Raw genomic sequence first — 144,179 nt, forward strand, 5'->3', positions numbered from 1 at the left:
CGAGGAAGAGAGAGTCCCTGCTTGTCGCTAGTGTTGCACTGCGCCAACTAGAGACTCCCCCTTCCTACATTGGTGGCAGCGGTGGGATTTCGAATTTACATTTGCAGTGTTGTACCTTAGCTACTGACCATTGCATAAGTGATTACGGTCCAGTTACTTGGCCACAGGCTTTGTTTTTAATTTTGCCAAGAGAAGATCCCTAGTGCAGAAACCATGCCGGGCACAAAGAGCCTGGATGGAGCGGAATCCACGACCTCTGAGATGTTGGAGGTGGAATGGGATGCAGCAAAACTGGATAATTACACAAGAAATGAACTGAAGTTTTTTTGCAAAAAGCTCAAGGTTCCACACGCAGGGTGTAGAAACAAACCAGAACTCTACAAAGCCCTGAAAGCCTGGATAGAGTCCAGAAAAGCCCCTGAGGATCAGAATGCACCTGAGGATCAGAATGTACCTGAGGATCAGAATGCACCTGTGGATCTGGTGGATCTCGAAAAACCAGACAGCGTGCACAGCTTTGGTAGAGGCATGTCGCCAGAGGAGCTGGCAGACAGGAAGGAAACCAGGGATCATGAAAGGAAGCTGGCAGAATTAAAAATCCAACTGGAACTTGAGACCAAAAGAATGGCTCTGGAAGAGCGAAAGCACCAAATGGATTATGAATTGAAAATGAGGGAGATGAATCTAAAAGAGAGAAGCTTGGATAATCCTCCCTCTGGTGGCAGCACAACGCCGGTGCAGGTAGAGTCAAGAGTGCACATCCCCAAAGATGTAGTAAAAGAGTTCTTTAAGGGGGATGACATAGGACAGTGGTTTAGGGCATATGAGGTAGCCATGTCCTCCCACCGGGTCCCTGACAAGGATTGGGGAGCGGGGTTGTGGGGAAGGTTCCTTAGCGAAGGGCGGGACACCCTGCTAGATTTGCCCATTGAAAACCAGAGATCCTATTCCCACATGAAAGAAGCTTTAATGAACAGGTATGGGCTTACCCCTGAAATGTATAGACAGAAGTTTAGGGGGTGTACTAAGCGGCCTGGGAATACGTATGTGGAGTATGTGACTTTTTTTTGCAGAGCACTGGATGGTTGGGTGAAGGGTAGCAAAGTGAATAATTTTCAAGGTCTCTTTGATTTAATTGCATGGGAGCACTTGTCTGATCATTGTTTTCCTGAGTTACGCCAACACCTGATAGATAGCAAGCTGTCCAACCCAAGGAAGCTTGCTGAGGAGGCGGACCGCTGGCTCCGCACCAGGGTCCACAAGGGTCCAGTGGGAGACTCCGCCAAGGGTGGGCAGGGTCCCCAGCAGAAGAGTGGGGTGGACAAGGGAAAACAGAAAGGGTTCCAAAAAGGCCCCCAAAGTAATCCCCAAGGGGACCAGCAGAAAGGTTCTCAGCCTCCCCCACCCCCCAATCAGAATGGGGCCCCGACAGGTAGACCTGTTCCGAAGGGGCCCTTCAATTGCTTCAAATGTGGTGACCCCAAGTGTCGCCTGTTTGGAAAACCCGCACCCACTGGTGCTCCGCCCCGTCAAGTGACTAGTGTTCACTTAGGAGAAGAAGTGATGGTCCCGGGGGGTGGAGATCCCGTTCAGATGACCTAGTCTCACTAGGAGACAGTGAGATGGTCCCTACAAACTACCTGCCCTCTAACACTAAGAAATATGGGCAGGTGGTGATCATCAATGGTAGGGAAGCTGAGGCTCTTAGAGACACAGGAGCCAGTGTGACTGCAGTGAGGCAGCACCTGGTGTCTCAAGAGCAGGTTGTACCCCATGCCTACTGTAGGGTTATCAATGCTGATAATTCAGAGAGTCAGTGTCCGATGGCTCAAGTTCCCTTCGAGTGGGGGGGGGTCTCTGGTACTCTGCAGGTCTGTGTGAGGAAAACCATGCCTTTTGACTGTTTGCTAGGGAATGACTTGGAGCACTCCCCTTGGGAAAAGGTGGAGAAGACGACTCACCTGAAGATGGTGGGTCTACCTGACTGGGCGTGCGTGACCACCCGGTCGATGGCAGCCAGTAGGGGTGATCAAGAGGTCCTGGGGCCTAAAGGAGAGGCCCAGGAACCGGCCTTAGGGAGAAGGCGCAGGGGGCGCCGGAAACCGGCCCCTGAAGTTCCCACGGTCCAGGAGGAAGCAGACCTTGAGGGGGATGCCCTGGAGCCTACAGGGGAACAGATTGCCGAGCTGGGGGACCTGCCTGAGCTGACCCATTGGCAGCAAGAAGGAGGACCCTCCAGGGAGGAATTCTGCAGGGCGCAGAAAGAATGCCCTTCTCTCGTGGGTATGCGGCAGCAGGCTGCAGACCAGGCGAATGGTGTTCAGGCCAAAACACATTATGTGTACTGGGAGAACGACCTCCTGTATTCAGAGCCTAAGGCTGCTGAACCTGGGTCAGCCCGTGTGCTGGTGGTACCCCAGAAGTTCAGAGCCTTCCTACTGGGGCTGGCTCACGATGTGCCTTTAGCAGGACATTTGGGGATGGACAAGACCTATGACAGGCTTGTCACCCACTTTTACTGGCCCCAAATGCACAAGAGCTCAGATGCTCATTGTAGAACCTGTCCGACTTGCCAGGCAAGTGGGAAGAGCGGAGGGAAGAACAAGGCTCCCCTCCAACCCTTCCCTGTGGTCGGTACGCCATTCCAGCGAGTGGGTATTGACATTGTTGGGCCTCTGGACCCCAAGACAGCCATGGGCAACAGGTTCATCCTGGTCTTGGTGGATCATGCCACCCGGAACCCTGAAGCCATCCCTCTGAGGACAGTGACGGCCCCCGTGGTGGGACGTGCACTGATGGGAATTTTCTCACGAGTAGGATTCCCTCTAGAGGTGGTGAGCGACAGGGGGACCAACTTCAAATCCAAGTATATGAAATCCCTTTGGCAAGAGTGTGGTGTAACCTACAAGTTCACCACGCCTTACCATCCCCTAGGAAACGGGTTGGTTGAGAGGTTCAACCGAACCCTGAAAGGCATGATCATGGGTCTGGAAGGTCCAATGAGGCGTAAGTGGGACGTCCTCTTACCATGCCTGCTCTTTGCATATCGCGAGGTACCACAGAAGTCCCTAGGGTTCAGCCCCTTTGAACTACTGTACGGTCACCCCGTGAGAGGACCACTGAGTTTGGTAAAGGAAGGCTGGGAGCAATCTCCCAGGAAACCTCCCCAGAATGTATATAGCTACATGCTGTTGACAGAAAACAAGGACCCCCTGTTTTGGATAAATATCCTTTCAAAAAACGGAAGCGTAGAAGGGTGTTTGAAGATACGTCGCGCTGCTGTTTCTCCTTCGACGTACCGTATGTACGAGCTGAGAAACGGAAGCGCTTGAGAGTGTTTGAATAAACATCGCATCGTTGTCCTTTTACCGATGTACCGCATTTGTGTGGCTGAAATCCGTGCAATAAGAAATACTAAACAACAGCACTTTGCTACGGTACATTACTGAACACACGCTGTGCAGCTATCGAGATACTATACACAAGTCAATTAACAATGGCGAAATAATTACAGCCCTACGCTATCTACCTGAAATATTAAGACATACAAAATAGTCTGGAAGCGGACTATTATTTTAGAATACTATTCCATCAATAAAAGATTTTAACTCTGAAGATATTCTTGCTTTGTTTGAGATCAGAATTATGTTAAATAACGATTTCCTACAAGCTATCTTTGGGAGCCTGAAACTTGAATGTTGAATTTTTTACACCAGTCCTAAACTACCCTACAGCTTTATTCAAAATAAAGAAGTATGATGGTAAAAGTCCTGATGAAGACATAGTGTATGTCGAAACGCGTCGGCAGGAAACCATCTGTTATTCTTATCATAAAGCTTTTTATTGTGACAACATATGTATTAGTACAATGTTATTTTATCAATTGGCATCAATTTATTGATTTTTTACTATATGTGTTTATCATATTAAAAATTGTATTTTTTCATATTGAATTAGTTGTGTGTTTGCCTTAATCCATTTTTGCCTCTTTCCTTAATTGTATGCCTGGGATTGTTATCTCACATATATAGCTACATGCTGGCCTTCAGAAACCAAACCAGGCGCTTCAGACAACTTGCCGAGGCAAATCTGGAAGCCAGCCAGGAGGAGATGAAGTGGTGGTACGACCAGAATGCCACTCTGGTCGAGCTTCAGCCTGGACAAGAGGTGTATGTCCTGGCCCCAGTGGAACCCTGTGCCCTTCAGGATAAGTGGACAGGTCCATTTGAGGTTGTGGAGCGCAAGAGCCCAGTCACATACTTGGTGGACATGAAGACGCCCAGGAACCCTTTGAGGGTCCTACATGTCAACCGCCTCAAGCCCCACTTAAGAAGGTCCGAAGTGGGCATGTTGTTGGCAACTGATGATGGAATGGAGGAGGAGTCGGAGCCTCTTCCTGACCTCTTAGTGGCCTGTGAGAAAGACGGGTCAGTGGATGGAGTTAACCTCTCACCCACCCTGACCCCTGAACAACAAGAAGACTGCCGCCAGTTGCTGGGGCAGTTTCCAGATCTGTTCTCCCTGGTTCCTAGTGTCACAGATTGGTGCGTCCATGATGTGGACACAGGAGACAGCTTACCTGTGAAGCATAAGGCTTACAGAGTGACTGACAGGGTCAGGGCCTGCATCAAGGAGGAGGTCTCCAAGATGCTTGCCCTTGGGGTGGTTGAGTCTTCCAGCAGTCCTTGGTCCAGCCCCGTGGTCTTGGTCCCAAAGGCTGCTGCGCCGGGAGCCACACTTGAACTCCGGTTCTGTGTGGACTACAGAGGACTCAATTCAGTCACCAAGACTGACGCGCACCCCATCCCCAGAGCTGATGAGCTCATTGATCGGCTAGGGGCTGCCCGGTTCCTCAGCACGTTTGATTTAACCTCTGGGTACTGGCAGATCGTCTTGACCGATGGGGCAAAGGAGAGGTCAGCATTCTCTACACCAGATGGGCATTTCCAGTTCCGGGTTATGCCATTTGGGATGAAGAATGCCCCTGCCACCTTTCAGAGATTGGTCAACCAGGTGTTGGCTGGGCTGGATGAGTTCAGTGCCGCCTACCTGGATGACATCGCGGTGTTCAGTGGCACCTGGCCAGAACACCTGCGACACCTCTGGGAAGTGTTGATGGCCCTGCGCAGAGCAGGCCTCACAATCAAGGCAAGCAAGTGCCAGATTGGGCAGGGTTCAGTGGTGTACTTGGGACACCAAGTGGGGAGTGGCAAGGTGGCACCCTTGCAACCCAAAATTGAGACCATCCTGGCTTGGGAACCCCCCAAGACCCAGACTGCAGTGAGAGCCTTCCTGGGGCTCACTGGGTATTACAGGAGGTATGTCAAGGGCTAAGGCACGATTGTGACCCCCTTGACAGAGCTGACTTCGAAGAAGCAGCCCAGGAATGTGATTTGGACTGACACCTGTCAGAAGGCTTTTGACACCCTGAAGACTGCCATGTGCACGGCGCCCGTGCTCCTGGCTCCTGATTTCTCCAAGGAATTCATAGTGCAAACAGACGCTTCAGAGCATGGTGTAGGGGCTGTTCTTTCACAGATGACTGAGGAGGGCTTTGACCAACCCGTAGCCTTCATCAGTAGGAGGTTACTTCCACGGGAAAGTAGGTGGAGTGCAATAGAGCGAGAAGCATTTGCTGTGGTCTGGGCGCTGAAGAAGCTAAGACCCTACTTGTTTAGGTCTCACTTCCGAGTTCAGACGGACCACAGGCCCCTCAGATGGTTGATGCAGATGAGGGGTGAGAACCCGAAACTGTTGAGGTGGTCCATTTCTCTACAGAGTATGGACTTTACGGTGGAACACCGCCCTGGCACAGATCACGCCAACGCTGATGGTCTGTCCAGATTTTTCCGCCTTAGTGATGTGGAACTCCCTGGGGAAGGGTAGTTCCCCCAACATTTCAGCTGGAGGGGACACGTGTTAGACCTGGCACCTTGGCGTGAGTTTCCCTTCCACTTTTTGCTGGTGTGCCTCCGATGTTTTGCTGGTTTTCCGCTACTCAGGGCACTGCGCCACGGCCAACCCGTGCCGCAGTGCAAGTGCTCCCTACTGTAAATTGTACATGTGATTGATGTCCATGATTGGTTCATTGGATTTACTGTTAGTCCCTAGTAAAGTGCACCAGGAGTGCCAGGGCTTGTGAATGCCAATACTGCTAGTGGGCCTGCAGCGCTGGTTGCGCCACCCACAGAAGCAGCCTTAAGATGTGTCTAGGGTCTGCCATTGCGGAACCCGCGTGCAGTCTCGTACTGTCATGCTGGCTGGGCAAGTGCACCTACTTGCCAGCCTCTAACCCTTCCCTTAACTTCATATCAGTCACCCCTATGGTAGGCCTGAGGGCAGGGTGCATTGTAAGTGTAAGGTAGGACGAGCCCTGATGTGTGTGGCATGTCCTACAAGTGAATTACAACTAAATTCGTATTTCACTATTATAAGGCTACCTGCTTCCTTTAGGCCAGAATGGCTGCTGGAATTATTACACTCTATAATCCCAGCAGGCTCAGGGAGCATGGTAGAGAGTCATGTTTAGTATGCCTGAACTCAGAATAATAAAATATTTATTTTAGTAAAGTTTATTTTAATATCCTGGGTTTGCAAATGTTACTTTTAGAAAGTCAGCATTTGCTTGCCTAACCATTTCAGCCCGCCTCTGCTGGTATGTGTATCTGACTGTCTGGGATGTGTGAGTGACAGGGCTGGGGGATGACAGGTGGTGAATGCAAAGATTACGCCTTAGTGGGAGGTAGGAGTGGCTCTTGACTCTGAATCTAGCTGTGCTCTGCCACCACAATGCTGGCTCCACCCTCCTGGGGAGCGACTGATGACTCAGCCGGCACCTGGCCCAGGAAGGGCGAAGCCCCATCAACAAGGTACTTCTGGCTGCCCCTATCCACACAATGCTGGCTCCACCTCCTGTGGAGCGTCTGATGTGCCTGCCCCTCACACTGAAAGCAGAAGCCGGATTGCACCCAACAAAGTACTCAGAGACTGAAAGTGGCTATGCAAAGGCCCCCCTGGCCTGTAAGAACAAAAGAAACTGGGTATAAAAGTAGGAGCCCTGCTCCTTGTAAATTAGATCCTGTTTGTGCTACAGAAGAAACTCTGCCCGAAGAGAAGGACCTGGAAGGACAAGGAGGAGTGCTGTCTCTGGCCTGTGTCTGGTGCCTTGCTGCAGAAGGAGAGGGAAAGAAAAGACTACAAGAAGACTTTTGCTTTGTAAAACTTTGTGCCAAACTTTGCTGAGAGATCTCCAAGGGCTTGCCTGTGAACTTGCCCCCTGACCAGCGCCCCAGGAACAGTGGGCGCTACCCCCTGACAGAGGAACCACTGCGAGACGCTGTCTCCCCTCTGCAAGCCTCTCCAGGAAAAGCACAGTGCGCTGTGACCATCGCGATCTTCAGCAACGCTCTGGGAGCTGCCCTCCCTCTAAACAAAGTGACTGCCGCCTGCCTGGCCCAGAAGCATCGTGAAGATCAGCCCAGCTGATCCGAGCACAGTGACTGACCCCGAGCTGCAGCTCGCAACGTGAAGAGAAGGGGCGCCCGGTGCCTGCTTGCCCCCTTCGTGTCTTGTGCCCCTGAACGCGCCGCCGCTGTCCGAGAAACAGCTGTTGCATGGGGTGCTTGAACGTCGCCTGGAGTAATAGAGGCCTGCGCCGAGGAGCGCTGTCCCCTAAGTGTGCCCTCCTGATCAGGAAACCCCGAGGCGCTGGCCCCGTGCAACCCGGCCCTCACAGAAACGTCGACCCACGAGCCAGAGCCGAGCCGCCGCTCGCTCCAAGCACCGGACGGAAGACAACGCGACGCAGACTGCCGCATTGACCTGCGCCCCACCAACTCTCCCGCAAGGTCCTGTTTCCTTCCCGCTGCCTCGCCCAGCCCTCAGAGCTGCGTGCGGAGCGCTCCCCGGGCCCCCGCTCTATCTCCCCCCGTCAGCCGGGCACAGCCGCGCAGAGAGACCAGCGGACCGCTGGGGGAATCCTGGTTGTTCATCAGGACAGAGAAAAGTACCGTGAGAAGCCCGAGATCCCCGTCTTTGGGGAAACAAGCTGAATAAGAACTGTTGGCGAAACGCTAACACAGAAGATCACGTATTGCTAAAACTAGAACTGTGGCAACCTAATTGAAAGTATACTGGAACCGTTTTGCATTGAACCAAGACTGTATTTACAAGCCTGCTTGAAATTTATATAAAGAATATATATTTTTACGAATACAGTTTGGTGTCATTGTGTGGTGGGTTGGTTGTGATGGTGTAATATTGCAAATGTTTAACCCTATGTGCCCCAGAGATTAGCCTAAGACTGCTTAAGCCACACTACCTAGAGGGTAAGCAGAGGTTGTCTTGAAGGTAACCCTCAGCCCTGACGAGGAAGAGAGAGTCCCTGCTTGTCGCTAGTGTTGCACTGCGCCAACTAGAGACTCCCCCTTCCTACAGAGATTATTCTTCTGATGCGGTGCAGTGCGACAACCACATCGGGGACGCCCTCCTTCTTCGGAGTTGCAACGGTAGCAGCAGCGATGGTGACACGCTTCCTCTTCGTTGCGGCACGCTTTTCTCCGATACGGTGCAGTGCGACAGTTCCAGCGGCGACACCCTCCTTTCTCTGGAGTTGCGACAGCAAGCACAGCGACCGCAGGCATAGCGACGGCGACATGCTTCTTCTCGTTGAGTTGCGCTTCCAGCTCCTTGCGACAAGCACTTCCTCAGAAGGCCAAAAACAGCAGGCACGACGACAATAATTCTGGGGAGCTGGGGGGTGAAGTCTGTTGTCCCTGAGACTTCAGCAGGAGGCAAGCTCTTTTCCAAGCCCTTCGAGATCCTGCACAAGTTGATAGCAAAGTTACTCAAAAGTTCCTTTCCCCTTCCTTTGGTAGTAAGGCAACCACTGCAGGCCAATCCCCCAAGCAGCACTGCAGCTTGGGAATAGTCTCTCCTCACTTTCTTCAGGTTCCTCTCCACAGTCAAGGTTTCTTCTTGTAGTTCAGAGTGATCTAATTTCATGGGAGCAGGGTCCCAATATTTATACCCAGAAATCCTTTGTTCTTGGAGGGGAGAGAGGTCTTTGCCTAGTCCAAACCAGTTCCTGAGCACTTTGTTTTCCAGACTTCTCCTCTCCTTTCACAGTGCAAGGCAGAAACATCAGACGCCTCACAGGAGGGTGGAGCCTGCATTGTGGAAGGCAAGTACAGTCCTGGAGTACTCTGTTGACAGTCTTCCTTCTCTTCTTTCAGTGTGCTGGGCAGAGACATCAGCCACTCCCCAGGAGGTGGACCCAGCATTGTGGAAGGCAGGCATAGCCCTATTCAGAGTTCAGGTGCACTCCTCCCTCCCATCAAGATGCAGATCTCTCTATTCACCACTGGGTGACTCAGCCTGTCTCCTGGAATTCTCCAGCCCTGTCACTCACAGAAACCAGACATAGGAATACACAACCTAACAGAGGCAGGTTTGAATGGTTAGACAAGCAAATATCTACTTTCTAAAAGTGGTATTTGCAAACACAGAATATTAAAATAAACTTTACTAAAAGATGTATTTTATTATTCTGAGTTCAGGCATACTAAACTCGAATTTCTACCATGTTCTCTGAGCCTGTTAGCGTTATAAAATGTAACAATTCTAACAGCCTATTCGGGCCTATGGAGAACAGGTAGCCTTGCAATAGTGAAATAACGAAAATGGCTGTAATTCACTATTAGGACATGCCACACAAACTAGGGCTTGTCCTACATTATACTTACAATTCACCCTGCCCTTGGGCCTACCATAGGGGTGACTAATATGAAGAAAAGGGAAGGTTTAGGGACTGGCAAGTGGGTGCACTTGCCCAGTCAGCATGACAGTACTAGACTGCACGCAGGCTCTGCAATGGCAGACCTTAGACACACTTTACAAGGCTGCTTCTGTGGGTGGCACAACCAGTGCTGCAGGCCCACCAGCAGCATTTGGATTTACATGCCCTGGCACACTCAGTGCACTAGACTAGGGTCTGACAAGTAGACCAAATAGCCAAACATGGAATCACCAATCAACAGATTCATTTACATTAGGGAGCACTTGTACTGTGGCACTGGATAGCAGTGGCACCATGCCCAAAGAATCTAACACCAGCAAAAATACATGAGGCAACAGCAAAAATGGAAGGGAGACCCACGCCAACGGTGCCAGGTCTAACAGTTTAAAAGACATTTTTTGGTTCCACCTTGGACTTACATCTGGTTGGTTCTCATCTCCATTTTTTTGTTCATGTCGATTGGATTTATGATTTTATTTTTTCATCTAGTAAATGGACACTATATAACTGAATGATCAAAAATCAGTTTAATTGATGGGACTTTGGCCCCACACTCCTCATCACACATTATGAAAAGAGATCAGACTTTTGTAAACATCACAGCCTAGCCCGTGCTAGATGGGATTGTATGGGATGCTGTAAAATGTCAAATTCATGAACCCACGGAGGTGTTTATTGTTCCAAATGTACATCGTGTTTCAATGGGGGATGTTGTGAAACAAAATATACGTTCTGATGATTGGGATGTGCAAGCCATTAAAGCTCTCTTTTCTGATTTAAAATATTATGCTTCAAATTCTAAAGTGAGACTTACTCACACAAAATTGTTGTATTCAAAATCCTTTATGGATCAGTTGGCAATAGGTGGCTATGAGCTATGGAAAGATGCCATAGATCTTAAATCTGTTTGGGGTTCTAGACCTTGGCAGGTGACGGGCACTGAAGCTTTACAACGAGCATAACTTATTCCAGGCTAGCAGTTCCAGATGATTGATATGGAACACTTTTTGTTGAATGGTCCATTTCCCTTGAGTTGTGCGATTGAGGAGATGTGCTCCCCATCCTGTGAGTGATGCGTCTGTTGTTAGTACTATCTGTGGAACAGGCTAGAGGAACGGCCGCCCTTTCGATAAGTTTTTTGTGTTCCACCACTACAGAGAGCGATGTGTGCGGCTGTCTACCAACACCAGACCTGAAAGTGGTCTTTGAGCTTGGCTCCACTGATGTGCCAGGCATTCCTCTATGGGACGCATCTGAAGTCTTGCATAAGGTACAATGAATAAGCAAGATGCCATCATGCCTATGAGCTTTTTATAATACAAGGGGGACCCAACAGATAGCTAAGTACCTATGAGCTGCATGAACACTCTGGCTGTAAGAGAGTGTTGTATTTAAAATTTGCTGATGAGAGCTTGTATACTGGCTATCCCTGCTGGACTGGGATATGCTAGAGCTGTGGAAGTATTTATTGTGGCTCCTAGGTATTGATGTACATGAGAGGGTTGGAGGTGCGACTTGGTATAGTTGATTGTGAACCCCAGGTTATGCAGTGTTTGGATGGTTTGTTGAGTGTGTTGAACACACTGGTTCATTGACTTGGCTTTTATCAGCCAGTCGTCCAGATATGGGAAGACATGCATTGTTGTCTCCTCAAGTGTGTTGCTACCACTGCTAGGCATTTGGTAAATACTCTGGGAGCGGTGGAGACTCCGAATGGAAGGACTTTGAACTGATATTGCTGTCTGTTCACTATGAACCTTAGATACTTCCTGTGAGCAGGATGTATGGGAATGTGGAAGTAGGTATCCTTGAGATCTACTGTGGCAAGGAAGTCCCCTTGTTGGAGCAGAGGAAGCAGTTGTTGGAGGGTGATCATGTGAAGATGATCTGAATGTATATACAGATTGAGGGGTCTGAGGTCCAGTAATGGCCTTAGGGATCCGTCCTTTTTGGGGATTACGAAATACAGGGTGTAAACCCCTGTTCCCTGATGTAGTAAAGGGACTGGCTCTATGGCATGCTTTTGAAGTAGTGAAAGAACTTCTTGTTTTAAAAGGGCAAGATGTTCTGTGGACATTGCACGCAGCTTGGGTGGTATGTTTGGGGGGGTAGCTGTAAGTTCTAGGCAGTAACCATATTGGATAATTTGTCTTACCCACTTGTCTGTTGGGATGGATTCCCAGACAGGTAGGAACTGTGATAATCTTCCCCTGACCGGAGTGGAATGGTCTGGGGGGACTGGAGGGAATCAATCGATCAATCAGAGTACTTGTAAAGCGTGCTACTTACCCGTGAGGGTCTCAAGGCACTGAAGGGAGGTGGGGTGCTGCTACAGTCGAAGAGCCAGGTCTTGAGGAGTCTTCTGAAGGCAAGTAGGACTTGGGTCTGCCGTATGTGGGTAGGGAGGGTGTTCCAGGTCTTGGCGGCCAGGTAGGAGAAGGATCTGCTGCTGTAGGTCATACCGTGGATGCGGGGGACAGCGGCGAGAGCAAGGCTGGCGGGTGGGGGTGTGGAAGCTGAGTCTGCTGCTCAAGTAGGCTGGTCCGGCAATGTGGAGTGCTTTGTGTGCGTGGGTGAGGAGCTTGAAGGTGATCCTCTTGTCGACGGGGAGCCAGTGTAGGTCTCTCAGGTGGGAGATGATGTGGCTGCTGCGGGGGACGTTGACGATCAGTCGGGCGGAGGCGTTCTGGATGCGTTGTAGTCGTCGTAGGTGTTTGGCTGGGATTCCTGCATAGAGTGCGTTGCCGTAGTCCAGTCTGCTTCTGACGAGGGCCTGTGTCACCGTTCTTCTTGTTTCGGTCGGAATCCACTTGTAGATCCTGCGAAGCATGCAGAGGGTGTTGTAGCAGAAGGAGGAGACGGCGTTGACCTGCTTGGACAAGTCGAGGGAGGAGTTGAGGGCGAATCCTAGGTGGCGTGCATGGTCGGTGGGTGTTGGTGCTGTTCCCAGTGTGGTTGGCCACCAGGAGTCGTCCCAAGTTGAGGGCGTGGGTCCGAGGATGAGGACCTCCGTCTTGTCAAGAGTTCAGCTTCAGACGGCTGCTCCTCATCCAGTCACCAACGGCCTTCATTCCCTCGTGGAGGTTGGTTTTGGCGGTGTGTGGGTCCTTGGTGAGGGGGAGGATGAGCTGGGTGTCGTCGGCGTAGGAGATGATGTTGAGGTTGTGGTGGCGGGCCACTTGTGCGAGGGGGCCATGTAGGGAAGTCACTGTTTAGCAGCAGTGGAGGTGCGAGGGTTGTTGTTACCTCGGCCTCTCCCTCTGTTATTATTTGCTCTATATCCTCCTCTAAAATATCCTTTATTGGGGGATGTTTGGGTCGTGATTTTAAAGAAAGATGAGGTATCTGTGCTGATGTTTTTGGAGGCTCCTCTGTAAAAGGAGCAAGGAAAGGAGCCACATGTTTGTGGAGACTGTAAAGCCCGCTTGGACTTAGCAGTGAGAAAACTATTTTCTCATGCTTGTCCAATAGAGGTTTGGAAGGTGCTCCAGAAGCTAAACTGTGAGCATATTTTCTGTAAATTCACATTATCTTTCATAGTCATGTGAGAATGAAGTCTGACATTCTCAATACAACATGTACATCCAACAAGGGCAGAGACTGTCAGCTGATTCCTTAGTGTTCTACTGCAGCTTTCCAGAGTGTTCTAAAGAACAAGTAGAGCGCTAACAGTCCTACTTATGACAACCGCATAGCACACCTGAAGCCATCTAGATTGGAATATACTGGTAACACTTAAATCACTTTATTTAAAAAGAAATAAAATTAGGGTGTTTATTTTGTCATAGAAATTATGGTTAGTGCTGTAGAAAGAAAAATTAAGGCATGTTTTAAGAAAGATCTCAAATCCTCTATTTCATTAGAAAATGATGACATGCAGACTGAATAATCACTTTCAATACCAGCAGTAGACATCCAGTTAACTCTCTGGTGAGCACTACCCCCTACACTACTCAAACACCACTGCACTACCCTAAAACACTACCCCTAGCATGACCCCCTACACTACACAAACACTACTGCACTACCCTAAACCCTAAAACACTACCCCCTACAGTACCCAAACACCACTGCGCTTCCCTTAACCTTAAAACACTACCCCCAGCATGACTCCCTATACTACCCAAACACCACTGCACTACCCTAAACACTAAAACACTACCCCAGCACGACCCCCAACACCATCCAAACATCTCTGCACTACCCTAAACCACAAAACACTACCCCCTACACTACCTAAATGCAACCGTGCTACACTAAACCCTAAATCACTACCCCCTACACTACACAAACACCACTGCACCACCCTGAACCCTAATACACTATCCCCAGCATGACCCCCTACACTACACAAATACCACTGTTCTACCCTAAACCCTAAAACACTACCCTCAGCACAAACCCACAAACAGTACACAAACGCCACTGCACTACGCTAAACCCGAAATCTATCCCAGTACGACCTCTTACACTACCCAAACACCACTGCACTAACCTAAACGCTAAATCTTCCCCCAGCATGACCCCCTACACTACTCAAACACCACTGCACTACCCTAAACCCTAAAACACTAACCCAGCATGACCCCTACACTACAAAAACACCACTGCTCTACCCTAAACTCTAAATCTATCCCCAGCACGACCCCCTACACTACCCAAACACCACTGCACTACCCTAAACCCTAAAACACTAACCCAGCCCGACCCCTATACTACATAAACACCACTGCACTACCCTTAACCATGAAACACTACCCCCTACAGTACACAAACACCACTGCACTTCCCTAAACCCTAAAACACTACCCCCAGCATGACCCCCTACACTACCCAAACACCACTGCGCTACCATAAACATTAAACCACGACCCCCTACACTAACCAAAAACCTCTGCACTATCCTAAGCCATAAAACACTATCCCTGCACGACCACGTACACTACCCAAACACCACTGCACTACCCTAAAACCTAAATCTACTCCCAGCATGACCCCCTACACTACCCAAACCCAACTGCACTACCCTAAACCCTAAAACACTACCCCCTACACTACACAAACACCACTGCACTACCCTTAACCCTAAAACACTACTCCAGGACGACCCTCTACACTACACAAACCCCACAGCACTACCCTAAACCTTAAGACACTACCCCTTACACTACACACACCAATGCACTAGCCTAAACCCTAATCACTATCCCCAGCATAAACACCTATACTACACAATCATACCTTTCTACACCCTTTGCCTGCTGAACTGTACCTGAGCCAAGCGCTGGAGGACTGACATACAGCGCCCTGTGTTTGTGCCGAAGCGCATTTGAAAGCGCTACTTTTCGCCGGACCCGCTCCGCGGGTCCCGCTTCACCGGAACAGCTCCTTGCTGCAATTGACATCTCGAGAATAAGGGCTTGAGGCACTCAGGGCTGCGAGCAAGCAGACTGCTGGACTCCAACTCCCAAGAGTCCCAGCAGCTGCCTCACCGATCCCACCTGGTGACGCTCTCCCTCAAGGCCACGCCCCCTTCTCTCCTGCAAAAGGCGCCGGATTCCAAGCAGCAGCGGATACCTTTCTACACCCTTTGCCTGCTGAACTGTACCTGAGCCAAGCGCTGGAGGACTGACATACAGCGCCCTGTGTTTGTGCCGAAGCGCATTTGAAAGCGCTACTTTTCGCCGGACCCGCTCCGCGGGTCCCGCTTCACCGGAACAGCTCCTTGCTGCAACTGACATCTCGAGAATAAGGGCTTGAGGCACTCAGGGCTGCGAGCAAGCAGACTGCTGGACTCCAACTCCCAAGAGTCCCAGCAGCTGCCTCACCGATCCCACCTGGTGACGCTCTCCCTCAAGGCCACGCCCCCTTCTCTCCTGCAAAAGGCGCCGGATTCCAAGCAGCAGCGGATACCTTTCTACACCCTTTGCCTGCTGAACTGTACCTGAGCCAAGCGCTGGAGGACTGACATACAGCGCCCTGTGTTTGTGCCGAAGCGCATTTGAAAGCGCTACTTTTCGCCGGACCCGCTCCGCGGGTCCCGCTTCACCGGAACAGCTCCTTGCTGCAACTGACATCTCGAGAATAAGGGCTTGAGGCACTCAGGGCTGCGAGCAAGCAGACTGCTGGACTCCAACTCCCAAGAGTCCCAGCAGCTGCCTCACCGATCCCACCTGGTGACGCTCTCCCTCAAGGCCACGCCCCCTTCTCTCCTGCAAAAGGCGCCGGATTCCAAGCAGCAGCGGATACCTTTCTACACCCTTTGCCTGCTGAACTGTACCTGAGCCAAGCGCTGGAGGACTGACATACAGTGCCCTGTGTTTGTGCCGAAGCGCATTTGAAAGCGCTACTTTTCGCCGGACCCGCTCCGCGGGTCCCGCTTCACCGGAACAGCTCCTTGCTGCAATTGACATCTCGAGAATAAGGGCTTGAGGCACTCAGGGCTGCAAGCAAGCAGACTGCTGGACTCCAACTCCCAAGAGTCCCAGCAGCTGCCTCACCGATCCCACCTGGTGACGCTCTCCCTCAAGGCCACGCCCCCTCCTAAGGTCAGTCAATAAAAAGAATCCTTGTACACCGCTGCGCGGGAGCGCGCGGGTAGCGCCCGGGAGAAGCCCGGGACAAGGGCGGGCCCTCTGAGGCCCTCAGAGGCACGAGAAGGCTAGGCTAGGCCCTCCCTCTTAGGCCCGGTAAACTATACCGTACCTTAAACTACCTGTGAGACTGTACCTAAGTTAGCTAGCAGCCGGGTAGGCATTTATGCTCCCTTCCCTGGAAACTCTTTCTTGCAGAGTAATCTCAGAGTCCCCTATTGTCTTATTTCACGTCCCTTTACAGCGCTCCCACGATAGTGTCCCCCAGTCACGATGACAAAGAAACTAAGATCTGGTAAAATAATAGTAGGAAGATCCAGCACCAAAACAAAATCAAATCCCCTTCGAAATAAACGTAGCCAATCTACCAACATGAAAAGCACGTGTCAGCTGTTCAACTTCTGGGAAAAGGGTAAAAACAAAGCCTCAGGGGTGGTTAATAAAGCAACGGACCCAAAAGACCCCGGAGTTCTTCACTTAGATTCTGCCCCAAATGACGTTCAGGAGAGCCCTGAAATTAATAAAGTAATGGCAGACTCAAGTCCAGTTAGGATGCTTCTATCCCCCCCTAAGAGTGATTTTTCACCCCCCCTGTTTTCTACTTTGAAAAATATTATTGACCTAGTACCAGAGGTAATCATAAAAACAAAAAAAGTCACAGAGCAAGAAAATTTAACCATTATGGCAATTCCCTCTGATGAAGCTACTCAGCCAGCAAACAGTTCACTAATCAAAACGTCATTTCACAATGGTTTATCCCCAATGATTCTAGATGAAGTCCTATGTCAACGGTATTTAGAATCTGATCCCACAAAAGTTGAGTTACCTCTGAATACCCCGCTAATGTCAAACCATGCTGGCCTTCAACTCTACAGCAGTACCCCTTCCAAAACCTCACACTCTCACTTTTCCTCTAGCCCCAATTTAAATTTGACTGGAATACATTCCTTTCAATGTAAGGGGCCCGAGAAACCACTTTCTGACTCCCTCCACATTTTAGAACATTTATTGGCTTCTATCTTACAATTATTGGAAAAATTCGTGGGGGGATCTGATTGTGTGCTTGATACTGTGACCCACATTCTAAAAGTCCTGTTGAGGTCCCAAAAAGAGAAGGAAGTGGACGGGAAGGGGTCCTCCCCCCCTCCCACGGCCTCAGATCAGATAGGTATAAATGGTCATCCCCCAGTAGCTACAATTTCTTCAAAAACAGCACAAGAGAAAACAGGTGCGCCTCAGCCATTATTCAATCTAAATGGCTCAGTAAATCATGATTTTGTAATAAAACCTCATGGGGAAACCCAGCTAAAAACTGGAAATGATTTATTCCCAATTTTTAAGAAACAGAAGGGGGACGGGGATACAGAGGAGGAAGCTATTCAGGGGGAAACTGATAATATAAGGAAAATTGTGTCAATAAAAAAGAACGGAAAGCACAAGAGGAAACTGTTAAGACGAATAGACAAAAATAGGCGGAGAAATTTTTTATTTAAGAAACACTTAAACTCTCCCCCACTGGAAGCGACACCCCAAGTACAGATGGCAGTGGGAAATAATATAAACTCTGTTAATATGTCAGCTAAAGAAAACATTCCCTTAACTTCCAAGGCAATATCTCCCTTTCTTCCTACCCAAACATCCCCCTTGTCAGCAATTACTAATATATTCACCTTTGGCCAACAAAGCAATAATACTAGGGATAAAATAATGGCACATAAATCGACCCCCCCAGGTCAGGTTCAAAAGCCTCTTACCCAAGTAACAACGGCACTTAATCCCTTCGCATCTGTCTTCCAGGGAGTAACAGTTCAGGGTGCTCCCCCTCAAGGTTCCATGAACCAAGAAGCAGATAAACCAACCCCTTTAGGGCAAGAGCTCAATCACCCCGTCCAAAAAATTTCTTCATTCAATCCTTTTGTAATTGCATCCACGAAAGCTCCTGCAAAGGTAGCCACGGGTAAAGAATGCATGGAAAATAATATAGACACTGCATGGGTAGATTTCTTTCCCCTTTTTGAAGCTGACTGCATTCTAAACCGATCCCTTCTGTTGAAATACTTTCAAGAATCTGCCAATCTGAAACTTATCCAATCAGCCGACCTAGATATAGTTCTGCAACAAAAGTCTGAAGTGGGGACGGTTACGAGGGTGAAGTTTCACTCTAAACTAGTAGCTAACCTTATCCTACAACGGGCTGAAGACCTTCAGAGTAGGGGAATAGATGTAATTCCTGTACTAATGCCCTCCAGTCGGAATAATGCTGTTAAAAAGTTAAACCAACAGAATCCACCCTTCTCCCTGCTGCTAGCTGCAACAGGCAATATAAACAACTTGGGTGAAATCAAAGAATTAAAAATAAGCAAGTTTAATGATTCTCGAGTGGTATCCTATGCTCAATCCTCTTTTTTAACTTATCAAACTACCCCCAGAGAGGAAAAGGATCCTTGGAATTGGCTTCCTAAAGTATTAGCCGACAAATCCTCGGGAAAAGCGTTATCCAATCAGTTCCTTTAGCACCGATCTATCTATAATATCGTGGAATTCAGCAGGCCTAAAAAATAATACGGAGAAAATACAATTTCTCTTGTCCCTAGAGGCAAATATTATATGCCTCCAGGAGACTTGGTGTAATGGAAATATCCAAATAGGGAAGGACTATATCGTACTAGAAGGCAGCGCTACTGCGAACAACAAAGGCCATGCTAGTGGGGGTATAGCCTGCCTACTATCCAACCGTATAAACTGGGACTTCGACCACTTCCTGGATCCGAGTAAACTTTTCCAGGTCGTAACCTTGTTTGGGTCAGGCAACCAATTAGCTGGAATTCGCCTGGCCTTGATAAATGCTTACATTCCTCCTGAATCGGGTTTTAATACAATTTTAAATAAAATCTTCCTCCATATACAGAGCATTAAGGAGAAAGATCCCGGAACGGTTATCATCCTAACCGGGGACTTGAATTGCAAAATTTCCAACTTTAGCTTAAATCTATTCTCTGACAAAATAAGAGAAGAAACACTCCATATTCCTCGGGCAACGTTCCCGGATAATATACTAACAAATAAACGGGGTAAACTCTTATTAAACGAGTTGGCAGAAATCGACGGGATAATCGCAAACGGGCGTCTCCCCTCGGACTCCCCAGCAAACTTTACCCACAGATCGTATCAAGGGGAATCGATTCTCGATTATGTCATAATAGGGGTACATTCATTTGAGTTACTAAAGGATATCGCAGTAATCGATACCATATTCAGCGATCATAAAATTATCTCTATCTCAATGAACGTACATCCCCCTAAATGTGACCAATGGTCCTTGAATAGTAACCAAATAAATTTTGGTAACAGTTCTGGAAGATGTTACTGGAATGCAAGGGCCCACCGTTACTTGGAGGATATGCTAGATATAGCAATCTCTGAGCTCCCCTCTTGGTACGGCCGCGAAAGCGAGCTCTTTTCCCTATTTTTGAAATCGATAATAACAGGGGCCCAAAAACAGAATAAGAAAAAATCCACCAAAACAATCTACTGCCCCCTGAAATCACTTAATGTAGACTTGAATAAACTTATAAGGGCCCAATATCTAAATAGAACTGAGGATAAATCCCGACAAATAACAACATTAAAAAGGAGAAGGAGGCGACTCTTATATGCTCTTCGAAAAGAAAAAGAGGATACCATCTGGGTAAAAATAAGGGAAGCAGCAACCAATGGAGAATTGAGGCAATTTTGGTCCCTTATAGGTGAAGGGTGCGGAACGAGAACCAGTCCGCTCCCCATCCCTATCGAGGAACATATATGGAGGGATTTTGTCTCAAATCTCTATGCCAGTAATTACTCAGTTTCACCCCAGGTATGGTTTATAGACACAAGCCCGCCGATAGAGTCTCTTTCAGAAAAAGACATAGAACTCGCCATTGGGGAAATGAGACGTTCAGGGGCCATGGGCCCCGATGAAGTCCCAATTAATGTGTTAAAGCAGAACAGGGCCAAATGGAGCAAACTCTTATGCCCTATCTTTAATTCCTGCATATTAAGCGGAAAGGTTTTACCTTCCTGGAAGGGAAGTATCCTGGTCCCATTGTACAAAAAGGGTGATCGTCTCCTCCCCCAGAACTATCGCCAGATTGCATTGTTGGATGCAATCGGCAAAGTTTTTACTAGATGCCTACTCAAACGGATAAATGCATGGGTTGAATCTGCAAATATCCTTCCACTTGAACAGACAGGCTTTAGAAAAAATCATGGGACCATGGATAATCTAACCGCCCTCCAGGTAATAGTTGATAAGTACATAAGAGCAAGGAAGGGGAGAGTCTATGTGGCCTTCATAGATTTCTCCACGGCATTTGATAAGGTTGACCGTCAGGTATTGTGGAGAAAGTTACACATCTTAGGAATGCCTCATAGCCTCTTACGCTTGGTCCAGGATCTGCACGATGATACTTGGTGTAAGGTTTTGTTGGGAGGAGAAAGAGGTCTCTCCCGGCTCATTCCATCTGCAAATGGCCTCAAACAGGGCTGTCTACTAGCTCCCCTCCTTTTTTCCCTCTATGTTAGTGATCTTCCCCTCACTTTATCAACATGTGTAGGAATTGCCCCTCGCTTAGGCGAAAGATACATCTCCTGCCTAATGTATGCGGACGACATTTTAATATTAGACCTCTCCCCTAAGGGTCTTAAAAACCGTCTACATGCATTACACACCTTCTCTGAAGAGCACTTTTTGAAAATAAACATTTCTAAAAGTAAGATAATGTGCTTGGAGGGACGAAACAAATTAAAACTAGATCACATTAGTTGGGAATTGGGAGGTCAGAAATTAGAAAGAGTAAAATCGTATGTCTTTCTAGGTATGGTTGTTACTAGTAATTTGGGTAATAAATTACACATTGAAACCAGTTACCGAAAAGCAAAGTCACAGGGTAAAGGCCTAAGAACACTGTATAAATCAACAGGCCAGAGACACTTTGTTCATCTGTTGGAGGCCTTTCGGGCAAAAGTCCCCCCGACTCTGCTCTATGGGGTAGAATTAATTGACCTAGCGGAATGGGGTTTTTTAGACTCAGTGGAGGGATCCCTACTGAGAAATTTAACCTCGGTTAACAATAGTTATAGTGCTGCAACCCTACGTCTAGAACTCGGCCTTAGGAGTAGCTGGGCTCAGGGACTTGCAGGAGTGATTCGCTGGGTCATTAGTCTGATTAAAGGAAAGCCTTCTACTCTCAGATCCCTTATTATAAAAGAGTTGATGGGCCCCCTAAATGTATACTCGATCCTAATAAAGAATTATAGAAGAGCTATCACTCTCTTGGAGTTGGAGGAAGCATCCATCTTAGAGCTTTCCATGAATCAATTGAAATTACAACTAAAACAAGCCACATGGAAGCTAAGTTATGAGAGGGATCGGAATTTAATAATACAGAAAAAGGGGGACATACAAATTGTCGACTCCTACTCAATCAGACAAATACAACCCTACCTGTCTTGGAACATCCCGCACGGCTTACGCCGCTTTTGGCTACTTCTCAGACAGGACTTGCTCCCCCTGAACAAATTGTTGGCCAAATGGTACGGAATATCCAATGTATGCAATTTCTGTAACCTTGCAATTCAAGACTCCAAACATGCCTTGCTAGTTTGTCCTGCATTATTGTCTTACCGGCGCCTCTGGATAAAACCGGCTTGTATTCAGTTTGGTATTTCTTCTGCAACAGCTTTGTTGGATGCGATTCTGAGTCCCCCAAATGGAATTTTTTGCAACAAAATCTTCACTTTTTTTTAATGTTTTTTAGAACTTTATTAGTAGGATGGTAAATTGCTTTTGTATAATCACTGTCTGTATGAGTTATGTTTATACGGTCAAAATTTTACACTGTGTTTTTGTAATTGTATAATATGTGGATCTCCACGGAGTTCCAAAACATATTTAATAAAATTGAATTGAATACTACACAATCACCAGTGTACTACCCTAAACCCTAAAACACTACCCCCAGCACGAACCCCCAACCACTACACAAACACCACTGCACAACCTTAAACCCTAAATCTACCCCTAGCACAACCCCTACACTACCCAAACACCACTGCACTAACTTAAACCCTAAATCTACCCCCAGCACAAACCCCTACATTACCCAAACACCACTGCACTACCATAAACCCTAAAACACTACCCCCTACACTACACTAACACTGCACTACCCTAAACCCTAAATCTACCCCCAGTACGACCCCCTACACTACCCAACCACTGCACTACCCTAAAACACTACGCCAGCACGACCCCCTACACTACCCAAACACCATTGCGCTTCCCTAAACCTTAAATCTACCCCAGCACGACCCATTACACTACCCAAACACCACTGCACTACCCCTAAACCCTAAACCACTACCCCAGCACGACCCCCTACACTACTGAAACACCACTGCACTACCCTAAACTCTAAATATACCACCTGCACAACCCCCTACACCACACAAACACCACTGCACTACCCTAAACCCTAAATCTACCCCCAGTACGACCCCCTACACTACCCAACCACTGCACTACCCTAAAACACTACGCCAGCACGACCCCCTACACTACCCAAACACCATTGCACTTCCCTAAACCTTAAATCTACCCCAGCACGACCCATTACACTACCCAAACACCACTGCACTACCCCTAAACCCTAAACCACTACCCCAGCACGACCCCCTACACTACTGAAACACCACTGCACTACCCTAAACTCTAAATATAACACCTGCACAACCCCCTACACCACACAAACACCACTGCACTACCCTAAACCCTAAATCTACCCCCAGTACGAAACCCTACACTACCCAACCACTGCACTACCCTAAAACACTACGCCAGCATGACCCCCTACACTACCCAAACACCATTGCACTTCCCTAAACCTTAAATCTACCCCAGCACGACCCATTACACTACCCAAACACCACTGCACTATCCCTAATCCCTAAACCACTACCCCAGCACGACCCCCTACACTACTGAAACACCACTGCACTACCCTAAACTCTAAATATACCACCTGCACAACCCCCTACACCACACAAACACCACTGCACTACCCTAAAACCTAAATCTACACCCAGCACAGACCCTTACACTACACAAACACCACTGTACTACCCTAAACCATAAAACACTAGCCCCAACATTACCCGCTACGCTACCCAAACACCACTGCGCTACCATAAACACAAAAACACGACCCCAGCACAACCCCCTACACTACCCAAATACCTCTGCACCACCCTAAGCCCTAAAACACTACCCCTGCGCGACCAGGTACACTATCCAAACACCACTGCACTGCCCTAAAATCTAAATCTACCCCCTGCATGACCCCCTACACTACCCAAACACCACTGCACTACCCTAAACCCTAAAACACTACCCCTACACTACACAAACACCACTGCACTACCCTTAACCATAAAACACTACCCCAGCACAACCCCCTACACTACACCAACACCAAAGCACTACCTTAAACCCTAAAACACTACCCCATACACTACACAAACACCAATGCACTACCCTAAACCCTAAAACACTACCCCCAGCATAAACACCTATACTACACAAACACCACTGTACTACACTAAACCCTAAAACACTACCCCCAGCACGAACCCGCAACCACTATCCAAACACCACTGTACTAACTTAAACCCTAAATCTACCCCCAGCACAAACCCCTACGCTACCCAAACACCACTGCACTACCATAAACCCTAAAACACTACCCCTACACTACACTAACACCACTGCACTACCCTTAACACTAAATCTACCGCCAGTACGTGCCCCTACGCTACCCAACCACCACTGCATTACCATTAACCCTAAAACACTACCCCCAGCATAAACACCTATACTACACAAACACCACTGTACTACACTAAACCCTAAAACACTACCCCAGCACTAACCCGCAACCACTACCCAAACACCACTGCACTAACTTAAACCCTAAATCTACCCTAGCACAAACCCCTACACTACTCACACACCACTGCACTACCATAAACCCTAAAAAATGACCCCTACACTACACTAACACCACTGCAGTACCCTAAACCCCTAAATCTACCCCCAGTACGACCCCCTACACTACCCAAACACCACTGCACTACCCTAAACCCTTCTAAACACTAGGGCATTCAACAAACTTCATTTGGTTTTATAGAAGAAATAAACCATAAAAGTCATACAAAGGATGCCCAGTCGGCAATTTTTTAGTCAGCCCCTGACATGACCCCTGGCAATGGGTTGGGCACAGGAGGCACTAAGAGGAAGCGCCCCTCAGTTGGGGGCCCTTGTAAACGCAGAAAGAACATTGGATCACAGTCATCTTTAGCAGTCCACCCAGTAGCTGCCTTGCTGTCAGCACTTAGAACTAAAATGGAACCCATCCTACTCCGACTTTCTGCACTGGAAAGCAACCTGTCTGCACTGATAGCTGCTTGCAAAGGGATCGTGCCCTTCTATCCACAAGTATCCCCCCTACAAGGCCTACGATCTCGACCACCATTTTCAGTCCCAGTGGTAATGGCACTGGGGCAGGGGACAGAGCAGTGTCTATCACGAAGCAGCTTAGTCACATCGTAGGAGATACAACGCCACCTATTATGCCCAGGACTGACCCTCAGTACCGTCCAGTCAAACGGAGGGGGGCGGTGGGGCACCCTGAACCCAGTTTCTCCTCAGTCTCGGCAATCGCAGGGTTTCAAAGTGGGCGGATTGTACAGTTCCGATGATAGGTGGGAAGGGGTGGAAGCCATGCCCCCAGGGACTAGAATAACTATTCTCCTAGTTTGGGCTCTGTTTATCTCCTACCTGAGTCCACTCCGCTTGTTATGGTGTTAACTAGAGTACCATGCCTCAACCCCACGACCAACAAAGACTTTTACCAGCTGAACAATAAGGTGGTGCACTGGCTCAATTCCAACATTGCCCCTGGGCTTAGGGTGGAAAACCAAACTCTCATGGTGCACCGGACACAGTGGGTTGGTAGCGCCAAGAAATCCTGGCTAGGGGACTGCCTTATCATCAATTTTAACAATCCCGTCATGGTAAACCGAATCTTAACCACGGTTGCCCAGTCTAACTACAAGTGCTGGAACTCAGCAATCTTGACACGCTTGCTGAGATACTTCTACAGACTCAATTATTACCAACTTAGGTCCCAGCACGAGCGGCTCCAAGAGGTGAGTCACAGGGGTCGTGCAGAGAGGATTATAGTGGTAAGCACAGCAAATAGGTTTACTCCTCTGAGCTCATTGGAAGATTGCGATTGACTATGTGTGGGTCCCTCAGACCCTGTGGCACCCGCATCCCAGGGAAATGTATCGCCCCCAGAGCAGGTATTGAGTGTGAATGGAGGGTGTAATGCCCACGCTGTCAGCAGCCCGATGTGGATCTGCTCCATATGCTTTTGTCTTGCACCTCCCTTCAAGGCTTCTTGAGAGAGGTCGCTGCAACTCTGGCGCAGTGTAGCGACACCTCCTTCAGAGACCTAGGTTTAATAACTGCCAAGCACTTAATTACAAAACGGTGGAAGCAGGCAGATCCCCCAGAAATGAACAGCTGGATAAGCTCACTTAAAATATGGGCACAGGTAGAGAGTACAGCGCTACACAGGGACAAAACGGCAGGGCTCCGCAAGTGCCCCATAGCGCAACAATGGGACACCATACTTACGGCCTTCAGAAATGGAGTAAACGAGGAGGGCAATGACACTGAGCCAGCGACCCCATGATATACTAATTGAAGTTTCCGGGCGGCGGGGCTAGAGATAGCGGTGGATGCCTATCGCTTTGCACTAGATGATACCCCGTGGGGGACGTCTGATGTACTGGGGGCCCTGTTCTTTCCTGCCCCGACGCCTAGTGCTCTGACATTAGTCCCCTACACATACATGAGTCCGAGTTGAGTCCCAATGAGTCTCCAAGTAGTTATTCGTGCAATAACCGGTCCCACACTCAGTAAGGCAATGGTTAACATACTTTTTCCAGATAGAAGCCCTTTAGTTTTGTTGCACAATATTTTTCATTTAGATAAAATATGCATTATAGATGTGTCTGTTGTTATAATCATGCACCATCCCTATTCTTCTTTGGCAAAACCCGCTTCATTGTAATATCGAACAGGTCACATGTATAGGTCTCCAGCGCTTGATAACGCTGTGTCCATTTGACACAAAGGACTTAAATATTGTGGGAAATATTAGCATGTGACGTTAGAAACATGTCCCTTTGTTCTCTTTATATTTTTATTCTAGCATAGGCACTTGAAAGCTGCAGAGATATGTGGTGGGCTGGCAATCGCAACAATGTATGTCAAACTGTCTATTAGCAATAAGCTGATGTGAGACTATACATGTGAAATCGTGTTGCTGAAATAGGAACAGTTATTCTATTATAATGTTATTAAGACGACGTTACATATATACACTGTATTCTCCACATTTTTGCTTTGCCACCATAGCACCGCACCTCCGAGACGTCATCAACTGCTCCTTCAAATCCGCCACCTTCCCGGAAAGCTGGAAACACGCAGAACTTAGCGCCCTTCTGAAAAAACCCACAGCGGACCCCACCGAACTCAAAAACTACCGCCCCATCTCGCTCCTTCCATTCCCGGCCAAAGTCATCGAGAAAGCAGTCAACAACCAGCTCGCCGCCTTCCTCGAAGCCAACAAATCCCTCGACTCCTCACAGTCCGGCTTCCGAGCAAAACACAGCACTGAAACCGCCCTCATCGCAGCAACAGACGACATTCGAACTCTACTGGACAATGGAGACACAGTCGCCCTCATCCTCCTCGACCTCTCCGCAGCCTTCGACACAGTCTGCCATAGCACCCTTCTACAACGCCTCAGAAACATCGGAATCCAAGGAAAAGCACTGGAATGGATCACCTCGTTCCTCACCGGAAGAACTCAGAGAGTCCGCCTCCCACCATTCAAGTCAGAGGCCACTGAAGTCATCTGCGGCGTACCACAAGGATCCTCACTCAGCCCTACCCTCTTCAACGTATACATGAGCCCCCTCGCGACCATCGCACGCCAACTCAACCTCAACATCATCTCCTACGCTGATGACACTCAACTGATCCTCTCACTCACCAAAGACCCGAACACCGCCAAAACCAACCTGCATGAAGGAATGAAAGAAGTAGCCGAATGGATGAAACACAGCCGTCTAAAACTGAACTCAGATAAAACAGAAGTCCTTATCTTAGGTACCTCCCCCTCCGCATGGGACGACTCTTGGTGGCCACAAGCCCTTGGAAAAGCACCCATCCCGACAGACCACGCACGTAACCTGGGCGTCATCCTGGATTCCTCACTTTCGATGAACAGACAAGTCAACGCCGTCTCTTCATCTTGCTTCAACATTCTTCGCATGCTCAAAAAAACATTTCGTTGGATCCCCACCGAAACTAGGAAAACGGTCACCCACGCTCTGGTCACGAGCCGACTGGACTATGGAAACACCCTCTACGCCGGTACTACAGCTAAACTCCAGAAAAAACTCCAACGAATCCAAAACGCCTCAGCCAGGCTCATATTAGACATCCCGCGTAAAGAACATATCTCTGATCACCTGAAAAACCTCCACTTGCTTCCCGTCAATAAGAGGATCACTTTCCGGCTCCTAACCCACGCACACAAAGCACTCTACGAAATCGGACCAGAATGCCTCAACACACGACTGTCCTTCTTCACCCCCTCCCGCCAGCTACGATCAGCCAACCAGGCCCTTGCCACTGTACCCCGCATCAACAAAACCACCATGGGAGGTAGATCCTTCTCCTACCTGGCAGCTAAAACCTGGAATTCACTTCCCACTTACCTTCGCCTTACCCAGAACCACCTAGCATTCAGAAAGCAACTTAAAACGTGGATATTTGACAAGTAATTCCCCTCCCCTCCTCAAGCGCCTTGAGACCCTCTGGGTATGTAGCGCGCTATATAAATTCTTTGACTTGACTTGACTTGACTAAGAAAACGGAATATTATGAAAAAGACCAATAAAGATATTTAAAAAAAGAAAAGAGTGAATGGAGGGTGTAAATTTCTTTCTTGGAATATAGCGGGGCAGGAGAGCAAGATCAAGAACACCGTTGGCCCATGTTAAGAGTTTTGATGTGATATGCCGCCAGGAAATATGGGCTGTAGACAATAATTATCACCCGGAGGGCTATAAAACCCTCTTCAGTCCAGCTACCCCGTCCAGGTCAAGGAGAGCCAAGGGGGGGGCTTATCACCTTTGTTTATCTAGCTGTCCTTGGCATCTCCGCTACCTCACTATACGTCTCTCCCAATGTACATGTGATGTTGTTGTCCAGTGGAAAGAGCAAGCTACTTCTGGTAAACTTTTACAACGCAGGAGTTACACATGCGGATGAGGGTAATATAACTCTGCTGGGGTCTGTACTTCAGCATAGCATCTTGAAAAGTCAGAGTTATCACTACATTTTTTTAACGGGATTTTAACACTCGTGTGGGGACATCAGGAAAGGAGGAGTGGAAGCTATGGGTTGTGCATGACAAGCAGGCTTACACAGGGAACATACTACCCAGGTTATTGAGCTTAATTCCATTTTGCTTAAATTTGATCTAACATCTGTAATGAATACGCTGCCTTCAGTGAAAAAAGACATTACTCCCACCTTTTTGGGAGAGGGTGTGAGACCTTTATTGATTTCACCTTTGTATCAACCCCCTTTTATTTTCTGGTTACCAATTTTTCTGTGCAGGCGAGTGAATGTAGTGACCACAACCCCATTTGTGTCTTAACAGGCTGGACCCGAACACTCGGACACACCAAGGTGGGCTGGGGAGCTGGTGTCCCCCTTAAAGCGGTGGAAGCGTGAAGGAGCGTAAAGTGTATTGTCCCAGAGCTACTCCACGAGTCCCTTTTATCTCAGTGTCGGAGCGAGTTTGCCACTTGTTTCGATGATGAGGCAAGTGCTCCGGACATCATGGGTGCATTTGGATCCATGTCTACTGTCAGAAGTAAGTTACTACGGGACCCGGGTGGGGGCTGTAAGCAACCATGTCCAAGATGGTTTGATTCGGCATGCTCCCAGGCTTCCAGGAACCTGAGACAGGCCTTGGGTGTTAAAGCCCAGAGACCGGTTGGAGGTCAAAAGCCTACGAAGAGCATATAAGGCTACTCAAGCAAATCGCAAGTCTGCCCAGAAGGAGGAGGCCTGGATCGATGTAGTGAAGGCTAGTACTCTGTGTAATAGCTCAAAGTTCTGGGGCATTATTAACAGCCCATTTTTATCTGCAAGTAATGCTAATTTACTGGATGCCCAAATCACAGAGGATGATTGGATACATTATTTTGAGGGTATACCCCGCCAACTGAGGGGCAGGAAAGGGTGGAAAGCAAGTTGCAACTTATTTTTACCACGCAAGAGGTGAGAGGCGGTATTCTGGGTCTCTCTAAAAACAAGGCCCCCGCGCCAGATAGAATCCTGCCAGATCTCCACACCGCCCACGTAGAAACCTAGGGAGTCTGTCCTCACAGCTGTCATCTATGCTGCAGTCCAGATTGGACGCCCAGATTCTTGGGCTTTATCGATTATAGTGCTGGTATTTGAAAAGGGATAACGGGACAGTACCTATTGTTATAGGCTCATTTCTCTGCTGGACTCTGTGGTGGAGGTGGTGGGCCGCATGGTACTTGACACACTTGTATCTTGGGTTGATGAAAACAACTTTTTATCCGATATCCAAAACAGCTTTCGACCAGGTCGTTCCACTGTGAAACAGTGTTTAAACCTGTACATGGTCCTGAACAAATATACTGTGGCTCGTTCCAGCCCCATATACCTAGCCTTCATGGACCTGTCCCCAGCATTCAACTGTGTCAATAGGTCCAAGCTGTGGCAGTTGATGTCCTCCATTGGCATTGACAATAACATCATTATATTTCTGAGGGATCTTCACTGTGATTCAACTGCGGTTGTCCGCTATTCAAAGGATCTGAAAGTGTCCCGTTAGCTTGACTTTAAGTGAGGAGTGTGTCAGGGGTGCATTTTAGTATCCTTTCTTTTTAACCTATATATTAATTCCTTAGAGAAGGCCCTCTCGGCCACAAATGCGGATTGTCCCCAGGTAGGCAAGAGTAGCCTGCCAGTCCTCCGATACGTGGATGACGCAGTCCTCTTGGCGAGGACAATTAGGGGCTTACAACTTCTTCTGAATTCTTTTTCCCTTTTTATGGAGGACTTGGACCTTTCATTTAATCATGCCAAGTCGTGCATTATGCAGGTGGGACATCGTAAAGCTAAGCAGTTCACTTTTAAACTCGGACTTTCGTCAATGCCAAAGACCAATGTTTTCTCCTATTTGGGAGTTGTGTTTGACGATTCCTTGAGTTGGTGCCCTTTGCTTACTTGGAAGAAAGGGGACCTAGGGAAAACTTATGCAGCTGTTTTTAACTTTGTCAACAGAGTGGGAGGGAAGCAAATATAGGATCTTTTGAAGATATATGAAGCCAAATATATCTCAAAGGTTAGTTATGGGCGTGAGATATTGGGCCACAGTGGGGTAGGGGCAGTGTAAAGTGCTGAAAATTCTTTCCTGTGATGGGCCTTTCAGTCCCACAAAGCACCCCGTTTTATGTTGTGCACGAAGAATTGGGGATGCCTTTCCTCTCAGATGTACTGGCATTCCGTCCCCTGGTTTTGTGGCTTAATATTTGGGCTAAGCAAGAAAATACACTCAGCAAAGACATCTTACAGGAATGCCTTTCACTTGACCGTGTCTCACGCATCCGTTGGTTCCAGTATATAAGAGTTGGCCTCTCCAGGGTAGGTAGGAACTATTCGCTAACCCTGAGCGCAGATGTAAGAGGGACCTTTCTCTGGTCAAAGAGTGTTTGTTAAGAATGAGCCACTGTGATAGAGAGGGAAATAAGATGTATAACCTTAGTGTGCGTAAGTACATTGTGCTAAAAACTTTACCAACCACGAACCTTATCTTCTAGGGCTTAAAAGCATCCATGATCGTTTTCTATTGACCCGGTTTTGGCTCAACCTCTTCCATTACCTAATGGCACACTCCTGCGGCTTCCACAGAGGCCTGTGCCTCATGCCCTGTGGCTGCAACAGTGAGTCTCCTCAGGACATGATGCAATTTATAATGTTTTGTAATTTTTATGCTGTCACTAGAAAGTTTCATTATTCCCATTCTCAAAAAAGCGGGTTTTAGGAGGGTGAGACCAGCTTTTATCTTTTTACCACTCCTCTCTAATGACACTGTTTTGCATACGCTTTACTTTTTACGGTTCGCTGTTAGATTCAGGTCAAGCTGCGATTAACTTCTGTACTGTAATTCGTGAATTTTTACCTTGTGTTCTGATTAACTTGTACATATTATATTTGTCAATCTGTAACTTGGAAGATGTTTTATCATTTTATGTATGACTTTTGTGGTTTTCTTTTATAAAACTGAATAAAGTTTGTTGATAATAATCATAATCACTAGGGGATTCATTTTCAGGGTAGCATGGTATCCCTCACAATAACTCCAGGAGTCACAGTCCACACAATGTACATGCGTTGTTCCCCCTACTTCCAACTTTACATATACCCCCAATCACCTGTTCAAACCTCTCCCTGCTGATGCCAATGTGGTCCTCCGTCAACCCACAGACCATATTTTTGGCCCCTTTAAAACTGCCTATACAATAAAAATGCTGCAGTTGTAAATACATATCAACTACCATTTGTTGTGTTTGAAACATTTTATTGAATAATAAAACCTAATAAACATAAGCTGATTATTAAAGCAAAACAAAACATCAGTTGTCATACACATAAGAGACAAAAGTAGTACATAAAAATCAACATACTGTAACACAGCAAAGTTATGTAGAGCACAATTCTTAATTTCGGGCAGTCTTTAAAGTTCAACAATAGAAACGTTCATAAAGAACAGGAAAGGAAACAAAGAAGGTGGGATACAGTGATCTCATTAATGTAATGCTTTCTACATATAGAAAAACAAATACTAATTATTTTCCTTAAACAATAAAGTCCTCACATTAAAATACTAAGAGAAATATATTGAACATTGAACATTTCATATGTAATTAGAATTCAATTTGAATATTTTAACCTCCTCAGCAATATTTGACTCATGATTACAACCTGAATGCTTTCTGGAAAGTAACCGCCTCATGGGGTTCAAAATCACATCTTTTCCAACAATAAGATTCAAATGATAAACTTGAATTTCAATTCAATTTATTGATTTAGGCCATTTTGGAGATCAACAATTTGAAATATATACAAAATCCATACACTTTTGTAAAATTGTCTCCTAAACTTGAATTCCATCCACTTTTTGAATAAACACTTTCCATTCAAGCAAGCATCACAAGACCACTTGTTGTTATCTTCCCAATTAGTGATAATGTTTCGGCTGGCAACAACAATAAATATGTTTATAATTTTACTTCCGAAAACAAAAACATGGCATTTCTGAATCATGGTACACAATCAAATGTAGGAACAGAAGGGCATCTTTTGGTGTAGCATTCATTAAGGTTTGACCAGGCTTGAAACTAGAATTCCTGATTTTTGGGACATTTAAATGTCATATTTTTGAAAAAGTTCTAACAGACCCAGCATGAGCTCCGAGAAAAATAGAAGATGACTGAATTGTACGTAGAGAAAATGTGCTGATAAGTAATCTATTGATGTAAAATACAGTAGTCAGGCAATGTTTATGGATCTAATCTATTCAGATTTTAACTCCATAGTTTGTTCAATAAATTGACTGAGCATAATACTTGAAGGTCCATCTCTCAGATCAGTTCTATTACAGTTTTAGTTGCGATAACACTAATACAGATCATTGATAAATAGATTTTAAAAGCCATAGGTGGAATTGATCCTTGGTCTAAATCTAGATTAAAGTCTGCAATGGAAACCAGTACAAACAGATCAAATCTAAATGCATTGAATATGTTTATTATAGTGGTTTAGAGTAAACCCAGAAGACACACATTGTTCCTGAAACTCAGAAAATGTATCTAAAGATTATGATTACATCCTATTTTATGTCCAGAGACTGCTTTAGCTGCTTTCCTGTTTAAGTGACAAAAGTTCTGCCGCTCAATGTACGCAATCAATAACAAGCATTGTCATAGCCAATAGGTCTCGCCTTTGGGACCTTATAAGTGTTTAGCCATACAGGTCCAGTAACAATGTAAAATAATTTCTCTTAAAAAAGAAGACTATAAACTAACTAAGCTAGACGTGACATTATTACTGGTTAATCAAATGTTTCTGGAGGTTTAGTATATATAAACAACTCCTTTTTTCTATGGTGTGTCATATAAAGTTGATGCTTTAAATTTTGGTAAGAGTACACAACGTCAAATAATTCAATACTGCTTTTATATTAATATACCTTTGAAAGCTTGAAGTGAAAGACAATTCTAAGTGGCATTTGGTTATGAGTAGGCGCTAATGACTATTTCCGGATGACAATGTAATTAGCATTTTTTGTATAAGATGTGTTAAAAGTATGGGTAGGGAAATGGCTATTTTGGCCAAAGGCTCTCCTTTCTATATGCATGCTAGTTTTATTTGTAAACAGAATCACAATTTGTTATGTGGTACACAGTAATGTTAGATGAATCTGTTTTACCCCTCTGATAAGCAAGGGATGGCGATGAACCGTTTTTTCGTCCCTGGTTTTAAATGGATTCAGGTTGGAACAGAAGAGGTGTTGGTTGACGTTACCTCAGAAAATGGTTGTTTCCTGCATGCTGCTTTCATGCGACTTAAATCCCTTCAGAGGAAGAGGCGGCTGCATGCCTGCATAAATGGCCATATCAGTACTTGGCTGTTTCGGTTCTCCAGTTGGCTAGAATTAAAGCTGTTAAGGGCAGGGGCTCAGCTTCCCATTGGTGCAGCGGGTGCAGTGGCACCAGGTCCCAGAAGCCTTAAAGGCCCACTGAAGCCTGATAACTGCTGTTTGTCACAGTTCAAACAGAGGCCTGAGGGGGCCACAGAACAATGATTATTGCTGTTTTCCACAGTCCAAATAAACGGCAGAGGTCACATTTCCTTTCTTGCCTTGGGGCCCAAGGCACACTGGCTAGGCCACTGGTTAAGGATGCAGTGGGGAAGAAGTGGCGAGACAGGTGGATTATCTAAACAGCTCGACGATGACTTCATGCCTGGGTATTAAAGTATTCATTGCAATTAAAGACTTAAGCAGGAATAGATCTCATAATATAGGAAGGCCTATGTACAAATGCAGCTCGATTAGCGGCTGCCTTTTAATTTCTCACTTATCACTTCTCCTAATTTACAGTTTTATATTAGATGCAGACATAAATCGTGACCTATGAATATGTTTATCTATCTTTAGGTTCAAATGACCCATCTTTTCCATATGCAAGTATCAGACAGGTCGGGAACGCCTAATGGCTTTGAACTTGATAAAGCCACATTAATCACTGGTCTTGAAGTACAAATGGCAGCATTAGGCACGCAGAGGTGTAATCTACATAATCTCATTATGTTCAGGGTACGGGGGAGTATTTAGGACATAAAGCACTTTGACAAAAACATTTCTGCCACCACAGAAATTCAAACTTCCTTGTCCTACCTTAGTATACAAGTAGTACCACATTCTTTGTATACCTGAATTAAATAGGCACACAAAATAGTACCGTATTTAAAGGCCCAGTTCAGAATTACATGGAAGGTGCACTGTCCCAGACAACACAACGGTGCAGTTTTCAGTGGGTGCTATCATCCCACACAGGGGGGAGCACACCAGATTATGCTGGAAAAAACATGTGATGCCCCTACAAAATGTTAATCTTTCACCTCTCCGAGACTTCAAAAGGACATATGAGTGAACATAGAGTCTATAACCCACACCACCATCAAGTGCCATCGCAATAGTGAAAATGCAAGCAAGAAGAAGAAGAATCAAACATAAAAGACATGTAACACATACCCAAACCCCCAATCCTCTCAACCCTCCACCCTCCCCACCCCACCTGTATTCAGTAGGCATGGCGATTGGAGAGAGAGTACGGTGCAGCCTCCCCGTGCCAAAACATATCCATATTAATTTTAATTTTAATCTGGAGCATACAAGACTATTAACATTTACTGCAAACTCGTGAGTCGTTGTTAACTGTCACAGCTATAATAAGCCATGTATCTAGTAACCTTGCATGTATTAAAGAATTCAAAAAACTGCAGTTTTAAAAGACAAGCAAAACAAGGTATTACCTTCGTCGAATGAGTAACAGAACCCCCAGCATTACCAGCTGATAAAGGTATAAAGTCATGTATTGAGGCATGCGAAAAACACATTAAACGTATTAAACAGCTCAAGGTAGAAGAATGTCAATGTGCAGACATGAATACCATAGTTAAAGCTTTAAACCTGTGCCTTAACCTGGGCCCTCAAAGTATACTGAGAAATGTGAACTATATGGAGACATATATGGAAACATGAACTCTGAATCAGAGGCCTTAATCCGGACTATCAAAAGTACCATATTCTTGTGACATAACAGACCGAACAAATTCTCTGTTTCGTTTAATAACCAGGAATAGAAAACCATTGGAAAATGCGTTTAGCAGGGTGCCCTTCATTTATAGCCTGAAGCTGAAGCCTGATCAGCGGAGCTTTCAGGATTGTTCGTCTCCATGTCCAAGTCATCTGGGCCATCCAACATACGTTTCAATTTCAATGGATCTGAAAAAATGTGTGGAGAGCCTTGAATAATCACTCGATACCTTGCCGGACCAACGAATCCATATTGGAAACCCCTTTTCTTCAGCTGCGGTCTAAGCGCCAAGAATGCCTTCCCGACGTCCACCGTCTCCTTACTATAGTCTTGAGATATATAGACCTTAGCGGATTTCCACAGGATGTGATTGTTTTTCCGCATGAAGGCAAGAATCTGTTCTACATGCTGGTACCGGAGCGGTTTACAAACAATAGCTCTGGGACCCTTTTGATCCTTGGAGATCCTGGCCGGGACTCTATGGGCTCTGTCAAATTCTAGTGGGTGTAGAAACGTCATGTTTGTAGCCTGGGTAAACCAGGATTCAAGAAAAGCTACGCAGTTCCCTAGTTGATCCTCTGAACCTTCCGGAATGCCAAAAATGCGTAGATTTCCCCTTCGATTCCGGTCCTCCAATTCAGCGAGTTTCCGTGTTGTTTGATCTGCTGCTATGCACAAGCGTTTAACTGCGTTGCAGGTCTTAACTTCCATATCCTCAAGTTTGCTAATCCTCGTTTCCGCCTCCAAAAGTTTTGCATTGGTGTCGCGGTTATCTTGTCTGATTGCTGCCACCTCTTCCTTTGTCGCTTTCGCCAGATCTCTGACTTCATCAAGTCTGCTAAGTATTAAATCTATTGGATCCGGGTTATCCTTCTTCCCCTTGCCAGGTGACGCCAGATCAGACTTAAGCCTCTTCAGGCCTTTTGCAAGCTCTTTGTCAGACATGTTCATTCGTGGTATAGACTGACTGATCGTGAGCAGTGGACAGTGATTCCCCTGATTCGTGCCTGATCGCTGTGGCGCACTTCCTTTTCCAGTCTCCGGTAATTGTCCCTATTTATCCTATTTGTTCCTCCAGATGACCACTCAAAAATTCGAGACACCCAGGAGCCGGCAATCACTTAACTGATCGATTATATGATTAGCTCAGTCGTTGTGCTGAAGGCGCAATTCTTCATCTCAGGGTGGAAGCTTGCGTCGCCATTTCGGGATTAACCACACACGTCGCCATTTTGGGATCAACCACACACGTTAAATAGGTAATATGCGATGAGTGGGACTCACACTTATTCGCATTGCAGTGGGCGCAATCTCCAAGCATATATTCAGACACTACCTTTTTTACAGACTTTGCCAGTTTTTACCACTCCGTGGTAGCTCCTAACTTTTGCCCATTGCAAGACATCAGTTAATCACTTCTTCACGTTGAGCCAGCACTCAGCCACTACAGCATATGAAAATGTGGCAGCCCAGATGTCTTAGCAGTATCAAAGGCAGTTCAAAAGCAGTATCAAAAGTAATTAGGATGATTTGGGATCATGGTCATGGGATCATGGTCAGTCATTACACACAGGATCACACACTATAGATCCTCAGGGGTCAAAATCATCACCAAAGGTACCTTTCCGCTTATTACTGAGTTACTGGTTTAAATGCTCAGTTGTTTTTTAATCTCATTCAGTTTTGCTCGTTTATCCCATCAGAAACGTTGCAAGCAAATGGGCAGAATCTGATTGTGGACCTGCAGTTCCTTAAAAATGCGTTATGCCGCCATTTTGTGAGAGTGTGTGCGGTGGCTGTGCTCGAGCTGTCTGCTGTTTGCTGTTTACTGTGCCCCCAAGCGTTCAATTTACTCACGGTTCTCCTTCTCCGGTTATTCTTTTGCACATTTCACAGTCCGGTGTGCCGCCGGAATTTTTAATAGTCTGCTCCCATATCGAGCAGGAGCCTCGATTCCCGTCTGCCGGCGTCCTCGGCGGGCTGCTGGGCTGATCGCGTAGCCTTCCTCCCGCCTTCCTTCACCAGAGACCGGCAGCACCCGGAGCGGAGCTTCGAGTCCGACAAAATCGGACTTCTCCTTCACGCAGCTCGTCAGCTGAGTGCTCTATGTGCTCCGCTTACATTCCGCTGCCCGATTCTACTGTAGTTGTCAGCGCTGGAGTGGATTTGCGCTCCAGATCTAGTCAAGTCCTTCGGCACGGGCGGAGAGACTTAGAGAGCCGCCATCTCCCTCGGCGTCCAAACCACGCCCCCCTCATATGTCCTTTTGAAGTCTCGGAGAGGTGAAAGATTAACATTTTGTAGTTGGTCAAGTGAGGTGACTGTCTTTCTCTGGATGAAACACTGTTTACCTGTTCACAAATAATACTGTAAATACTCCGATGGGAGTATGTAATATGGACAAAATGAAGATACTGTCACTCAATGTTAAAGGTTTGAACCAACCTATCAAAAGACAAAAAATCTTAGACTATGTGCGTAGGTTAAAAGGTGATATTGTATTGCTACAAGAGACAAAGCTGGAAGCTAAGCTGTTGTTTCACATGCGGAATAAGTTTTACAGTGAGGTTGTGGGTGCAGAATCTGTACACAAGAAGAATGGGGTGTTGATTCTTGTCGCGAAGAAATCAAAGGTGGAGGTTTTATCTTCTGAGGCTAGTTTAGATGGGAGGTGGGTTACGGCCAAACTAAGTAAGGATAATACGGAGTTTTATGTTACGAACATATATGCTCCTAACATCAGTGACCTCAAGTTTTGGGAGGAGTTGAATAAACATATGGAAAATATCCCAGATAGTACTGTTCACATAGTAGGTGGTGACTTTAATCTTCCAAAGGACGCAACGCTAGATAGGGACTCCCACTGCCCTTTCAAACCAAACAAATCTCATAGAGCCTTCAATAATCTGTGTGAACGCTTTCATTTAGTGGATGCTTGGAGGCTCCAGAACCCTACAGGGAGGGATTATACTTTTTATTCTACACCACACGACTCATACTCCAGGATTGACTACATCCTTATAACACAGAACGGGGTACCCAGAATAGAATCTACCACCATAGAACCTCGTGTGATGTCGGATCATTCTTGTATATCCCTGTCCATTGCAAATGCCAAATCATCTCCTCGTCAGACGTCTTGGCGCCTGAATGACGAGATTTTAAGCGATGCTCAACACAGATCCACAATACAAGCTGCCATTGTATCTTACCTGCAAATTAATAGAGAAGGGGACACATCTGATCTTATTAGATGGGATGCCATGAAAAGTACAATACGGGGAGTTTGTATCAAGATTAGGGCTGCCATGAATAAAAATTATAACGCGAAATTAGAATCCCTTGAAAGTGAAATTGGAGATCTTGAAAGTAAGCATCTGAGGTTAAGAGACGATATGACCCTCTATGCCCTGGCAAATAAAAAATATGAACACAATAAATTAATAAGTGAAAGGGCGGGAGTTTGGCTAGACAAAGGTAGGAGATTTAAGATTTGTGAATCCAATAAAGCGGGGAAGAGTCTCGCTTCATATTTGAAATTCAAAGTACAAAAGAACTGTATTAACATCCTTAAGGACGCCTCAGGGAACTCACATTCTGAGCCAGACAAGATAGCTGAGGTATTTAGGGTATTCTATGAGGATCTCTATGCAAAAAATACAAAGGTGGAGGAAGATAAAATTAAGAGTTATTTGGATGAGTGTGATCTTCCAAGATTGTCTGCTGAGGATCAGGTTGGTCTAAATGGCCCGATAAGTGCTGAGGAAGTGGAAGGTGCGATTAAAAAATTAAAAACAGGGAAGGCACCAGGCCCGGATGGCTTTACAGCAAGATTCTATAAAACATTCCCCACGATATTATCTGGGCCCTTGCTTAACCTGTTCCATGAAATAAATAGTTCTGGGGAAGTAAAAGGCACTCTGGCGGAGGCAACAATTGAAGTACTCCCTAAGGAAGGTAAAGACCCTTCGCTCCCAAAAAACTACAGGCCGATTTCGCTAATTAACATTGACTGTAAGATTCTAGCTATGATACTTTCAGCACGTCTTCAAAAGGTGCTCCCACAACTAGTTCATCCATCTCAAGCGGGCTTTCTAAAGCATAGGTTGTCCAGTGATAACACACGGATTTTGGCCCATGTGTTGGAAAAAGCTAAACTTCTAGAAACCCCTACAGTGGCAATAACGTTAGATGCAGAAAAAGCCTTCGATAAGGTTGACTGGGCCTTTCTGGAAGCAGTCCTCAATAAGTTTAGCCTGGGGGAAACATTTACACGGCTAGTTATGTCACTTTATTGCTGCCCCTCGGCACGAGTCAGGGCGGGTGGAGCATTTTCGTCCTCCTTTTGCTTAAAACAAGGCACGAGGCAGGGGTGCCCTCTATCACCCTCTTTATTTTTATTGGCAATCGAACCGTTCTTACATCATATAAGGAAAGACCCTAAAATTGCAGGTATACCGTTTGGGGACTGCACGGTCAAACTGACAGCGTATGCGGATGATGTACTTATCCTATCTGAAAAGGCGGATGAAGCAGTATCTGCACTCATGACGGACATTGAAGAATTTTCGAAGGTATCGGGCTACAAGCTCAATAAAGACAAAACAGAGGTCAAACTGCTGAACAATAAAGGTGACAAGGGGATCTTGGGGGACTCTGGTCTTACATGGCAGCCCAAATAATACTTTAAGTACCTAGGGTTGGACTTCGATAAGGATTTAATTTCCACCCTAAAAATAAATGAGGAATCGACGTTGAAAAAAATATCTACCCTTCTAGAAAGTTGGTCCCCTAAATTCCTTTCTTGGTGGGGCAGGGCTGAAACGCTCAAAATGATGTCGACCCCCTTAGTTAACTACCTGGCCAGTATGCTCCCTATGACGTTCTCTAATACTTTTGTCTCGAAAATAGACCAGCTGTTTGGTAACTTCCTGTGGCGGGGCAAGAAGGCCAGGATATCCCTGAAGAAGCTACAACTGGCGAAAGATAAAGGCGGCCTGGGTCTGCCATCGTTCAGGAACTACCAGACAGCCTTTCTTTGTAAGCAAGGTGCTCAATGGTTTATAAAAACATCAACTTACACTCCGGTGTGGATTGACATTGAGAGATCAATAGTGGGCAATGCTCCTCTTGAGTCTTTAATCACCATGGACCTGTCACACTTACCCCACTCAAGATATATAATGTTAAATACCAGAAGGGCCCTCCTTAGACTCGATCAAACACACAAAACCAAATTGACATTTTCTAAATCATCATGTATGTCTCTATGGAGAAACCCCTACCTTAAACACGTAGGTGTGGAACTCTTCTGGGAGTCATGGTCCGGAAAAGGTATTAATCTGGCAGGAGATTTGTATGACAATAACGAACCAATCCCGTTCTCAAACTTGCAGGCAAAGTTTGACCTATCACCGATAGACTTCTATAATTTCTTAAAAGTTAAGGCGACGCTAACTAGCCGTAACTTCTCACCCTACACTCCATGGCTGATAACACATCTCCCACGTATTATGCATACAGGTCACTTCGTTTCCAAGGTGTATAAACTGTTACTACCGCTGCCCAATAAATCTCACAGGACTGTTGAAGCGAAATGGGAAGCGGAATCAAACTCCACAGGTATAGAGTTCGATTGGGAATTGATTCATAAGTCAGCACTGACCCACAAAGTATCACCCATCCTATTCCAGACAAAGTATATGCTCATAAATAGGTCGTTCTGGACCCCGAAAAGGCTGTTTAAATGTAATTTGCGTGACTCTCCGGAGTGCTGGAATTGCCAATCAGGGACTGGGGATCTCCCTCACATGCTATTCAACTGTCCCCTACTGAAAGAATATTGGGAGAAAATATGTGTATGCATCCATCATGTATTTAAGATAATGCCAAAGAAGGAATTTGTATATGTCATTCTAGGGGGGCTGGAACCGCGATTAGCAAATGAGCATGATCGCCAACTTTTGGACTTAATGTTGACATTGGCATGTAAGGTTGTTTTATGCAAGTGGAAATGTGCTAAGGAAGTAAATTTCAAGATTTGGCAGGAATGGCTGTCTTTCCTAAGAGGTGCCACGAACCAAGCATTACAGTCCTCTACATGGTGTCCATCCAATAAGAAATTGTGGAAATCACTTGATAAATCATCCCTCCATTTTGACCCGCCTTGAAGCAAGACGCCCTTGTAATAATACCTTAGATATATGGGTGTGATCCTAGTCTGTATGTTAGAACTATTCCCATTGCATCCACACGTCAAGTGTTTAACACCATAATCAATAACCTTATGACAAGCAAGAGTGATTCTTCTCTTTATTTTTATCATTTGTAGTTTCTGTATTGGTCTGACAACATCTGTAACAACTCACTTTTTGCTGGAAGATTTAATGTAATGTCTTTTGCTTTTGTTTTCTTACCTCAATAAAAATGATTTGAAATAAAAAAAAAAAAACATGTGGTGCCCCAACGTAGGCGCAGTTGTAAGCCACCAGTCTGCTTACATAGTAAAGCGTCTGGCAGCTATTAAGTGAGGTGGCACGTTTCCCCTGCAGGTGGTTAGGGTCTGTCACCATCCTGTCAGGTGGGGGGTATACAATCAGTGCGCCTCCTGACTGCTTGTTTGCCTTTTCGCCCGTGTCAATAATACAGTGGAGTCCTTAGAGGAGTAGTCAATTTGTATTCATGAAAGACACTTGTGTTTCTCGGATGTGTAATCCCCAGATGATGCCTGAACTGTTCCCCAATGGGCTATTTGTACATGGTATTGAATTGTATGGTTTTATGAGGACTATTAATAATAAAAAAGAAAGATTTAGTGAGTGTTTATTGCCCTCTAGGTCACTCTACTTCTATGCACCTAATACAGCTTGTACAGTGGTTTCTGTCATCTGCTCACCTACATTATGCTTAATATAAATAGTGCACAATTTAGGCGTTTGTGTCTGCCTACAACGTGGACCTGATACAAATAGCAGTACCTACAAGGTGGATGGTACAATTCAACAAGAGTCTAAGATACTCCAGCACAGATGACTTTGCATCAACATTACGGGGCATCAGTCTTGATGGCAAGCCAACTTAAAACTTATCAGTATTGTATACATTATTATCAGAGACTATACTTGCCTCTTGGATACAACTTTACAACGGAATTGTATTAATTTTTGTACAGTTGTAAGTATACAGTAAAACAACCTACCCATCATAAATGATCCGTCTATTCATCTTTTTGGGAACTGGAGTAGCATGCTACTCGCCGAAAAGCACTTCAACACTTCATCAGGGGTAGCAAGCGCTATATAAATGCAAAACCCTCCCTCTTCTATCCCCCCACTATCTTTTTTAACCCAACTAACAGACCAACATGTCCAGCTCTCAAATACATTTTATATTTCCCTATACTAATTCACCACTAATCATTTTTGGATCCTGGAGTAGCGTGCTACTCGCCGAAAAAGCGCTTCAAAATTCGTCAGGGGTAGTAGCGTTATATAAATCTAAATACATTACAATTACTGTTTACATCGGGCTGCACTAACACGAGGATAAAAGTAGGGTGGGGCTTAGAGTTTATCTGCCCAGAACGAAGCATACTACAGAAAGTGTGTGAACAGTCTATATGTTGTGCGCCTGGCAGAGAAAAACACAGCATACAATATTTATCGAAGAGTCTATTGGCTCAGTCAAGGCTTCTATTTTTAATACAATTCATGTTTGCAAGCACAAGGATAGGAAAAAAGCTTTCTAAATATACAAAAGAAAATTGGATGTGTTTGAAAAACGTTCCGGCCCACATCCATCTCCCATATACCAGGAAGGATACACTGTGAATGCAATATCTTCTGTGGAAATGTGCGCCTTTACAGGAGGTACATTTGAATTATCACAAACATACCTCCTTCCAAAAAGAAAAGGTTACTGGGCAAACTGGAAAGTAAATGTAAAGGAATAAATCGGCACTTTATCAATACTGAAGGCATTTTGGACAAACCGGGGTTAAATATTTCAGAAGGCAACAATTTGATGAACCAGGCTACCAAGGCACAGGAATGTGGCGGGAGCCTCCAGCTCTGGGTCGGATTCCTGAAATGATGCACACGCCGCAGGGAACAGATGCAAGGGGCACACATCGTTCTCGTAAACCACCTTGACCTATATGGTGCGAAAATCTAGGCTCTTTCATTATTTGTTATTAAAACGCAGAGATATAGAAGACAGACCCCACGCTCTGGACCTCAAAAGAATGGATTCTTAGGCATTCTGACATTTTTTGTGCAAGGAGGGATTTAAAATCAACTATGTCGCCTGCAAAAGGTCGGATGGCATGGCATGCATGATTGGGTTCCCATAACTCCTTGCAAGAAGGAGCTCGTGAATTTGAGTTTCCACGGAGCTGCCATGGGATCTCTGACTGGTCTGTTCATCTCTCCAAGCTATCACAGAATACATTTTTTCCTTGGTTAATGCTTAGAAATTGGCAGACCAAGTCAATATTTCAGGGGGTTTTCATACCCCAATCTGCCACAGCTTCCAGGCACAGGGTGATAAAAAAAACGCTTTATTAAAAGAACAAAGATCGGTCAGCAGATTTTACAGCTTTTTGTTAAACATTGAAAAGGTCCCAAAGCAAGAGAGGGAAAGGCAGAAAAGGGGAAGGTGATAAAGAGAGACAACAAGGATAAATAAGCACAGGCGCAAGAGTGTGTTCAGAGTTTAAAGCCCTTACTAAAAGCCTCGCAGAGCAACGCATGCGGCCTGGCTCAGGCGAGACCTAAAAATGGTGTATGAACCAATATAAGTATAAAGAAGGGTTTTTAATATACAAAACCATCCAGTGATCATATTAATCTCCATAGAGTGGTTAATTCACTGGTGGTACCAAAAAGAATACATACATAGGAAATATAAGAATGGTTTGAAAAAATCTATGTCAGACATTTGAACAACTGTGCTAGCGTTACATTTCAAAGCTATTCAGTCCAGGACATACAAAGCCGTCCAAACGGGACACAACCATATACTGTATAGTCAATGTCTGTTATTCTTAGTATAGGTGAAAAATAAAATAATTTTTAGACAACAAGATTCACTACAATAATAATATACTGTAGAAAGGTTAATCCACTGACGTCAGGAAATGTGCCTCAACTCACCATGGCATGCGGCTCAGGGTGACTCTCTGCCCTAATAAAGAATTATAGGAAGGTGAGCATGGTAAGAAAATAAGTCTTCTGGAAGGCTGTAACAGTTCTAGGCATTTCAGAACAAGTGTAAAGAAAAAGTGTGCCCATGTAGATTAAAAACTGTCCATATACTCACAGGCGGTGTCTGCAATAGTGACTGAGGTATTTTTGTATGGCTGTGAAGTCCCTAATACGTTCTCCGAGCATGTATTCAGATGTCACTAAGGTTTATTGAGGCAAGCGGGCAGCGTAATGGTGTTTAACACTAGGGGGGAGACACGCCAAGACCGTGGAGGTAGTCGTGTGTCTGCCTTGAAGTTTGTGCATCAATGTTTTTGATGGCTCGTGCCTCATAACAGGCTTGTGCTGTGGCAGCACAGGGTGAACAAAGGCAGAACCTAGTGCAGTAACTTCCAAAGGAAACATGTGGTGTTATGGGAAAAAAAAGACTCTTAGAGCTAGTTGGCCTAACACACAAGTACAGCGTGCATAGATTTCAGAAGCAACTGCCCCATTAAAATATGCAGCGGTAAGGCACATGATAACACTGCCTAGTTTAAACATAGATGCAGCATTCTTCAAGTTGAAAACTGCGGACGTGTTTGATGTGCACTGTAATAACAAAGCTGCAATGCAGTGGAGGAAATGGGCTTCAAATAGTTGACCTCTGCATGGGGGCAGTGTGCTTTGTTTTCAAGACACAACACCTGCCACATGTGCACTGAGAACTTTCCTACGACATGAGAGAGTGTGCTTTGACACTTCCATATCTTTAACATGAATGCAGCATGCTTTACGTTTTCAGAACAAGAAAAAAATGACAATACGCACTCAAAGCACAAAAGATTCAAGTTAAACAAAAAGGTAGGTTCAGGGACCCATTTCTGTATACAGGAAACACGCTGCCTCAGTGCAGACAAAATTACAGATATAACAAACATGGGGTCAGAGACCCATAACAGTATACGGGGAGCTAGCAATCCGTTATACCACAGCAGATGGAGGATGGTGTCCAGAGTACTCGCTGTTGCTCGAATAGAGGATCCGGAGCTAGCTAAAGCCGAATTTGGTGTGTGGCGACTGACTCAGGTCGTATAATCGCATTACTCTGATGCAGTCACGTGACCACGAGTACTTGGGAAACGTAGTCGCATGCCGGCAGCATGAATATGAATAAACGCGCACTAAATGCTGAAGGCTTTCTTGCCTCTGTCACACCCAGCCACTTTTTCACGTGGAATAGAATCACTAAAGACAGGCCTCCATCGAAGTTAAATGCAAATACCACGATGTACTGGCATGTGTTTTTAAAGGGTCAGCGCTGTATACCCAAGGGGGAAAGACCCATTAGGAAAATCAGCACACCCGAAAACCAGATTGCCCATAGTAGAAATGAATGATGAGTGTGTAAACCATGTCCCTTGTACTACGCATGTATCCTGTTGCAAGCGGTCAGTCCCGTATGTCTAAGGGTATAGAGAGGTCAGTGCACCTGAATCAGAGTGCTCAATCTTGTATGGATAAGTGTAGGATGTTTGGACCATGTCCAACGGACAGTCTGTTACAGGAATCTGGTGGAGGTAATTTTCTGACCTTATGAGAGTACAATAAAAAAAGCATTTATATGAAAATATAGAAAAGAACAGGCAGTGTCCCGCGCACATATTCTAAGGCACCTGGTTATCAGGAGCCATAGTTCTATATGGTTAGCCATATGTATTCTCTTGTATGTTAGGTGACCTGTGGCACTTCACCACACACCCTGAAATATCGCTCACGTGGAAAAGTTCAAGTTTAATGGGGCCGCCTCCGTCAGAGAAGGGACAACTGCCTTGTTCCTTTTGCAATCAATGGAGATTTGGGACTATCTTACATGGACAAGGGAAAATAGTGTTTAGGCCCTGTCCTATCCCAATCACTGCTTTTGTTCCCATGGTTTGTCTGTGCAAATTGGGATTTCAGTTATATGTGTGTATCAACAATATTTTGGTCATCTGGCGAGGTGAAGATCAATCTATCACTACCTTCGGGAAATCGATTTGCAAGAACTAAGGGCTATATGTAAGTAAATAGGTGTTACAGATTCTAAAATACCGAATTTTACAGATTCGGTATTTTAGAAATCGGTAAATCATATGTAGGTAAATATTCGGTAAAAATTACCGAATGTAAATGCATTGCATAGGAATGAATGTCAATTACAGAATCGGTAATTATCGATACGGTAAAATTGGAAAAAAGTCAAGGGTGGCAAGGTGTCACTTTGACATCCTGCTGCACCCCTGATTAGTGCTTGTGTGCACATGTGGCACACATACATGCCCTAAAAGCATGTATGTCTGTCACACGGCACAGGTGTAAATGCACATATTTGCATTTACAGAGGAATTCGTTATTTACCACCAACTAATAGTTGGTGGTAAATAACGAATCCTTAAAGCCCAGAAGCACTGTTTACAGTGCTTCCTACATCTCATTTACCGATTCGGTAAATACCGAATCGGTAAATACAGATTGGTAAAAAAGCCTCCCACATAGGAAAAGTCTATTACCGGTCGGTAATAACCTGCCTACATCTGGCCCCTAAGAGTGTGGCATGCCAATGACTGCTTCCACAACAACTTCAAGAAAATATTGTACTACCTTAAAGTCCCTATTAAAGTCCACAAACAGAATTTTCATAAAGTAAACAATAGGTTTAATAAGGAATTCAGACGTTCACGTAGATATCCGTCACAAAGGACATCTCAGAAATCAGTCTGGGTGGAGAGAGGTACAAAAGGGCCCAGGCTCGGGCTAAGAAAGAATGGGAGGAAGAAAGACTCAAATTGGCTTGGTCTCTTAAGAACTCCACCAGGTTTTGGGCACTTGTAAAGTGGAGGGGAGAGAGGTATCTGCTTCACCTCTGCAAAATAACATTTCTCTCCAGACCTGGGTTGATCATTTCTCCAATCTTTATTCAGTCACTCCTTTTAATGAGCCAGACACTGTGTTGGGGACTGTGTAAACAGACAACTCTATAGCTTTACCAGGCCCTTTCCTTGACCTGGCTAACATCCTCAGCTCTGGATGCAATAACCAGAGGTAGAGCTTCAGGATTAGACAGCTTTCAAGCTTATATCATTCTGCTAGAAAGAGATAAATAGTCTTGGTATAACCTTTTCTTAACTAATGCCATTATCAGTGGTGCCCCAGTACCTGACTCTTGGAAGGGAGCGGACGTCGTCCCAATATATAAGAAGGGGGATAGATTCCATCCAGCCAATTACAGGCTGATCAGCTTGATCAACTGTGCGAAGAGCATTTCTGCCCAATTGGTCTTGAGCAAGATTGAGGAATGGACTGCAGCTAAAGCCATTGTATCCCCCTTTTAGACAGGCTTTAGGAAGAAGATATCCACGATTCATCAGGTTTCCGCTTCCTTTTACTCTATTGGAAGATCGTTGTGGTCGGCAGGGAAACTTGTATGTTGCCTTCATCGACCTTAAATCTGATTTTGACCTAGTTCCACGAAGCAGGCTATGGAAGGTCTGGGGTGACGTGGGCCATCCCAGGAGGCTCTTGAGTCTATTGATCAGTTTATATGAGGGTAATTATGCCCAGGTTCGCCGGAGAACCCAGGGCCAGGTGACTGAACGATTAACTATCAATTAAGGTGTTCACCAGGGCTGTGCACAGGCGCCCACCCAGTTTTTATTCTATATTAATGTTGTTCATTATCTGCCCTCTTTCTCAATTGATGCACCATCCGTGGTAGGCACAATATGAACAAGTTACTTACCTTCGGTAACCATGTATCTGTAAGACATATATTAGTTATAGATTCTTTAGCCTTTAATAACCCCCAGGCGTCAGACTGGATCCGAAGATATTTTTACTTAGCAGTACCCCTATGTGTCGGTAGGTGGCATCGGTCAACTCAGCGTCTGTCATGGGCATCATGGTCGCCGGGATGACGCAGTGGTGTCTATTTAGACTCCGCTCCTGCACACTAATGTCAGTTCTGATACGACGTTCGATGCCAGAAGCGCAGAGCCATGCAAGACACTGACTCCTGGTGCACAAAACTAGGGCCCTGTAAGGGAGTCCCTATCCCTAGAAGTCCGTGTGCAGAATGGGGAGGAAGGGTGGGGAGGTAGGGAATCTATACCTAATATATGTCTCTTACAGGAGGAAACTACAAGAAAATCTGGACACTAGGATAGTCAATCCCTACAGGAGCACCGAAGTACTCGCTTTACCTCACCCACGGGCTGCGGGTGCATAGGTGTCAAAGTGTGTCGGGTTTCGCCGTTGATTCCAATGGAGCCGTGAAGAAAGATGCCGTAGGCGACCAGGAAGAAGATGTCCGGGTGGATCCAAGGGTGGATCGAAGTTGAAGAAGGACCTAAAAGCAGAGGGGACAGAGTCTAGGTCACTAGCCAGTGACCGGGTGGAACCAGGAAGAAACCAGACGTCGTCGAGGAGCAATCAGGTGCTGTTGTGAAGCTGGTCTCTGCAGCCACGTGGACCCTGAGGGGTCGAGGACGAACAGGCGCTAGCGAGGAGGTGTCCCACGAAGGTTCTCGCAGAAGGAGGGGTCGACTTCAAGATCGGAGCCAACAAGCCTAAGCAAAGGCAACCCACCCAGGATACACAAAAGGCTTCTGGTGCAGATCAGGAGGGTCTGAGGTACTTCACCTTTTCAGGGAAGCAAGTACCAGTCTGGAGCAACCAGACCAGCGATGGATTTCTTAAAGGATAGTCGTCACAGGGCTACTAGCCAACAGGCCAGCAACCGGGACAACGCGTCGAGTAGAACACAAGCAGAAGGGCCCCACGCAGAACACGTGGAAGGTGGAGGGCTGATCTTCGGTGCAGGTGGTGCTCAGTGTCGGGGTGTCTCAGTCCCCAGTGCACAGCTTCGAGGATGCCTCAGGAGCTGCGCTGGTAGCAAGAAGAAGGACTTTTCAAGATGTCCGGTCCACTAGGTCCAACGCCGTCCACGGTGCTCAGCTGTGCTGGAGTCGTGCAGTGGGGTCAGAGGACTCAGGGAGTCAGGATCTTGTCGGGCACTGCGCTCGGGTTCCGGCGAGAATGGGGGCAAAGCAAGCCTTCAAGTTGCTGGATGGTGCCTGGTTGCCCAGGGTGGTCACTCCTTGGCCACAAGGGAGATTCTTCAGTCTTCAGCTCAGGTGAATGTCGAAGGGTCCAGAGTTTCGTCTTCAGTTCGATTCCAGGATTAATCTAAAGTCTCCTGGGTCAGCTCCTATCTTTATACAACTAAAGTGGGCTGGTTTACCTACTAGGTCCCTCCTATGGGTGGGACCAGGAAGGGGGGTGGTTACACCCCCTTTCCTTTCTCCAGTTTCGCGCCAGAGCTGGGGCAGGGGTGCCCCAGCAACCGGTTTGAACTGGGGTATGCATGGAGCACCTAGAGTGCTCCAGGCAGTGTCTGTTTCTTTTCAACCCTCCCTGTCCTAATACACAAACTCCTGTCTGGGGCGGTGCTTGCACCTCTCCAGGCAGGAAACCTATTGTCCAGGCCTCCCTAGCTGGAAGGACTCCCAGCAGCAGGAGGTCAGACTTGTGTCTGGGGTAGCAGCGTCCATTTTGTAACGCTGGGGCTCTGGTTAACTTTAACCGTGATCGTCAGAACTAACTTGTCTTCTCCGTCTAGAAGGGTGGAATGCTACCCCCGTCGCCAGAATTGGCGAGGGGGTAGTCTTCCAAAGTGTATGACACCTTACACAACATGTTTCGATAAAGCCAAACCAAATTTAGCATTAACCGCGAGGATTATAATGCACTTAAGAGTATATGGTAGGCAATATCATAGAACAGCTATAAGGAAGTAGTTCTGAACGCTGCAGAGGGGCTCAGCTCATGCTAGAGCACCATCTCACATATAACCAAGCACTCTGCCTTCAGGATTGTTAAGGCCTGCCATAGGAGTGACTTATAGGTTACTATGTATCTATATGTATGTAGGTATAGGAATACTACACCTAAGCAAGGGGTAATTACACGACCTTGCCCCAGCTGAGTGATCAGCCAGTTGTGTCTATTTGGGTGGCCAGCCAGGGGTGGCATAATACATGCTGCAGCCCCTGGTAGGCCTTGGTTGCACCTATGCCCTGAGTACCTAGGGTACACTATACAGGGACTCATAAGGTGAACCAATATCCAATTGTGTATGTACCTAAGTTACATGGAGTCCATTTTAAGGACAGAGCCGATAGCCTGGGGCCCTGAATAGCAGGATGCCAGGCCAACTAAGTCGAAAACCAGCTAAACACTAGGCAAAAAGTTGGGGGTAACCATAGTCAGATATCCACCTTCCTACAGTATGTTTTCTTATGGCGCTTGTAACCATCTCTACCTCTGAATATTTTCTGACATTTAGAGGACTGATAATTTTATTCACCAGTGTGGATTCTCACATGTTCAGTGAGATGAGATTTTTGGCTGAAACATTTTTGGCATTCAGAGCACTGATAAGGTTTTTCCCCAGTGTGGATTCTTATATGCTGAGTGAGACTTCTTTTTATACTGAAACATTTCTGGCATTCAGAGCACTGATAAGGTTTTTCCCCAGTGTGGGTTCTTATGTGCCGTGTGAGACTACTTTTTATACTGAAACATTTCTGGCATTCAGAGCACTGATAAGGTTTTTCCCCAGTGTGGGTTTTTATATGCAGCGTGAGAGGTCTTTTTTCACTGAAACATTTCTGGCATTCAGAGCACTGATAAGGTTTTTCCCCAGTGTGGGTTCTTATGTGCCGAGTGAGACTGCTTTTTTCACTGAAACATTTGTCGCATTCAGTGCACCGATAACGTTTTACCCATGTGTGGGTCCTTGTATGTTTAGTGAGTCTCATTTTGTCACTGAAACATATTTGGCATTCAGAGCACTGATAAGGTTTTTCTCCAGTGTGGATTCTTATATGCTGAATGAGACTGCTTTTTACACTGAAACATTTGTGGCATTCAGAGCACTGATAAGGTTTTTCCCCAGTGTGGATTCTTGTATGTTGAGTGAGTCTTATTTTGTCACTGAAACATATCTGGCATTCAGAGCACTGATAAGGTTTTTCCCCAGTGTGGAATCTCACATGTGCAGTTAGAAGTGATTTACGGTTGAAATGTTTTGGGCATTCAGAGCACTGATAAGGTTTTTCCCCAGTGTGGGTGCTTATGTGCTTTGTGAGACTACTTTTTAAACTGAAACATTTTTGGCATTCAGAGCACTGATAAGGTTTTTCCCCAGTGTGGGTTCTTATATGCACCGTGAGATCGCATTTTTGATTGAAACATTTCTGGCATTCAGAGCACTGATAAGGTTGCTCCACAGAATGGGTCATTGCATGATGAGAAAGACTTTGTTTGTTCCAAAACCTTTTCTGGCATTCAGAGCACTGATAAGGTTTTTCCCCAGTGTGGGATCTTATATGCTTAGCGAGATTGCTTTTTTGACTGAAACATTTCTGGCATTCTGTGCACTGATATGGTTTCTCTCCAGTGTGGGTTATTGTATGCCGAGTGAGACTGTTTTTGTCAATGAAACATTTCTGGCATTCTGTGCACTGATGAGGTTTTTCCCCAGTGTGCGTTCTTGTATGCTGAGTCAGAGTGCTTTGATTACCGAAACATTTCTGGCATTCAGAGCACTGATAACGTTTTTCCTTAGTCTTAGAGTGGTATCTTGTATGCTGAGTGAGATTGCTTTTGTCTTTGAAACATTTCTGACAATCCGGGCACTGATAAGGTTTGTCCACAGAGTGGGTTATTGCATGTCGAGATAGCTTCAGTTTGTTACAAAAACTTTTCTGGCATTCAGAGCACTGATAAGGTTTTTCCCCAGTGTGGATTCTTATATGCTGAGTGAGATGGCTTTTTTGGCTGAAACATTTCTGGCATTCAGAGCACTGATAAGGTTTTTCCCCAGTGTGGATTCTTATATGCTCAGTGAGATTGCATTTTTGGCTGAAACATTTCTGGCATTCAGAGCACTGATAAGGTTTTTCACCAGTGTGGGTTTTCATATGCTGTGTGAGATATCTTTTTTCATGGAAACATTTCTGGCATTCAGAGCACTGATAATGTTTTTCCCCAGTGTGGATTCTCATATGCTCAGTGAGACGAGATTCACGGCTGAAACTTTTTAGACATTCAGAGCACTGAGAGAGGTTTTTCCCAGTGTGCATTCTCTCAAATTCAGTGAGATGAGATTGATGGCTGAATCTTTTTTGGCACGGGTAACTTCTTTCTGCAATTTGGGTTATTTTGCTTTGATTGGGGCGGGTTTGAACACTGAATTTGTTCTCACAGCCCGTCTTTTTATAAAGTGTATTCCTAGAGTTAATATCTCTACGTTTAGTTTTCTCTTGCTTATATGCCACAGTAAGAGTGAACCCGATTTTAGAGTCGGGCTTGTTTAGATAATGTTCAGCACTTATCTCTAAAAGAAATTGTGTGTAATCTTCTTAACACTTGAATTGAGCAAAATATGTCTGGATTCAGCCCTGTAACACCTGTCGAAATGTTTGTAGCAGATAATAGTCTTTTGGTTTTAGCATCTCCGGCAGCAACTTATTTTGTGACTGAAGTTTTTCTCAAATCTATTAGTATAGGTTCTTAGCAATGCAGTGATAAGGTGTTAGTCTGATATTTAATGATTAAACTGAGAAGTCCCTTTTGCACGTAATGGCAGTAACTGAGGACATTAAAACATGCACAGCACTATTATGGATCATTAGTCGCAGAACATCAGCTCCTTTTACCCTTTCTTTGTTTGGTGTAAGGTTACGGTTTGTAGTTCTGAAGACGAGAATTTATTTACATTAGCTATGGCGCAACAGTGCTAATTTAATCAGTTTTACATATCACTCCTGCACAACAGATAACGTTGAGGCGATTTACATAGAATTACAGAACAGTACACAACAAAAGGGAACAATCTGACATGGTCATGAACACAATAAAGTGGTGAATTTTTAAGGTTTTCGCCAGAGTGAGCAGAGTAGGTCGAGGTGTTCTATCCCGAGGCAGACAGTCTCAAACTTGTTTAACTGGTTAAAAACGGTTGTTGAACAAAGGTGATTTTCCAATCTTCTGGTTGTTAATGTGTCAGCTTCGGAGTCTTCTTTCAGCGTCTTTTCTTTGATGGTCTGCAGAAGAAACCTTTTGTTATAACTTTCTTTCCTCTCTGCAATTACATGATGCTTTAGATGAACGTTATTCAGTCATGCTGAGGCAATTTGTCTTTCTGATCATATTTCAGATGAGGATGCTGTGATTGGTCTTTCTGGCATTATTTCCGAAGCTGTGTGCACAGATATGACTTTGCTCTGGGTTAACGAAATGCAAAATTAGAGACTTCACTTACAGGTATAGTACTTTCCTCAGCTCCCACTTCCTCGACACACCTAGATTTTGGAAATTGTTTAAACTTAGAATGCTGGATGTCCTTCGGTTTTTCAAAATAATCCTTCTTATGGCACAACATTCAGTTGGCTGGTGCTAAATCTTGCTTTCTTCGTCCGTAATTTCAATCACCTATAGTATTAAAATTAAATAGTTAATACATTTAAATATCCCCCCAAAAATTTTACAAGCCATATCAATGCAGAATTGAAGAATTTTGAAAGTGTTGAGCTGTTCTTCAGACAGAGCAGAGTGTAGAATGGTAGCATGAGAGTACTTGGATCTAGGAGTGAGGATTTGTAGAATTTCCAACATTTTATTAAGCTCAGAAAGGATACATGCACCCTATGGACTTATAACATAGAATCCCAGAAGTAGAAATTAAAGTCATATGGACTGGCACCAAAAAGATATTTAAAATAGAATACTATTAATTAATTTTAATGTATATTTCTAGGATGGGAAGGACTCCTCCACGGACAACAGGCGTTTTCCTCTGCCCTGAGTTACCACCTACTTGTATCTGGTATCCTGACTTTGAGTTTGGCCTCTGCTGCACGCAAATCTATTGTGTGTTGCGAGGACTATGCCTAGACCTATCCTTCAACTATGGTCCAGAGTATGAATCAAGGGCAATGAAATTAAGGAGTACTTTCATGTGTTCATTTTATTCCACCTGATTATCAGTCGTTAGGCTTTTGTGCAGAAAAACAGGTCACAATTATTTTCCAGACAGAAAAATCAGACTGAAAAGACCCACAAGACCCTGGGTGCAGCAGAAGCAGCCAAGACTTATGCTGTTTGTTTAGTAACTGGGGGAAACACAATTCTTCCCTCTGTTAGAAATATCTTTCCCCTTCCCTCCCCTGCTTCACCCATCTCCCCCCAACCAACCACATGCATATATCTACCACCTGCTTAAAACAAGGGGTAAATAAAAGCAGAAAAACGCTATGAAATAGTGAATGGCATGTGGTTTGACAGGCAGACGAATCTGTTCCTCGTGGCAACTCCCCAGTACATGGCGTCAAACTTGTAACTGCACGTTACTGGGGTAAATCTACCACAAAACAATTACATAAGATTTTTCTGCCACCCCTGTACTGTGCAACTTCTAACAAGGGACTATAAGAGATCTTGGACCGGTCCTGTGACCTGGAGGGTCACACCAAGTGTTCCCTCATTTAAGGCAGAGGACTGTAATGGGTTTAACAGCTAGAACGGTGATGGCAATGCACCCTGTTGTATGGATCAATAGCCTGATTAGATCTTTGCATCATGGTCAGTGGAGTGGCTTTCTACTGACATACCCATGTAATGCTCCATTTCTAAACCTGTGTCCAGACTTTGCGATAACATCAAGTGCATGTTTAGGGTGTTGGTGTGCGTAGCATAAATGCAATGTGAGAGTGCGACAGAGTAAACACCATATCCTGTCTGCCAGTTGTGTATACAAGTGGGACCATCTATCCCTCATTTATAACATAGTTCAAAGTCCTCTGTTACCAAGGAATAATGTGCTCTACAAAGTACTCAGGTGCCTGCTGTGCTACCAGGGATGGTGTCAGCCTGACAGTCTATCTAAGTTGAATGGACATCACCTGTATGCTGAATTACTTAATGGAGAAGCTGTGTACCTGTCCTGAAGAGCCTAGAAGTCTGCCTAGAAGCCTGCCTGTCTGGTATGCAAGGGAAGGGAGTTTCACTATCCAGCAGGAGGACAAGGCTGTCCTGGAAAAAGCAAGGTCCGACACATCCTCGTTATCTGTAGGGCGAGCCGGAAAGCCATCCAGCAGGACCAGCTAGTCTGAGGGATGCCAAGACTCTCCCAACTGTTCAAGGCAGAAAATAAAACTCTACGTCAACATGATTGTTGAGGCCCAGTAGGACGATTGTGTGCTGCCAACAGGCCCATTCAAGGTTGCATTTGCCAAATTCCTAACATAACAGAGTCTGAATCTACTGACTTCCTGGAGAGCCTGTGTTGGGCTTTTAGCTGCTGAATTTCTGACTACTCTGTGTCAGAGGCCCATGAGGGACTACAACTACTCCAGTGTCGAACACCCTGTCTGAGCTTACGCTTGTCCAGCCGGCCACAATGTGGGCTCAATTGCTGATGGTCAGGCATCCAGAGGGGGCTGCACTTACCGACAGGCCAGGTGTGACTGCTACCTTGGGACTGCTGATCTTCAGGCAACTGCAAAGAAAAGAGAGTGGGTGCCCTGCTGAATGCAGCACTATATCCAGGACAAAAGCGCTCCACAAAACCTGCTGGTGGGTCACTGCTCTCGCGAGTCTTCGGAGGTGCCATTCACATGTCGGGAAACAGGAAAGAGACCCAGACAAGACTGACTCATCCTGTGAAAGAGTAAGACACTTACGACAGAGCATACACGCATTCGGGGGTGACTGGAGAGACAGAACTGACCCTATACTATATTCATGATACTCCTAAATGCCCCTAGAGCGCAAGAGGGTATCAGAACTGAATGCACCTGTCTGCAGCACATGGTAGCCTGGCATGCCTGCACTATCTTTTCACCCGGACTGTCCATAAAGATGACTTTAGGGCCGCTACGCACATAGCAGGGGGAATCTCAGACCATTCGCTGGTGGAGGTGCAACTCGATGGTCCGGTTGGTATGAATTAGGCGACTAAAAACGGTTCTGACATTTGCAGGTGGGCCACGCTCTGCAAGGTAACATCTGGGAAGGGGGGGAAGTTGCCTGATGCATCCCAACTGGAGGACCAGCTGCTAACTAATCCCCTGACCGAAAAAGCAATGTCAACCATCTATAGGAAGTTGATCTACAATTCTCTGGATCCCTTGGGCCTATGCTGTTACCACCTTGCATACAATTGTAGAAACAGCACGCATTAGGAAGAATTCAGCCCAAGCAGCTGAATTGATAGCTCTGACTAGAGCTTGTATATTGGCTAAAGGAAAAAGAGTGAATGTGTTCACCGATAGCCAATACGCATTTGGGGTGGCCCATAGTTTTGGCCGCCTCTGGAAGGACAAAGGATTCTTTACCTCACACGGTACTAAAATACAGCATGGCCAGCTAGTAAATAACCTCTTAGAATCACTTGCCTTGCCCACTCAGATAGCGATTGTGAAGTGTAGTGCACATAAGAGGATCACTGATGACGTAGGGGAAGGAAATGCTTTTGCGGATCAGATAGCAAAAGAGACAGCTAGAGATGTCACAAGTCGTATGTATGTTGCTGGACCTCCCAGATGGGTCAGTCAAGGAGGAATGTGTGAGGACACAATAGAAAGTGTGAAAATGATTCAGGAAGAGGCTACAGAGAAAGAATCAAGTAAGTGGAAAGATGGTACGGGAATGTTAGATGTGACGGGGTGTTGGATAGAATTGTCGGAACATCAGCGTTGGCTGCTACCAGACGCCTATGTACTTCCAGTAGTGACTATGGCACATCAGTGCAAAAGGAATATGCAAGCTTTTGGCTCCGGTATGGCAGAATGCGGGAATCCCTAAATGTGCAGACAATCTAGTTAAGCATTGCATTGTTTGTTTAATGCATAACCCAGGAAGAGGGACACCAACTCCAGCAGGCCATTTTGCTTCCCCAACATATCCTTTTGAGGTGTTGCCGATAGACTACATTCATATGGAGGGATGCAATAACCTAAACTATGTCCTTGTGGTGGTGTGTGCCTTTTCTAGATGGATAGAGGCCTACCCCCTAAAGGATAATACTGCTTGGTCTACAGCAAAGGTCCTTCTGAAGGAATACTTCCCGAGGTTTGGTTTACCTAAAATTGTCTGGAGTGACAATGGAAGTGAATTCGTGGGCCAAATCATGCAGAAAGTATGTACAGGTCTTGGTATTAAGCAGAAATTCCATGCGGCAAATCACCCTGAGTCAGCGGGCTTGGTAGAGTGCTATAACGGCACTCTCAAGCTTAAACTTGCAAAGATACAGGCCAGCACGGGTCTTGCCTGGGTCGATGCTTTACCTTTGGCTCTCTTGTCCACTCGAACAGCTGTTCATTCTCGTGTGGGACTTAGCCAATATGAAATTGTGTTCGGCTAATGTCTGGGCTGTCCCTAAGCCCAAAAAGTACTCGGATATAGAGTATCCAATGTTGGTTGATTATTTGTATGACATCACCACTAAATTGCGTGTTCTCCCTCAGCAGGTACAAGATGCTTTTGCCTCAGGCCTCTTCCGATCCCGGGCCCACCATCCAACCTGGGGACTGGGTGTGTCTGAAGAATTTCCAAAGAAAAAAGAATCTGGAGCCCCGCTGGGGAACGACAAGACAGGTCCTGCTGACGACACATACAGCCGTGAAGGTTGTTGGGAAAAAGAACTGAACTGGATTCATGGTGTGCACTGCAAAAAGGTACCCTTGCCTTTGCCTTTTGACCAGTGGGTCCGCGAAGGTATAGGTGATTTTGAAGGAGAAAGGTCCCCTGGTTTGTACCTTTTGGCGATGCACACCTAGAATGAACTCGGACTGAGAAGGAAGACGATGATGTTTTGCAAGAAGCTGTACCATCGCATCTCAAAATAGATACAACTGATCCAGAGACACTTTTTCAGGACCAGACTGTGCCGAACAAAAACAAATACAATCTAAGGCCTAGAAAGACAAGAGACATTTGAAAACTTTTCCTTTTTCTGAACTTACATTTCAAATTTTGAATTGCATATATATTTTTTTCTCTCCTTTCCTGTGTGATACTGGAATCATCCAATTTAAGTTGCAGGGTCATGGTAGGAGACTTGGTTTGTGACCTGAGTAGTGGCAATAGGCCTGCAGGACCAGCAGTGTCATAGGACGGCTAATAACCACAACTAAGTGAGATAGGAAGATTGCCACGAGCAATACTTTAGAGGATGAATTCTGGTGAATCGGAAAATGATAAAAGAGCAGAAATGAAAAAGAAATATTGTAAATTATTGTTTAGTAGATGTGGCGTAGTATTATGTGTTTTGATTTTTCTATGTGTTTTATTAGCTTGTGTGGGTTGGGTTACTCACACTTTGCAGCCAATACCTGTACCTACACCCACCCCTCACCCTATATCTTTTCACACTACTGTCTCCCCGCACCAGCAACATACCCTCTCTGAACATGAACAGACCAGGAGAACGGAATACTTTAACAATTCATTCATACAGTTGTTGCATCAGCATCAACTGGTCACTAACACCACCGATTGTTGGGTCTGTGGGCTCATGCCTCACAGCACGGATAAGGGGATGCTATTTTTAGTCTTGCCGTTTTCTTATGAAGGATCCTCCTGTGCGTTTCTGGCCATGTTTTCCAACGCATATGAGCACCAACCTCGATACCCTGTTAATACTGATGTTTGGTCACGATCCCTTGATGAAGGGAATAGTAGCCATGACAAAGAATACTGGTGAAGGTGGGAAGATCCCACCTGACGAGAAGCAAGCATATGATGGTTGGAACTTGACCCGATACAAAAACAGCCTTTCAGATAGGGCTGGACGAAAAAGATCTCCACCCGTTTGGACTCTACCCCGTCGAGGCCATTACTGTTTGTAAGGGAATGGTCAGAATGTCAAAGCCCAATTAGGAAAGAGCACTTAAAACCATACTTATACTTTTTCATATCAGACTTCTCCTCTGTTAATACCAGCTCAAGGTACATATTTTGTCTGTCATGATAGAGCCTACACATGGTTGCCGATCAATTTTTCGGGATCGTGTTATGTGGCTTTCCTCCCTCCTCCAACATCTACAGCCCCACACGGCAGGACAAGAGGGAGGGGACTTTATCAAAGGACTCCTCCCATTTTGGGGCCCTATGGCCAATAGCAGAGACATCAGACACCTTATTCGCGTTGTCGAGGCTACAGTAAACAATACGGTGGGGGCATTGAATAACCTCACCGCTGAGCTTCAGGCGGACTTTCTCGTAACTTTACAGAACAGAATGGTGTTGGATGTTATTCTTGCAGATAGAGGCGGAGTATGCAAATTATTGGGCCTAGCTGTTGTATTTACATACCAGACAATGCCCCCTACAGTATACCAAGCCACTTTGTGAATAGGTCTGCTTTTCTCTGGAGACCTTGGTCTTGATCGAAGGCAGGCAGTCCTCCCAAGGTTCTGGAGGTCGCTGGGCGTCAAGACGAGTTGACATTTGGTTCAGGATCATCCAGGGATGCAGACAGGCCAGTAGGGCTGGGACCATGTCCGGCTTTCGAGCTGGGTACTCGACAGAATCCGCGCTGCTTCTTGCCACTGAATCCATCAGGCAATTTGTGGATGCAGGTCAAACGATGGCCTTGATCCTGTTGGATCTAAGTGCCGCCTTTGACACTGTAGCCCATCACACATTGGTAGTGTCTGAGGAAGGGTGGGGTATCTGGCAATGCCCTGAATTGCCTACAATCTTTTCTGTCGGTTCACAGCTTCCAGGTGAGACCGGGCAAACACTACTCCAGGGTCATCATGCTGAACCAGGGAGTGCTGCAGGGCTCGACCCTGAGCCAGACCCCGTTTAATCTCTATGTAGCTCCCGTAGCGGAGACTGCTGAGGGGTTCGGGATCAGGGTCATATCCTATGCCGATTAAACGCACCTGGTGGTCTCCCTGACAGAGGCACAGGAGTTGGCTGCCTCCAACTTCATGGCATGCATGCAAGAATTGGCTGCATGGATAGCTAAGAACTGCCTGAAGTTGAATTGCAACAGGACAGAGGTGCTTGTGGTGGGTAAGGCCCCGACTGCGTTGTCATCGGCATGGTGGCCCCAGGACTTGGTGGGTCACCTACACCCTGTGTGCAGGCAAAGAACTTGGGAGTTTGGTTAGATCCCAGTCTTACCTAAGACTATCAAACAAGACGGGTGGGGGGGCGTGGCTAGCAGCCGATCATGGCGGCAGCATAAGGGACGAGCTCCGCGACTGAAGCGGCCTCTTCGTCGATCCGACACGAAAATCCGTCACAAGTGCAAGCCCCAAGGTGGGTACCGGATCCCAGGACCGGGCGGAGTGAGCAGCGACAAGCAGCGAGAAAATCCGATGCTCGTAGCCAGAGATACGTCGAAACCTCCGACCGGCCTGCTAACACCTCCAGAGCCGGGACCTTTCCTGGATATTCACCCCGCCGGACGTGCGTCCTGACCGGAGAACTTAGACCGGAAGTGCCCGTGTGGCGGTGGACTCAATAGGTCGACTGCACCTTGGGGAGTCGGAGAGGGCGGCTCATACGACTCGAAGAAGCGGTGCTTACAGGAGGGGCCACTGGAGTCCTGAAAGTCTCGAAGGTCGTCACCCAAAGTGCCGAGAGCCTGGGCATCGACAACGGAGTGGGCGCCCGCCATCTTGGGACCTGAACAGTCGCTGCGCACTTGGCGACTAACGGAGCACCTCGTGCCCTGGAGAAGCACGCCCGACCTGATCGTTGCTGAACCGGCCTGGCTAGGAGGTACACACCGATCCTCACATCCTGGCGCGTAGGGGCACGAGGAGCACGACACTCGGCGGCATGGCGGGGAAAGGCCTTAAGGGTGGCGTCACACAGACCCGTATAGATCGATTCACCTCCGACAAGCCCACCGGATCCCCGGCAGGGAAGGAACAGAATGGCAAGACGGCCGACTCCCCAGGGGGGAAAAAGGCCACACTGGACGACGTCATGGTCGCACTGGCACAGCTACAAACGATTGTTGGCGGAATCTCCACGGACGTCACCCTACTTAGAGCGGACCTCCACAAAATGTCGGAGAAGGTCAAGAGTATGGAAGTGATCACGAAATCACTGGTAGAAGACGTCGCAGAACTCCAGCGTGAGATGGGGAGGATGGCGCAGGACAATAGAACGCTCCGGGAGAAGTTGGATGAGCAGGAGGGGCGTTCTAGGCGCAATAACATCCGTATTATAGGGGTACCGGAGACGGAAGGCGTGAAGGCGATGGATCTCTTCGTAGAGAACCTGATAACTAACGAACTAAAGCCGAAGGGACTGTCCAACTTCTTTTCGGTGGAGAGGGCCCATCGAGTCCCGGGTGGCCAACCGAAACCGGGGGCTACCCTGCGACCCATAGTGGCACGTCTGTTTAACTTCCGTGACCGGGACGCAATCCTGCAGGCAGCCAGGTCCTCCCCTCCCCTCAAGATCCAGAACGCCACCATTGCCATCTTCCCCGACTACACCGCGGAAGTCGCCCGTCGGCGACGCACATTTTTCGACGTGAAAAAGGAACTGAGGTCCAGAGAGCTGCCGTACTCAATGCTATTCCCCGCAAGACTACGGGTGGTAGCGGAGAACAAAACCTGGTTCTTCGACAGCCCGGAAAACGTGCAAGAATGGCTCGAGGGATGGAGACCGGGTCAGAACCACAGACGGACGAATCGTTCCAGAAAAGATCGGACTGAAGGCCACCGCCGGGACTCACAGGCCTCCGGAGGGGGACCGGACAACAGTGACTCTTTAGTAGCTGAAGGCGGCGGGGAAGAGGTTGAGGAACAATGACCACTTGAGAACACTTCATTTTTGCTACTGTATTGCGACTTTAATGCTGTGAAGCGCTTCCCGCCATTGGACACTGGGTGAAGGGCCTCCGGGGGTGTGAATGAGAGACTGCCGGTTGCGGAGAGTCCCTCACCCCAACGCGCAAGTACACTGTTTTGGGGATGGGGTATGCACTCTGCTAAGTTGGGGGGGCGGGCAGTTTTGAGTCCGTATAGCAGGGGGGCAGGGAGGGGGGGCGAGTTGAGTAAGTTTCTTCTATGGGACTTTTCGGTCCTGCAAGTTTATGTTTTATGCACACTTATGTATCTAGGCATGTCTTATGTAACTGGAAACTTCTGGTCCACTCGGGGCGCAGGGAGGTCTGAATGGGAGTCTCGCTATGGCTGCAACGGATAGTCCAACCACGAAAAACTCACTACGTGTCATGTCCTGGAACGTGAGGGGCCTGGGGGATAAGATTAAGCGAGGGCTGGTGTTGCAGGGGATAAGGAGACGGGGGCCGGCTCTCATTCTCCTACAGGAGACGCACTTATCGGGAGCGGCCACGAAGGCCCTGGATAGGAGAGGCTATCATATGATAGTACATGCAGAGTTCACTTCGGGGTCCCGTGGCACCGGCATTCTGCAGAAAAAATCTTCCAAATTTATTGTCAAGTCTACTGCAACGGATGACCATGGCAGGTTCGCGGCGGTTCATGGCCAGTGGGAGGGGAGGCTTTTTAACGTAGTATCTGTCTACATACCACCAGCACTACACTCTGAGGCCTTGCCGGATTTGGGCAAATTCCTGCTGACACTCCCTGATGGGGAACTGCTCATAGGTGGGGACTTCAACATGACACTTAATAGGACTTGAAGAGAGCAACGCGGCTATATTTCGAAGAAAACCAATCTTCGGTGGACTCCCCCTCTATACTGTGGGAGGTGTATAAGACAGTGTTCAGGGGTCAGGCCATAGCTGTGATCGCAAATCACAAAAAGGAGCACAGGCGAGAGGCCCTTGAGATAGAGTTAGGCCTCGAGAGGGCCAACACAGCCCATATGGCAAACCCCACAGACGACACGCTCCATGAACTCCAGATTCACCAGCACCGCCTTACAGATCACATGCGCAAAGTCACGATGTCGGACGTTGCGGCCACACAACACAGGGTGTATGATATTGGGGACAAAGCCAGTAAATTGCTGACGTGGTTGGACAAGAGACAGGGGGGGGAAGAATATCCTACAACTTACAGACCCACAGGGCAACAACCACACCCGCCCCGACGAGATAGTAGAAGTCCTCGCTGACTATTTCGCCTCTGTCTATAACCCGGAAATAGTGGTGGGGGAGGGGGAGGTCCAGACAGCTCTTGCGCACGTTCCCTTGCCAGAACTGACACCAGAGATGTCTGAGGATATAGACGCGCCTCTTACGGTGGAGGAGATCCAGCTGGCTATAGGCGCCCTTCATCCAGGCAAGGCGATGGGCCCCAACGGGATTCCCATTGAATGGTTGAAAGTCATGGCCGACTCCCTAAGCACGCCCCTACTCAACATGTACGAGGAATCTAGAACACAGGGTACACTGCCGCCAGACCAGCGGATGGCCACTATAGTGGCGATACCGAAACCAGGTAAGCCCCCCAACGAATGCTCATCGTATAGACCGATCTCCCTTTTGAACCCGGAGGCCAAAATTATTGCCAAGGTGTTGACAAACAGGATCTTGCCGACTCTGTCCCACCTGATCCACCCGGACCAATCCGGATTCATGCCACACCGCAGCACTGCCTTAAATCTCCGTAGGGTACAGGGAGTGTTGGCGCGAGTTCCACTACTGCAAGAGCCGGCTGCCATCCTCTCCTTGGACGCCAAGATGGCGTTCGACATGGTGGAGTGGAGCTATCTTTTTGCAGTGCTCGCACGTATGGGTTTTGGCCCGGTGTTCCTCTCCTGGGTACGAATGCTGTACAGGGACCCAGTGGCGCAGGTGACGGCCAATGGCCACATTTCAAGAACCTTTCCCCTAGGCAGAGGTACTCGACAGGGCTGCCCGCTTTCGCCCCTACTCTTCGCGTTAGTTCTAGAACCACTGGCGGTTACGTTACGTACCACCCAACTCCTGAAAGGAATACGATGGACCCCGTTATGGGAGGACAGAGTATCCCTCTACGCAGACGACATGCTGATCTATCTTACGGACCTGGAAGAGAGTATCCCTAACCTCCTGGCTCTCTGTGCAGCCCATGGGCGAGTCTCGGGTTACACCATCAACTGGGCCAAATCCATCATTTTTGAACTGCGGGGGCCGCTCCCGCCTCTCCCGGACTCCTGCCCACTGGAACTGGCGCATACGTCCTTTAAATACCTGGGGATTCATATCACCCGGAGTGAGGCGGATTTCACACGACTCAACCTGCAACCTCCGAGGGGACGTGCGCCACTGGAAGGATCTCCCCCTAACGCTCCTTGGCCGTGCAGCGCTATTTAAAATGATGGCTCTGCCACGTTTCCTATATGTGCTGGAGAACGCCCCGTACTTGGTGCCGGATAGCTTCCTCCAGAAAATAACGGCGCAGATTTCGGGCCTGTTATGGGGCAACCAGCCAGCCCGCATTTCTCACGCCAAACTAAACAAGGGGTGGTACGACGGGGGAATCGCCCTCCCAAACGTGCAGCTGTACTACTGGGCGGCCCAGCTCAAAATCCTTAACCAGTGGCTACATGCCCCGCAGGACGACCCAGCATTCAAGGCTGACAGGGCGCAACTGGGTGCGAACAGTTTACTGGCCCCACTGTACCACCGTGGAGTGGCGGCAAAACTTACTGGGCCCACGAAACATACAGTCCGCATATGGTACAAGGCGCAGGCAAAGTTGAAGTGGGATGGCATCATTACGAAACTTACGCCCCTGTGGGACGCGAAGACGTTGGGCCATTTGCGGCGCTCTAAGGGCTTCACACAGTGGGATAGCATCGGCATCTCCACGGTGGGGGACATGTGGACGAGGGGAGGAGTGATCTCATTTGCCACTCTGCAAGAACAATACGAGTTGGGGAACACAGAGCTCTATAGATACATCCAGGTCCGACACGCACTGCAGGCAGCGATCCCACCCGACACATCCCTGCCCGAATCCTCCCCTCTGGAGGATCGTCTACTTACCGACTTCATGCAAGAGGGGGCGACATCGCTGACATACCGCAAACTGATTAACAATATGCCTGATCCACTGGGGAAACTGAAGGACAAATGGATGGTGGAAGTGGGTGACTTGGATGAAACTGACTGGAACACAGCCATGGCATCCCCACGTGAAGCAGGCATATCGTCTAAATTTCGCCTTGTGCAGCTGAAAATCCTACACAGAATTTACTACACCCGTACACTGCTTCATAAACTGCACAGGGCGGATCATCCATATTGCCTTAGGGGCTGCGGGGCAGAAGGGACCTTCATTCACGGTGTGGGAATGTCCACTGATTGTCGGTTACTGGCAACGGGTAGTGCGCACAATGGCTCAGACACTTCGCACCACCCTCACTCCAGACTCACGGCTCTGCCTGCTAAACATCTGGGAGCCGACTGACCTCACCTTTTATGCAAGGACCTGGGTCACAGTAGGGATGGTAACAGCGAAACGGGACATAGCACAGAAGTGGGGATCGGCTGATCTCCCCACGCTGCCCCAATGGCTCCGCAACATGGACATGCTTATGTTGACTGAAAGGGCGGTGTACAAATTGAGGGGTAACCCACGTAAATGGAATAGGGTGTGGAAACCCTGGAACTCCTACAGAGGGGATATCTGCGAACCACTGGAAGAGGATGACATCGAAGGATCTGAGAGTGACGAGGAGCATTGATGGGGTGTATAAATGTATATAGGGCGTGTGCAATGGAACTGGGTGGGACCTGCCTTGGGAGGTAGTAGGGGTGGACGTGGGAACTAGGGGGCTTTGATACAATGCACTGCTCTCTTTGCAGATGGACTGTGCTACGAGTGCAGAAAGCTACTACTTCAAGTACGTGCCGGACTAAGTGTGCTGTTTTTCCTGTTCTATGTTTGTTATGAGATAAAAAAGGCAAGACTAATAGTAGCCAACAAAACACAAAATCGCAAACTGTATTTCTACGACACATGTAGATTCCTACTCATCACATCGCCGACAAGGCCTGAAATGCATTGTACTAACGTGAATGATATGCTTTTTGTCGTTACTGTATACTGTATTACTACATTCACCCAGTACTTAATATGTGATCACGCGATGGATGAAGCTGTACGTACTATCTTTGTTTTGCACCAAAAAAAAAAATTTAAAAAAAAAAAAACAAGACGGTGGCAGGCGCCTGTTATGGGATCCTGAAGGTCCTGCGTTAAACCTTGGACCTACTCCCTGTGGCGTCTAGGAAGACTTTGGTTCATGCCCTGGTGAAGTCGCGCCTGGACTATGGTAATGTCCTTTATCTAGGCGCAACAACCAAGTGTATGCTCCGTCTGCAGGGAGTGCAGAATGTGGCAGCCCGCCTTATTTTGAGGCGTCCGAGAAGGGCATCGGCAAGGGCAGCCTTGGCCGCGTTACACTGACTCCCAATTAAAGAAAGAGTCACTTTCAAGGCACTTTGTGTCTGTCATCGGATCCTGCAGGGAAGGGCCCCTCCGTCGCGGTCGGATTTCCTGACCCCCCTATGTCCCCACACGTCAGCTGAGGTCAGGTGGGGTAGGATTGGTGTGCGTACCCTCCATTAAGAAAGCCAGTAGTGTACTGCCAGTGTCAATGTAACAAGCTAAGAAAAAACGGTGCAAAAAACCACAATAAGTGTAAATAATGCACGAGTAGTGTACTGCCAGTGTCAATGGAACAAGCTAAGAAAAAATGGTGCAGAAAACCACAATAAGTGTAAATAATGCACGAGTAGTGTACTGCCAGTGTCAATGGAACAAGCTAAGAAAAAACGGTGCAAAAAACCACAATAAGTGTAAATAATGCACGAGAAGTGTACTGCCAGTGTCAATGGAACAAGCTAAGAAAAAATGGTGCAGAAAACCACAATAAGTGTAAATAATGCACGAGTAGTGTACTGCCAGTGTCAATGGAACAAGCTAAGAAAAAACGGTGCAAAAAACCACAATAAGTGTAAATAATGCACGAGTAGTGTACTGCCAGTGTCAATGGAACAAGCTAAGAAAAAATGGTGCAGAAAACCACAATAAGTGTAAATAATGCACGAGTAGTGTACTGCCAGTGTCAATGGAACAAGCTAAGAAAAAACCACAATAAGTGTAAATAATGCACGAGTAGTGTACTGCCAGTGTCAATGGAACAAGCTAAGAAAAACGGTGCAAAAAAGGCTGGCGACGAGTAGACGGACCATGTCGCGGGAATAGAGGCCAACGCTATCGGAAAGAGAACGGAGATTCAAGCAGCCAAGATCAAAGGCAATCAGGCCGGGAATGTTCACAGCGGACAGAAGCGGACGACCTCGGCCACGGATAAAACGGGAAAGCGGGCTGATCAATAGACACCCAAACATAGATAACGCTGCAGACGCGCCGGCTTTGGACACTGGGCTGACGTGGGCTATGGAGGGAAGGGAAGGTCTGCACTTCTCCATGGACTTTCTACCCCCTTCACGCAAGTACACTGTTCTGGGTTGGGATGAAGCCCTCTGCTGAGCTGGGGTGACGGGCTGTTCAGAGTCCGTCGGGCAGGGAGGCAGGGTGGGAGGGTGGGACAAGGGATTGGGAAGTATGGGTTCCGAGTTTTTTTGTTCTAGTTTGTAACGGCAATGATAACATGGTGGAATACCCCCTGGCTGACAGGTTTCCACATAACATGGTTGGATTACGGCTCACGCTCATCAATTACCGCATCCATGGCGACACACACCCCAGTTGATTGTACCCAGGACACAGCCCCTGAAGCTGAGGTGACCCCCCTCACACTACTCACTTGGAATGTACACAGGCTAGGAGACAAGATTAAGAGAGGACTGGTGCTACAGGCCCTGAAACGTCAAGCTCCCACATTGGCACTCGTGCAGGAAACACACCTCACAGTCACGGCGTGTAAGGCATTAGATAGATGGGAGTATAAGATGGTGGTACACTCGGCGTTCTCGTCGGGCTCCAGGGGAACGGGTATCCTGGTGCGGAAAAACTCTTCCTTCATAGTAATCCAAACCAGAAAAGACGATCAGGGGAGATTTGCAGCAATACAGGGTCAATGGGAAGGTAAGCTTATTATTGTGATATCAGTATACATCCCCCCGGCGCTCCACACAGTGGCATTCCCAGCTCTTAGTGAATTTCTGCTTACCCTGCCGGAAGGAGACCTTATTATCGGGGGGGAGTTTAATGCCACAATGGATGCTAACTTAGACAGATATCCAATGGTGACGCAGGCACCTGGAGTCTCTCGCTTGTAGAGTTTCGCAGAGGCACTGGGGCTGGTTGACATTTGGAGGCATACCCATCACAGAACGCGACAATACACGTTTAATTCGAATGTACACATCAGTCTATCTAGAATAGACTATTTTTTGACATCGGAACCAGTCTGCAGAACGTTGATGACATTACGATCAAACCCAGAGGTATATCAGACCACTCACCAGTAGTGTTAACCTTCTCCTACCACCACATGTCCCGTAAGATGCTTTACTCTATCTACCCTGGATACTTACAAGTCCCAAAATTTTTAAAAGAAATCCGCAAAGCCACGAAATACTTCTTTGCGGAAAACACTGCATCTGTTGGTTCCCCGTCAGTTTTATGGGAAGCTTACAAGACGGTAATTAGGGGGCAGGCAATAGTCTCCAATACGGGACACAAAGAAGAAAAAAAGAAAGAACTAATGGATCTAGAGCTAGAATTACACTCAGTCGAAACAGACCACTCAATGGACCCCACACCTGACTCGACGCACACTCTGCACCTCAAACAACAACAGTATAGGGATCATCTGCGAAGAGAGACGATGTCCAACCTTACAGCAACCAGACATAAGGTATATGATGTAGGGGACAAGGTCGGGAAGCTCCTGGCTTGGCTTGATCGGTGAGAGCAGAGCACTAAGGGAATAGTGCAACTACAGGCAGCAGAGGGACAGTTCACAACAGACCCGCGGGCCATTATACACACATTGGCAGTGCATTTCCGAGATGTTTATACATCGGCATCGGGCATGTCCAAGGCCGAGGCAGCAGCCTCCATAAAAGGTATAGAAATGCCCAAACTAACGCAGGAGGCTTCCTTGGAGCTGGAGGCGGATCTCACAGAGGACGAGTTGCAAGCCGCAATCCGCTCGCTGCAGTCAGGCAAAGTGCTGGGACTCAACGGGATCCCGATAGAATTATATAAACAGATGGCGGACACTATCAGTTCACACTTACTGCAAATGTACACCGACAGCTTAGAAAGAGGCGAACTGCTGCTTGACCAGCGACTGGCCACAATAGTGGCTATCCAGAAACCTGGTAAACCTCTGTCAGAGAGTACCTCTTATCGCCCAATATACCTGCTCAATGCGGAGGCGAAAATGTTTGCTAAAGTACTGGCAAACAGACTGATGGCACACTTCCCGCATTTAATTCACCCGGACCAATCAGGCCTCATGCCAAATAGAAACACTGCGCTAAACCTCAGACGCTTGCATGAAGCGATGGCTCAAGCACCAGCCCTGTCAGAGCCGGCGGTTGTCATATCCCTAGATGCGAGGATGGCTTTTGATATGGTGGAGTGGAGTTACCTTTTCACTGTCCTTCCTCATTTGGGATTTGTCCCTAAGTTTTGTGTGTGGATCCGCCTCCTGTACACCGGACCACTGGCGTATGTAACGGACAATGGGCACATATCGGACGCTATACCACTGGCAAGAGGAGACCTGCCGGAAGGAGACCTTATTATCGGGGGGAATTTAATACCACAATGGATGCTAAGTTAGACAGATATCCGGTGAGGACGCAGGCACCTGGAGTCTCTCGCTTGCAGAGTTTCACGGAGGCACTGGGGCTGGTTGAATTTGGAGGCATACCCATCACACAACGCGACAATACACGTTTCATTCAAATGCACACAACAGTCTATCTAGAATAGACTATTTTTTGACATCGGAAACCAGTCTGCAGAACGTTGATGACATTACGATCAAACCCAGAGGTATATCAGACCACTCACCAGTAGTGTTAACCTACTCCTACCACCACATGTCCCGTAAGAGGCTTTACCCTATCTACCCCAGATACTTACAAGTCCCGTAAATTTGAAAAGAAATCCGCAAACCCTCAAAATACTTCTTTGCGGAAAACACTGCATCTGTTGGTTCCCCGTCAGTTTTATGGAAAGCTTACAAGACGGTCATTAGGGGGCAGGCAATAGTCTCCATTACGGGACACAAACGAGAAAAACAGAAAGAACTAATGGATCTAGAGCTAGAATTACACTCAGTCGAAACAGACCACTCGACGGACCCCACACCTGACTCAACGCACACTCTGCACCTCAAACAACAACAGTATAGGGATCATCTGAAAAGAGAGACGGTGCCCAACCTCACAGCAACCAGACATAAGGTATATGATGTAGGGGACAAGGCAGGAAATCTCCTGGCTTGGCTTGATAGGCGAGAGCGGGTCACTAAGGGAATAGCGCAACTACAGGCAGCAGAGGGACAGTTCACAACAGACCCGCGGGCCATAATACTCACATTGGCAGGGCATTTCCGAGATGTTTATACATCGGCATCGGGCATGTCCGAGGCTGAGGCAGCAGCCTCCATAAAAGGTATAGAAATGCCCAAACTAACCCAGGAGGCTTCCTTGGAGCTAAAGGCGGATCTCACAGAGGACGAGTTGCAAGCCGCAACCCGCTCGCCGCAGTCGGGCAAAGCGCTGGGACCCAACGGGATCCCGATAGAATTATATAAGCAGATGGCGGACACTATCAGTCCACACTTACTCAGAATGTACACCGACAGCTTAGATAGAGGCAAACTGCCGCTTGACCAGTGACTGGCCACAATAGTGGCCAACCCGAAACCCGGTAAACCTCCGTCCGAGTGTAACTCTTATCGCCCTGCTCAATGCAGAGGCAAAAATGTTTGCTAAAGTACTGGCAAACAGACTGATGGCACACTTCCCGCATTTAATTCACCCGGACCAATCAGGCCTCATGCCAAATAGAAACACTGCGCTAAACCTCAGACACTTGCATAGAGCACTGGCTCAGGCACCAGCCCTGTCAGAGCCGGCGGTTGTCATATCCCTAGATGTGAGGATGGCTTTTGATATGCTGGAGTTGGGTTACCTTTTCGCGGTCCTTCCTCATTTGGGATTTGTCCCTAAGTTTTGTGTGTGGATCCGCCTCCTGTATACCGGACCACTGGCGTATGTAACGGACAATGGGCACATATTGGACGCTATACCACTGGCGAGAGGGACGCGCCAGGGATGCCCCCTGTCGCCGCTCCTTTTCGCGTTAGTATTGGAACCACTCGTGACGTGGATTAGAGTAGATCCATTACTAAGAGGTGTTCGGTGGGCGGAGGGGTAGGAAGACCGTCTTTCCCTCTATGCTGATGACATTCTGGTGTACCTAACAGACCCTGAAAACTCCATAGCAGTGCTCCTTGAGACACGTGATAGTTTCGGAAAGATATCTGGGTACACTATCAATTGGTCTAAATCGATTCTATACGTGCTAAACGGTCCCGCTGTGGTAAATTTAAATTACCTATACTTAATTTATGCGGTAAAGTTCAATAAGAATAACTCAGTCAAAAATAAGAGGCAGAATCCGGGGCATTTGAGTTTTGAATGAGTTTTATTCCTTAAAAAGGAATTGGTTCGAACCAGGTAGCATGTTCCATCACCACAAGGGTTCAGGAAGGGAATGGATATGGACATGTACAATGATTTATTAACAGAACATCATATATATAGTCAATGCATTACAGTAGCGACAGATGCAGAAGGCGTAACAGCTGAGAGAAACGAGCTAAGAACACATGTACGTAATAGAAGGCGTGCATGAGGGCGTACACGGAGGTGTGTGCTAGACAACGTCATATGAAACGCATCACAGGTGGGTGGATCCATAGAAGAATCCTGCAGTGTCAGCAGAAATACATGGCAGAGATGCGCGCGCAGCAGCATGACGTGTAATTGACGTGGAACTGGAGGGTGAAGGGGACTTGACAGTTAGCCCTACATGAGGAGATGGAAGTCTGGGGTGTCAGAACAACCTAATCCCAAATCATATCTAATATCTTGTGTTTGAGGAACTGTATTATCTAGAAGGAAAGGTCTCTCGGGCAGAGGCTATTCTATACTGACTGCTAGTGCGTGCATATGAGACTACGTGTCTACATGAGATGTGAGGGGCCATGGGCCTACCATGGTAACGGGAGCTATGAATTACTTGCATGGAGACAGTGAGGCCGGGCCCTTTGCTCTGCAGCTGGGAAGGATGTTTTCCTAAACTACTAGACAGGAATGTATTTTCGAGGAGCGGAGCAGATAACTTGAAGGCTGAATACAGTCTTGGCAGGCAAGCAGGCCGAGCCAGGCACCGCTCGCCCCACAGGGAGTAAGGCAGAGGTCAGGAAGCAGCAGACTGTAGGTTTCAGAAACATAAGGCAGAAAAGGCTCGATGGCAGGAATCAGGGCCTAACTCGCCAGAGCTAGAAAAACATGAAAAGTGCACCATGTAAAGACGTTGGCAAGGCACACTTAGGGACCGAATATCCGACCCATTCATGGTGGATCTGAAAGAGGACATGTTAACGTTGGACGCAAATGTATTTGCGTCTTCATAGCTGGAAGTGGAGGGAACATACATGTACTTGAAGCACGTACATGGAGCCGGTGGGGTCTACGATAGGGGACACAATTGACCATAAAAATTCATATTACCTCATTCCCTCCTTGTCCCCTACGGACCCTTCATGATATATCAATCCTCATTAATCTATCAATCTGTTCATGTAACATCATTTGCTCTTCTTTCTTCTTACGGCGTTTTGAATGAGGACTTGAATGAGGAATACATGATGTGGCGCACAAGCCGCAAATCGCTGGCCCACATTGCAGACATAGGCAGCAACTGAATACTATGAGAAGGGCAATACCTAGGAAGGATAGGACCTTCCATCCCCAGGCTGACAACACGCTCCAGAACCAACCGGACCAAGTCCAGGTGCCTGGATTCTGGTGTATCTGACTTGCAATCTTGTGAAGACGGGTTATGGCTCTGTATACTGATGGCGCGTTTTCTGGAATGAAAACACAGCAGCTCAATCCGATGACTCTACAAGCTCCGCCCCTATCGGCCAGGATGACGTCAAGGACGAGACGATTTTGAAGAACAACAATCCGCATAGCAGACTGCTCCTCTGTTAAGTTACCTAGGGCGGAAGTAGTTTCATTCACTACTGCTTCAAGTGTTCTGGTTAATTTTCGTATCAGTTTACTATTAAAGACAGCACCTAAGTAGGGAAAGAAACCTTTATTGAAGTCTGTATATTGTTCCCATGCCGTTTCAGTGTAGTCGACAATCGGGAGATCTCTCTGTGGTCTATTGTGTACTAGATGGGTGTCCCTATGGTAATCAGGAGGGGCTAGGAAAACAGGTGGCAGAAGGAATGCAATGTAACAGGTGCCATCCCAATCTAGAGGTAAGCGTATATATGCGGTATGACCACAAATGAAGTAGGAATGACGAGAAGCTTTAAATGTAGACTTGCCCTTATCACTGAATTCGATCACAGTAGTACATTTACTATGACCCAGGTGTACTGAACCATTCTTTCTGACACATAATTCACCTTTGACTGGTAGTACGGACATAGCGGGCAAGACTGGTTCAGTTTCGGATTCAACATTCAGAATCATGAGGTTAAGTGTAAAGTTACCTAATCCATATACTTCATTCTCTAGATCAGTCCCTGTCCTTTTTGGTAGACCCTCCTTCTCAGAGGATTCATTTTTGTCTGTATCTATTTCTCTTTCAGGCTGTCTTCTTTCGTGTATTTTTAATACTGCTTTTCGGATCCTTCGGTACATATTGTCTATACAACCCTGTTTATCATGTTTTACGTCTGCTATATTCTGACCCCATTTGTTAAGTGCAATCATTTCTTCCTTGTCCACACCAGGTCTATCTTGGTCTCTTATCAAGCAGTTTATGAAGAAACGTAATATCATACTTTGAGTGTCAACTTTCTGGTATGCCATGGCCTCGCCAATACTTTCAGGACCTTCCCCCGTTTGGACAAAATGATATATTCTGTCTAGATGATCAATCATTCCTGGTAGTAACATTAAATAGTTTGCAACTCGTCGTAGACGTACTGATGCTAGCATCATTCTGTTGTCTTTACCGGGTACTGGATCATATCTACAGTCTGTAAGAGGCTCTTTAAGTATGTCGTAACTCGCTGTTCGAGGTGTACGTTGTTGTGCTAAATCCCTATAAGTCAATCGATGTGTTTGTGGCGGCGTTTGAAAACCCCCTGTCGCACCTCCTGAGGTGCCAGGTCCAAAAGGATTTAGTGGGTTGATGCCAGGAATAATAGGTGCAGGAAGGGCTGGGGGAATAGGCGCAGGATGTGGAACGGGAGGAGGAGTTTGTTGTTGCGGAAGTGGGTGTAGATTATCTCGGGGTGGGGTGCCGTCAGCGGGTGGTGCAGGGACACGTGGATTTGTATATGCGGGAGCTACGTCGTCTAGATAGGAGGAAAGGAATATGTCTTCTGCGGCCTTGTGACGTACTTTAGTCGGGAGCAATGGAGGGGGCAGATTCTTCGGTATTTCCGGAGTGGCCTTAGGTAAACCCTCGGCCAGAAGAGGATACATACCATTCATAAGAGTGTTTCGTTGTCGGTCTACTTGTTCTGCTTTAACTCGTATCCCCTCCTCAACTAATACGTTTTCTCGGGCTTTGTCTGAATCCTCTCTACTTTTCTCTGCTTTTCTGAGTGCTTTCTCTGTTCGTCTGTGTGATTCTTTACGCCATAATTCAATGGCATCTTTCTGTGACTGTCTGGCTTTCTTTTTCCATAATGCTTCTTCTACTCTCATGATGCAATCGGCATCCCATGTCCCAGCAGCGGGCCATCTCTGATTCTCTGCTAAATCTTTGGTGTAATCCACCCATAAATCGAGATATAATACAGCATCTAGGCCGTGTTTGTGGTACATAAAGTACCCTGGAGTGTCCCTGGGTGGAATGGGAACAGCTTCCTCTAGTATCCCTTTTCTAGTTCCTATCTGTCTTAGTTTGGAGAACAGCGGCATGGTTCAGCCGTTTTACTTGATACTTGATACTTACTCGGACTTGGACACAATTAATACAATATACACGATAATGTAGATCGAACAATCACTCATACCACGACATTAAAACACATTAAAACATTGTGAAAACGAACAACAATAACCAGAATAAAACTAGCTACCTGCATACTCGATATACTGCTAAACAGTACAGATACACCGCTAAACAGTGCAGACCGGGTCTGTGTACCCAAACCCGTCTTGACCGGGCACAAATTAATGCACCCGTCTAGATGCGTCCCCAGCAACGGTACTCACCGGGAAGCACAGAAACGGAAGGCCTCGGAAACTCGATACTGGACTGGACCGGACTCGACTCGACTCGACTCGTGACGTAGGTACTTCGGAACTTCGGAACTGGTGGGCCTCTGAATACCTCGGACTTTGCTCTCTCAGCTAGGCTCTGGTCGGGATCCTCCGCACTCCTCACCGCCTCGTCTGGGTGTCGATCGCAGCCTCAGTCACCTCCGTTGGCCTGAGGGAGATACAGGAAATCCTGCGGGTACGCGTAGTTGTCCGTCCGGCTGTGGCAGGGGACCGGGCCTGCAACGCACCGCCGGCGCGTAAGGTGGGGGAGGGGTCCCTGTTCGGGCGCCAATTATGTGGTAAATTTAAATTACCTATACTTAATTTATGCGGTAAAGTTCAATAAGAATAACTCAGTCAAAAATAAGAGGCAGAATCCGGGGCATTTGAGTTTTGAATGGGTTTTATTCCTTAAAAAGGAATTGGTTCGAACCAGGTAGCATGTTCCATCACCACAAGGGTTCAGGAAGGGAATGGATATGGACATGTACAATGATTTATTAACAGAACATCATATATATAGTCAATGCATTACAGTAGCGACAGATGCAGAAGGCGTAACAGCTGAGAGAAACGAGATAAGAACACATGTACGTAACAGAAGGCATGCATGAGGGCGTACACGGAGGTGTGTGCTAGACAACGTCATATGAAACGCATCACAGGTGGGTGGATCCATAGAAGAATCCTGCAGTGTCAACAGAAATACATGGCAGAGATGCGCGCGCAGCAGCATGACGTGTAATTGACGTGGAACTGGAGGGTGAAGGGGACTTGACATTTAGCCCTACATGAGGAGACGGAAGTCTGGGGTGTCAGAACAACCTAATCCCAAATCATATCTAATATCTTGTGTTTGAGGAACTGTATTATCTAGAAGGAAAGGTCTCTCGGGCAGAGGCTATTCTATACTGACTGCTAGTGCGTGCATATGAGACTACGTGTCTACATGAGATGTGAGGGGCCATGGGCCTACCATGGTAACGGGAGCTATGAATTACTTGCATGGAGACAGTGAGGCCGGGCCCTTTGCTCTGCAGCTGGGAAGGATGTTTTCCTAAACTACTAGACAGGAATGTATTTTCGAGGAGCGGAGCAGATAACTTGAAGGCTGAATACAGTCTTGGCAGGCAAGCAGGCCGAGCCAGGCACCGCTCGCCCCACAGGGAGTAAGGCAGAGGTCAGGAAGCAGCAGACTGTAGGTTTCAGAAACAGAAGGCAGAAAAGGCTCGATGGCAGGAATCAGGGCCTAACTCGCCAGAGCTAGAAAAACATGAAAAGTGCACCATGTAAAGACGTTGGCAAGGCACACTTAGGAACCGAATATCCGACCCATTCATGGTGGATCTGAAAGAGGACATGTTAACGTTGGACGCAAATGTATTTGCGTCTTCATTGCTGGAAGTGGAGGGAACATACATGTACTTGAAGCACGTACATGGAGCCGGTGGGGTCTACGATAGGGGACACAATTGACCATAAAAATTCATATTACCTCACCGCACCACAGCTCCCTGTGAATTGCCCACTTGTAGTTTCACAGGACTCATTTAAATACTTAGGTATTCACATCACGGCAGACCCAGCGGATTTCTTTTCCAGAAACCTGGCACCCCCCCTGGAGCGCTTGAAGAGAGATGTGGCGCATTTGGAATCACTTCCCCTGACGGGGAAGGCAGCATTATTCAAGATGATGGCCTTGCCTCGGTTTTTATACGCCCTTGAAAACACGCCGTTTCCAGTACCACTAAAATACTTTAAACAAATAGCTGCGCAGGTATCCACACTACTTCGGGGCAACAGACTGGCGTAAATAGCCCAAGCAAAACTGAATCGAGGATGGTATGATGGAGGGTTAGCGCTCCCCAACATCCAATTGTACTACTGGTCGGCACATCTCAAAGTTGTTAATCAATGGATACATGCCTCTCAGGCCGACCCAGCATACAGGGCTGATAGGGCTGAGTTGGGCACAGGAAATATGCTTGCGGTCTTATACAAGCTGTGAAGCTGATGGGTCCAACAAAACACACAGCCATGCTATGGCACGCAGCGCAGACACGGCTGGGATGGAAGTGTGTTATTACCCTACTTACCCCACTCTGGGACACTAAGCAACTAGGGCACTTGAGAAATAGCAAGGGATTTGACCAATGGGACAATATAGGGGTTTCCACGGTGGGAGACTTGTGGAACAAAGGGAATGTAATACTATTTGACCAGATCAGGCAACAGCACGCCCTTGCTCCAACTGAGTCTTTCCGATATACACAAATACGACACGCAGTATTGGCGGTACTGCCGCAGGATACTGAGGTCCCTGAAGCTTCCCCACTGGAAGACAGACTACTTACAGACCACATGCCAAAGCGCGCCACATCCTTCACTTATCGTAAACTAATCAATAACCTGCTGGACCCTACAAACTCACTAGGAGAAAGATGGGCGGTTGACGTGGGAGACATGGATGAAACAGAATGGCAGGAGGGCCTGGCCTCGCCCAAGGAAGTGGGTTAACCCTCACGGCTCAGACTTGTGCAACTTAAGATCTTACACCGCACATATCATACTAGAAGCACTCTATACAAAATGGGCAGGGCACAACATCCATATTGCCTTAGAGGGTGTGGGGAGGAGGGGTCCTTCTTCCCCACGCTATGGGACTGCTCAATGATGGCTGATTACTGGCGAAAGGTACTACGAAAGATATCACTGACAATGGGAGTGTCGCTTATACCCGAGCCGCGCAGATGCCTGTTAAACATGTGGGAACCCAATGATCTTACGCGTCCTGGGCAAAAGTGGGTCACGCTGGGACTGCCATCGCTGGCGACCTGGTGTAGAGATATGGACCTTACTATGTTGACTGAGAGAACAGTTTACATAAACCGGAAATGCCCCCGGAAATGGACCAAAATATGGGCAGCATGGAATACATACCGGGGGGACATATGTGAGCCGATACCTGATTTTGATGAGGACAGTTCCGATGACGAATTCGGGGATGTGTAAGGGAACTGTGCTGCGTAGACTGCCTAATGTTTCAATTGCTGTCAGCCAGTTTAATGTCGGATTTAACGAGGATTTGTTTAAATGGTTATGTAAGCTAACTGTAACGTGTGATTATATGCATTCTGATATTCTTGCCGATGTTTTGAATGAAAACAATAAAAATAGATTTACAAAAAAAAAAAAACTAGCACGATCATTCGTGCTTCCTCTAGGTCCTGAATATCCTGAACGAGTTCTCATTTGTCCCCGTTCACGTGGACACTGCTGAGCACGCAGTACTGGACAATCAGAAATCCCCAATGTCCAATTTTCTTTCAATATGCACACTGGTCAACAGACAAATTCGAACGAGTATAGGAAGGAAAAGACGAACCACAAGATCCACGTCCACCTATATCATTACCTCTAGATGGCGGACCATAAGCCTGAGCCAACATAACATTCGTTTTTAACTCTTTAGTCTTTTTATCCTCATTACCCTTCGCTTCTAATTCCTGGTGTTCATTATACTGCGCCTTAGTCAAAAGAGAAACCGGAGAAGATGTAGTCCATGAACTCTCACTGGCCTTTAGGCGACTAGTTATTCCTGGCAACAGATTTGCGACATATTTATCGTCAAACAGATGCCCACCCGTGTCATCTGTCAATGGCTGGCCACTAAAGTCGTGGAATGCCTCCTCAAAGCGTGTAAAGAAATCTGAAACTGATTCATCTGCCTTTTGCTTACACAACGTGTTACATTCTTTAGCATATTTCTTTTATGTTCATAAACATCTTGCCAAGTGACATCATGATGTTCCTGAGCTGCCTGTCCATGCATCATGTTTATATTCCAATGACATTCTGTATTCTGGAATGGTGGTTTAGAGATAGAGTGCCAGTTGCATCTGGAGCTTGAAGCATTGAGGCTACTAATGCTGTGCTGGACAATAAACTACAACTTAATTTATTTGATTCCTGGATTGATATCAACAATTTTGGCGACGAGGGAGAAGAACCAAGGTACACTCCAATCATTTGATCAGCACAGGTACGGAATGTGTTTCAAAAATATTCATGCTTAATTATTTTTGTGCATTGATAGCATCAGCGGCAGTTGTATTATATTTCATTAATTGTGCACTGATGGCACCTGCTGCTGTATTCTAACAAGAATTTGGATTAATTGAGAAGATTTCTTCATTACTTATTAACTGATACTTGACTTAAATTACTTCTTTTGAGATACTTACATCAATACTTTGGATTATATGTTTTTACTTGTTCTTATGCTTTCAACATCGTTTAACATCGTTAAGGAAGAAAAGACATTTAAATGCGATTAACTTCCTGCCTATAATTTACTCGTGGCAGTGCAGCGTCATTTTAATGCTTTTCTAAGTGACCTGCTGAAACTCGTATTTCAATGTATGACAGTGTTCAGTTACACGACCTGCGTGTTTAAATCCAACCGTGCAGAACAGTTCTAATCACTTTGGCACCCCATCGTGTACATTGGGAGTTTGTTGCATCTTTTGAGTTTCACTCACGCTTGTTAAGCGGCACTGCAGAATTCCAACACCGACGAACGTCCATGGCAACCGAGTTTTGGCAATGATTTCAGCATGTTGATCTCCGTCGAGACGTTACACAAGTCAGCGCGTTGATCTTCGTCAGGACATAGCACGCTTACGACTGATGTCATCAGCGGCCATTTTTATCACCGGGGCAACTGTTCTTAAACAAAACACGAACAAATACGGTGATTTACATCTAAAGACTACACAACATTAAATGCTTCGTTTTTCTTGTTTTCTACAGTTTAACACTACGCAGCAATTTATTCTTCATTTCCTGGTAAACTACAAATAAACACTACGCAACAATTTATTCCTCAAAGTTAGCCAGCTTCTCTTCCTGGTGTTCTACGAAGAAATACTACACGGTGATTACTCTTCATTTCAACGCAAAGGACAACTAATGTGGTGTTTCTTTACAATGTGGTATTTACATTTTTTTTTAAATGATAGGGTATTTTGAAATGATATTAATATGTTAAGAGTCATAGTATAACAATTATCATTCTATTATCACACAATATATAGTTACACATTATAGGATGGTGGCGTTATGGAGACGCATATGGTCTACCCCGGAACTTGCCATGTTTGCCCAGGAGATACAGGATGTAAGAGCGCAACAGGGGGCAGGGGAAATACCATGGTTTAAGACAATTAAGAATACTCTCATTGGAATGGGCCTTCCTTTGCTTTGGTCCGAGCCGGGCTCTCACATCTTTCCCTCAAAGAAAGATTTTAAACTTCTCTTTTGGTCCATGGTAAAAGAAGAACACGTTGCGCTTTCGGAGAAACCTAACCTGACAGGCCTGTTTTTGATTCATAAAGTAGTTCCACACACAGAGACCTATTGGGATGTAATTCTTAAAAGCTTAGACAGGAAACTTTACCATCAGTTTCGTATAGGTACATTGCCATTAAGGGATTTTACTAGTGGTTGGCAGAAGTCGGAGTCCACTTCATGTCCCTGTTGTACTGAAAGCAAAGAATCTATAGGTCATTTTCTATTTGTATGTACTGCTTACCACGAGCCACGCCATAAGTGGCTGAAGCCAATATGTAATAGATTAAACACCCGGGTGAGCAGAGAAGCATTGACCATCCTGAGATTCAACACATCCGAATGGTTATCCATAGGTCTGGCAAAATTCCTTGGGTGGGCCTGGTTAATCAGATCTAGGCATGTTCGTAGCACTACGAGCTGAAAAAATCTAATTAGTCTGTTAGCCTATTATATTTGGGCAGTATTAATGAATTGTCTTTTTCATATACAAATGTTTTAAAATTTTTGTAGACGTCTTCCTATGTATATTTAATTGAGCTTTTTTTAAACAAATTTTTTCTTGTCTGTATAAAATTTTCATGATTCTGTTATAAGGTTTGTATTATTATGTATGTCTTTTATGAAGAAAATTCGAAATAAAGACGTTAAAAACTGAAACTGTTACACATTTAAAACTTAGTTGATGCATATATACTGTATTTAATTCTGCTAGTTACATTTTCTGAATACAACGTGTAACTATGCAATTTGACACCCAGCAAAGTTTTTGCAGTCCAAGGGTGATCCTCCCATGCCTTGGGCGAGATGGAAGGAAGAATTTATCACAAACATGAAGGCTATAGATGGCGAACGCATGAGGGCAGAAAGAAAGAAAAGTATTTTTTTGCATTGTTTAGGTTCGGAGGGGCAAGTTATTTTTAGATCATTGCCTCAAATTACTTCCCAGAGCTATGGAAGCGGTGATAATTTGAATGTGTATAATGAGGCTTTATTAAGAACAGAAAAAAGATTTAAGCCTGTTACAAGTATTGCTTTAAACAGATTCAAGTTCTATACTAGAGAGCAAAAATATGATGAAAGTTTCGATGACTTCCTCACAGGATTGAGATCTTTATCTTTGCATTGTAATTTTGGGTTGTTAACGGATGAAACGATAAGAGATCAAATCATAGTACATGTTAAAAATACAAAAATACAGGAAAGATTATGGGTTTTAGGAAATCCTAGTTTGGCTGTGGCAAATTCAGAAGCAAAGGCATTAGAACAGTCGGAAAAATGGATGGAGGTTGTCAAAGACAATGCAAATAAAAAATGGCAGAGGAGGAGGTTTGTTATATTAAACCAAAAAATGAGAACCAAATGCAACGACAACCCACACGTTTCCAACACAACTATCGAGGAAGTTCGAACACTAATATGTACAGGAATGTTCAAGGGTCAACACGGAACAATGCGGTTTGTTTTAGATGTGGCAATAAGTCTCATTTAGCATCATTTCCGGGTTGTCCTGCAATCAACAAGGAATGTAGGAACTGTGGTAGAGTAGGGCACTTCACAAGTGTATGTCGGGACATTAGACATAATGTCACACCCTCCAGAGGTGCAGTGTCATGTGTTGCGAATAATGAAGTAAACAGGCCTAATCTTGTACATGAAACAGACAAAGTAGATAGATGTTTTGTTGTTTCTATTATTGATGGAGTTCCTGATTATATTAGGAAATAACCTAATGGTGATTTTAGAGTTTGTGGAGTGAACATAGTGTTAATGGTAGATTCAGGGTCCCAGTGGACAATTATCACACATCAATATTTTGTAGAGCAGTTGAACAATTGTGTTTAGAGAATTTAGTACCATCTGACTTTTTGGCTGAAAGTTTTGAAGGCAATCAGATTGAAGTTGAGGGTTACTTTGGAGTGAGAATCTGTTTTAAGCATAGGAGTACTGATATTAAACTGTACATTGCAAGGAAAGGGGTTAATGTCCTGGGATGGCGTGATCAATATAAACTAGGAATTATATTGAATCCAAGAGCAAAAGAACCAGTCACTTTATAGTTCAAGTTCAAGTTCAGGAATTTGTATAGCGCACTACTCACCCAGAGGGTCTCAAGGCGCTTGAGGGAGGGTGGGTGCATTACTTATCGAATAGACAGGTTTTAAGCTGCTTTCTGAAGGAGAGGTGGTTCTGTGTAAGGCGGAGGTGAGTGGGGAGGGAATTCCAGGTTTTGGCCGCTAAGTAGGAGAAGGATCTTCCTCCAGCGGTGGATCTATGGACGCGCGGAATTACGGCGAGGGCTTGATTGGATGATCGTAGTTGGCGGGTGGGTGTGTAGAAGGACAGTCTTGTGTTGAGGCATTCGGGTCCTAGGTCCTAGAGGGCCTTGTGTGCGTGGGTGAGGAGACGGAACATTATTCTCTTGTTGACGGGGAGCCAGTGGAGGTCTTTCAGGTGACCGGAAATGTGAGCTTGACGGGGGATGTCCAGTATGAGTCTGGCTGAGGCGTTTTGGATGCGTTGGAGTTTTTTCTGTAGTTTGGCTGTGGTTCCGGCGTAAAGGGTATTTCCATAATCCAGTCGGCTAGTGACCAGTGCGTGGGTGACTGTCTTTCTTGTTTAGGTGGGGATCCAACGGAAGATTTTTTTGAGCATGCGTAGGATGTTGAAGCATGAAGATGAGACGGCGTTGACTTGTCTGGTCATCGAGAGGGAGGAGTCTAGTATGAAGCCCAGGTTACGTGCTTTATCTGTAGGTGTGGGTGCTGTGCCCAGGGCCGGTGGCCACCATAAGTCGTCCCAGGAAGAGGGGGATGATCCTAAAATGAGTACTTCTGTTTTGTCCGAGTTTAGTTTTAAACGGCTGTCCTTCATCCATTCGGCTACTTTGTGTAGATTGGATTTGGCGGTGTTTGGGTCTTTGGTGAGGGAGAGGATCAGCTGGGTGTCGTCTGCGTAGGAGATGATGTTGAGGTTGTGTTGTCGCGCGATGGATGTTGGACTCATGTAAACGTTGAAGAGGGTGGGACTGAGAGATGATCCTTGTGGAACGCCGCAGATGACTTCGGTGGCCTCTGATTTGAATGGGGGGAGGCGTACTCTCTGAGTCCTTCCGGCGAGGAACGAGATGATCCAGTCCAGAGCTTTTCCTTGTATTCCGACATTGCTGAGGCGTTGTATGAGGGTGCTATGACAGACTGTGTCGAAGGCGGCGGAGAGGTCGAGTAGGATGAGGGCAACTGTTTCTCCGTTGTCCAGTAGCGTTCGGATGTTGTCTGTAGCTGCGATGAGGGCGGTTTCGGTACTGTGATTGGCTCGGAAGCCAGACTGTGAGGGGTCGAGGGAATTGTTGGATTCAAGGAAGGCGGCGAGCTGATTATTGACAGCTTTCTCAATGACTTTGGCAGGGAATGGAGGAGTGAGATGGGGCGGTAGTTCTTTAAGTTCTTTATGTGATGATACACTATATAATCAGATTGCCACCATTGGTAACAACGATAACTGTAATGATAAAGAGAAGAAATTGGTAAACAGTTACAAGAATGTGTTTTGTGACAAGTTAGGGAAATTAAAGGATTTCTCTCATAGAATAGTTTTAAAGGAAAATGCCACACCTATCAAACAAAAAATTAGGGGAGTTCCAATTAGTGTAGGACAAGAATTGAAGGATATGTTAAAGAATTATCAGATGAGGGGATTATTGAAACTATTGAATCGGCTGAGTGGGTTTCCCCCATAGTTTTGGTCCGCAAACCGGATCAAAAATGGAGAGTATGTGTTGACCTTAGAGCTCTCAACTCTAATATTGTCACCCAATGCCAAATATTAACGAAGTTGTATCAATGTTTGAGGGAGCCCAGATATTTGCAATGTTAGCTTTGCGATCAGCATACCACCAAATAGAACTTGAGGAGGAGTCAAAGAAACTCACAGCGTTAATTACGCCTTTTGGCCTATACCAATATACGAGAATGCCATTTGGCCTGGCGTCGGCGCGTCAGTGTTCCAAAGAGTGATGTTCCAGATATTTAGAGATTTGGATGAATTTGTCAAATGCTTCCAGGATGATATTTTAATTTTCTCAAGGAACGAAACTCAGCATGTATTTCATTTAGATGAAGTGTTGCAAAAGGTTAGAGAGCCATGGTCTCACATTGAGGGCACACAAATGTTATCTTTTCAAACGTACAGTCGAGTATTTGGGTCAAACATTGTCGGGAAATGGAATTGTTCCAAAGAAGACTAATGTAGATGCAATTGTTAAAGCCCCATAATCTATTAATAAGGATCAGTTGTTATCGTTCACGGGTATGTGTGAATATTACAGTAAGTTTGTGGAAAATTTTGCGACTAAAATGGAACCATTGCGGGTTTTATTAAGACAAAATGTGTGGTCAAATGAACAACAGGAGGCTTTTGAATGTATAAAGATGGATATAATTAATGCTCCTACATTGAAACCCATTAGAATGAAGAAAGAGTGCATAATCACGGTGGATGCCAGTTTATATGGTTTAGGGGGCATTCTGTCCCAAAGAGAAGGAAAAGAGGAGTTGTGCGTGGCTTTTGCCTCACCCACATTGAACGAGTGTGAACGGAAATATGCAGCAATTGAGAGAGAATTGCTCGCGTGTGTGTGGGCGGTGGAACATTTCAGGTTATATGTGTGGGGTTGTAGATTTATCCTTAGGACAGACCATAAACCGCTAGTTAATATATTGTCCACAGGTGGCGGTTGGCATTCTTCTGCCAGGATTGCGAGGTTATCATCAAGATTGCAGGAGTACAATTTTAGCACAGAGTATGTTCCAGGAAAGAAAAATGTCACTGCCGATTTTCTATCTCGTCTGCTGTGTGAACAGGACAAGGTGGATGTGGTTAAGGAAGGAGAATTTATTGTGACTATAGATGATGTGATGGGTGACCATTTTCAAGAGATTACAGAGGAGAAGTGGGACAGTTGTGTCAGGATAGAGGATAGGTGGAGTACTCTTAAAAAATATATAATGGAAGGATGGCCTAAAAAAAATTTAATTAAAGAAGAGCTCTTACCATTTGCAAGGGTGGCGGATGAATTGGAATGGGAAAATGTTTTTTTGTTTAAGTCAGGGCAAATGTGTTCCACCACAAGGTATACAGGATGTCATACTCAAGTTGTCTCATAAGACACATCCCGGTATATCTTCTATGAAGAGGTTGATTAGGAGTTTCTTTTGGTGGCCTGGAATGGATGCATTTATAGATAGGACAGTAAGAGAATGTAAGAGTGTGTGTCAAGTGAGAAAATGCTAAAAACTAATGTTCCACCTTTAAAGGTTGTTAAGTGGCCAGACATGCCGAGGCAAAAGTTAGCCTTTAATATTTCAGGCCCATTTAAGAATTTACCAGAAAATTTACAATATGCGCTAGTGTTGATTGATTTCCACTTAAAATGGCCAGAAGTAAAATTTGTACCCAATGCCACTACCAATGCGGTGATTGTTTTTTTAAAGAGATATTTGCTCGAGAAGGTTGTCCTTCTGTGTTAGTTACGGTCAATGGGGTGCAATTGAAATCATTAGAAATGGAGAATTTCTTAAAGGAACATGGTATTACACACAAGTGTACATCATTTTATGAACCACATGAGAATGGGCAGGTGGAACGGTTTAATAGGGTGTTGAAGTCTTATATAACAGATGTGGTGAGAAGGCGTGGTGAATGGATGAATGAGTTAAGAGAGAGATTGTGGGTGCATCAAATTACACCCCATACAACAACAGAGCTTAGTCCATTTAAACTACTCAAAGGAAGAGATCCAGCTTCAAAAATGTGTCCATGGTGGTTTAAGAAAAAGTGTCAAGGTAAACTGGACATTAAAGAATGTGTACATGATACAGCTCAGAGAGTAGAAGCAAAGCAACACAAGACCACGAGTTGGTACAGTAAAAAATGGAAGGTCAAAACTCATCATTTTGTTGTGGGTGATTGGATAAGGATTATGAGACCAGGTCTGATGATGAAAGGGTAATGTAAGTTTGGTAAACCTATACAAATCAAAAAAGTGTTTAGTAATTCTGTAATTACTCAAGATGGAAAATTGTGGAATGTAAGAAGAATTGCTAAGTGTAATAATGTTGTTTCTGATTCTAGTTATAGATATAAACCCAAAACAGATGTATATATACAGATATAAACCCAACACAGATGTTTTGGCAATTTAAATACCTCAAACACTAATAATGTGCAGAATAAGAGATGATCCTTGCGATGTTTGCAGGAACCTGGGAAACTGAAAAATGAATCAGACGGCACACAATGGGATGTCACAGTCAATGGTCCCAGCCCAAATGGCCTCTGTGCCGAGCTTGCAGAATCAAAGGCAGATATATTGGAGCATGCCTTCAGTCCCGATGGTCCCACAGCCCAATACAGAATAGAATGCCAAATTCTCAACAAATTCAGGATTTCAACAAAATTCTTCAGTGATTAATAAGGATTTTTCACAACTTCCTCCTACACTAGGAGTTTCTACTGGACTGAATCAGACACAATGACGGTGCCTGAGATGGAAGAAGGATTGCATGCTTGGTGCAGTCCTAGAGGTCACCCAGAGTGGCCCTTTTGTTGAAGAAGTAAATGGGAATCCAGCATCTCTTTTAATCAATAAATGTCCTACACGTTCCACAGTCAGACTGACGGGAGCTCCCAACCCACCCCTCTTGGGAAAGTAGTGCAGGTTTAATTTGATTTGATTTGATTTATTATTTTATAGAGCGCGCGAATGCCCGAGGGCCTCTTGGCGCTAAGACAGAAGAAGGTTTTCTGGCCTGATCAAGCCCTCTAGCAGGCTACCGTGAAAAGCCAGGTTTTCACTGCTTTTCTAAAAGAAAGCAGGGATGGACTGTTTTTTATAGAAATTGGAAGCAGGTTCCAAACTTTTGCTGTATGTAGAAGGAAACTTCTGCCTCCCCATCTGGCTCTTTTGAATCTGGGCACCAGGATCAATTTGGCTTGACTGGAAAAAAAGAAGCCTGGAGGGTTCATACTGTTTCAGACGGGTCTTTAAGAACTGAGCGCCAGACCCCTGGAGCGCCTCGTAGGCCAGACACAGTGATTTAAATTGAATCCTTTTGACGATAGGGAGCCAGTGCAGGGATTTTAATTTATGGGTAATTGGCTCGTGTTTAGGAATGTCTAGCACCAGCCTTGCAGCTGCATTCTGCAGGCGCTGAAGTTTTGATAGAATTTGCAGCTTAGCTCCGGCATACAGGGCATTCTCATAGTCTATCCTAGACAGGGCAAGGGCAGTTACCATCTTTTTCCTGGCATCCTTTGGGATGAAGGGCAATAGTTTTTTAATCATTTTTCAAATGAACCAGACTGCCGAAGCCAATTTACTGGCCTGGGCGTCGAAGGAAAGATTGATATCTAAGGTCATACCCAGATTTTTGACCTTCTCTGCTGGAACCGAACAGCTGCCCAGGCTATCAGGCCACCACTCCGGGGACCAGATGTTTGGATCACCCCCTAGCACCAGAACCTCACTTTTATCCCCATTCAATTTCAGACAATTGGTGAGCATCCATTGTCTGACTTGTACCATGCAGGATCTGAATTTCTCCGCTGTCTCTTTCACATCCTTGCTAATAGACACCACAATCTGGGTGTCGTCGGCGTAAGACACCGGTGTGAAGCCAGATGCCCTAATGATTTCAGCTAATGGGGCTACATACAAATTAAAAAGGGTTGGACTTAAAGAGGACCCCTGGGGCACTCCGCAAGGGGAACTGAAAGTTTTTGAACTAGCTTCCCCCAGCTCGACTGAAAAAATTCTGTTGCACAGATACGAGGCTAGCAGAGCCCGTGCCGAGCTGTTAACTCTAGCCTCGGTTATTTCTAATAAACAACTAATGAGCTGTCAGCAAATGTTCCCATACAAATTGGGTCAATTATGAATGGCCAGAAACTTAAACTGTGATTAAGATCCAGTTATTATGTTAGGGAATAACCTTGTAAAATGACTTGTGGCTTTCAGGGGAAGAGTCACAATTAATTATTCATTTCGTAGGTGTGGTTTATTTAACTACATTTTGTTGTGCCATGTTTTCATGAACATTCATTGGTTGCTGTCATTTTTACCTCATCATGAACCATGTCAATAATGTGTTCTCTCTGTCTTAAAACTTATAAAATGTACTGTTTTGGGATATTTCCTGGAATTGTTTTATTTTACAGTTTTCCTATAGTCAAACTACATGTCAGTCCTCTTACTGATTTTGTTAAGAACTTTTCCTTGATTTTTACTTAAGCAAATTCTATGACAGTTTGCTATTTGATATTATAGAAACAGTTTTTCTTATTTCTTAGCACACATTTGTTGTGGTGGTCTGTCTATTGACTTTACAGATAGAGTTATTTCTGATTCTGGCTTTTGATATACTTTAGCAGTTACCTTTATGTGATTCTCCTGCAAATATTATGATAATTATTTCCCTGACTGAGTAACCATGTTTATGCTTTCAGTAATTATTTGAAACCTTTAATATAGCTTTGAAGCTTGTTGTAGCTCCAAAGGCAATGGCCTTTACCGAGGGAGCGGTCCTTTAATGGGCAGTATTGCCTGCTACGGCTAACTATAAGGTCATTACACTGTTTGCCCCATGAGGGCAGAATGTGTTCATTAATAAAACAACGGTGTCCCAGAGACCGAGGGGGTTGAAACACCTCCGGTACTCTGAAACCTTTGTTTCACAGCTGTTGCTGTGAATGTTCAACAGTTAACAGCTGCATGCAGGACCATGGCGGTTAATTGTTGAAAATTCACAGCAATAGCTGTGAAAAGAGGCTGAAGTCAGCCCCTGGTTCTCCCTGGGCTCGGCTAAACTGCTTTTCATCATTCAGGTGAGCCGGAGAGATGCAAGAGATGAGCAGAACCCCACCTCCTTCCTAGACGCCAGTGACACTGCGAGGAGGAAGGGGGGGAGGCTCTTGTGTGCCCTGCTGCAGGCTCTATCCTCTGCCTTCTCCTGCCCAATCCATATATTTTGGAGAGGCAGGGGAAAGAGAAAGGCAGAGGCTGTGTTTTAGGACATTGTGATGTTGAGAGCAGCGGGCCTATATCCGTTTTTAGAGGCTGCTGCTGCTCCGTTGACTTCAATGGAGGTCTCAACATTTCAATATTCTAAGCTTTGTCTTGCGAAGGATTTATTCCAAATTATAGTCCTTGGGTCGCCGTCCTGTAGGGCTCACAAGACACTGACCCTCCGCATCACACCTTTAAATAATTTATAAATTCAAAGCGCCAACACATTGATGCCTTGTTGCTCCCATTGGTCAGCATTCAGTGAGCCACTACTCGCACATAAACGTTGCGATAAATTAGCAAATTATTTTGCTACTAAAGTGGCCAAAATCTACTCCTTGTTTCAGCAGGTTGACCCGGTACCACTCCTCCCTCCCCTCTTGGGATGACTAGGCTTGAGGAGTTTAATCCGCTCGACTGCTCGACACTGCTGTTACTGCAGGGAAATCTTAAGTCCGGGTCCCCCGCCGATGCTGCTCCCCGTACCATTCTTAAGAGGGTATCAGAGACGGTGGCGTCAGTCATTCAGGAGGTAATTAATTCTTCCATGGCATCGGGTCTTGTTCCACCTCCTTGGAAGCAGGCGAGTGGAAGGCTATTTTAAAAAAAACGAATCTAGACCCGGAGGACTGGACAAATTATCGCCCCATTTCCTTGCTGCAGGGCATTAGTAAGCTGGTGGAAAAACATGTGAACGCTATACTTTCCACCTTCCTGGAAAACCACAAATCCTTACACCCCACCCAGACGGGCTTTAGGCGCAAACAGGGCACAGAGACCGCCCTCATTGCAGTGGTCGAAGAAGCCAGGAAAATTGTGGATGCTGGAAGCTGTGCAGCCATCATCCTATTAGACCTAAGCGCAGCCTTCGACACTGTCAATCATACAGTCATGATTCAAACGTTAAGTGACATAGGGGTATCTGGTGTGGCCCTGAAATGGCTTCATTCCTTTCTCACGGGCAGAACTTTTGCTGTCTTTGAGGAGGAGGTAATTTCAACCCAGATGCCCCTGCACTGCGGCGTCCCCCAGGGAGCCTCCCTCAGTCCCACCAGTTTAACATCTACATGAGGCCGTTGGCTGAGGTGGTTTTGCCCAGGGGGGTGCAACTGGTCACTTATGCCGATGACACCCAGTTAGTAATTTCACTCTGGTCAGGGCTCTGCTTGTAATTATCTCTCTGCATGCCTAAGTGAAGTACTCGATTGGATGGACGAGTCCTTCCTGAAGCTTATGGTACAAAAACCGAGGTCATGATGTTGGGGCACAATGCACCCACTTCTGTGGATGCTTGGTGGCCTAGCAGCTTTGGCCAGCCCCCTTCCCACAAGAAACAAATTAAGAGTTTAGGAGACAGGCTAGACCCAACTCTTAGTTTCCTGGTTCAATCTCGTAAGGTGGCAACCACCTGTTACGCCCTAATAAGATTAATAAGAAAGATTCTTAAGCTCCTCCCGTTTGAAGCCAGGCGCCTCCTGGTGCAGGCCCTGATCCTATTGCGGCTTGATTACGCGAATGCAGTTTATCTGGTTGCCCCTCAGGGAACGATAAAAATCCTGCAGACAGTCCAAAACTGTGCGGCTCGTCTGCTGTTGGACATCCCTAGGAGGAGCTTGACTAAGCCAGCATTACGTCAACTGCACTGGTTGCCAGTGCAACAAAGGATTTGGTTCAAGGCTATGACTATTGTGCATAAGTCGATGATAGATTCCGGACCTGCCTTGATACAACCTATGTTCAAACTCCATCAAACTCCACGGACTTTAAGGTCCAGCAATAAGAAATTTCTGAATGTCCCTAGGATCAAAAGGACCCGTATGGGTGGCAGACGTTTTTCCCTACAGGCTGCGAAATTTTGGAACCAGCTTCCCGATGCCATCCGATTGGAAGTTAACCATCTGAGGTTCAGGAAACTTTTAAAGACCTTTTTGTTTTCCTGAACCGTTGAGTAATGACTAGGTTGTCTAATGCGCTGGGATGCCTCCGGGTAGTCATGCGCTATATAAGTGCGTATTCATTCATTCATTCATTTGAACTCTGCATCAGCTTGAGCTAGAATTGCAGTTGCTCAGAGAACATGGTTTGGAAAAATCTAAGAGTCTGGTTGAATTATTTATGAATGGTGGACAAAATTATGTACAAGGACCTTAACATGCCTTTTGTGAACCAGATTGTTTTGATTTGCAAGTTTCATGGGATCTAAATGGAAAGATGGGGGTTATGAAGATGTGCACTGGGTTGTTAGGGTTTGTTCTCTAAGACTGTGTGTGCACTCCATATTCACAGAGACATTTCCCAGCAAAGGATCGTGGTTCTTGAACCAAAAAAAGTATTTATTCATAACCAGAGTTGCTTGGCAATGGCGTCCAGAGAACAAGAGATTCTTTTGTTTTGGAAGTTCAGGACGGTTATTTGGAAGATGGGATGAAATGTGATCGTCTGAAGCAAAACTATTTCTTTACTTCCTTTCAAGATATTCTGGTGATGACCAGGCAGTGCAGCGTGGCTGCCACCCTCGGAGGAACAAAATATAATATAACTGTCAGGTAAGGATTCCTATAACTCTAAGGTTCCTTTTCCCCTGTTTCTTCTTTCTCTATTCCCTTTCTTGATCTCTGTTTTTTTTGGTCTCTTCAGCTTCCACATTTGACTCCCTCTGTGCACTATTCTTGTTGTTATCAAACTTCTGATAATCACCTGATGGAGCAACATTCCTCCTGGAACATGTTGGGAGTGTAGTGCAGGTCCTGTTCCTTTTTAGGTCTCGCTGAGCTAACGCACATGCGTTGCTCTGTGAGAGTTTAGTAAGGGGTTTTCAAAAGTGCTCCCAAAGGCTGCAGGCGGATGAGATACAGTGCATGTGCGCTGGGCGCGTGCACCATTTGTCAGCCTGCAGCCATTGGGAGCACTTTCGAGGCCGCTTTGTTGTTCTCAGTAAGCCGCGTGGCACTGAGAACATCAAAGTGGCCGCGACAGTGCTCACCATTTGCCACCCCCTCCCTTATAGCACTTCCTGCTTGTGCTGTTCTCGTCTCTGTCCTCGTATGCTGTTCCTTCACAACCCTTTTTCGACGATCCCTCCCTTCCGAGTGAACTGACTGTTTCTTTCACCCTCGCCAGCCCCTTTTCTCGCTCGTTTCTGTGCTTCTCCCTCCTTCCTCACCAGCATATTTCCTCTTGTGGCCTGCCGCCCCTCTGCCCTCCTTCCTCGTATTCTGTTACCCGTCCTTCCCTCATACATTGTTACTCTGCCCCGCTTTCTTATGATGCCCTGGTACGCCTCTTAGGATTTCGATCAGCGCTGGGCTTTTTTCAACAGCCGAGTTTGCATCTCTTAAGACCCATCTTCTACGGCACTCTCTTTCTGCACCCCAAGCTGTCATGTTCTTATCTAGGTCCCTAATCTAAATTGCCCGATTCATGCCCGATAACGGATTCAATCATTCAAACCCCTATGTGGACATTAGAATCAAGCCCATATTAGAGTAAGAGTTGACGCACTCCTTACATGGCGTTTCCTCTTCCACCAAGCCCCTAGAAAGTACAAAACTGGCTGTGAGACAAAATCAGCCCACTGTAAGTCCCGGGGGATTTTACCCACGTCTTCAGTATTGATTTGTACCCGACCCATAGAGGGATAGACGCACTTCGTGCATATAGTGACGTTAATATGTCCACCCTTGACATTAATATGTCTACCTTGATGTTAACCTGTCTACATTGACGTTAACATGTCTACATTGACGATAACTTGTCCACCTCTTGACATCAAGCGAGGCACCTGTACAGTATAAATATGCCCAGGTTTTTCCAGTAAAACACACGGTGGTATTCATGGAGCAGATCGACCGTCTTCACGCCCGATGTCCTACTGAAGCTGAAGGAAGGCGACCCTCCTGTCCGACGCACTGGGATAGACGCTGTCTTTTCTCCAGCCGAGAAATCCAGCTCCGGTGTTTCCCGACTGCTCTCGCGGGAAGCCGGGAGATCGAGTTCCAAGTGAGATACAAGTCCTCTCGCATTCTAGATAAGGTATGGAGCTGATTAGACGCTGAGAGAATTCTTGGTTTTATACATTTTTAGCAAAACGATTTAACTTAAAGTACTTCTCACTTACTTCAACCCAGTACTAGACTTAGGTTAGGTACACCGGGGTAGGCGTAACTTAGAAGCACCAGTTGAGGAAGTTTCGTATTTTATTACAGTATATATTTTAAACCGTCTTAGATGCATCTTATGGCTTAGAAACTATATTATGCTTTTACAATATTATTTTATGCTACTCTTTGTACTGTACGCACTTTACTTTATGACAAGTATTGCGATCGTAGCAATTCACTTCTCATGTACGAGAAAACAGACTGTTTAATAAGTACCATCTTTTATTGAAAACGCCCGTCTCTCTTTCTCTAATATTCTGGTGAAACTAAGCATGCACGTACTTACTGAGTGAAACATCCCCTCTATTGTTTTTCACGACTCTGGGGATTCCCTCATAACTCATGGAGATGCAAAGTTGTCATGTTGTATGGTTGTCAGAAACTAATCCCTTCTTGTCTAAGTAGGAGGCGTAAAACCCTCTTGCACATTCGAGAAAGTTTCTAGTGACCTCTGAGCTAGCTGGTAAACACTTAAGTCTAATATAGTCAGCAGAGACCTAGGTGACCTCAGTTCCAGGTCTACACTGGTGTCTATATTATTCCAATGCGCAGATGCCTATTGGGAATATAGGAACTACACTACAAAGCTACCCACGTAGTGTTATTTAGCGCTCCCTCCTCTGCCCACTAGTCTGTGGGCTACCAGCATTCCACCGCCCTCCGTAGGCGGGGCTGTCTCTGTGCCCGACTCTCTCTACTGCTGCCAGTTTCTCTGGTATTTTGTGGCCACAGGGCGTGTGCGCCGCTACCCAGTGAGCTGTCTCTGTGCTTGGCAGTCTGTCCCTCAAACCCCTCTTAACTCTGCCTCTTCGTGGTCGCGAGATTGTTTACCCTCTCCAACCGTCCTGTCTCCGTCTCTAACTATCTCTAAAAGCCCCGCCTCCCCCTCCGCTTACATGCTACCCACAGTTGGGACATTATTCATGTCCAGGACGCTTGGCTGAAATATCCCCCCTGGTGACATCAGCGTGTTCTGTTCTTCAACCCGCCCCCTCCCGAAACACACACAGTCCCTTTCACACTCCTCCCACACCAATCCCCTCCCGTGGTATTGGAATAGATAAAGAAGCCCCACCTCTAAAGCCTCCTGTAAAAAGAAATTACATTTGCTATGCGTGACTGCGTTGTTACCCAGCTCTTATTCCAAATTATATGACGTTGTATAGTATGGATTGGACTTGCATTACTTTAGGCGGGCAAGGGTCCATTGGACTGCCTGAATTAGTGGTAAGCACCTCTTGCCGAATTTACCTGCTGTAGGAGGGATGAAATGGAACAGTGTGAATTGGGCTGATTGTTCCGCTAGATTTGTTAGGTGTGAGAGAGCCTGGGCTGCGTTATCTGGCTGGTGACTTTTGAAGGAATCATAAACTTAGGATACCTTGTTGACAAAGAGTTCACCCAATGTGTTACGACATTGCTTCCGAACTATTGTTTCCAATTTTTGATATTTTTTTTTACAGTGGCAAAGAGAGCTTTACTAGAATTTTTTGACTCATTGATTTTTTGCACAAAGTATTTGCTTTTTTCCGTCATTGTTAATTTTTTATAGCTGGCTAGGACTGCTTTATATTCCTGTTTGAGCTTGGTGTCGTAATTGGTTCTCCACTTTTTCTCTGCCCTTCTGCACGTCTGTTTCTGTGCCTCCAGTGCTTCTGAGAACCATGGATGTGAGGGGGTTTTCCCTTTGAAAGTCACTCTCCTTTGTGGGAAGTGACCTGAACTGGGGCATCCAACCACCCACTAAATTGCTTACAGGCTGTATTGCTGTCTGCATCAAGAACTGGGTAGGATGAGCGGAGTGTGTCAAGAAGAGCCTGAGGGTTGACTTTTGACCAGTCGGGATATGTAGTGTTCCTAAGAATTTCAGCGGGCCTCCCTGTGTCTTCTTTAATTTCTAATAAGAAGAAGACCAGCTTGTGGTCTGACCATGGAACCGGGAGAGTGCCAATTTTGTTTAGGCTCTGACATGAGGTGAAAAGACCATCTAAGGTATGGCCAGCACAATGAGTGTCGGGGTATACCTTTTGGTTCAAGGCAAAGTTTGCCAATGCATCCTTGAATGAAGCTCCCTTGGGATCAGAAGTTTTCTCCAAGTGTAGGTTAAAGTCTCCTAGAATTGTGTAGTCAGGGCCTATCACACTAGATTCTAAGAACGAACTTAGTAGCTCAATTAGAGGCGTTTTGGCACTGGGTGGTCTGTAAATTAATAGGCCATTGAACGTGTAATCGTTTGTGATCTTAATCTGAAAGATCAGGGTTTCACAGTCCGGGTTACTCCCTTTTTCTGAACTCTTGATCCTAAGCCCCTCTTTTGCTATGATTGCTAAACCTCCCCCGCGTTTCATTTTCCTGTCGGCTCTATAAATGGAGAAGCCCTCTGGGATAGCCAAGGTCAGATCGGCATCCGAGGCTTCATCTGCCCAGGTTTCCGTAACAAATAGTAGGTCAATTTTTTGGCTTTCAATCAGTTCCGCTGTGTGGATGTTGTGTTTAACCAAGAACCTGACATTGATTAAGCTAGCCTTGATAGTGTTGTTTCTATGATTTGGTATCTTGGACTGGTTTTGGGGCAGGTTTGGGTCCCCGGTAGATGCGAATGCAAAAGCGCGCAAGCAGGATGGACAGTTTTTACCTTCCTTCTGTAACTCGATAATGGGACATGTAGCTCTGGGTCTTAGCGATAGGTGCTCCTGGCTGGAGTAACTCAGCTGCCCTCTGTCAGGAAGATTTTGGGCAGGGAGTGTGGCCCTGGGCCCGGACGGGCGCAGACGGGCTTGCCTTAGGCGCGCCCGCTGCGATCGTCCGCTGCGCGGTCGAGAGTGTGATGTCATTTTATGCTGTCCGGGGGTGGGATCGTCCGGCCAAATGCACCGTCACCCAGCACCTTCCCTAAGATGGCGGCAAAACTAGCAACTAGCATAATGATGGATTCAACCCAGATCTCTTGGCTGGGGGTGAATGTTTTGATTTGTTCTGCATTCCGTCCATCAATTGTGTGTCTTTTGCTCTATTATCATTGCAGCACATAAATTCTATACCAGAATTCCGATGGTTCAATTAATAGTGAAACGGCTAATGATATGTTATTTTAATTTGATATCGTACACAAGTTACCCCTAAGCAGAAACTACTTTAAGGAGAAATTTAGCATTGGTACGTAGAACCCCTCTGTCTTTGTGAAGTTGAAAGAAAGGCTCTTGTATAGGTAATGCCTGAAGTTCATCAACTCTCCTTAGTGAGGTTATCGTTATGAAGAAAGCAACTTTCCATGACAGGAATTGTAACGGACATTTGTGCATTGGTTCAAAAGGCGGGCCCATTAGTCTTGTAAGGTCTATGTTTAAGTTCCACTATGGGGCAGGGGAATACTTGGCGGTATAACCCTTTTTAATCCTTCCATGAAGGCTTTAATCACTGGTACTCTGAAGAGAGATAGGTGTTGTCTATTTTGCAAGTGTGCAGCTACGACTCCCAGGTGTAAACAAATGGATGTGTAAGTTAATCCACATTGCTGTAAATGCAACAGTTAACAAATGATTCTGCACAAACGCATCAAGATGATTGATATTGTTGTTGTTACAATAGGCAACAAAACGTTTCCATTTGCTGCATAACATGCTCTAGTAGTAGGCTGTCTAGCTTCCTTGAGAATATTCATACAGTCTGGTTGTAGTTGTAAATAACTAAACTCTATCACTTCAGGAGCCAAATCGCTAGGTTGAGATCTCTGGGAATTGATGTCTGATTTCTCAATGGCTCGGAGTGAGGAGTCAAGGTGTGAGATGTAGCTTTTGATGTGGAACCACTGAGAGTTCTAAGGATGAGAGTACCAAGGTTGACGAGAACATGTGAGGGCTATTAAGATCAATGTGGGGGACGTTTGTCTGAGGGTCCGAACCAGTAATGGAATTAGCAGGAGAGGCGGAAAAGGGTAAGCAAATATCCCTGACCAAATCATCCGTAGGGCATTGCCTTTGGATGCTGGGTGTGGGAACCTGGATGCAGAGTTTGGGCCTTTTGCGTTGTTCACTGGAAAACCTCAGTTTTGAAAGTAGGGAAGAAGAACTTGGGGATGAAGTTTGTGAGAAGTTAGCCTTGTTGTGTTCTATCTAGGACCCCGATCAATATTGTGACCTCATGCCCCTATACGGCTATAATCAATACATATCCCTATAATGGCATAAACAATCAGAGCCATATTTCAGTAACTCGTCTCTGCAGCTCATGACAGTCCATGACACAGCAGAAGCCACTTCCTTAGATTCCTAGATAACACACCGAGTTCTTTCGACATCTCAAACCCCTCATGCAACCGGGGAAAGCCCCGCTTGCTTTGTTTTGATTAGTAATAGAACTCCTGCGAGCACTGTAAGAACGACCAGTTCTTAATGACATCTTTATTGACGTCTTATGTCCAAAAACGTACGTCAAACTCAGCACCTTTCAGGTATAAATATACCAATGCTGCCTTAAGCAAACACACAGTGGTGGTGAATACTGGAGCAGAAGAGCTGTCCCCTTGCAGAGAGCCCAGCAGATGCGAGAAGCCCACGGACGCTGCCCCTCCTCCTCCTTGACGCGCTGAGAAAGATGCTGTCTTTTCTCCTGCCGAGAAAATCCAGCTCCGGCGTTTCCAGCCTACCCTTGCGGGTAACTGGGATATTGGGTCCTGAGCGGAGATACCAGACCTCCTGCATTCTATTCCAGAGGTACGGTCTGACTAAACCCTTAGAGAGAATTCTTGAAACAAACTCTTGGCAAAACCAACTTAACTTAAACTGCTACTTACTTACTCCCTCCCATGTATTAGGCTTAGGTCAGGTACACCACGGTAGGCATAGTTAGAAGCACCAGTTGAGGTCGTTAGCTAATGTATATATGAATGTATATATTTTATTCATTTTAACCATCTTACGGGTAAGAAACCATATCAATGCTTTTATAGTATTATTTCGTAATACTCCTTTTACTGTACACACTTTTCATAATAACAAGTTTTGCAATTGTGGCAATTCATTTTTCTTGCATGAGAAGGAAGACTGCTCAATAAATAATATATTTTATTGAAAAACACCCGTCTCTCTATTCTCTGCATCCTGGTGAAAGTAAAATCTGCACAACTGACTGAGTGAAATAGCGGTCTATTGTTTCACACGACTCTAGAGATTGACTCTTCTTCTGAGGAGCAAAGTTGTCATGTTTATGCGGTTGTCGGAAGCTGAATCCCTTGTTGTCTGAGCCAGGGAAGCTGATCACTTCCTATTCAGTCAAGAAAGTTTCCAGTGACCTCTGAGCTAGCTGGCGCAAACCTAAATTAAGTCTAACATAGTCAGTAGAGACCTAGAAGACCGCAGTCCTACGTCTACACTGCAGTTTATGTTATTCCAATGCGCAGGGCCTATAGGGAAAATAGGAACTACACTACAGCCTGGCATATGATGTCCACTAGTTCTAGTGGGCACCATGCACCAGTCTAATCGACCCTTATTGATGGTGGTTGTAAAGTCAACCTTATAGAAAGCTATCCTAGTGGTAGCATGGACCAGTAGTCGTCAGGCTAAGACTTAGAGGCGAGTTAAGCACGTTGTTTTACCTTTTTTAATCCCTTGAATACCAAATGAAAGGACACCACACAAGGTATATATCAAATATATATTTATTTATTCTAAACACAACCCCTCTGCACTCTTTATGAGGTCAGAGGTAAAAGCACAATACAAGTTACTTAATTAGCATACGATAAGTTGCACAAATACAGTTATGCCCTAGGGGCCTCACAAACGATACACTAAAATATTGGTATAAGAACCAGTTTTGGAATAGAAAGCAGGCCTATAGCCTGTGGAATCGCTGGGGCTCTCTAAACAACCAACGGTTAGGATGCAGGAGGACCACGGGAGACGCGTGCAGTGACCAAACACAGTCGCAGCTTACCATTGACTTTCTATGGGAAACGAAGAAGTTACAAAGTTACAGATTATGGGCACACGGGAGTGAACTACGATGGAGCCCTTTTAGACTAGGACACTAGGAGAGTCAATACCCGCAGGGGCACCAGAGTACTCGAGTTACCTCACCCAGGGAAGCCGGGTGCGTAGGTGTCTTTTCGTTTCGGGTTTCGTCGTCGATTCCAATGGAGAGCTGCGAAGAAGGGCAGAAGGCGACCGGAGGAAAAGTGTCCAGGTGGATCCAAGAGTGGATTGAAGATCTGAAGAACCTGAAAGCAGAAGGGACAGAGTCTGGGTCACTAGCCAGTGACCAGGAAGGAACCAGGAAGGAACCAGGCGATTTCGGGTGATTTCAGGTGAAGAAGTGAGGCTTGTCTCTGCAGCCACGAGGACCAGGAGGCGTCGACGATGACCAGGAGCTGGATTCGAGCTGTCCCACGAAGGATCTAGTGGACTGCGGTGTCGGTATCTGGATTGGACCCAACAAGCCTTGGCAAACGCAATCTACGCAGGAGATGAAGATTGGCTTCGGAGCAGACCAGCAAGGTCTGAGGTGCTTATCCTTTGTAGGGAAGCTGGAGCAAGCCTGGAGCAACCAGGAAAGCGAGTTAGTTTTAAAAGAAAGTCTTCCAGGGGCTCACTAGCCAAAGGGCAAGGAACCGCGAAGACGTGTCGAGCTGAAATGCAGGAGCGGGCCCCACGGGACACTCATAGAGTGTGGAGGCCTGTGCGTCGGTGCAAATGTGGCTCGGATCTGGGGCTTCAAGCACCCCAAAGCACAACTTCCAAATACCTCGGAAAGTAGATCCAGCTTGCAAAATACAGGATGTCCAGGAGTTCCGTATCACGTATCTCGTGTCCGCCACGGGTCTCAGCTTTGCTGGGAACGTCGAGCAGCGTCAGAGATGTCTGGAAGTCTGTGTCCTGTGTCACAGAGTCTTCAGGATCCGGCGGGAGCCTCTACAATGCAGACCGGCAAGATGCTTCTTGGTGCCTGTTTGAACAGGCACCAAGGAAGTGTCTTCCGTCTTCCATTATTTTTAGACACAGTCACAAAGTGGAAGGGGTACCCTGGGGACCCCTTTGAAATTGCGACTGCATTACCACCCTCTTGAAGAGGGTGGTAATTTGCAAGTGTTTTGCGACCGCAATTGTGGTCACAAAACATTCACACATAGCTTTGCGGATGCAATTAGGAAGGGAATGCCCCTTCCTAATTGCGACTTGCAATTCTTAAATAGAGAGTCGTAAATAAACTGCGACTTGCTATTTTGAAATTGTACACGGCCAACAGTGATTTTGCATGTGCAAACGGGTTCGCAAACCTGTTTGCGCATGCAAAATTACGTCGTACATCTGGCCCACTGTGATTGATTCCACTGACTCGCTAGACATTGTTGCAGAGGACGCATGTGAAGCCTTACATGAGGTACGATTGCAACGTAGGATGCAATCATTCCCAGCAGATGCATGAAGACTTTGGCGGGTAATGATTGGTTGAGTTGAAATTGTAATAGTGTGGCCTGGATATTGTGAATCCTGGCTATATTGGGAGCGGCTAGAGCTTTGAGAGTGTTGATGGAAGCTCCCAGATAAGATTGCACTTGTGCCGGAAACAGGTGAGATTTTTGTGCAATTATTGTAAACCCCAACTGGTGAAGTAGATGTACTGTTGTCTGATTGTGTAGTGTCCTTGGTGAGAGAGAGGATGGCCTGGGTGTCGTGGGGGTAGGATACTATACTGAGTCTGTGCTGTTTGACGATGGTGGTGAGGAGGGCCATGTAGATGTTGAAGAGCGTGTGGCAGAGCTACGATCCTTGTGGTACTCCGCAGTTGATTTCTGTGGGTTTGGAGAGGAAGGGTGGCAGTCTGATTCTTTGGGTTCTGCCAGTGAGGAAGGAGCGGATACAGTCAAGGGCGGTTCCCTGTATGCCGGCGTCATGGAGTCTGCCGGTGAGTGTGCGGTGGGGGACGGTGGAATGCCGCAGAGAAATCAAGTAGGATCAGAGCTGCAGTGTGCCCTTGGTCGAGGAGGGTGTGGAAGTTGTCTATGGCAGCGAGGAGAGCGGTCTTGGTGCTGTGGTTGCTGCGGAATCCAGATTAGGAGGGGTTGAGATGGGAGTTTTCTTCGATGAATTTTGTTAGCTGGGCATGGACGATCTTCTCTGTGACTTTGGTTACGAAGGGGAGGAGAGAGATGGGTCGGTAGTTCTTGAGGTCGGTGGGGACGCTGAGGGCTTCTTGAGCAGGGGTCTGCCTTTGGATTTGTTTCCTCTATATCCTCCTCTGTAGAAACCTTTGCAAGAGGAAGCATTTTAGTCTGAGGATGTTGTTTGGGACCCTGCTATGTAAAACGAGCGGCGAAAGGAGCCTCTATTGGATGGGGACTGGGGTGCTCCAATGGATTTTGCTACTTCAGTGTCCTTTTTATTCTTTTCTAAGGATTGGTCAACTACAGGACCAAACAGGTGTTCTTTGTCAAAGGGAGTGTTCAACACGGGCTGTTGAACCTCAGGAAACCCTGAGATCCTAAGCCATGCATGCCTTCTGTGGAGAATGCTAGTATTGATCTCCTGGGCTGAGATCCTAAGCCATGCACGCCTTCTAAGGAGAATGCTGGTATTGATCTCCCGAGCTGGAATCCTAAGCCATGCACGCCTTCTAAGGAGAATGCTGGTATTGATCTCCCGAGCTGCGGTGTCTGCTGCGTCTAAAGCACATCTCATTGAGGACTTAGAAATGAGTCTCCCCTCTTCAACTAACTGCTGTGCCTTAGTTTTGTGTACGCCTGGGAGATATTGGAGCAGTTGCTCCATCTCATCCCAGTGCGCCCTGCCGTACCTAGCTAGTAGGTCCTGTGTGTTTGCGATGCGTCAGTGGTTAGGGGCTTGAACAGCTACTCGTTTCCCCGAGGCATCTGTAAGTTTGGATTCTTTATCTGGGGGAGGTGCATCCCCACAGGTTTGCGAGTTAGCTCTTTTGCGAGCGTTGGACACTACTAGAGAGCCAAGAGGTAATTGTCCCTTAATAAATGCAGGATATATCTACCCTTGGAGTTAAAATACATGCTCTGACAGGGTCTTTAAAGAGATCATCTGCATGCCGCATCATGCCTTCAAGCATAGGGAGTGTTTGACTTGACCTGTGCGTAGACTCAAGTGTTTCAAATAGAAAGTCCTCCTCTAATGTCTCTTTATGTGATGGTACCCCCATGATACTCTGCTGCTCTGGCAATGAGCTGATCATAAGCCATATTATCATCTGGTGGTGATGGCTTTGCTGGGTAAAGGTCCGGTTCATTGCCTCCTGGAGGTCAATGGTGTAATCATTCCACGGGTCTGCAGGCAAATGAGTATCATCATCACCTTGTCCACATCTGGATCTGGATGTGGAGATCCCTGAGGTGTTATGTGTAAGGGCTCTTTAATTATTAACTGTGGAAAAGAGGGTGGAGGTAGGGAGGGTTGTGGCGCAGGATAAACATGGCTAGTAGCCATCTCCTTCTTCTTTAAGGGAATCTTATCAGAAGTGTCCTCTCCAGGATGCTTGTGCTTCGCTGGATTTATGTCCAGTATCAGGATTCATTACAAATGTATTTTGTATGGGATCCAATTTGGCCTTAAGGACGTCTAAAATTGGTTCTGGAGGCTCAAGAACATTGTCCTCGGATTTCGGCTAGTCTTTAGAATGTTTCGGCTCAGAAGCGAGATTGTGTTTCGAAGCGGAGGGTTTTGGCTCCAAACCAGATCTGTCCTTGGAGCCTGATGATTTCGGATCCGAAGGAAATTTCTTCTGACTTGATCCGGAGCTGGAAGGCTTGACGGTTTGTTTTGGTGCCGAGGGACTTGGCGTTGGAAACATTGTCTCGGAGCCGACTGTGACCCGAAGGCAGAGGTGGTGCCATAGCCTTATGAGTTTTAGAAGAGGATTTAGGGGGCAAGGGTTCTTCGGTACTCACTGTACCATGTGCCGAAGGCACATCTTGGGACTCCAGATAGATTTAGAGCTCGGAATCAGACTCTGGAATCGAGAGGGCCTCTTCTACTACGGAGGATGCTTCTATCTCTTCTTGGTTAGATTCTTCTGCAAAGATATCCAGTGTGTTGAATGCTTTGGCGCTGCCTCTCTCGTCATCGAGACTGATGATCGGGTAGAGTCCTCTTGGACCACAACGACTTACAAGCGTCGCAGTCTTCCTCCTTGTGCTCCGGAGAGAGGCATAAGTTACAAACTTGATGTAGGTCAGTGTGAGGGTACTTGGTGTGGTACCAAGGAAAGAAATGGAATGGAGTCCGTTCCATTTGTAGAAGGCTGGCCCTACGTAGCCCGACGGTTGCCCGCAAGGTTTTCTATCGAAAATGGATAGTTTGTTGATTGATCTGAAACGCAGAGAACAAAGAAATGCATACTGAAACAATACTGTCGAGGGTAAAGTGGACTGCCTACCGAGGGGAACCTGAAGAACGGTTTCGGAGCGCAGCAATACACATCCAAACCCGTTGGGGGTAAAAAACTATCTAACAATGGAGTCAATGCCCATGTGCACTATCACCGAAAGGAAGAGTCACCTTACCTCGTGACTGGAAAGACTTCTTCAAAGAAAAACAACTTGCAAACATCCGGACCCAACACAAGATGGCAGGAGTATGCAAAGCAATTACATCTACAGCACACATGCCTCAAACATAGGATTAATGGCCCCGAATCCCTGTGGTGGTATCTGGTCATGTTGTGGCTGAGTGTGCCATGTGATACGGCAGGCTATAGTGCTTGGTGTGATTTGGTCATTTTTGACAAGGTGAAGTGTTGAACGGTTAGGGACATTTTGATTTTCTTTGTTTTTGGGATCATGTGATATAGTGCGGTACCTACCGTATGATGTAAATACATTACATTGCTAATGTACCATAAGGATGTGGGGTGAGTGTTTTTAGAACCAAAGCCTTGCTGATTATATGCAGAATAACAGGTCTGGGAGGTCACTACTGACTAGAGGAGGTTAGCAGCTACACAGGCCTTGGGCATTGATCCTATTGAGGATAATATGTGTCGGGCCACTGGTGACTGGAGCTGGCTAGTAACAACGCTGGCCTCTGTTATTCATTACAAGCAGGGTAACAATACATGTCAATATTGACTGGAACTGGTTGGCAGTAGAGTTGACCTCTGGTTTTGAATATTTGCAGGATTTAAGGTACAGGGGTCACTACTGACTGGAGTTACTAAGCAGGATAATAGGTCTCATGGAGCCAATACTGACTGAAGCTGGTTAGTATGATCACTAGTCCCAAGGTGCTACTAATGACTCAAGTTGGCTAGAATGATAACAGGTCCCAGGGGCCAGTACTAACAGGAGCTGGCTAGTAGGCTTACATAGAGGTCCAAGGGGCCACTACTAACTGGAGCTGGCTAGTAGGCTTACATAGAGGTCCAAGGGGCCACTACTGACTGGAGCTGGCTAAAAGAATAACAGGCCCAAGGGTGGTGGGGGTGCGAGTAGCACCAGTGACCAGAGTTGGCTAGAAGCATTGACAACATTTGGTATTGATTAAATACAGGATTCCAGGTCACAGGAGGCACTGCTGAATACGGCTGGCTTGCAGCAGTGGTGGCCTCTAGGAAGAAGGAATTCAGAAAGCATAACTGGATATACTGGTTTCCTTAATACCGATAATTGGTTACACATGAATGCCACAACGTGCATTGATATATTACATTACCAAATTACAATATTCTTATATTAATTTGATGTGTCTGTTCGCCTTAATATGCCTACAAAGTTACATGATTCTATTAGGGCCCAGAACCATTTTATTTAGTGATGTCCATCTGCACACTTTCCTGCATCTTGTAGTAAATTGAATATTGACAAACAGAAGTGTTATTTCCAGAAACAGTGAATTCTGCAGGTTGTCTGTGTATCTTTATCTGCACCTCACGGACTCCTCACATTCCTCTCGAGAGAAGATCCTGCCTCCTACTCATTAGTGTTGTTTCAGTAACTGTTTCTATCACGTGTTCATGTTTCATTGACTTGTATTAGGAGAAAAGTGTGTAAAAATACATTGTGTAGCATTAGCATTATATACTCCAACTTGCTTTAGGGTGGATGCTCTCGTCCATTGCAAAGACAATTGTCACTTGTTAGTTTGCTTGGCCTTTTGCTATTTTTGTATTTAATGTATGATAGATTTGTTGGCCTCCCGGTGTGCTGTGTTTTATTTTACAAATCATAAGAGATGACGAGGAAAATGACAGTCCAGTATACACATTCTTCATATAAATCAACTCACAGTATACTGTTCTGGAGGTTCAGTCCCACAGACATTATCTCTAACTGAACGCAGGCACCCTAGGAAGCATGTGCTTTTAAGACCAGTTGCCCTCTGATGCGGCGTCCTCGCTATTGGATAAGACAAAATGTCCTGAATTTTATGAGGGTTACCGTATCTAGTGCACTCTGTTAGACAGCACTCATCTGTGGTAGTAAGATGGTAATAGGCACCTTATCACCTATGCACGGTGCAGGGCTTTGAGTTACAGAGCTCCTCACGCTGTGGAGAAGATTAGGTCACATTTACCCATTTTCCCATATTTGGTCCTGATGAAATGCCAACAGATTGCTCCATGACTACACAAGGCATGAAAAAAGTTGACCTGAAGTATAGACCCCAGCTTACCAGCAGGTCCATAGGTGATCGACACTTTCACACAGTGATAGGGGCCATTAGTTCCTCAATTTCTCTGCCACTGTTTTTAATCTCAACATGGACCAGGAAGATCACATTAACTATATTGTGGCAACTGGTTGATAGTTGATCTTATATTCAGACTTTCACCAATCTCACATCTTATGACACAACATCCTCTGTCCTACTATGCTCATCCAGCGTACTTAATAAAACATCTGCAACAAAGTGCCCTCTGGTGGTACCCGCCAGGCATTGTAGCGCTGGCCTGGTGAGGAGTATAGCCCAATGATGAAGCATGTCACCTTAAGGTGAGTGAACGCAACTTGTCTTAAAAGCACATGCTTCCTAGGGTGTCTGCGTTCAGTTACAGATAATGTCCCTGGGACTGAACCTCTGGAACAATATTCTGTGATTTGACTGTTTTATTTTAACAAATGTACATAGCAGATATTGGCGCTTACTCGTTTCACAAAAATGATCGGATACCTGCCTCCGAGCGCACTTCTTACAGACGAGTATGGAGTTATCATGTTGCCTCTACAAGCTCCTTACCTGTGCGAGTTATCAGGAAAGATGCAGGGGGCAGACCCAAACCAGCCACACGTGGAGATCAATGACAAATACTGAAGAATTAAAAGAGCTTCCAAGTGACCATTACTTATTTGACCTTGAAAATAAAAGACACGTTTTTAGTATTCTGGTGACTCATGACCATAAAAAACAAAGGTTATAAATTCAATATTGTGTCAAATACTTAAAAAATGGAACTGGATGTGCTGAATCGGATGTTGTCCCAGGTCATGCATGACAGACACCTTCCACCACTATTGCTTATGGGACTTGCAGTTTTGTTTTTCTCATTAAAAGGATGGGCTCTAAAGTCCCAGTGGCCAAAATCAGAGGCCTGACGGAGGATGAAGCATGAGTGCTCTGCTTAGCAGTGAGATGACTGAAAGTTCCCCAGCCCTTCCATTCTTTGACAGACAGAGGCTCGTCGGCCATTTATATTTTTTTGCAACAACAAAGAAACGTTTATTGCAGCTTGTGTCACTGAAGAGATAAAACGCCTGGGCGTGTTTCATTAACTACTGACAAACATGAACAAACAAGAACATGAGTTTCTGGAAAACTATCAAGCACCCGATCAGAATCAGCCGCCCTTCACACCCAGGAATTCTTGAGGCTTTGGAGAGGGTGAATTGCATGTGGTATAAGAGGAACACTACATCGACTCAAAGCTCACTTCTCAGGGATGTACTGAAATGCCAGCCTCAGGGCACACTTAGCCAGCTCTTCACCTCCTCCTCCTCAAACTGTTGACCAGCTATCAGGGCAAATGAACCTGCAGCAAAGCATCGCTGGCTTGGTTCCACACCGGACCAGGCAAGGTGGTCAACTCCATACTCCTCTGAGTCAGCAAGCCCTCTGGTCGAGCCAGTCCTAACCCCACATGAATGTTCCCCATCACAACTATTTTAATGGTACTAAGTTATGTTTCTGCCAAATGTATGAGTCAAAAAATGAAAGGTTTTACTATGAAGTGCTGAAAGAGAAATCATTAAGTTTTTCAATATTTCGGAGTCTGCCACAGTACACAGGAGCATTATTTCTCTACAGCAGCAAATCATGTATGTGCCCTGCAGAAAGCACGTTTGAATGAAACATGGAATGCATTGCAGCCAAAGATCTGTGGTGCAATATCATAGTAAGATAACTTGTGCTATTATTCCAGCAGAACGAAATGCCATTCCTAATGTGTACGTCATTTTAAAGACGGTGCCAGGAAATGTATGGTCAGTGTTGTTGTTCTGCCAGTTAAAAGAAAATCTACATTAATGTGTCAGGAAATAAAATACTATGAGAAATCCTACTCTATGGCAGGGTGCTACCTGCTACTGTATTGCAGGTTACTTCCATCATACTCTGATTTATACATACATACTCCAGGGGGCTGCCAGCTATCGGGTCTGCACACAGCAGTCTGGAGCCACTCAGGAAGGAGGTAAGCTCTACATTTCATCTTAAGTCCTTAGGTTACATTCACAGCCTGATAGATCCAGAGAACGTTATCCACGCTCTAACTGAGTCGAGCAGATAGACGTATCACATCATAGGCTGTGTTGTGTGCTGGGTGATGCCTGGCATCTTATTATCGTTGGCGGGAGGATGAAGCTCTGATAGGAGCTACTACAAGAAGAAAAGAGAAACAGGATCACAGATCGCCGCAGAGCAACAACTGCCCAGAAGCTGAAGAAAGAACTCTGGAACAGCAAACCTCCTACACCCTGGAGATTTTCCAGGATAAGCAAATAATGGTAATGAAATGCAAACTGCAGCATTAAGGTCACACACTACAACATCGTTCCCTTTAAACCAAAGGTAACAGCCTACAAGAAAAAACTAAAGAAAAAGCATCACAACTAGAAAATGCATTTTCAAAAGCTGCAAAAGAGGAACAGTTAATACAAATGAAAAACATTAATCTTTGTTCGTACCTTAGTAATGTGCTTACTTCTGGGCTTCACTCCATCTGCAGCAATAACGCTCTGAAAGGAGATAATACTGCTGTGAGTCTCAGATACTTCAGTGTTACTGGTCTCAGTCATGAAGACTGCGGTGTCGGAAGATAACTTTCTCTTATTTGGCTTTATAGATCCACCAGTCATTCCATCGCTTTTAGCAGACACGCTACTGTCGGCAGCATCATAACTTCAGGCAGACCAGCAATTCGGATATCAGCACTAATATTGGTTGAATATTCAACAAGCACGGTCTCGGCTTACCAAGCAGCACAAAAGAATCGGGTCTCACAACCATACCCAGAGTCACAGCTAGCTCTGCCGCCACTTGAGCACACCCACACACCTCAGCACTTAAGCACCAGTCCCCGGGGAGTCCATCTGTGAAGTCCTTGTTAACTGGCACCACTCCTGGGTCAGCACAAGCAGCATCATGGACAGCGTCTAACACCGCTGCCACAAACATTCATGAACATCCAAATCCTTGTCACCCAAACTACCCAAAAGTGGCTTTCTAGATAAGCAGCCAGCCCTGTAGTGTCTGCCTCTGTGCACTAATTTGATGCCAAAGTTGTAATTTTAAAAACAGCCTTTGTTACATTACAGGAGCCTGACTGACACCATTATTGGGCATTCTGCAGATTAAAACATCACCCTCTTAGCTTGCAATAATGTCCATGTTTCGGCAAACACTGGCAGCATGGAAGAATGGCAACAACTGTTGTCGCACTCGAGTTTGATTTTTAAAGTCACGCCCCAATGGGCGTATGCGCGCTAAGCATTGTGGTTCATGCAGTTCAGCCTTTTCACAACCATAGTGAATGCCGCTTATACTTCCCAAAATTAAATTGTTAGAAAAGTTAATTAAGCAGCTTTTGTAGGTGATGTTAAGCTCTGCATTATTTTTCGCCTCACCCCAAACGGACACTCCGTTCCACACGCACCTTTCAAGTTTCTAGGCACGGACCTGCATGTTTGCAGTGGGATGCCTTTCTGGCCGGAGCGGCCATATATATTCCACAAGAAGGGGCTCAAAAGTGAAGGAGCCACACACGACGTCGGTTTATCCTTTTATTGGGCAGACTGCAGATTAAAACACCATCCTCTTAGCTTGCAATATTGTCCATGTTTCGCCAAACGCGTTTCGGGTAAGTACCCTTGACCTCTGTGTGTGCTGCTGTCTGCCATTAAAAGGTCAAATTGGAAGATTGGCCTCTTATCGCCCATTAGCACTCCTATTGGCAAGGCGTCTATCTCCCGTAGTGAAAACATTGGTACACCCTGACCAAAACAGGTTTGTTCCAGCCCGGTGCATTTCTCTTAATATTTGTAGATTTTTTAGAATACAGCAATATGCAACGCATAGTTGGCCTAGGTCGGGTTGCTTAGTTCTTGACCTTCAGAAAGCCTGTGACTCTCTGGAATGGCCTTATCTGGCGGCAGTCTTAGGCAAATTTGAACTGGGAGATCACTTTTTAAATATGGTTTGCCTATTGTATCAGTGCCCCACTGTCCGAGTCGCACCAGTAGGTTGATCTCAGACCCAATCAGGGTGAGACGTGGAACACGCCAGGGCTGTCCCTTGTTCCCGTTGCTATTCTCCCTAGCAATGGAGCCACTGGTGATGATACTCCGAGGAGATGGGGAGGCATGAGGCATTCCGTTAGGGGATGGGATACATACTATTTCCCTGTGCGCGGATGACCTATTATTATATCTTCGGGATATCACTGCGATCCCGACGTCCATTGCAGATATACTGAGAGCTTTTGAGGAAATGTCTGGACTCCGGGTTCACTGGACCAAGTCAGAGATGTATCCCTTCAGCGCTGTCACAGCAGAGGAAGCTGTGATCTTACATGGCTCACCTCTCACATGGTACCCCACCACGCTTAGATACCTTGGGATCTTTGTATATCGGATGCCTGACGACCTGTTTGAGGGTAACCTGATGAGAGCAATCTCGGTACTACGGGATCAGATGCGCTTCTTGAAGACACTTCCCCTAAACATTATGAGTCGTAATGCGCTGTTGAAAATTATTGTGTTGCCTAAGCTGCTGTATTATTTTTCAAATCTCCCGCTCTATGTTCCGCCCAAGCTATCGAGAGTTAGAATAGCTCCTCCGGGATTTCATATGGAATAACGGGAGGCCACGAGTGGCTCTGTGGAAATTGCATGCTCACAATGGTTGGGGAGGACTGGCTGTCCCTAATATGGAACTGTATTATTTGGCTGCCCAACTCCAATGGGCAACAAAATGGCTTGCTGGTCAGAATCTGGAGGACACGGCGGCCATGGCACAGCCCTGGACCCACTCTCAGATCTGCCATCTGTTTCACCCCGTTGCAAAACTTCCAAGGCCAAAACAACTACATCTCGGATTGGCAATACAATGTTATAGGAGAAGCTTATATATCACCCATGCGACCCTCCCATATGCCCCTATATTTCCGCTGCTCGGAACGCGACGTGGCAGGCTGGGTACATCAGAAACATCTCTGATGATCTGGCACACTGCAGGTTTGACCACGCTGGGTGATCTTTACAGCGACGGTGGGCTATTGCCGCTTGCGACACTAGCTGAAGACGCTGAGTTGCTGGCAGGTCAATTCCTTTTACATGCCTCCATTCCGAAAGCACTATCAGCTGTCTGGGGGGACTTACGGTGGAACCACCGACACATTTGCTACTTCAATACCTGCATGTAGTGGGGGAAGGCTCCCATGTGGTGCACTGGTTAGTGGAAGCGCTCCTCATGAACACACTCAAGCCCATGTTGCGACTTCGTGTTAGTTGGGAAACAGATAGAGGTCGGCCATGGACTGATAAGGAATGGGATGCTGTGTTAGCAAGCTCCAGGCACATACCAAGAAACTCCAGATTCAAACTTATACAGATGTTTATCTTCCAGAGGGCGTATCTCTCGCCTGATAAGATAAATAGATATTTCCACATTGCCACCTCTGCATGTCCATGCTGCTAACAACCAGACGCGGATTTACTACACATGCTTTGGGCCTGCCCATCCCTGCAGCAATATTGGCGGGGGTAGTTACTACACTAGTCTTATGCACAGGCACGCCCTTAACGCTGTCTTGGGAGATTTGCCTTTTAGGACTCTATGCCAGATCAAAACACAATAAAATCACCTCAAGTGTCCGGGATCTGGGTTTAATCGCGGCAAAAAGACTAATAACCAAAAAATGGAAACATGCGGAGAGATGGTTGGCTCGAAAAGTTCACTTGTAACATGGGCACAGGTGGAGAGCACGGCGCTACACAGGGAGGAAACGGCAGGGCTTCGTAAATACCCTATAGCGCAGGACAGGGACTCTATGCTAGCTACCCTTCGAAGCGGTGCCGCGGTGAACGATGAAGGTGTGCAACCTGTTGATCTGCAATAGACATGATAGTACCAGTGCCATGATTACAGGACGATGTTGCGCCCAGACATGCAGACAATCACGTATTCATAAGATCCCTGGTACATCAGTAGTAACCATCAAGGTCCTGCACACTTTTGGGAGGGGAGGTGCTAGCCGTTGTCTTTATGGCTGTACTTAGGCACATGCCTTTGTTTAGCCCCTGCATAGGCGAGCCATAAGATAATAAGGTCCAGATAATTAATCATTATGCTCAGATATGAAACGGCGACCCGACTTACATAGTTTAGATGGCAGTTAGTAGTATTGTACGTTTCAGTTTTGATTATATGCTTATTGGATGTACAGGTCTTATTGGTATCCACGAGTGACTACCTACTGCGAAATGCCATGTATATTATTTCCCTTATATTGTTGTTCAAGTCCGAACAACAGGTTATTGTTCTGTGTTAGGATAGAATGTACATCAGATATTGTAGTACTGGCCCCGATAAGATATGTTTGGATCATACTATGTATGGCCTTGTTTCTGATTCATAGACCATGAAGTAGCAGCACCGGCGAGTAATAGCACAATGAGGTTTTTCCATATGTGTCCAACATAATGTATGTATCTGGCAGCAGGACTGCAGTGTTGGTTTTATGTTCTCATTGTTGACACTTGCACTATTGAATGTCACAGGGGTTATATAATTTTGTGGTGGGCAACAGAAAGTACTGTATAAAACTATGATGCCAGGTATGATAAAATCAGAAAATACGAATAAAGATATTTAAACAAAAATAAGCATATAATAAGGCCACCTTCATCAGGACCCGCAGATTATCACACAAAGAAGTTCTCAAACACCCTGGGAAGACCTGGAAAAAACATGTATGGAAACGTCCATCGGTTACTGGCCCGGGGCGACACAAACTCTTTATATATAGACATTGATTGGACCGAACACATGCAAAGTATGATACAGTACACACGTGCCACCTTATACCCAGAAAAGATAGTGTCATCCATTATCAAGGTCATCCTAATGTGTTCATCCTATAAGGCTCACTAAGGCACAAAATAAAACAACAATTGTTAATCTGCGCCACCATAATCCCTAGAGTTGTAAAAAAGCAAAGGGGGGAAAACCAAGAGCTTACTCCATTTGTCCTCAGATACTCACTGTAATGTATTATGTATCAAAGAGCACACTGCTCATCACTTAAAGGTTAGTGTGCCCCAATACTCTGTAAACGTTCAAAGGTCTGCCTGGTTCCTAGCAGGGAGAAGAGCACACTGCTCATCACTTACAGGTTAGTGTGCCCCAATACTCTGTAAACGTTCAAAGGTCTGCCTGGTTCCAGCAGGGAGAAGAGCACACTGCTCATCACTTAAAGGTTAGTGTGCCCCAATACTCTATAAACGTTCAAAGGTCTGCCTGGTTCCTAGCAGGGAGAAGAGCACACTGCTCATCACTTAAAGGTTAGTGTGCCCCAATACTCTGTAAACGTTCAAAGGTCTGCCTGGTTCCTAGCAGGGAGAAGAGCGCACTGCTCATCACTTAAAGGTTAGTGTGCCCCAATACTCTGTAAACATTCAAAAGGTCTGCCTGGTTCCTAGCAGGGAGAAGAGCACACTGCCCATCACTTAAAGGTTAGTGTGCCCCAATACTCTGTAAACGTTCAAAGGTCTGCCTGGTTCCTAGAAGGGAGAAGAGCACACTGCTCATCACTTAAAGGTTAGTGTGCCCAATACTCTGTAAACGTTCAAAGGTCTGCCTGGTTCCTAGCAGGGAGAAGAGCACACTGCTCATCACTTAAAGGTTAGTGTGCCCCAATACTCTGTAAACGTTCAAAGGTCTGCCTGGTTCCTAGCAGGGAGAAGAGCACACTGCTCATCACTTAAAGGTTAGTGTGCCCCAATACTCTGTAAACGTTCAAATGTCTGCCTGGTTCCTAGCAGGGAGAAGAGCACACTGCTCATCACTTACAGGTTAGTGTGCCCCAATACTCTGTAAACGTTCAAAGGTCTGCCTGGTTCCTAGCAGGGAGAAGAGCACACTGCTCATCACTTAAAGGTTAGTGTGCCCCAATACTCTGTAAACGTTCAAAGGTCTGCCTGGTTCCGAGCAGGGAGAAGAGCACACTGCTCATCACTTAAAGGTTAGTGTGCCCCAATACTCTGCAAATGTTCAGAGCTCTGCCTGGTTCCTAGCAGGGAGAAGAGCACACTGCTCATCACTTACAGGTTAGTGTGCCCCAATACTCTGTAAACGTTCAAAGTTCTGCCTGGTTCCTAGCAGGGAGAAGAGCACACTGCTCATCACTTAAAGGTTAGTGTGCCCCAATACTCTGTAAACGTTCAAAGGTCTGCCTGGTTCCTAGCAGGGAGAAGAGCACACTGCTCATCACTTAAAGGTTAGTGTGCCCCAATACTCTGTAAACGTTTAAAGGTCTGCCTGGTTCCTAGCAGGGAGAAGAGCACACTGCTCATCACTTAAAGGTTAGTGTGCCCCAATACTCTGTAAATGATCAAAGGTCTGCCTGGTTCCAGCAGGGAGAAGAGCACACTGCTCATCACTTAAAGGTTAGTGTGCCCCAATACTCTGTAAACGTTCAAAGGTCTGCCTGGCTCCTAGCAGGGAGAAGAGCACACTGCTCATCACTTAAAGGTTAGTGTGCCCCAATACTCTGTAAACGTTCAAAGGTCTGCCTGGCTCCTAGCAGGGAGAAGAGCACACTGCTCATCACTTAAAGGTTAGTGTGCCCCAATACTCTGTAAACGTTTAAAGGTCTGCCTGGTTCCTAGCAGGGAGAAGAGCACACTGCTCATCACTTAAAGGTTAGTGTGCCCCAATACTCTGTAAATGATCAAAGGTCTGCCTGGTTCCAGCAGGGAGAAGAGCACACTGCTCATCACTTAAAGGTTAGTGTGCCCCAATACTCTGTAAACGTTCAAAGGTCTGCCTGGCTCCTAGCAGGGAGAAGGAGGTGATCTATCACGGTCAGATAATTTTAAACCTACTTATAACCCATCTCACCCTTCAAGAGACAGCTTTCTTACCAACAATATTATATTTCTTTTCCCATAGTCCTTTGACATGAATTTGGCACCTACGGAACACCCTGTCGTACCATCGGGTTTCCGCCTAGAAATCGACAATTTTTCCAAGGATTTTATTAGACTAAGGCATCCTTTTATAGAGTGGTTAAAAGGATTCTCATTTTAGGACTTAGGGCAGGACAAAATACCTTGAATAAATGGAGGTACTCCCAACAGGAAGATCTTCTAAGAATAGCGTCTCTGTGTACACACACAGCCGGAGGTCCAGAATCTTGGCTCCTTTTGTAACTTAGTTTTATACTGTCAAAGAAAATAAAAATAAAAGAGGAGGAAAGTAATATCTAACCAAGCGTGGGACCCAGTCGCATACCAAAATACACTAAGATCTAGGACTCAGGCATTGAAATGTAAACCAGCCCTTCAGATATTCCTATATGTCTACTGCTCCTATAGCAAGACTGAATCAATAATAATGTTTGTCATCCCACTGTCTCAAACTGCATAGTGGTTAACACATCCAGCAGGTATGTCGTAGACTGGTTACCCATATTAAACCACCAAATAGGTGGTAGTGTTTGATAACATCCTCAAGACTCTCGTATGTTTCTTATACGGAACATGTCCCACAGGTTTTAAAAGGCAAGCTAGTAATATCTGCCCTCCATGCCGGTAGTAGTTTGTGACAGTTTACTATCCTCCGCTAGACTGTACATACGGGCTGGACTCCCATAGATTTTGCCCCGGTCGTACCGCTTCCCATTTTTTATTCATACAACACATTTGCCTGTTTTACCTCTGACTGCCCCCACCTTACACGGAGCATTCATGAAACCCCCCAAAAAATGTGCTACCGAAACTGACTGGATAACCCACGTCCCAAACTCACCTTCAACAACGACTTGTGTCTCATCCAAAATAGCGTGGCAGATCTGGGGTCTGAAGGGGGGCAGATCTGGGGTCTGAGGGGGGCAGATCTGGTGTCAGAGGGGGGTAGATCTGGGGTCTGAGGGGGGCAGATCCGGGGTCTGAGGGGGGCAGATCTGGGGTATGGGGGGGACAGGTCTGGGGGGCAGATCTGGGGTATGAGGGGGGCAGATCTGGTGTGGGGGCGCAGATCTGGGGTCTGAAGGGGGGCAGATCTGGGGTCTGAAGGGGGGGCAGATCTGGGGTCTGAAGGGGGGCAGATCTGGGGTCTGAGGGGGCAGATCTGGTGTCTGAGGGGGGCAGATCTGGGGTCTGAGGGGGCAGATCTGGGTCTGAAGGGGGGCAGATCTGTGGTCCGAAGGGGGGCAGATCTGGGGTCTAAGGGGGCAGATCTGGGGTCTGAAGGGGGCAGATCTGGGGTATGGGGGGGACAGGTCTGGGGGGCAGATCTGGGGTATGAGGGGGGCAGATCTGGTGTGGGGGGCAGATCTGGGGTCTGAAGGGGGGCAGATCTGGAGTCTGAAGGGGGGGCAGATCTGGAGTCTGAGGGGGGCAGATCTGGAGTCTGAGGGGGGCAGATCTGGAGTCTGAGGGGGGCAGATCTGGAGTCTGAGGGGGGACTGTAGATGAAGGTAACTGCACAGACAGAAAATGGTTCCTTCCTCCTCTGCTGCAGGCTGGACACACAAGGAGAGGCCGGAAGTGATGTCAGCGCCGCTGCTGGTGCTGTCTCTGCCACCGCTGACCCGGAAAAGGAAACCCTTCTTCTCCCATCCCATATGCAGTTCAGGTGGGTTCATCTGCAGGAGAGGAGCGCCCTCTGGTGGCCGCTGACGGAACCGCCGCCTCCAGGCACCGGCAGGGAAATAAGCCTTGGCGCCTGTAAAGACAAAGACATGGGTGTTTTTAAGACACTCACAGTCCAAGGACAGGCCTCACCCTTGCTTGGTGTGCTCCTGAGGAGTCTCAGATTCAGCCCCTCATGCCAGCTCTGCCCCCTCCCTCAGTGAAATACCAGCAATGTGTTCATTTTGTTAAACTTCTGCAAAGGAACATACATGACATTCAGGAGGTCAGCGGCGGCAGAGACAGCACCAGCAGCGCTGCTGACATCCCTTCCGGCCTCTCCTGGTGTGTCCAGCCTGCTGCAGAGGAGGAAGAAGCCCTGTCTGTCTGGGCAGTTACCTTCATCTTCAGACCCCGCAGACCCCCCAGAACTGCCCCCCCCCCAGATCTCCCCCTGCCACCCAGACTCCAGATTTGCCCCTCAGACCCCAAATCTGCCCCTTTCAGACTCCAGATCTGCCCCCCCTCAGAACCCAGATTTGCCCCCCCAGATCCCAGATCTGCCCCCCTTCAGACTCCAGATCTCCCCCCCCTTCAGACCCCAGATCTGCCCCCCTCAGACCCCAGATCTGCCCCCCAGACCCGCCCCCTTCAGACCCCAGATCTGCCCCCTTCAGACCCCAGATCTGCCCCCTTCAGACCCCAGATCTGCCCCCCTCAGACCCCAGATCTGCCCCCTTCAGACCCTAGATCTGCCCCCTTCAGACCCCAGATCTGCCACGCTTATTTGGATGAGACACAAGTCGTTGTTGAAGGTGAATTTTTGAAGTGGGTTATCCAGTCAGTTTCGGTATCGCATTTTTGGGGGGTTTCATGAATGCTCCGTGTAAGGTGGGGGCAGTCAGAGGTAAAACAGGCAAATGTGTTGTATGAATAAAAAATGGGAAGCGGTACGACCGGGGCAAAATCTATGGGAGTCCAGCCCGTATGTAGAGTCAAGTCAAGTCAAGTCAGGAGATTTGTATAGCGCGCTACATACCCGGAGGGTCTCAAGGCGCTGGGAGAAGGGAGGGGAATTACTTGTCAAATATCCAAGTTTTAAGTTGCTTTCTGAATGCTAGGTGGTTCTGAGTGAGACGAAGGTGAGTGGGGAGTGAGTTCCAGGTTTTAGCTGCGAGGTAGGAGAAGGATCTACCTCCCATGGTGGTTTTATTGATGCGAGGAACGGTAGCAAGGGCTTGGTTGGAAGATCGTAGTTGGCGAGAGGGGGTGTAGAAGGAAAGTCGTGTGTTGAGGCATTCGGGTACAAGTTCGTAGAGTGCTTTGTGAGCGTGGGTTAGGAGGCGTAAAGTAATCCTCTTATTGACGGGAAGCCAGTGAAGGTTTTTCAGGTGGCTAGAGATGTGGTCTTTACGCGGGATGTCTAGTATGAGTCTGGCTGATGCGTTCTGGATGCTTTGGAGTTTTTTCTGGAGTTTTGCGGTGATACCGGCGTATAGGGTGTTTCCGTAGTCCAGGCGACTTGTGACCAGTGCATGGGTGACTGTTTTTCTGGTTTTGGTGGGGATCCAGCGAAATGTTTTTTTGAGCATGCGGAGAATGTTGAAGCATGATGATGAAACGGCGTTGACTTGTCTGTTCATAGAGAGTGATGAGTCCAGGATGACGCCCAGGTTCCGTGCGTGGTCCGTCGGGATGGGTGCTTTTCCAAGGGCCTCTGGCCACCAAGAGTCATCCCAAGCGGAGGGGGAGGTACCTAAGATAAGGACTTCTGTTTTGTCTGAGTTCAGTTTCAGACGGCTGTGCTTCATCCAATCGGCTACTTCTTTCATTCCTTCATGTAGACTGGTTTTGGCGGTGTTAGGGTCTTTGGTGAGTGATAGGATCAGTTGAGTGTCGTCAGCGTAGGAGATGATGTTGAGGTTGTGTTGGCGTGCGATGGTCGCGAGGGGGCTCATGTATACGTTGAAGAGGGTGGGACTGAGTGAGGAACCTTGGGGTACACCGCAGATGACTTCAGTGGCCTCAGATTTGAATGGCGGGAGGCGGACTCTCTGGGTTCTTCCGGTGAGGAACGAGGTGATCCATTCCAGTGCTTTTCCTTGGATTCCGATGTTTCTGAGGCGCTGTAGAAGGGTACTATGGCAGACTGTGTCGAAGGCTGCGGAGAGGTCGAGGAGGATGAGGGCGACTGTGTCTCCATTGTCCAGTAGAGTTCGAATGTCGTCTGTGGCTGCGACGAGGGCGGTCTCCGTGCTGTGTTTGGCTCGGAAGCCGGACTGTGAGGAGTCGAGGGATTTGTTGGTTTCGAGGAAGGCGGCGAGCTGGTTGTTGACGGCTTTCTCGATGACTTTGGCCGGGAATGGTAGGAGCGAGATGGGTCGGTAGTTTTTGAGTTCGGTGGGGTCATCTGTGGGTTTTTTCAGAAGGGTGCTGAGTTCGGCGTGTTTCCAGCTTTCCGGGAAGGTGGCGTAGTTGAGGGAGCAGTTTATGACGTTTCGGAGGTGTGGTGCTATGATGGAATCAACTTTGTTGAAGATGTGGTGAGGGCATGGGTCTGTGGGGGATCCTGAGTGGATGGAGTTCATCAGGCGGATGGTGTCCTCAGTGGAGATTGGGTTCCAGTCATTAAGGATGTTCAGTGGGGGTGAAGGTACGGCAGAAGGTTGGGTGGGTTGGTCTCCGGGTTAGTTGTCGAAGCTGTTGTGGATGTCTGCGATTTTGTTGTGGAAGAAGGAAGCTAGGGAGTCGCAGAGGGTTTGAGAGGGGGTGATGTCGTTGGAGTTGGCTGAGGGGTTGGTAAATTCTTTGACGATGTTGAATAATTCCTTGCTGTTGTCTAGCGGAGGATAGTAAACTGTCACAAATTACTACCGGCGTGGAGGGCAGATATTACTAGCTTACCTTTTAAAACCCGTGGGACATGTTCCGTATAAGAAACATACGAGAGTCCTGAGGATGTTATCAAACACTGCCACCTATTTGGTGGTTTATTATGGGTAACCAGTCTACGACATACCTGCTGGATGTGTTAACCACTATGCAGTTTGAGACAGTGGGATGACAAACATTATTATTGATTCAGTCTTGCTATAGGAGTAGTAGACATATAGGAATATCTGAAGGGCTGGTTTACATTTCAATGCCTGAGTCCTAGATCTTAGTGTATTTTGGTATGTGACTGGGTCCCAAGCTTGGTTAGATATTACTTTCCTCCTCTTTTATTTTTATTTTCTTTGACAGTATCAAAACTAAGTTACAAAAGGAGCCAAGATTCTGGACCTCTGGCTGTGTGTGTACACAGAGACGCTATTCTTAGAAGATCTTCCTGTTGGGAGTACCTCCATTTATTCAAGGTATTTTTCTCCTGCCCTAAGTCCTTAATTGAGAATCCTTTTAACCACTCTATAAAAGGATGCCTTAGTCTAATGAAATCCTCTGACAAGTTGTCGTTTTCTAGGCGGAAACCCGATGTTACGACAGGGTGTTCCGTAGATGCCAAATTCATATCAAAGGAACTATGGGAAAAGAAATATAATATTGTTGGTAAGAAAGCTGTCTATTGATGGGTGAGATGGGTTATACGTAGGTTTAAAATTATCTGACCGTGATAGATCACCTCCTTCTCCCTGCTAGGAACCAGGCAGACCTTTGAACGTTTACAGAGTATTGGGGCACACTAACCTTTAAGTGATGAGCAGTGTGCTCTTCTCCCTGCTAGGAACCAGGCAGACCTTTGAACGTTTACAGAGTATTGGGGCACACTAACCTTTAAGTGATGAGCCGTGTGCTCTTCTCCCTGCTAGGAACCAGGCAGATCTTTGAACGTTTACAGAGTATTGGGGCACACTAACCTTTAAGTGATGAGCAGTGTGCTCTTTGATACATGATACATTACAGTGAGTATCTGAGGACAAATGGAGTAAGCTCTTGGTTTTCCCCCCTTTGCTTTTTTATAACTCTAGGGATTATGGTGGCACAGATTAACAATGTGTGTTTTATTTTGTGCCTTAGTGAGCCTTATAGGATGAACACATTAGGATGACCTTGATGTTTGATGACACTATATTTTCTGGGTATAAGGTGGCACGTGTGTACTGTATCACACTTTGCATGTGTTCGGTCCAATCAATGTCTATATATAAAGAGTTTGTGTCGCCTTGGGCTAGTAACCGATGGACGTTTCCATACATGTTTTTTCCAGGTCTTCCCAGGGTGTTTGAGAACTTTTTGTGTGATAATCTGCAGGTCCTGATGAAGGTGGCCTTGTATATGCTTATTTTTGTTTAAATATCTTTATTGGTATTTTCTGATTTTATCATAACTGGCATCATAGTTTTATACAGTACTTGTTGTTGCCCACCGCAAAATTATATAACCCCTGTGACATTCAATAGTGCAAGTGTCAACAAGGAGAACATAAAACCAACACTGCAGTCCTGCTGCCAGATACATACATTATGTTGGACACATATGAAAAAATCTCAGTGTGCTATTACTCGCCGGTGCTGCTACTTCATGGTCTTTGAATCAGAAACAAGGCCATACATAGCGTAATCATTACATATCTTATCGGGGCCAGTACTACAATATCTGATGTACATTCTATTCTAACACACAAAAATAACCTGTTGTTCAGACTTGAACAACAATATAAGGGAAATAATATAGATTGGCATTTCGCAGTAGGTAGTCACTCGTGGATACCAATAAGACCTGTACATCCAATAAGCATATAATCAAAACTGAAACATACAATACTACTAACTGCCATCTAAACTATGTAAGTCGGGTCGCCGTTTCATATCTGAGCATAATGATTCATTATCTGCACCTTATTATCTTATGGCTCGCCTATGCAGGGGCTAAACAAAGGCATGTGCCTAAGTACAGCCATAAAGACAACGGCTAGCACCTACCCTCCCAAAAGTGTGCCGGACCTTGATGGTTACTACTGATGTACCAGGGATCTTATGAATACGTGATTGTCTGCATGTCTGGGCGCAACATCGTCCTGTAATCATGACACTGGGTACTATCATGTCTATTGCAGATCAACAGGTTTCACACCGCAGCACCGCTTCAAAGGGCAGCTAGCATAGAGTCCCAGTCCTGCGCTATGGGGTATTTACGAAGCCATGCCGTTTCCTCCCTGTGTAGCGCCGTGCTCTACACCTGTGCTCATGTTACAAGTGAACTTTTCCAGCCAACCATCTCTCCGCATGTTTCCATTTTTTGGTTATTAGTCTTTTTGCCGCGATTAAACCCAGATCCCGGAAACTTGAGGTGATTTTATTGTGTTTTGATCTGGCATAGAGTCCTAAAAGACAAATCTCCCAAGACAACGGTACAGGCGTACCTGTGCATAAGGCTAGCGTAGTAACTACCCCTGTCAATATTGCTGCAGGGATGGGCAGGCCCAAAGCATGTGTAGTAAATCCGCGTCTGGTTGTTAGCAGCGTGGGCATGCAGAGGTGGCAATGTGGAAATATCTATTTATCTTATCAGGCGAGAGATACGCCCTCTGGAAGATAAACGTCTGTATAAGTTTGAATCTGGAGTTTCTTGGTATGTGCCTGGAGCTTGCTAACACAGCATCCCATTCCTTATCAGTCCATGGCCGACCTCTATCTGTTTCCCAACTAACACGAAGTCGCAACATGGGCTTGAGTGTGTGCATGAGGAGCGCTTCCACTAACCAGTGCACCACATGGGAGCCTTCCCCCATTACATGCAGGTATTGAAGTAGCAAGTGTGTCTGTGGTGCCACCGTTAAGTCCCCCCAGACAGCTGATAGTGCTTTCAGAATGAAGGCGTGTAAAAGGAATTGACCTGCCGGCAACTCAGCGTCTTCAGCTAGTGTCGCAAACGGCAATAGCCCACCGTCGCTGTAAAGATCACCCAGCGTGGTCAAACCCGCAGCGTGCCAGATCATCAGAGCTGTTTCTGATGTACCCAGCCTGCCACGTCGCGTACCGAGCAGCGGAAATATAGGGGCATATGGGAGGGTCGCATGGGTGATATATAAGCTTCTCCTATAACATTGTATTGCCAATCCGAGATGTAGTTGTTTTGGCCTCGGAAGTTTTGCAACGGGGTGAAACAGATGGCAGATCTGAGAGTGGGTCCAGGGCCGTGCCATGTCCGCCGTGCCCTCCAGATTCTGACCAGCAAGCCATTTTGTTGCCCATTGGAGCTGGGCAGCCAAATAATACAGTTCCATATTAGGGACAGCCAGTCCTCCCCAACCAGTGTGAGCATGCAATTTACACAGAGCCACTCGTGGCCTCCCGTTATTCCATATGAAATCCCTGAAGAGCTATTCTAACTCTTGATAGCTTGGGCGGAACATAGAGCGGGAGATTTGAAAAATAATACAGCAGCTTAGGCAACACAATCATTTTCAACAGCGCAATACGACTGATAACGTTTGGGGGAAGTGTCTTCAAGAAGCGCATCTGATCCCTTAGTGCCGAGATTGCTCTCATCAGATTACCCTCAAACAGGTCGTCAGGCATCCGATATACAAAGATCCCAAGGTATCTAAACGTGGTGGGATACCATGTGAGAGGTGAGCCATTTAAGATCACAGCTTCCTCTGCTGTGGCAGCGCTGAAGGGACACATCTCTGACTTGGTCCAGTTAACCCGGAGTCCAGACATTTCCTCAAAAGCTCTCAGTATATCTGCAATGGACGTCGGGACCGCAGTAATATTCCGAAGATATAATAATAGGTCATCCGCGCAAAGGGAAATAGTATGTAGCCCATCCCCTAACGGACTGCCTCATGCCTCCCCATCTCCTCGGAGCATCATCACCAGTGGTTCCATTGCTAGGGAGAATAGCAACTAGAACAAGGGACAGCCCTGGCGTGTCCCACGTCTCACCCTGATTGGGTCCGAGATCAACCTACCGGTGCGGACTCGGACAGTGGGGCACTGATACAGTGGGCAAACCATATTTAAAAAGTGATCTCCCAGTTCAAATTTGCCTAAGACTGCTGCCAGATAAGGCCATTCCAGAGAGTCACAGGCTTTCTCCAGGTCAAGAACAAAGCAACCCGACCTAGGCCAACTATGAGTTGCATATTGCTGTATTGTAAAAACTCTACGAATATTAAGAGAAGTGCACCGGGCTGGAACAAAGCCGGTTTGGTCAGGGTGTACCATTGTTTTCACTGCGGGAGATAGACGCCTTGCCAATAGTGATGCAAAAACGTTGTAGTCAGTGTTGAGGAGTGCTAATGGGCGATAAGAGCCCAATCTTCCAATTTAACCTTTTAATGGCAGACAGCAGCACACACAGAGGTCAAGGGTACTTACCCGAAACGCGTTTGGTGAAACATGGACAATATTGCAAGCTACGAGGATGGTGTTTTAATCTGCAGTCTGCTCAATAAAAGGATAAACCGACGTCGTGTGTGGCTCCTTCACTTTTGAGCACCTTCATATGGAATATATATGGCCTGCTCCGGCCAGGAAGGCGTCCCACTGCAAACATGCGGTCCGCGCCTAGAAACTTGAAAGGTGCGTGTGGAACGGCGTGTCCGTTTGGGGTGAAGCGAAAAATAATGCAGAGCTTAACATCACCTACAAAAGCTGCTTAATTAACTTTTTTAACAATTACATTTTGGGAAGTATTAGCGGCATTCACTATGGTTGTGATAAGGCTGAACTGCACGAACCACAATGCTTAGCGCGCATACGCCCATTGGGTCGTGACTTTAAAAATCAATCTCGAGTGCGACAACAGTTGTTGCCATTCTTCCATGCTGCCAGTGTTTGGAGAAACATGGACAATATTGCAAGCTAAGAGGATAATGTTTTAATCTTCAGAATGCCCAATAATGGTGTCAGTCAGGCCCCTGTAATGTAACAAAGGCTGTTTTTAAAATTACAACTTTGGCATCAAATTAGTGCACAGAGACAGACACTACAGGGCTGGCTGCTTATCTAGAAAGCCCTTTTTGGGTAGTTTGGGTGACGAGGATTTGGATGTTGATGAAAGTTTGTGGCAGCGGTGTTAGACGCTGTCCATGATGCTGCTTGTGCTGACCCAGGAGTGGTGCAAGTTCACAAGGACTTCACAGATGGTCTCCCCTGGGACTGGTGTGTAAGTGCTGAGGTGTTTGGGTGGGCTCAAGTGCCGGCAGAGCTAACTGTGGCTCTGGGTATGGTTATGAGACCCGATACTTTTGTGCTGCTTGGTAAGCCGAGACCGTGCTTGTTGAATATTCATCCAATGCGAGTGGTGAGATCCGCATTGCTGGTCTGCCTGAAGTTGTGATGCTGCCGACAGTAGCGTGTCTGCTAAAAGCGATGGCGTGACTGGTGGAACTATAAAGCCAAATAAGAGAAAGTTATCTTCCGACACCGCAGTCTTCGTGACTGAGACCAGTAACACTGAAGACTCTGAGACTCACAGCAGTATTTTCTCCTTTCAGAGCGTTATTGCTGCAGATGGAGTGAAGCCAAGAAGTGAGCACATTACTAAGGTACGAACAAAGATTAATGTTTATCATTTGTATTAACTGTTCCTCTTTTGCAGCATTTGGAAATGCATTTTCAAGTTGTGATGCTTTTTGTTTAGTTTTTTCTTGTAGGCTGTTATCTTCATTTTAAAGGGAAAGATTTTGTAGTGTGTGACCTTAATGCTGCAGTTTGCATTTCATTACCATCATTTGCTTACCCTGGAGAATCTCCAGGGTGGAGGAGGTTTGCTGTTCCAGAGTTCTTTCTTCAGCTTCTGGGCAGTTGTCACTCTGTGGCGATCTGTGGTCCTGTTTCTCTGCTCTTCTTGTAGTAGCTCCTATCAGAGCTTCATCCTCCCGCCAACGATAATAAGATGCCAGGCATCACCCAGCACACAACACAGCCTATGATGTGATACGTCTATCTGCTCGGTGTAGTTAGAGCGAGGATAAAGTTCTCCGGACCCATCAGGCTTTGACTGTAACCTAAGGGCTTAAGATGAAATGTAGAGCTTACCTCCTTCCTGAGTGGCTCCAGACTGCTGTGTGCAGACCCGATAGCTGGCAGCACCCTGGAGTATGTATGTATAAATCAGATTATGTTGGAAGTAACCTGCAATATAGTGGCAGGCAGCACCCTTCCATAGAGTAGGATTACTCAAAGTGATTTATTTCCTGGCACATTAATGGAGTTAGTCTTTTAACTGGCAGAAGAACAACACTGACCATACATTTCCTGGCACTGTCTTTAAAATGACGTACACATTAGGAATGGCATTTCGTTCTGCTGGAATAATAGCACAAGTTATCTTGCACTCTGCTATGATGTTGCACAGATCTTTGGCAGCAATGCCTTCCATTTTTCATTCAAACATGCTTTCTACAGGGCACATACATGATTTGCTGCTGTAGAGAAATAATGCTCCTGTGTACTGTGGCAGACTCAGAAATATTGAAAATCTTCTTGATTTTTCTTTCAGCACTTCATAGTAAAACCTTTCAATTTTTGACTCAATCATTTGGCAGATACATAACCTAGTACCATTAACATAGTTGTGATGGGGAACATTCATGTGGAGTTAGGACTGGCTCGACCAGAGTGCTTGCTGAGTATGGAGTTGACCACCTTGCCTGGTCCGGTGTGGAACCAAGCCAGCGATGCTTTGCTGCAGGCTCATTTGCCCTGATAGCTGGTCAACAGTTTGAGGAGGAGGAGGAGGTGAAGAGCTGGCTAAGTGTGCCATGAGGCTGGCAGTTCAGTACATCCCTGAGAAGTGAGCTTTGAGTCATGTAGTGCTCCTCTTATACCACGTGCAATTCACTCTCTTCAAAGCATCAAGAATTCCTGGGTGTGATTGGCGGCTGATTCTGATTAGGTGCTTGATAGTTTTCCAGAAACTCATGTTTTTGATTGTTCATGTTTGTCAGTAGTTAATAAAACACGCCCAGGGGTTTTATCGCTTTAGTGACACAAACTGCAATAAATGTTTCTTTGTCGTTGCAAAAAAATATGATTGGCCGGCGAGCCTCTGTAGGTCAAAGAATGGAAGGGCTGGGAAACTGTCATTCATCTCACTGCTAAGCAGAGCAGTGTCATGCTTCGTCCTCAGTCAGGCCTCTGATTTTGACCACTGGGACTTTAGAGCCCATCCTTTTAATGAGAAAAACAAAACTACAAGTCCCATAAGCAATAGTGGTGGAAGGTGTCTGTGACGCATGACCTGGGACAACATCCGATTCAGCACATCCAGTTCCATTTTTTAATTATTTGACACAATATTGAATTTATAACTTTTGTTTTTTATGGTCATGAGTCACCAGAATACTAAAAACGTGTCTTTTATTTTCAAGGTCAAATAAGTAATGGTCACTTGGAAGCTCTGTTAATTCTTCAGTATTTGTCATTGATCTCCAAGTGTGGCTGGTTTGGGTCTGCCCCCTGCATCTTTCCCGATAACTCGCACAGGTAAGGAGCTTGTAGAAGTAACATGATAACCCCATACTCGTCTGTAAGAAGTGCGCTCTGAGGCAGGTATCCGATCATTTTTGTTGAAACGAGCAAGCGCCAATATCTGCTATGTACATTTGTTAAAATAAAACACAGTCAAATCACAGAATACTGTTCCAGAGGTTCAGTCCCAGAAACATTATCTGTAACTGAACGCAGACACCCTAGGAAGCATGTGCTTTTAAGACAAGTTGCGTTCACTCATCTGAAGGTGACATGCTTCATCATTGGGCTATACTCCTCACCAGGCCGGCGCTACAATGCCTGGCGGGCACCACAAGAGGGCACTTTGTCGGAGATCTTTTATTAAGTACGCCGGATGCGCATAGTAGGACAGAGGATGTTGTGTCATAAGATGTGAGATTGGTGAAAGTCTGAATATAAGATCAACTATCGACCAGTTGCCGCAATATAGTTAATGTGATCTTCCTGGTCCATGTTGAGATTAAAAACAGTGGCAGAGAAATTGAGGAACCAATGGCCCCTATCACTGTGTGAAAGTGTCGATCACCTATGGACCTGCTGGTAAGCTGGGGTCTATACTTCAGGTCAACTTTTTTCATGCCTTGTGTAGTCATGGAGCAATCTGTTGGCATTTCATCAGGACCAAATAAGGTAAAATGGGTAAATGTGACCTAATCTTCTCCACAGCATGAGGAGCTCTGTATCTCAAAGCCCTGCACTGTGCATAGGTGTTAAGGTGCCTATTAACATCTTACTACCACAGGTGAGCACTGTCTAACAGAGTGCACTAGATACAGTAACATTGAAGAAATCAAACTTCATTCTCAGGAGTCTCACTAATACAAAGAAGAATCTGACATAGAAGCTCGAATATAAAAAGAACATCTTTATTAAACTCAAATGAGTGTGACTACGTCACACAGAAGCCTTAGCAACTGAATGAGGCAGTCTGAGGAGTACAGAAAACAGAGGCCTTATATATGCTTAGGGTTACAAACTCAGCATAAAAGTAAGGGGCAGTCCTAGCTCATACAAGCATGCAAAAATGCCTAACATGGACATGCAAGATCTGCCAAATATTAGCCAATAGGAAAACATTCAAAACAAGGCATCATGTAACCAGAACGTCCCCCTTGAGTCGTGTTTTTGCCCAATCCCATAAGCCAATCAATGACAGCACCTATAGGTCAATCAGTAATGGCAGAACATGTCTGTATGCTTCAAAAGAAAGGTTGTGTAATAGGAAAACACAGGGAGAGAATAGCGAAGGCCAAAAGATAAGATACAGCACGAAAAGAATACTAAAGGCTAACAGATAGATGATACAGGAATTAGGTGGTCCAGACAAGGATTATTTTAGGTCGGCTGGTGTCTGAGATGGGTTTCAAGACAAGGACGGAGGGCGTTTTCAACACATTGCAGTCCAAAGGGCAGAGACACTTCGTGAATCATGCAGCCTTTGTAAAGGCAACACAAAATGAAGTTGAATGTAAAATGGAGTCGAAATTAAAGAACCTCCACCCTCCTAAAATTCAGGGCATATTGACTTGTCCAATAGTGAGAATGCCGCATCAGAGGGCAACTGGTTTGAAAAGCACATGCTTCCTAGGGTGCCTGCGTTCAGTTAGAGATAATGTCTGTGGGACTGAACCTCCAGAACAGTATACTGTGAGTTGATTTATATGAAGAATGTGTATTCTGGACTGTCATTTTCCTCGTCATCTCTTGTGATATGTAAAATAAAACACAGCACACCGGGAGGCCAACAAATCTATCATACATTTAATGCAAAAATAGCAAAAGGCCAAGCAAACTAACAAGTGACAATTGTCTTTGCAATGGACGAGAGCATCCACCCTAAAGCAAGTTGGAGTATATAACGCTAATGCTCCCCATGTATTTTTATACACTTTTCTCCTAATACAAGTCAATGAAACATGAACACGTGATAAAAACAGTTACTGAAACAACACTAATGAGTAGGAGGCAGGATCTTCTCTCGAGAGGTATGTGAGGAGTCTTTAAGGTGCAGATCAAAGATACACAGACAAGCTGCCGAATTCACTGTTTCTGGAAATAACACTTCTGTTTGTCAATGTTCAATTACTACAAGATGCAGGAAAGTGTGCAGATGGACATCACTAAATAAAATGGTTCTGAGCCTAATAGAATCATATAACTTTGCAGGCATATTAAGGCGAACAGACACATCAAATTAATATAAGAATATTGTAATTTGGTGATGTAATATATCAATGCACGTTGTGGCATTCATGTGTAACCAAATCGGTGTTAAAGAAACCAGTATATCCAGTTATGCTTTCTCCATTCCTTCTTCCTAGAGGCCACCACTGCTGCTAGCCAGCTGTATTCAGCGGTGTCTCCTGTGACCTGGAATCCTGCATGTAATCAATACCAAAGGTCGTCAATACTTCTAGCCAACTCCGGTCACTGGTGCCACTCGCACCCCCACCACCCTTGGGCCTGTTATTCTTTTAGCCAGCTCCCGTCAGTAGTGGCCCCTTGGACCTGTATGTAAGCCTACTAGCCAGCTCCTGTTAGTACTGGCCCCTGGCACCTGTTATCATCCTAGCCAACTTGAGTCATTAGTAGCACCTTGGGACTAGTGATCATACTAACCAGCTTCAGTCAGTATTGGCTCCCTGAGACCTATTATCCTGCTAGGTAAATCCAGTCAGTAGTGACTCCTGTACCTTAAATCCTGCATATATTCAAAACCAGAGGTCAACTCTACTGCCAACCAGTTCCAGCCAATATTGACATGTATTGTTACCCTGCCTGTAATGAATACCAGAGGCTAGCGTTGTTGCTAGCCAGCTCCAGTCACCAGTGGCCCGTCACATATTATCCTCAATAGGATCAATACCCAAGGCCTGTGCAGCTGCTAACCTGCCCTAGTCAATAGTGACCTCCTAGACCTGTTATTCTGCATATAATCAGCAAGGCTTCGGCCCTAATAACACTCACCCCACATCCTTATAGTATATTAGCAATTTAATTCATTTACATCATACAGTAGGTACCGCACTATATCACACGATCCCAAAAACAAAGAAAATCAAAAATTGCCTAACCGTTCAGCACTCCACCGTGTCAAAAAAGACAAATCACACCAAGCACTATAGCCTGCCACATCACATCTAATGGCACACTCATCCACAACATGACAAGATACCACGGCAGGGATTTGGGGCCATTAATCCTCTATTCGGGGCATGTGTGCTGTAGATGCACATGCTTTGCATACTTCTGCCATCTTGTGTTGGGTCCGGATGTTTGCAAGTTGTTTTTCTTTGAAGAGGTCTTTCCAGTCACGAGGTAAGCTGACTCCACCTTTCGGTGATAGTGCGCAGGGGCATCGACTCCACTGTTAGATTGTTTTTTACCCCAAACGGGTTCGGATGTGTATTGCTGGGCTCCAAACCCTCTCTTTGGGTTCCCCGCAGTCCACTCTACCCTCAACGGTATTGTTTCAGTACCCGTTTCCCTATTCTCCGCATTTCAAATAGATCGACAAACTCTCCATTTTCAATAGAAAACCATGTGGGCAACCGTCGGGCCTTGCTGCTTTCGGCCAGGCATCTGCAAATGGAATGGACTTCATTCTATTTCTGTCCTGGGTGCCACGCCAAGTACCCTCGCACCGACGTACATCAAGTTTGTAACCAGTGCCTCTCTCCGGAGCACAAGGAGGAAGCCTGCGTCGCTTGTAAGTCGTTTTGGTCCAAGACGACTCTACCCGATCATCACGCTCGATGACGAGAGAGGCAGCGTCAAAGCATTCAACTAACTCTGGATATCTTCGGGGAAGAATCTGAACAAGACGATATAGAAGCATCTGCCATAGAAGAAGAGGCCCATCTCTATGCCAGAGCGCAATCGTTGGGGCATGCTGGGACAGCCATTTGATTGCAATTCTACGTCATGCCAGTTCCATAGGCGACTGACCAAATGTATAGGTTATCTTGTGCCCTTCTGGCATCTAAAGAGGCCTAATAAACAGTATTTGGGTGTCAGCTCAATGCTTAATTATGTGGCATGAACCATTTCTTCGACAGCTAGTTGCGAGAAGGAGTGTATTTCATCGCAGGACCATGGTTAATGTAAGAAATCAGCCCCCACAGTGTTGCAGTGCAGGCATATATCTGGGCAAGACCCGACCATTCGATGAAGGTGTTGTGGCGTTAAGTAGGTTCTTTGCAGAAAATTATAATGTATCAGTCGAAAATGGGCATTACTAGAAACCATGCGTATTAGTTCATAGGCCCGCTGCCAGTCTTGATCTTCCATTGGAATGTCAAAGTCTAAATTCCAGGCCTCTCGGGCCCGTGTGTAGTGCCTACTGTACTTGATCACATTGTTCTGTAAAGATGCATATTTAGGTGTCTATACGCTCCATAGGTTAGCAGTATCTCAAGGGTTTGAGTATGCGGCGGAGCTGTCGGATGGCATGGCCAGGTGTGCTTAGTTGTGTCTGTCAAGCATGCATACTGTAAAAATTGCCCCTGGCTTAGACCAAACTCTTAGCGGGTATGTTTACAGGCGATAAGTCTCACTAGGTACAATTCACCCTATTGCTCGCATCCCCCCTCCCTCCATGCCTGGAAGGACATACTGAGTGCCATCTGCCTGATTGGTTTTAATATCCAGATTGGGAGCTCCCTATGGAATGGTGCGCGCTTAAGTACTCTCACTACAAACCATTGCCATACTCTGGCCGCCTGTCGCACAATATATGGAGTATCTCTCGGTGTACCTGATTCCTCCATTAACAGCTCTAGAAGACAACCAGCGTCCACCATTCCCTCCGCAATCCCCAACTAGGGACTGTGTTGAGCCATCGAGCTGCGTGTTGCAATTGAACGGCATATTATTAGGGGTCCAAATGTGGGACCTCCAATCCCCCGCTGCATAAGTCCTGGTCAGTGTGGCCAAAGCCACTCTGCTATGTGTAATGGCCTTGTTGAAAGATTTAACAAGACCATGAAGGGCATGACTCGTGGACTCCATGAACAATTCCAAAGAAGATGGGATGTCTTACTTCCATGCCCGCATTTTGCCTATTGGGAAGGGCCACAGAAGGGAGTGGGGTCCTCCTTATTTTAGCTTCTGTTTGGGTTTCCTGTCGGGACCACTGTGCCTTGTGAAGGAGGGATTGGAGAAACCTCTTGTAGAACCGTAGCAGATATAGTGGACTATGTGTTTGGATTTTGCTCCAGGATGTATGAGTACATGCAAAAAGCAAGCAAAAACGTTGCGGCCAGCCTAGAGCTCCAGAAGCTCTGGTGATGCCAAAAGGCTGCTATGGTTGAGTTCCAGCCAGGGCAGATGGTGTGGGGTTTGGGGCCTGTGGCTCTTAGGGCTCTGCAAGGTAAGTGGAGTGGACCCTACCCTATCCTAGAAAGAAAAGGAGCGGTCACCTACCTGGTAGACCCTGGCTCTAATAGGAATCATAAGAGGGTCATCCACCTCAACCGCCTTACACCCTATGACATGGCAGATGTGACCATGCTCATGGTTACAGATGAGGATCAGGAAGCAAAGAGTGAACCTGGCCCTGACCTGTCCAACAATCCAAAAGATGGGTCGGTGGAAGGTGCGGTCTTGTCAGACACCCTACCTGCCCATCAGGAGGCTGATTGCAGACAAGTCCTAAATCACTTTGCTGAGCTCTTCTTTGACCTCTCGCCAGACTAGCTGGTGTATCCATGATGTAGACGCTGATGAAAGACTACCTTTCGAGAATAAAACATACAGGCAGACTGAACATGTGAAATAGAGCATCAAAACTGAAGTGAGCATGATGCTGGAATTGGGAGTTCTAAAGCCTTCTGAGAGCCCCTGGACCTGCCCAGTTGTCTTAATCCCCAAGCCTCATAACTAGGATGGTAAGAAAGAAATGAGGTTTTGTGTGGACTATTGGGGCATGAATGCTGTGACCAAAAGCAATGCATACCAAATTCCATGGGCAGATGAACTTATTGACAGGTTGGGAGCAGCCAAGTATCTGAGTATGTTTGATCTCACATCAGTGTACTGGCTGATAGGTCTGATGACTGCAGGAGCAAAATAAATATCTGCATTTCCAACCCCAGATGGGTAGTATCAGTTCACTGTAATTCACTTTGGTTTGAAAAATGCCCCTGCCACTGTTCAAAGTTTGGTGAACTAAGCCCTTGCTGGATTGGAATCCTTGAGTGCAGCATATCTACACAACATTGATGTCTTTAGCTCAACCTGACAGGATCACCTGATCCACCTTAGGAAAATACTGGAGGCTCTGAGAAGTGCAAGGCTTATCAAGGCATGCAAGTGCCAGATAGGGCAGGGAAAGGTTGCATACTTGGGTCACCTTGTGAGTGGAGGCCAGGTTCAACCCTTACATCCCAAGATCTAGACCATTCTGGACTGGGTGGCTCCAACTACCCAGACTCAAGTGAGGGCCTTCCTTGGCTTCCCTCGTACTATAGGAGGTTTGTGAGGGATTATGGCACCATTGTGGCACCCCTCACAGAACTGACTTCCAAAAGAATGCCACAAATAGTGAACTTGACTGTGAGCTGTCTAAAGGCTCTTGACACGATGAAGGAAGCAATGTGCTCTGCAGCTGTTCTGAAATCTGCAGATTATGTCAAGCAATTCATTGTGCAGACTGATGCCTCTGAACATGGTATAGGAGCAGTGCTATCCCAAAAACATGACCAAGGGCAAGATCAGCCAGTGGCTTTCATCAGTAGAAGGCTAATCCCCTGGGAGCAGCGTTGAACTGCCATTTAGATGGACCCCTTTGCTGTGGTTTAGTCCCTTGAGAAGTTTAGGTCAAACCTGTTTGGCTCTCACTTCCTAGTTCAAACCAACCACAGGCCTCACCGATGGTTAATACAAATAAAAGGTGAAAATCCCAAATGGCTAAAGTATTCCATCTCCCTACAGGGAATAGACTTTGAGGTGAAACAGAGACCTGGGACTGCCAATGCAGATGGACTTTCCAGCTTGTCCCATTTAGACAATGTTAAATGTTATGTTATGTTAAAAATACTTATAAAGCGCGCGCACACCACAAGGGAGTCCTGCCGCTAAGCAATTCATTCATAAGTCTGGTGAAAGAGCCAGGTCTTTAAGAGTTTCCAAAATTGAGCATATGATATCATCGATCTAATGTCCTGAGGGAGAGAATTCCAAAATTAAGGAGCTAGGACCGCAAATCTTAGTCCCCCTAATTTCTAGCGTTTAAAGGATGGAGTAGCTAGGGGATTCATATGGGAAGACCTAAGATCCTGAATGTGGATATATCTCTGGACTCGAGTAGATACAGACACTGGGCAGTTGCCATGGAGCGCTTTAAAGAGAAGGCATCCCAACTTGAATGCACTGCGTTCGACTACCAGAAGCCAATGTAACTTTTTCATAAGAGGGGTGACGTACTGCATTCTCGGCTGGCGATAGATTAATCTAACAGCCTGGTTTGGTACTAGTTGCAGTCTTTTAGATTGATATGCCGGAATGCCAAACTAAAGAGTTAGTGTAGTCAATGTGTGAGATAACTAAGTCTAAAGCAACTTGGGTAAGAGCTTTTCTCAAGTAATGGGGTATCTTTCATAGATTCACATGCTGAATCATTCCCCGTCGTCAAAGTGGGAGTCCCATAGTACATAGAATAGCAATAGCATAGCGAAAGCATAGCTAAAAGAGCAATAGGAAGTATTGTAACATAGACGTTTACAGGAAAACACTTGTCACTTTAATAACTTGTCCAAGTCATTAGATATGGTCCAAACTCCAGCCAATCAGGCGACAGCGCCCTCTGGAACCTTCTCCTCAGAGGCTCAGGATCTCAGATTTTCTACCGCACGTCGTGTGAAGGGAGCCTCCCTGAGCTCTGCTCAGCACCTTTACCATTTCCCTTCAGAAACTCTTCAGAATATCTTCACTGCTTTGTCTACTACAAAGAGGTCACTCATCAGACACTGTGAGTCTTGTGGGAAACTCTGGCTTCATTCCGAAGACCCCCACAAAAAGTGTATCTACTGCCTCCACCCTGAACATCAGGTGAGAGATTGTAAAATCCGCAGGACTTTTCCTCAAAAGACTTTAAGAGACAGAGAGGGACGTCTACTTCTGTGGTTACAGAAACTCAACACCAAGCATAATCCCTTATCAGATGTTGAGAGTGATTCCTCTCTCAGGACTGTGTTCTCTAAGAAGAGGGCTAGTGAGGCGGAGATGGTATCTGCTAAGGCAACAGTGCTCAAGAAAGACCACACCTCTACTCATGAAGGCCAGACTTCTTCCTCAAAAAAGGCTCCTGATCCGTCTAAGGGATTACTCATGCCCTCTACGCCTCTGAGATCTGCCTCTAAGTCTCAGGCGTCTAAGTCTCTTCCTGAGACAAATTTGCCTAAAAAAATGGGTTCCTCGTCGACGAAGACTTCCGTCGCAACTGCTACAATGACGACTTCCACCTCCACCTTCTCTTCTCCCCAACCTACAATGATTATGTCATCGGCGTCCTCTCCATCGATGTTTGTCATGGTGTCGGTGAAGCCTTGCTTGTCTGCTACCTCCCTCACTTCGGCGTCGATGAAAAAGAGGACTGTCTCCGGTCGTTCATCGACGGATGCCTCCTCGCCGACGAGACGGTTGATGGCTCTCAAGGCTCTACCTTCTTCGTCAACAGATGCCTCGTCGTTGATGGGTGCCTCGTCGACGGTTGCCTCATCGGCAACACAGAAGCCTTTCCTTACAGAACTTCAACCATGCTCTTCGTCGTTGACCTCTGAGTCGTCAGTGGCATCCTTGGTTCCACCTTCAGCTTTGATGTCTCTAGACCCCTTGAAATCTTCAGCAACACTTTTGCCGCCTTCAGGAACGACTTATGTTTCCCTACTTCAACGTAGGATCTCTTCTTTGGATCTATTGCTAATTCAACCATCTCCAAATCTTTCTGTGGAGCTTTTTGACTATGGGGCTAATGAGGAGGATTCGGAAGAGGATGACCGGTTCCATGCTGCTCGTAATCCTTCCGAGCTTCTCATCAAATGACAAGATATTGATGATGACCAAGGATATGATTATTACCCTGAGCCTAATACTCAACCAACACTTGAGAATCCAACTGTGCAGATGCTCATGTCTCTTATTTCTAATTTGTAACCTGTGCTTGATGACTACTACCGCCGATTTCCTCCATTGGAGTCGGCCTCATCTGTCCCACAGACGCCTCTTCCTCTGCCTTCATCAATCATCGGGCCGCCCCCTTCGGTGGCATCGATGTCTCATCACCCGGAGGACGCACACACAACTGACGACGACAGAGAAGAAGGGGAGTGGGTGATAGATCCCTCCTTACAGAGTAGAAGGGGAGTGGGACAAATATTAAGTTCAGACTCCATCGCCTACTAACAAAACCGAAAAGACGACCTGAACACTGCTAGAGGGATGTCTTACACATATCTCAGGCAGTGAGTTAAAGTTCGCAGATTGATATATTGCAGCTCATCACCAGCGAGGGTTTACAGACGCTGTTTATGGGCACCGGGAGATACAGTGATTTGCCCAGAATCACAGGATGTTGCACTGAAGCAGAGACTTGAACCCAGATCCCCAGTTCCAGAGTCGGCAGCTCTGGATGCTGCACCACATCCTCACACCCCTGTGAGGGCATATCTGCATGAAATGCCCCTGATACCCCTGCAATATCCTAGTTGATTCCTGGATATTGTAAGTGACAATGGGAAGTCATAGTACATACATAGGCTGGACACTCGCCATTATGAGTTCGCCAGCTCCATGAAGGCCTCACTGAAATATGTGATGTTTGGCACCAAGCATCTCAACATAATAAACTTGCGCTGATTCCAGTGTAGATTTTATTACAAATTGCACACAGAGGGCCCCTTAGAGGTGTCCCCCTGAAACCTACCAATCCTTAGTGTGGTCATTGACTGGCCCGAGCCAGCCTGTTACCACCAGAGTGTGTTCTGACCTCAGGGGAGAGTGCCTGCGCACTCTGAGGCTGAGAACAATGCCTTTCCTGGGTCGAAGTTTTCACATCTCCCCCTGGACAGGAAGAGCCATCCGTGGTGGGGAGCTTCAGAAGGTCTTGCCTCTTTGTAATGCAACCCCAGCCTCTCCTGTTCGAAGGAGCTGGCCTCCATCCTGTCCTCACCCCCTTTTTGGCGGCAGGACAGGTGGGAAACCTTTGATAGAAGAGGAGATGTGCCCCCCTCTGCCAACTCCAGCCTTCGGGGGCTGGAGGCTAGGCCAGGTACATTTTTCAGCGCCCACCATCTTGAAGATGAGGGGACTTATCCATTTAGAGCTAGGACTGTGTCCTCCTCTCACAGAAGGTGGGCATGTTAGACGGCCTAGACACCCCAGGCAAAGGGCCCATTGGACACTACCTGTCACTCCCTTTTAACGCCCTTAACCCCTTCCATGCTGGTGACGAACCCCAGCCGTCATGCACTACGGTGCTCGTGTGCTGATGACGGCTGGGGTTCGTCACGGCCCGCCCGTGTTCATCCGGCGGCCGCACACGGGGGAAATCGCGGCCGCACGGAAGGGGTTAAATCTAGTTTTTAGGTGGCATCCCCAGTCTCTGATCTTCAGTTCCTGATGACCTAAGAAGAGCTGGGCACTACCGATGTGCACCAGCAAAGGAGATTACAGAGATCCACTGTACACAGGTGTTCCGGGACCTTTTGTCTAAAGTAAAATCTGGATCCCCTACGGACTGCTGCCCACCACACGTCCTAAAAGAAGCCTTCACCGTCTCCCGGGTCTAACCCTCTCTCTTGTGAATGAGTCCCTATTCTAGGGTTGTGTCCCTAAGGCCTTTAAAGAGGCAATTGTGGTTCCCCTTCTGAAGAAATCAGGGGCAGACCCCCAGATCCTGGTGAATTACCGCCCAATCTCTTTGCTCCTGTACCTGGCAAAGTTACTGGAGGCTCATGTGGTGAAGTGCCTGTCCAATTTTATTGAACAATACAACTATCTCGACTCACACCAAGCTGGTTTTCGGCCTGCCCACTCAATGGAGACCGTAATACTGGCGGTATTGGACTCCCTGCGAGAGAAGGCTGACAGAGGTACTCCTCAGGCCCTGGTGCTGTTGGATCTCTTGGCCGCCTTTGACCCTGTCGACCATGGGATCTTTGTGGACAATGTCAAGGAGGCTGGCATTCAGGGCTCAGCCCTTAATTAGATTAGCTCCTTTCTAGAGGATCGCTCCCAGTCAGTCTAGAGCGAGAATCCACCATGAGGAGACCTCGTCTGGACTCCTTGACATTACCTGCAGCCTCTGCAAGCAGACCCCCTCAACCTTGACGTGCTCTGGTATGCCTTTTCTGACATCAAAAGGCACCCTTGCAACCACACGTCCTGGGCTTTGGTGAAGAGGACAAAGGTGTTGCTACGTCCCCGAGAATTGAAACTTACCATGACAGCTTTTGGTTTCCTTCGACCGGCCTCCTGGCCCGAGCCTGCAGACCTTTTCCAACTTGGCCTGTCTTTGATGCTGTGTTGGCATCTTGCAGCCTGGCATCCCTGTGCCACTGGTGGTGTGGTGTAGTCATGGTGCTGCCTTGGGCCATGTCCAGTGTTGGCCTCAACCCCCAGAGACTAGTTCCCCCAAGCGCTGTTACTTACCTGTAAGCAGCCTCTGTCCAATTGCCCCAGTCCCCCTTAGTTTGTATTGGGTTTCCAACCTTGAACTTGCACCTGCACCCAGGTGCCCCTGTGCCGCTGGTGGTGCACTGTTGGTTCTGAACTGAACCTTGTCCAATACTAACCTTAACTTCCGAAGAATGGTCTTGTAAGGAGATGTTGCCTATACGTATGTTGAATGTTTTTTCACCCCATAGGTTAACATTGCAAAGTCTGGAAATTGCACTAATTGTCCACTTTTTATATTGAACAGTATTTCTATTGCAAAACGTATTTACTCCAGATGAAATTCTGTGGTTCCGCAAAATAAATCTAACCAAGTGTCATTTTATAAATTGGTCTCAGATTTATTCATTGAGTGTGTGTCATTTATTACCACTGTGTGTACAACAAATGCTTAACACTACCCTCAAATACGTGTAACTGCTCCCCCAAACTACCACAAAAGTGCATTAGTATTATCTACTTTAGCCTCTGCAAAATCTCTGGGGATCCACTGGACTCTGCACACTTTGGTATTGTGTATTGAGAGCCGGCCTCCTACACTCAAGTACTCACACTCAGACATAGACAGACAGACACAGACACTCTCTCTCTCTCACACACATTCTCACACATACCCTCCCTACCTCACATAAGAAATATATATTTAACTTCTAAATGACACCTTCAACTAGGACCATTAGTAAACAGGTTCATGCAGAATTCAAAAGATCCTACTTGTAAGGATATCTGAGCAGTCATCCCCGTGACAGGAAAAAAGAAATACAAATGAATGAATAAAATGCTGAGCACTCTTAAATTAAGGAATGAAAGAAAGATAAACCAGGAATAGAGAGAAACAGACAAAGCAATAAGAAACAGAAAAAAAAGAGTAAGATAAAGATAGTCGGCATGCCTGGCTTCGGGACGGTGTGTTCCCTGAAAATGTTCGGGATCGGCTGGTTGATCTTCCATTCAATAGCACTCTGCTATTCCATGCCCCGGCAGACTCTGCCATCCAGAGGTTCTTGGCAGGGCTCAGTCCTCCTCCTCCTCCTTCTCCTCCTCCTCCTTCTCGTCCTCAGTGAATGCTGAGTTGATCTGGTTCTTGGACCTTCTTTTGGGCAGGTTGCCCTGGCTCTGAGGTGTGTTTTATGGCCACTCGAGTCCTCCTTGCTGAGACTGAGGCATTGTTGGCTGCTGGACGGCCCTTTGACAAGCCTTCTGCAGCTTTTTTTCCCCCGTGGCTCTTTTGTTTTTTCCTCTGCTGCGGAAGTGTCTTCCAAAGAGAGTTCCCATGTCTTCGGACTTAACGCACCCTATGTGGGGTAGTAGTAGCTGTTATATAGCTTGCGCTCTGCTAGGGAGTTCTGGTCGTCTTCGGGTCTCTGCTCTCAATGGCGTTTATGTATGTTGCTGATGCTTCTTTGGGTCGTGTGCGCGGACCCCTCGTAGTAGTGTGTCCGGGCATTTCCTCACCTTCATGCTCCTGTCCTGGAGGCTGGGTTGGTTCTGTGTTTCTCCCTTTGTGAGGCATAGCCTGCCCGGTCTTCCTGGCGACCCGGGCTGTTCTTCCTGCTTCCGGTGGCTCATTACTGCCGGCGCCACTCTGTCCGGTCTGTTGCCTTCCGTCTATGGTGGGTTTGCCTTCTTTTTCCTCATTTCATTGGGACCTCTAGGCTTTTCTTCTTCCTCTTCCTTGCCCTGGCATTGGATAGAAGCTCTGTTGCCTTGTAGGGGCGTGGGGTGCTTTGGCCTCCCTGGCCTTGTCCTTGGTTCCTCTGTTGAGAGTGAACAGGCTTTCTAATTCTTCTTCTTCCCACACCCCTCTTGGGGTCGGTGGTTTTCTGCTTGTGGGGGTTCCCCCCTTTGCCTGGGAGGACGGGGCTCTGCACCCGGTCCATTGGACTAGTCCCCTGTGGGACCCTCTGTCATGTCCAGGCTGGTGGGGTCCTTCCGCAGACCCTCCCTCCCCGTGGGTATGGCTTGGGTATCTATTCTACGTTAAGGAATCTGTGGCTAGTAGTCTCTATCAGATGTACGAGTTACTTACCTTTGGTAACGATGTATCAGGTAGAGACGATTCTAGCCGCAGATTCCTTCACGGCCCGCCCTTCCTCCCCGTTCTGCAAGGACCCTTTGGCTTGTCCTTCTGCACTCGCCTCCCGGTGGATGGCTATGATGAGTGAGTGCATTCTTTCGCTCTCTCGCCAAGACGTTGTCTTGCTTTGTTCCTTCCTCTTCCTTGGCCATGTGGAGACTGGGTCTATAGGTGCTCCTGTGCCCCTCTGCTCTGGTTGCTCCAGGATTGAGGCTGGTGTTCTTTCATCCCTCTTGTTCCTGAGGGTCCTGGCCCCTCTGCTATCCTCTGGGTTTGGGTCATTTGGCCGTGCCCTGCCCTGGCTCCCTTGGGGGGGGGGGGGGGGGGGGGGGGGGGCTTGTCGCACTCTGTGCTGGGGTTGCCTTGGAGGTCTGTCGTTCCCTGTTTGTCTTGGAACTGGCTCCCCTTGATGGGTCTTGGTCGGGGGTTGTAGTCCTGCTGCATGTTGTCATTGACATTTTGCATATGTTCCTTGTCTTAAGGGGGTACTATTTTCATACTGGCAGGGTGGCTGCTCAGGGCTGTGCTCTGTTCTTTCTTCTTTCCCTGTTTTGGGTACTGCAGTGTTGGCACTGCTCCTTATTGTGTTCTTCGACACCATTCCTTCTTTTCCATTTTTCTGCTGTTTCACACACTGTTCCCATGCTCCCACAGTTTCTCTGCTGGCTCCACGTTGTGGTGCGGAAAAGTTCTCCGAACAAAACTGACGTAGGCGCGCCGGGGTGGGACTTATGTGTCTTTGCTGACGTCACGTACGCGGACGACGCCTGGTCGGAGTCGCGTGATGCTGTCCCCCCGGCGCACAGGGATGCTGTGGCAAAAAGTTTTCCGGATCCAGTCTCACGCCTGAGGATAATTCTACGTTAAGGAATCTGCGGCTAGAATCGTCTCTACCAGATACATCGTTACCGAAGGTAAGTAACTCGTACAACAGGTACATCATAGAAAGACTGATGGACATATTGAAGCGGACCTAGAGATATATGCATAACACAGAAAATATAGAGGTCTTGATTTAGAGTTTGGTGAGCAGGGTACTCCTTCACAAGCATGTTTGAGTATCCTGTCCAACAAACGGATGGTCTGCCTGACCTAAAGCAAGTCAGGTGGATTGTCATGTGTCCAGCCTTACTTGGGTGCCGTTGGTTTAAATACATCGGACGGCCATTCCTTTTTAGATCAAGCAGTCTGATGATTTTTTCTCTTATTCAGGACCACCAGGGAATACCTGGCAGTCGTGATGAGAATCTTTTTTTTAAATGAACCCCACTTCCTGGGAGAAAATTAATTAGGGAGAAAGTTCCTAGGGTGCGAGGGTGATTAGTTATTGGTTTTTAAAAACAAACTACTGCTTTGGAAGCTTGTTTTTGAAAAACACACAAGTTGGTGA

The 144,179-nt window shown here is 46.4% G+C and overlaps 1 protein-coding gene and 1 long non-coding RNA gene across 3 annotated transcripts; both read right to left on the reverse strand.

The window, feature by feature from the left end:
- Positions 1–51,577: 51,577 nt before the first annotated feature.
- On the reverse strand, positions 51,578–53,365 carry LOC147737866 (uncharacterized). 2 transcript variants are annotated; one of them, XM_086947827.1, is made up of 2 exons: positions 52,872–53,365; positions 51,578–52,793 (listed from the first exon to the last, which is right to left on the reverse strand). In XM_086947827.1, the coding sequence occupies exons 1-2, from the start codon at positions 53,363–53,365 to the stop codon at positions 51,578–51,580; spliced, it is 1,710 nt and encodes a 569-aa protein (XP_086803953.1). The 2 variants fall into 2 exon arrangements, with proteins under 2 accessions (XP_086803953.1, XP_086803954.1); XM_086947828.1 differs by having other exon boundaries at positions 51,578–51,973; positions 52,058–53,365.
- Positions 53,366–53,991: 626 nt separating this feature from the next.
- LOC147737867 (uncharacterized) lies at positions 53,992–110,464 on the reverse strand. Its single transcript, XR_015303733.1, has 3 exons — positions 110,411–110,464; positions 81,240–81,421; positions 53,992–54,716 (listed from the first exon to the last, which is right to left on the reverse strand). It is a non-coding gene; the product is annotated as an uncharacterized LOC147737867 (long non-coding RNA).
- Between the last annotated feature and the right edge of the window lie 33,715 nt (positions 110,465–144,179).

The sequence above is a fragment of the Lissotriton vulgaris genome, chromosome 1_1 (assembly GCF_964263255.1).
Source record: "Lissotriton vulgaris chromosome 1_1, aLisVul1.2, whole genome shotgun sequence".
In the NCBI taxonomy this organism is placed as follows: Eukaryota; Metazoa; Chordata; class Amphibia; order Caudata; family Salamandridae; genus Lissotriton; species Lissotriton vulgaris.

Excerpts from the sequence above, each read along its gene's own strand:
- LOC147737866 (XM_086947827.1), bottom strand. The coding sequence starts at position 53,365 with ATGCACACTGGGAAAAACCTCTCTCAGTGCTCTGAATGTCTAAAAAGT. Across the intron at positions 52,794-52,871 it reads GACAAAAGCAATCTCACTCA|CACTCTGACTCAGCATACAA; the intron begins GCATACAAGATA and ends CGGTAATCAAAG.